At 34.9% G+C, this 144,179-nt stretch overlaps 8 protein-coding genes, 4 non-coding genes and 1 pseudogene across 15 annotated transcripts in view; 9 read left to right on the plus strand and 4 right to left on the minus strand.

The window, feature by feature from the left end:
- The window catches only part of LOC148588087 (uncharacterized), a 4,005-nt gene extending 1,649 nt beyond the window's left edge, over nt 1-2,356 (plus strand). Inside the window, exons 3-6 of the mRNA XM_088514041.1 lie at nt 1-339; nt 430-652; nt 1,153-2,187; nt 2,303-2,356. The exon at nt 1-339 is cut by the window's left edge and continues 537 nt beyond it. Coding sequence (XP_088370167.1) covers nt 1-339; nt 430-652; nt 1,153-2,187; nt 2,303-2,356 — 1,651 coding nt within the window. The remainder of the gene's footprint in view (nt 340-429; nt 653-1,152; nt 2,188-2,302) is intronic.
- Nucleotides 2,357-24,894: 22,538 nt separating this feature from the next.
- PHYE (phytochrome E) lies at nt 24,895-31,949 on the plus strand. The gene is made up of 4 exons (XM_059581099.2): nt 24,895-27,301; nt 28,097-28,904; nt 29,620-29,913; nt 31,359-31,949. The coding sequence occupies exons 1-4, from the start codon at nt 25,243-25,245 to the stop codon at nt 31,594-31,596; spliced, it is 3,399 nt and encodes a 1,132-aa protein (XP_059437082.2). The 5' UTR covers nt 24,895-25,242; the 3' UTR covers nt 31,597-31,949.
- A 1,108-nt stretch (nt 31,950-33,057) lies between these two features.
- Nucleotides 33,058-41,431, minus strand: ML5 (MEI2-like protein 5). Its single transcript, XM_059581094.2, has 13 exons — nt 41,173-41,431; nt 39,476-39,518; nt 39,243-39,386; nt 38,695-39,164; nt 37,025-37,183; nt 36,817-36,933; nt 36,557-36,708; nt 35,868-35,959; nt 34,780-35,731; nt 34,600-34,684; nt 34,413-34,481; nt 34,016-34,195; nt 33,058-33,745 (listed from the first exon to the last, which is right to left on the minus strand). Exons 2-13 carry the CDS (start codon nt 39,504-39,506, stop codon nt 33,617-33,619), a joined length of 2,580 nt encoding a protein of 859 aa, XP_059437077.2. The 5' UTR covers nt 39,507-39,518; nt 41,173-41,431; the 3' UTR covers nt 33,058-33,616.
- Nucleotides 41,432-48,403: 6,972 nt separating this feature from the next.
- On the plus strand, nt 48,404-57,396 carry LOC132171970 (16S rRNA processing protein RimM family). The gene is made up of 10 exons (XM_059583389.2): nt 48,404-48,693; nt 49,713-49,849; nt 49,943-50,077; nt 51,886-51,996; nt 52,417-52,701; nt 53,896-54,095; nt 54,371-54,668; nt 55,430-55,540; nt 56,149-56,340; nt 56,960-57,396. The coding sequence occupies exons 1-10, from the start codon at nt 48,498-48,500 to the stop codon at nt 57,305-57,307; spliced, it is 2,013 nt and encodes a 670-aa protein (XP_059439372.2). The 5' UTR covers nt 48,404-48,497; the 3' UTR covers nt 57,308-57,396.
- A 1,184-nt stretch (nt 57,397-58,580) lies between these two features.
- LOC132171735 (Transducin/WD40 repeat-like superfamily protein) lies at nt 58,581-65,469 on the plus strand. Its single transcript, XM_059583126.2, has 8 exons — nt 58,581-58,787; nt 58,883-58,948; nt 59,039-59,128; nt 59,346-59,481; nt 60,203-60,321; nt 62,231-62,298; nt 63,677-63,725; nt 64,262-65,469. Exons 1-8 carry the CDS (start codon nt 58,764-58,766, stop codon nt 65,288-65,290), a joined length of 1,581 nt encoding a protein of 526 aa, XP_059439109.2. The 5' UTR covers nt 58,581-58,763; the 3' UTR covers nt 65,291-65,469.
- Nucleotides 65,470-66,572: 1,103 nt separating this feature from the next.
- LOC132170556 (large ribosomal subunit protein eL32z) lies at nt 66,573-68,829 on the plus strand. Its single transcript, XM_059581574.2, has 4 exons — nt 66,573-66,677; nt 66,798-66,902; nt 68,230-68,411; nt 68,499-68,829. Exons 2-4 carry the CDS (start codon nt 66,813-66,815, stop codon nt 68,626-68,628), a joined length of 402 nt encoding a protein of 133 aa, XP_059437557.1. The 5' UTR covers nt 66,573-66,677; nt 66,798-66,812; the 3' UTR covers nt 68,629-68,829.
- Nucleotides 67,211-67,292, plus strand: LOC132173201 (small nucleolar RNA U31b). The gene has a single exon (XR_009439292.2). It is a non-coding gene; the product is annotated as a small nucleolar RNA U31b (small nucleolar RNA).
- On the plus strand, nt 67,369-67,451 carry LOC132173202 (small nucleolar RNA U31b). The gene has a single exon (XR_009439293.1). It is a non-coding gene; the product is annotated as a small nucleolar RNA U31b (small nucleolar RNA).
- LOC132173173 (small nucleolar RNA Z195/SNORD33/SNORD32 family) lies at nt 67,659-67,735 on the plus strand. Its single transcript, XR_009439267.1, has one exon. It is a non-coding gene; the product is annotated as a small nucleolar RNA Z195/SNORD33/SNORD32 family (small nucleolar RNA).
- On the plus strand, nt 67,814-67,900 carry LOC132173174 (small nucleolar RNA Z196/R39/R59 family). The gene has a single exon (XR_009439268.1). It is a non-coding gene; the product is annotated as a small nucleolar RNA Z196/R39/R59 family (small nucleolar RNA).
- A 1,158-nt stretch (nt 68,830-69,987) lies between the features above and the next one.
- On the minus strand, nt 69,988-82,235 carry PRP39-2 (Tetratricopeptide repeat (TPR)-like superfamily protein). 3 transcript variants are annotated; one of them, XM_059581560.2, is made up of 11 exons: nt 82,124-82,235; nt 81,954-82,054; nt 80,091-80,320; nt 79,040-79,207; nt 77,205-77,574; nt 76,935-77,078; nt 73,682-73,834; nt 73,454-73,570; nt 72,803-72,883; nt 72,373-72,522; nt 69,988-71,921 (listed from the first exon to the last, which is right to left on the minus strand). In XM_059581560.2, exons 1-11 carry the CDS (start codon nt 82,173-82,175, stop codon nt 70,086-70,088), a joined length of 3,402 nt encoding a protein of 1,133 aa, XP_059437543.1. In that variant the 5' UTR covers nt 82,176-82,235; the 3' UTR covers nt 69,988-70,085. The 3 variants fall into 3 exon arrangements, with proteins under 3 accessions (XP_059437543.1, XP_059437546.1, XP_059437545.1); XM_059581563.2 differs by lacking the exon at nt 80,091-80,320 and having other exon boundaries at nt 82,124-82,233; XM_059581562.2 differs by lacking the exons at nt 73,454-73,570; nt 73,682-73,834 and having other exon boundaries at nt 82,124-82,234.
- A 3,696-nt stretch (nt 82,236-85,931) lies between these two features.
- Nucleotides 85,932-87,981, minus strand: LOC132170549 (uncharacterized). Its single transcript, XM_088512311.1, has 2 exons — nt 87,925-87,981; nt 85,932-87,782 (listed from the first exon to the last, which is right to left on the minus strand). The coding sequence occupies exon 2, from the start codon at nt 87,772-87,774 to the stop codon at nt 86,173-86,175; it is 1,602 nt and encodes a 533-aa protein (XP_088368437.1). The 5' UTR covers nt 87,775-87,782; nt 87,925-87,981; the 3' UTR covers nt 85,932-86,172.
- Nucleotides 87,982-89,852: 1,871 nt separating this feature from the next.
- Nucleotides 89,853-98,056, minus strand: LOC132170551 (pre-mRNA-processing factor 39-2-like; annotated as a pseudogene). Its single transcript, XR_015911627.1, has 7 exons — nt 97,693-98,056; nt 96,704-96,871; nt 94,863-95,226; nt 94,573-94,665; nt 91,375-91,455; nt 90,966-91,097; nt 89,853-90,525 (listed from the first exon to the last, which is right to left on the minus strand). The product of XR_015911627.1 is annotated as a pre-mRNA-processing factor 39-2-like (transcript).
- Between the last annotated feature and the right edge of the window lie 46,123 nt (nt 98,057-144,179).

Consider the following 144,179-nt stretch of genomic DNA (forward strand, 5'->3'; position numbering starts at 1 on the left):
GAAATTGGATATGTCAAAAGCTTATGACAGAATTGAGTGGGATTTCTTGGAGGCAATTATGCGGAGGCTTGGCTTTGCTGAAAAATGGATTGTTTGGTCCATGATGTGTGTCCAAACAGTTTCTTATTCTGTCCTTGTGAATGGTCAGCCTTATGGTCCAATTGTGCCTTCAAGGGGAATTCGTCAAGGTGACCCCCTCTCACCTTATTTCTTTATTCTTTGTGCTGAAGGACTTACATCCTTGCTAAGGACAGCTGAAGAGGGTAAAAGCATTCATGGTGTTGCTGTTTCTAGGGGTGGTTCCACTGTTTCTCATCTACTATTTACTGATGATTGCTTGTTATTTTGTAAAGCTAATCTCTTTGAGTGGTTGAAACTATAAGAAATTTTACTCTTTTATGAGCAAGCTTCTGGTCAAAAACTTAACAGGGATAAGACTTCAATCTTCTTTAGTCGTAATACTAGAGAAGAGACTAAAGCTCACATTTTGGCCGTGGCAGGGGTGAATTCTACACAGCTCTATGAGAAGTACCGAGGCCTACCCTCTTTTATTGGTCGCTCTAAAATCAGTTCTTTCTCTAGTTTACAGGATAAGGTCTGGGCTAAGATCAGTGGGTGGAAGGAAAAGTTCTTATCTCAGGCTGGTAAGGAGGTGTTGTTAAAAGTTGTTGTGCAAGCCATTCCCACTTATACTATGAGTGTCTTTCAACTTCCTAAGGCTTTGTGTTCAAGCATTAATTCTATGATGTCTGGTTTCTGGTGGGGACAAAAAGACAATGTTTCTAAGATGGCTTGGATGAGTTGGGATAGAATGTGAAGATCTAAAAGAAGGGTGGTTTAGGATATAGAAATCTTGAGTGTTTCAATTTAGCTTTGTTGGCTAAACAAGGGTGGCGATTTCTTCATGATCCAACTAGTCTGGCTGCAACCATAATGAAGGAAAAATATTTTCCTAATGAGGATTTTTTGCACTCTAATCTGGGGTATAAGCCTTCTTATGCTTGGAGGAGTATTTCGAATGCTTAAAAATTGCTTAAACTGGGATTGGTTTGGAGGGTGGGTAATGGTCATTCTATTCACATCTGGAAGGACCGTTGGGTTAATTCCCCTTCATCTTTTCTTATTCAATCCCCTGCTAATACCCTTCCCCAGGATGCTACTGTGGCTCTGCTAATTGATGAGCATACTAATTGGTGGAATGTTCCCCTTATTAAAGAGGTTTTCTCTGAAGGAGAAGCTAGTCTTATCTGTGGTATGCCCATCTGCCCCCGTAGTCAAACTGATAAATTAGTTTGGTCAGGTACTTGCAATGGTTTTTTCTCTGTTAAAAGTGCTTATCATCTTGCTAAAGAGAAGTCTATTTCTGATAGGGGTATGTGTTCCTCTTCTGCCAATATGGATAGCTTATGGAACCAGGTTTGGAATATTAAGGGTGCTCGTGTGGTTAAAATGTTTTTATGGAAGGCTTGCAATGATATACTGCCCACTAAGTTGAATCTGTTTAAGAAAGGTATTGTTCCAGATTCTTTGTGCCCTATCTATTTGTTGGAAGTTGAGACCTTGGAGCATATTATTTGGAGCTGCCCTTCTGCTATGGATGTTTGGATGGAGTGCTCAAAAAAATTTCATAAGTGCTCCTTAGTGCCTGCCTCATTTACTCATATTCTGGAATTCCTTTTGTTACGGTTAGAAGATGAGGATATCCAGTTGTTTGCTGTAGTGGCACGTCAGATTTGGTTGAGGCGAAATTCTTTTGTTTTCGGTGGGGATCTGATTTCTCCTTCATGTGTTTTCATCCTAGCAAAAGATCAAATGCAGGCTTTCCTTGCTGCAGAACAAACCCGAATCAGTGGATCAATTCGTCCTCCACATCCCATCAGTTGTATCAGTTGGACTCCTCCTCCTTCAGATGTGATCAAATTTAATTGGGATGCAGCAATTAGTAAGAGGGAGCAAAGGATGGGCATGGGATTTTTAGCAAGAAATTCTGCTGGGCATGTGCTTGCTTCCTATTGTGCTACCAAGCCCTATATTGTTGATCCAAGTACTGCAGAAGCTGTTTCTGCTTGGAAGATGATTGAAGTTGCTGTTTCTCTAGGCTTTCAGAGTGTTATATTTGAAGGTGACTCTTTAGAAATTGTCCAAGCTTTAAAGAATGAAGGATCTTGTTTAGGCAGTTTTGGTCAAGTTGTTAATGAAGCAAAACTCTGTTTGCATTTGCTTCATTCTTGGAGTATTTGTCATGTAAAACGAAGTGCCAATAATCCTGCACATTGTCTAGCTAAGTATGCTTTCTCTTTAGATTCCGATCAGCTATGGATTGATGAGTATCCTAGCTGTATTCATGATCTTGTAATGTTTGAGAACCATTTGGTTTATGTTGTGACAAATGCAAATTCCAAGATCATCAAAGAAGTAGAAAAGTGCAGAATAGAAAAATAACACAACCACACAAGACACCAAGATTTAAGTGGTTCGGCTTAACAAGCCTACATCTACTGGCGGAGACGATCCAGGAGAAATTTACTAACAAAAAGTGGAGTACAAAGAGTAGTACAAACAAAACCACTCAAACCCAAAAGCCCCAATACACACCAAATCTCACTCAAAAGAGAATTAGATACAAAAGAGAAAAATATTCTCTAAAATTCTCTAAGCATTTCAGCACTCCAAAAGTGAGATCAAAATGAAGAAAAATGGTGTATCTCTTTTTCTCTACAGCACACAAGTCTTCCTCTCTCTCTCGGCAGTTTTTTCTTTTCTTCTTTCTCTCTTTTTCTTGCTAAAGTTGCTGCTTCTCTTCTTGACCGAATGGCTTCAAATAAAACAACAAACAAAGCCTTTTCACAAAGCTTCTAGAAGAAGCTCAATCAATGGAGAGCAAAGAGAGACGTGCGGGAGAGAAAAAAAAAACAAGTCAACAAGTATGGGATGCCATACTATTGTGGGGCCTACGGTAAGGTTTATGAAAATTCAAGTCACATAATCTGACAAATCTCCACCTTGACTTGAATTTCATCAAGTCTTCAACACAAATCTCCTTAAGACGTCTCCTCCAACACCCCTAAGGGTAATTACAAACGACAAACACCAATCAAGTCCAAGCAATGCTTAAACTTGAGGATCGGAAGTGGCTTCGTCAACATGTCCGCTGGATTTTTCGCCGTAGCAATTTTCTTCACTATGATATCACCTTGTGTCACGACCTCCCGAAGAAAATGATATCTGACATCAATGCGTTTGGTCCTCTCATGATACATTTGATTTTTGGTCAAATGTATTGCGCTCTGACTATCACAAAATACAACAGTCTCATCCTGCTGCAAACCCAGATCACTGACCAAACCTCTAAGCCAAATTGCTTCTTTCACTGCCTCTGCTGCTGCCATATACTCTGCCTCCGTAGTGGACAAAGCAACCGTCGACTGTAAAGTCGCTTTCCAACTAATGGCACACCCCGAGAGAGTGAAAACAAAACCTGTCAAAGATCTTCTTTTATCCAAATCACCAGCATAATCTGAATCAACATAACCAGTAACACTGGAACTGATACCACTGCCTCTATCATAGACTAAACCAACATCTGTAGTGCCCCGTAAATAACGGAGTATCCATTTCACTGCCTACCAGTGAACCTTGCCCGGATTCGCCATGTAGCAACTAACAACACTAACTACCTGTGAAATATCTGGACGAGTGCACACCATAGCATACATGATGCTTCCAACTGCACTGGAGTAAGGAACACGCGACATGAACTGCTCCTCCTCCTCACTCTGTGGCGCCGATGCTGCTGAAAGTCTGAAATGAGCTGCAAGTGGAGTACTCACTGGTTTAGAATTATGCATACCAAAGCGTTCAAGTACTTTCTCAACGTACTTTTTCTGTGACAAGTACAACTTTCCCGCTTTTCTATCCCTGTGAATCTCCATACCAAGGATTTTCTTCGCAGCACCCAAATCCTTCATTTCAAACTCATCACTCAACATAGATTTCAATCTCTTAATCTCCAACATGCTTTTAGCAACAATAAGCATGTCATCCACATAGAGTAACAAATAAACAAAAGAACCATCAAACAATTGCCTGTAATACACACAGCTGTCATAGCTACTTCTTGTGAAACCATGTCCGATCATAAAGCTGTCAAAGCGCTTGTACCACTGTCTTGGAGATTGTTTTAAACCATACAACGACCTCCTCAACTGACAAACATGATCTTCTTTACCTTCAGCAATGAACCCTTCTGGCTGGTGCATGTAAATGGTTTCCTCAAGCTCACCATGCAGAAATGCAGTTTTCACATCAAGTTGCTCAAGTTCCAAATCATTTAGAGCAACCATGGCAAACAAAACACGAATAGAACTATGTCTCACAACAGGAGAGAAAACTTCATTGAAGTCCATACCTTCTCTTTGACTATAGCCCTTTGCTACCAAACGTGCCTTGAACCTTGCATCTTCAACACCTGGGATTCCTTCCTTTTTCTTGAAGATCCATTTGCAACCAACAGTTTTAGCGCCTTTAGGCAATTTCACCAATTCCCATGTTTGGTTCTTATGAAGAGACTCAATCTCCTCATTCATGGCAACAACCCATTGAGCAGACTCACTACTTGTGACAGCTTCTGAGTAAGTGGAAGGCTCCTGAACTGCAGTGTCCTCTGCCACAGTAACTGCATATGCTACCAAATCTGCATAGCCATATCTCTGAGGTGGCCTAATCTGCCTCCTCTGTCTACCAGCCGCAATACTGGTCTCTTGCTCTTCTTGTGGATCATCATCATCAGAACTAGAATCATGAACATCTGTAACAGGCTGATCTTGAGTGTTATCTCGCACCCTCTATGAAGCCTCCATCTGAAGCTCCACCTCCTTGCTAGAACCCCGCTCCTTTCCTGTAGAAACAATAGACTCCTTTCTCGGATGAAGCATGGCAGATTCATCAAATACAACATCTCTACTGACTATAAACTTAGGTGATTTAGGATCAGAACACCACAATCTATATCCCTTCACCCCATCCGCATAGCCTAGAAATATACATTTCTTTGACCTAGGCTCAAGCTTACCATCATTCACATGACAATAAGCAGGACAACCAAAAGTTTTTAAAAATGAATAATCAGCAGGAGTACCAGACCATACCTCATAAGGAGTTTTACAATCAATGGTTGTTGATGGAGAACGGTTGACCAAATAGCAAGCAGTATTGACCGCCTCAGCCCAAAAATCTCTAGACAACCCAGCATTTGAAAGTAAGCAACGCGCTCTCTCCAAGAGAGTCCTGTTCATCCGCTCAGCTACCCCATTTTGCTGTGGAGTATGACTAACTGTGCGATGTCTAGCGATGCCTTCATCCTTGCAGAATTTATTAAATTCACCACCACAAAATTCCATGCCGTTGTCTGTTCTGAGTCGCTTGATTTTCTTCCCAGTCTGATTCTCAATTAATGTCTTCCATTGCTTGAAAGTGGCAAACACATCACTTTTCTTCTTCAAAAAATACACCCAGACTTTTCTCGAATAATCATCAATAAATGTAACAAAGTATCGAGCACCACCCTTTGATGGAACCTGAGAGGGACCCCATAGATCTGAATGGATATAATCCAATGTACCATTTGTTCTGTGGATGCCTGTACTGAACTTGACTCTGCACTGCTTCCCGAACACACAATGCTCACAAAAGTCAAGAGATCATGTTTTCTGGTCACAAAGCAAACCCCGCTTGCTCAGGATTGTCATACCCCTCTCACTCATATGACCCAACCGCATATGCCATAATCGGGTAGTGTCTGAATCTGGATCATCTGAAGAAGACACAGCAGCTGAACCTGTTACCGTACTACCTTGAAGAAAGTAGAGGCCATCAACCTTGTTACCTTTCATTATAACCAATGAGCCTTTACTAACCCGAATGACTCCACCTCCACCGGAATACTTGTATCCAAGGGAGTCCAAAGTGCCCAATGAAATAAGATTTTTCTTTAAATCTGGTATATGTCGAACATTCGTCAAAGTCCTAACAATCCCATCATGCATCCTAATTCTGATTGTACCAATACCAACAATCTTGCAGGCGACATTATTTCCCATCAAGACTGAACCACCATTGACTGAATCATAGGTAGTAAACCAATCCCTTTTAGGGGACATATGAAATGTACAAGCAGTATCAAGGACCCACTTGTCGTTAGAACGATCATTAGAAATGGTAACTGTAAGGACAAGGTCTGAACCCTTAGAATTTCCTTCGACAACACCAGCCACAGAAGAGGAACTTTGCCTGTCACCTTCCTCTTTATTTTTCAACTTCGGACACTCGGATTTATAATGCCCATACTTTTTACAGTAGTAACACTTTACTTTCTTCTTTGACCTGGACTGTGATCGGCCTCTTGATTTACTTTTACCCGAATCCCTCTCACTGGATCGACCTCTAAAATTAGAAGAATTTTCTGAACGACTCTTAACAAATAAACCCTCTGCCTGATTATCACTACCTTTACTATTCAATCTTGTCCTCAACTCCATAGAATTTAAAGCATATTTAACATCAGCTAAGGAGATAGTATCTCTACCGTACAACATTGAATTAACAAAATTATCAAAGGCATCCGGTAGTGAACATAACAAAATCAAGGCTTGATCCTCATCATCTACTTTAATATCAATATTTTTCAGATCCAAAATAATTCTATTAAAGTCATCAAGATGATCACAAAGAGGCATACCTTCTTTCATCTTGAGGGTATATAACCGTTGCTTCAAATACAATCGGTTTGTGAGGGATTTCTTCATGTACAAGCTCTCCAGCTTCTTCCAAAGTCCAGTGGCCGTTTCTTCATCGGCAACTTCTCTTAAAACTCCATCTGAAAGAGACAACAAAATTGCACTGTGGGCTTTTTCTTTAAGTTCCTTCGTTTCCTCTGTTGATGATGTTGATGACACCTCGCCATCCAAAATCTTCGCCAAGCCTTGTTGTCGTAACAAAGCTCGCATCTTGATGCGCCAAAGGCTAAAACTATTCTGACCATCAAACTTCTCTACTTCAAATTTTGCAGTAGCCATCCCGCAAAATAAATACCCGAGCTCTGATACCAGTTTGTTGTGACAAATGCAAATTCCAAGATCACCAAAGAAGTAGAAAAGTGCAGAATAGAAAAATAACACAACCACACAAGACACCAAGATTTAAGTAGTTCGGCTTAACAAGCCTACATCCACTGGCAGAAACGATCCAGGAGAAATTTACTAACAAAAAGTTGAGTACAAAGAGTAGTACAAACAAAACCACTCAAACCCAAAAGCCCCAATACACCCCAATCTCACTCAAAAGAGAATTAGATACAAAAGAGAAAAATATTCTCTAAAATTCTCTAAGCATTTCAGAACTCCAAAAGTGAGATCAAAATGAAGAAAAATGGTGTATCTCTTTTTCTCTACAGCACCCAAGTCTTCCTCTCTCTCTCTCGGCAGTTTTTTCTTTTCTTCTTTCTCTCTTTTTCTTGCTAAAGTTGCTGCTTCTCTTCTTGACCGAATGGCTTCAAATAAAACAACAAACAAAGCCTTTTCACAAAGCTTCTAGAAGAAGCTCAATCACTGGAGAGCAAAGAGAGACGTGCGGGAGAGAAAAAAAAAAAAAACAAGTCAACAAGTATGGGATGCCATACTATTGTGGGGCCCACGGTAAGGTTTATGAAAATTCAAGTCACATAATCTGACAGTTTAATCTATGATATGCTGGGCTTTTTTATTCAAAAAAAAAGTAATCTTTCCAAAGGCGTAAGCGAGATGATAAAATCTAATATAGACTATAATATAGGTTTTTTTTTTTTTCATTTGGTGCTTGGGAAAGCTTCAAAAATAGAATTCCTTTTGTTTTTTTTTGGCAAATAGGGAAAGGCAAAGGGTAAAGGAATAGTTGAGATGTGTGTGAGACATATTGGTTTTGGTGGAAAATGAGAACAAAGATTCAGTGCAATGCCCCTACCCTATTGCGCTCGGAATACTAACGTAGAAGCATAGAACACTGAAACATCAGCTACAAAATGGGCCAAAAATCTGCCATTTGGATGGAAGCGGAGGAAGTGAGTGGGTTCACATGCAGACCAAGTGGCACGTAAGCCTCACGGACAAAGGAAGGGGGTGTAAGGGGTGGAGGAGATGCCGAGGAGACTAGGTGGAGCGTGTGGGCAACGATGGAAGGCGGAGAATGTCAAATTTAGCTTATAAGCAAAAGAAAACCAAAATTTGGAAAAATGTCGAATTTGCCTCTTAGGATGCATACAGGAAGTGGAAATTAAAATAAAATCCTAATGCCCAATTCTTTTGATTTTCGATAGAAAGAGGTAATAATCTTTGAGTCTCCATTTGGTTTTGTGGTTTCAAAATATACGATTTGAAAAATAGTAATTTGAAAATGCATTTGTTAAAATCTATAAAAAGATATTATTTATATCATTTAAAAATGTGGTTCGGCCATAAAACGCATCATGATGACAAGGCCTAGTTGTTGTTGATAATTTGTGATTTGTGTTTTATTCTTATAGAGTATATTTTTGTTATTTTGAGTCGCAGAGGGGGATATTGCAACCCCATTGTTCAATTGGGGGTTATTGCAAAAATTGAGACATTGAAAAACATTGTGAAAATGACGACAATTAGTGGGAGCAGATGTAATTTTCCATATTCTCAAATAAGAGGTCCAAAATTTCAAATCTTTCACCCAAACTATGTGAAGTAGTAAACTCATTGAGGTTAAGAGACTAACCCATCTATGAGGTTAAGCAAATAAAAATAGAAAAATGATAGAAATCATTGCACTTGTCCATCATCTACATTTATATTATGATTATTTGTTAGATTCTACGCTTTTTTAGTGTCTTAAGATTTTACTAGACTTTCAACGGTCATTTTTTCTCGAAAAAAAATTAATATTTTCTTAAAATATGGGCAGCTCATTTGGGCGTGGTTCAAATGGCTCTATTGAATGAGTTTTTTCAATTTTCAGTCAATTTTTACCTCGTTAGGTTGTGGTCGAACAAACTACAGACTACGCTTCTCGGGTTCTCTCCTTGTCCAAACTTAGTATGAACGAAACAACAATTGAACTCATCGAGTTCTAGCTTATTCCTATATGGCCCAAGGTCAGGGGTTAAAATCTGTGCATATCAATATACACGCATGGAAAATGAGATTTGAACAAATCGATGTGACTAAATTAGTCCCATAACAAAAATTCCTATGTCAATAGAACGGATTAGTTATACACCCAATCAAATAGTTGGTCAACAAAAGAAAAGTATTACATACTATTTTTGTTTTTTTTTTGGCTCGATACTTCAATGAATCAATTAAGAATGTTCTGAAAATTCTATTGTCAGTGCTCATACATAGTACATTGTTCAACTTTTATAATCCTTGTGACCTCACTTTTATAATTCTTCATTTATTTCTAAATAGTTACAATAGTTCAATTTCATTAAACTCAAAACGAAAACTCTATATAAACACATCAAAACGACATCATTTTGTATGTGTGTCTATATATATATATAGGTGTAGGAAGCGCAATAATTAAAGTGCAATTAAATCTAATGAAAATTAATTAATTAAAATAAAATTACAAAAATAATTATGCAAGGGTATGGGGATAGGATAATTAGGCTATATAAGCACCTGCCATTATGAAAGATGAAATGTAGTAATAAAATTTAATATGAAAATTCCAGAGTAAAGGAGTAATAAGCACAAAATTTAATTCTTGCAAAAGTATTATTACAACAACTTAGAACACTTACAAAAGTAATAACAGGAGAGGATACAAAGAAATCAAGGAGCTGAGCAGATTACAAACAGAGAGAATGAGAGGGATTTCAGAACTTGGCTGAAAGCTTCTGCTTCAACAATGAGGGGGTCCATCCTTTTATATGCGAATTGCAACAGGTAAAAGAGAATTACATCAGTAAAAAATTAACTGTAAAAGTAGATTTGCTGCAGCACTGTAGTGTCGGCAAGGTACTGTAGTGTCGGCAGACAAAAGAGCAACAGTGAAAGCAGCAGTAGTAATGACTTCAACAGTAATAGATGTCGGCAGAAGAATTACAGATCATCAAGTCCAGGAAAATCATCAGGGACAAAAGGGTCATGACCAAAATATTCTTGGTTAGGATCAACAGGAGCTTCAAAATATGCTTCAGATTCTTCTTCATCTTCATCACTTTCATCAAGAGATTTTAACAGAGCTTTTGATATTTCTTTCTTTTTCTTAAAAGAATTTTTCTTTGGCTTCGAACAACTAGAAGATGCAGCAGTAGTAGTAGCATCAACATTAGTAATCTCCTTGCATTCAGGAGGAGATAAGAAAACATCTGGAGTTACTAGTTTAGCAACAACAGGAGAAGGTGAAGCTTCGACGGCTGCCTTCTAAAAAAATTCTTTAATAGTTTAAGCAATAATATCAAATTGTGGAAACTTGACCCACCATTTAACATACCAATGACGATCAAGGTAGTCATCATTAATGACATATTGCCATTTCAAGATCCAAGGGATCTTATATTTTTTAACAAAATGCAACAAGGGATAGAACTTTGCACCATAAGCATCAGTTTTGTAATGATTTTTGAACGAGTTGAAGGCTTCAACAATTCTAAGAGGGAGGACATCTGGAATGAGACCAAAATTCATCCACCACCTAGAGAACCAGAAAGGAAGAATTCCTCCAAAAATTTTATCAAAATTAATAAACCAAGAATGGTCAAACTTGGAGGTCTAGAATAGCATGAACTTAAACCAGGCCTCAACATAATCATAGTAGCAGAAGGGGATATTAAAATTGACGAGATCTTTTGGCTTAGAAGGATGATCACCCCAATCTTTTTCAGCAATGACCTTATCAAAATAAACACTATGATAAATTAATTTTGAGGGATCAGTTTTATCAAAAATAGGCTTAAAATGAACAGAATTTGTTTGCAACAAAATGTTGGTGTAATAGGATAGATTTTTCAAAGGATGCTCGGGGATCCAGTGAAACAGAGAAGGGAAGTAGGAGAGAGCAAGGATGTTCAAAAATAGGCTTAAAATGAACAGAATTTGTTTGCAACAAAATGTTGGTGTAATAGGATAGATTTTTCAAAGGATGCTCGGGGATCCAGTGAAACAGAGGAGGGAAGTAGGAGAGAGCAAGCTGATAAGGGAATTTAATAAAAGCACAATTTATTTCAATATGAAATAGGTGTTGGAAATAAGGAACACAAACATAAGCAGATGCTTGATTATATTTAACAAATGGAGCCTTGGGAGAAACAACAAAGGGATCATAAGTAGTGACGAGAGTACTAAAGTAAGTAGCAGATGATTCAGGGCTGAAGGCCAAGAACCTGTTAGTAATAGCAATAGGTGAAGCAACAGGTGTAGACTCTGGTTTTAAGACCAATGCCTTAGAGTCCATCTTCACCTTGTCCTTTTTGCTTGCCAGGTGGCACTGGAATAGAGTTATTAATTCCTTTAATATATTCAATATCAAAATCAAAAACACTCAAAATAGCTTGCCATCTAGTGAAAATTTGCTTTGATGCATATTTAGCAGATTTACAATCAATGCGTAATAAAAACTTTTGATTTAACAAATCAAACTAGAATTTGGTAATGTATAGAACAACAAAAAGAACTTCTTTTTTAATAGTACTATAATTAATTTGCGCATTATTCCAAGATCCATAATGGAATCGAACAATTTGTTCAGGAGATCCTAGGGAAACAACTTGTTTCAAAATACCTCCAAAGCCAATTTCAGATGCATCAGTTTCAACAATTTTGAAGGCATTATCAGAAGGAATACCTAAGTAGGGTAGAGTTTTAACATGAGTCTTAATCTCCTTAACAATTGAAGTGTGAATATCAGACTAGAGAGGATGATTATTTTGTAATCTATCAAACAAGGGTTTGCAATATTTTCTCAAGTCTTTATAGAAGTTAGCAATGTAATTTAATGACTCTAAAAATCTCTGAGGTTGGGTTTTATCAGTGATAACATCAGGAAATTTGTCAACAAATTAAATAGCTATATCAATAGGATGAATTTGTCCTTCAGAAATATCAAAACCAAGGAATTTGATCTTGGTCTGAAAAAGTTTAATCTTTTTAGTAGAGACAACAAGTCCATTGTGTTTAACAGTATCTACAAACGAGTTCAAGTGTTTCTAGTGTTCATCAATAGATTTGGAATAGATCAAAACATCATCAATATAAACAATAGTAAAATGATTGAAGGGGTTTAAGATATCATTCATAATATTTTGGGATTCACTAGGAGCATTCTTTAATCCAAAAGGCATGACATTCCACTCATATTGACCAAAAGGAGTGGTAAAAGCAATTTTATTCCTATTTCTATTCATCAATTTGAACCTGCCAAAATCCTGATTTCATATCAAACTTAGAGAAGACTAGAGCCTCACTAAGACGACTGACTAGGTCCTTCCTATTAGGGATTGGATACCTAATCCATTCTAACACATCATTCCGGGGTTTGTAATTAATTACTAACTTAGGGGTCCCTCTCTCAAGTTCAGCATTTTTCATAACATAGAAAGCAGCACAAGACCAAGGGGACTTGCTCTTGCGAATAATTCCTTTAGCAAGCAAATCAACAATTTCCTTTTAACAAAATTCCAAAGCTTCAGCATTCATTTGGATAGGCCTAGCTTTAGTAGGAATTTTGTTTTTAGAAAAATCTTTAATATAAGGCAAAGAAACAATATGTTTTTCCTATGCCAAAAAACAGTAGGAAGGTCAGAACAAACGCTATCAATTATCAAAGTATTAAAAGTATTAATTTGTGATTGCAGTAGTTTATCAAAAAGTTGTTCAGCAATTTTTTTGTATTTGACTTCTTGTTTCAAGAAGGTCAAATGCTTTGTTTTAGCATAAATCATGTTCAACCTACTAATATCAATATCAAATTTAGAAGCAAAATGAAATTTGACTTCAACGCCCATTTTAATAGTTGAAATACCAGTTTCATCAATAGATAAAGGGTAAAGCATGGCAATAAAAGGAAGGCCTAGAATAACTTTATCAGACATGTTTTTAACAAGAACAGAAGGAATGTGAAAACAAACATTGTTCTGACAAACATGAACATTATTTAATTCATATCTAATATGCAAACGATTGCCATTAGTAGAGTTTAACCTTTCAGTATATTTTTCAAAATATTTACTAGGAATTAGTCCTTCTTGTATGCAATTTAAATCAGAACCAGAATCAATCAAAGTAATAACATCAAGAGTATAATCTTGAGAAACAATAATATTCACCTTGGAGCATCACTTATGTGGTACAACTTTGTTAATAAGACTAATAACTTTATCAGTATTGGAAAATATCATCTTATTGCTGGATTTAGCTTCATCAGATTGCTCAGGTTGTTTAACATTTTCTTCATTATCAGAATTATTATCATGAAAACAGTTTTCAAGATTTAAAAACAAAAGTTATTGTTTTAAATCTTTATTATCAGTTTTAACAGTATGTAAATCATTTTTCAAATCAACAATTTCTTTCTTGATGTTACTAACCTCATGCTGCAAATCTAGGATAGTAATTACTTTGGATTTTTGTTTAGAAAATCTTTCCAAAGTCTCATCAAGAGAGATTTTTGGGTTAATAGGTTTGTTACCATTTTTTATCACTGTTTTCTTGAGTTTTTTTAAGATATTATTCTTTTAACTCAAGATTTTCAATTTTTGAAATAAGTGTTATTAACAAATCTTCTTGCTCTTCTGCTTTAGTAAGAACATTGCAAGTTTTAACATTTTTGCAACAGGAATCATTACAACCAATTTTGAAAACATTATTATCAGAAAATTCACTAACATATTGGAAATTAGAATCATCAGATGTTAAAATATCATTATCAGAAGAATCTCTAGATTGTAAAATCCTAAAAAGATTTTCATTTTCACTGTCATCAATTTTTAATGCATTACTTTCCTTTTTTAATTTTTTAGGTGGCTCGGGACATTTATCAACAAAATGCCCAGATTTTCCACAGTTAAAACATTTCCTTTAGCAAAATTAGTAGCATGTTTCTTTCTTGTTTTCTTAACAAAAGTTTTTTCAACAGGTTTATTAAATTTTCTTTTCTTATAGCTATTGTAATATGGAGCAGGTTTTTTCCTGAAATTTTTTTTTAGATTTCTTCCTAGTTCTCCGAGTTGGAGCAATAAGAGATAAACCAAATTGTTCGTAGAAATTACACATTTCATATTTAGCTTTTTTAGCATTTTTTAATTGTTGTCTTTTTATTTTTTGATCAATACACATTTTAATGCCAAATTTTTTAACAGTAGAAAACAAATCACCATAAGTTAAATTTTCATAATCAATTAAACCAGTGTGAGAATTAATAAGTTCATATTTTACTTTGTGAGCAAATAATAAAGGTAATCCATCAATAAATTTTTCTTTCCAATAAGATTTATGACTATCAGATCTGACCATGACATGGGAAAGCAAAACATCTTGATACCATCTATAATCAAACATAGTAGGACAATGAAGATCATTTAAATAATCAGAAATACGAGTACTAATAATGGAAGGAGTTCCAATAAAATGCTTAACAATAGTGTAAATCAAAGTATTAACACCATCTAGTATACCAGTGCCATGTTGTTCATCAAAAATGGGTAAGCCATCATCATCTTTTTTGATAGCTTTCCTAACTATTTCTCAAGAATCTTCAGTAAGGTGTTTGTCCCACCAGTGCTGAAGGGTTCCAGAGAATTCAGTAGTAAGCAAATCAACAATTTATTAGTGGCTTAAATCATGATTAGTACCATAAGCATTTGCAACCATAAACATATGATTCATCTTATTTAAGACTTCTTGTTCAAATAAACCATCAATATTCCATTCATATAATTTATCAGCAGAAACAGAGAATTGGGATTGAAAAAATCTTTCTTCAAATTGTAAATCATGAGTAGGTTTTGAATACCAATTCTTTGTGAGATTAACAGGTTTGGTTTTATCAAAAATTCTTTGACGTTTTGGTTCCAAATCGATTTTTCCAAACTTTTCTTACGTGTGTTGAATGTCAGGTACATAAGAGTCAGTAAATTTTTTTTCTGACATGTTACTGTTTAGCACATCAGAATTTTCTGACGTGTCAATTTTGACACATCAAAAAATTTATTGACGTATTAAAATATAACACGTCAGGAAATTTTTTTAAAAAAAAATTCTGGAATTTTTTTTTCAATTAAAAATTTTATTATTATTATTTTTTTTTTTTGACTAGAGAACTACTAAATATCCATTGTTGACATATAATTATCCCCCCAAAAAAAAAATTACTTTTCTGTAATATGGAGTAGATTATTAGGGAAAAAAAGTAAAGAACAAACACTCGGACCAACATAAAACATGTTAGAATATACAGAAAATATATAATATTTTTTGTATATTTCATAATTAGGTTAGTATTCAAATATTTTCTATATATGGGCTGATTGTAATTAAATATTGAGATGATTTGATTACTATACTTGTATTTATGCACTATATATTGTAGACAAATTAAGTTAATGAGCACAATATAACCCATAAGGTATTCCATGTGATGGACGTAAATTCTTGTGTTATTTTCTCTATATTGCTTCCACTTATTTTCACTTCATAATTTTTTTCAAGAAAACATAATATATAAAAAATTAAGGATCAGTGAGATAAAAATTTATCTTTTAACATTTACTTTATGATAAATTTAACTATTAAAAATCTTAGGAAAAATTGCACTTTACTCCCCCCCCCCCCCCCCCCCCCCCCAAAAAAAAAAAGTTTGGGGCGATTTTCAATTCAATCTCTAATGTTTCAATTTTTGCAATGCACCCTCCCAAACTTTTAAATTTTTGCAATTTGATCAATTTTATCCTAAAATTCTCATATTACCCCTAATATTTTATTTTTTATTAAAAAAAAAAAAGAAATTGGTGGTGCAAAAATGGTCAGGTGGCCAAAGGGGTGTCTACGGTCAACCCGAATTGTTTTTTTTTAATTTTTTTTTATAAAAAATAAAAAATTATGAGCAATATAAAAATTTTAGAATAAAATTAATTGAATTGTAAAAATTTAAAAGTTTAGGAGATGCATTGCAAAAATTAAAATATTAAAAATCAAATTAAAAATCATCTCCAACTTGAGAGTTTAGTTTACTCTTTCCAAAATCTTAATTATACTCAAGAAAGAGAGAGAGGGGGAGATAAGGTCTATCGTAAAATAAGAAAACTTCAAAAAGAGAAAGAGAAAGAGAAAGAGAAAGAAAAAGAAAAAAGAAAAGAGAATTTATTTAGAATAATATTTTTATCAAAGTATACGTGGTGGGTCTTTTTCAAAATTCAAACAGGTATTGTCTTTGAGTGGATCCGAGGGTTGAGGTCACTCGTGGCTATTGCTTGCATCATCACTCTGTCCACTCACGTACTTGGGAAGTTGGAACTTGGAAGGATACTTTTGTTCTCACACCATTATTCTCTTTCCTTTCTTTTTCTTTTTTTTTTTTTTTTTTTTTTTTTGAAGATTATTCTCTTTCCTTTCTGACTCCAGTATCTAAGCTCCTTTACTGCTCACAAATATCTACTCAATCTGGATCCCCTGCCCATTCCCAACAATCCCACACGTGTTCTAAATTGGAATTTTAACTCATAATCCCTAAATTCGACACAACACGTAATTTTATGGTTATAATTTATGTTAAACGGTTCAGATTATAAACGGCCTTTAGGTTCAAACTATGATACTTTCCCGTTTAAATGAATATGAGAGTATCCTGTCATTTATACCACAAGGATAGAATTGTCAAAAAAATATATGTGAAATGACAATTTTACCTTTGCGATATAAAAGACTGGATACTCTCCGATTCTTTTTGAATTGAAAAGATCATTTTGCTTTAGGTTCACTATAAACTATGAACTAGATAATAAATGGTTTTGAACCAGATATTGCATTTTGAGCTTTTTTTTTTTTTTTTTTATCCACGGATACGCCCTCTCATGAAGTAGAAGTTACTAGTTCAAATCTCATTTCCCTTATGCGGACATGTCAAAAAAAAAAAAAAAAAAAAAAAAAGGTCGGATAGCTAGGTATCAAACATCCCACTTGGTAATTAGTGATTATTGTATTTGAATTTTCTCTCAAATTTCAACAAATCTAAAATTATAATGTCTTAAAAAGTTTAGGGCTGAGTTTTATTTGAAATTGGATTGAAGAAACTTTCTAAACATGTTATGTTATATATTCACAAATACTCTCTGATTCTCTCTTTTTTTCTCAATTTTCTCTTTCTCTCTCTTCTTTTCTCCGGCCAACTTTCCCTTTTCTCCATTTTCTCACTCTCTCTCTTCTTTTCGATCTCCATTTTCAAAAACCCAAACCCAAACCGAAAAAATCTTCAAAAAATCAAAAACCCAAATCAAAAAATCAATCTGAAAAATCAAAAACCCAAACATCAAACCCAGCAAATCTTCAAAAACCCAAAAAAATCTTCTTATGTTCTCTTCTTCTTCTTCTCTTCTCCTTTTTTTTTTCCTGCTTCTCTTCTTCTTCTCTTCTCCCTTTCTTTTTCTTCTTCTCTTCTCCTTTTCTTCTTCTTCTTCTTCTTCTTCTTCTTCTTCTGCTTTCTTCGATCTCCTGCTTCTCAATTTTTCACCTTTTCTTTTTCTTCTTCCTCTAGAGGGAGCTGCCATGCAGAGAAGGGAGATTGAGAGAGGAGAGAGAGAGTGTGGGGAAATAAATGAAGAGGGAAAGAATAAGAAGAGGAAAAAAGTTGAGGGGAAATAAGAATAGGGAAAAAAATTCAAAATCCCACCCATTTTTTTGTGACATGTCAATATTTAGCACGTCAGAAAATTCTGACGTGCTGACGTACTATTATTAGCACGTCAGAAAATTCTGATGTGTTATTTAGCACATCAGAATTTTTTGACGTGCCTTTTTTAGCACATCAAAAAATTCTGACATGCTATTTTCAGCATGTCAGAATTTTTTGACGTGTTAAAATAGCACGTCAGAGATTTCTGACGTGCTATTTTTTGCTATGTCAGAAAAATATTTTCTGATGTGACATTTTTTGCCACGTCAGAAAATGGTGACGTGGCAAAAATCATGTACTGTTTGCCACGTCAGAAAATGGTAGTTTTTTTGTAGTGAATGATCAATCACAAGTCTAATGGTGATTTTAATAGCCACATCATTCTTGGAAGGACTCAAGAGGGACACAAGAGGGACTTGTAACATTACTCAGAGAAGCCACCAAAGATGTGCTGCTGCTACTGTTGTAAATAAGCTGAAATTTCTGCAGCTTTTTTGTTGCAGAATTGTTGTTTTGAATTGTACCAACTCTCAATAAAATCTGTTTGTTTGGCTATAAATTGTTGCATAATAAGGAGATCATTTGTAAGCTGGTTTTCGGATTGATTGTTTTTGGTCTTTAGTTAATTGTCGATACTTATACGATAATAATGTAGTTTCTAGCATTACTCTAACATTGAGAACATTTGCTACAAATTGAGCCAAATATCTGCCATATGGGAATAAATGGAGGCAGTGTGAGGATGTAACACTCCACCCCATTGACACACAATATTGTCCGCTTTTAACTCCCTCGGACCAGACTTCCTAGGAGGTCACCCATCCTGGTACTACTCTCATAGAAGCACCCTTAATTGCAGAGTTCTGATAGAATCATGATCATCACGGTTTTAAAACGCGTTATTGTCGTTAAGAGTGTAAGTATACTTTTAAGTACATTATCATCTCCATACACAAGCGATGTGGGACGCCACAGAGGGCTCGCAAGCGGAGAATGCAGGGTGCATGGAGCAGAGGAGGCACCGAGGAGACTAGAGGTGGGGTATGTAGGTGGCGATGGAAGGTGGAGAATGGCAAATCTGGCTTATAAGCAAAAGAAAAATATAAGAGGGGGAGGATGGGGAGGAGAAACTTGAGTGCAATGTTTTTCTTTCACTTATTTGATTTTTTGGTGACTAACATCACCAAGTTGAATACTGTATTGTAGCCATAAAGACTTCCAAGGTTGAGTAAGGGCTATATTTATGGACCAAAGTAATCTTTCCAAAGGCGTAAGAGAGACGATAAAATCTAATATAGACTATAAAATAATTTTTTTCATTTGACGCTTAATTGGCTGAATGCTTGGAAAATATAATTCTTTTTTTTTAGGCAAATAGGGAAAGGAAAAAGGAAGAGTTGAGATGTATGTGAGACATATTGGTTTTGGTGGAAAAAGGGGACAAAGATTTGGTGCAATACCCCTACCCTATCGCGCTCGGGATACTAATGTAGAAGCATAGAACACGGAAACATCGGGTACAAAATAGGTCAAAAATCTACCATTTGGATGGAAGTAGAGGCGGTGCATTGGTTCACATGCAAACCAGGTGGCACGTAAGCCACAAGCGCAGAGAAAGGGGGTGCAAGGGGTGGAGGAGATGCCGAGGAGACTAGGTGGGGCGTGTGGACCGCGATGCAAGGCGGAGAATGTCAAATCTAGCTTATAAGTAAAAGAAAAACAGAAGGAGGAAAAATGGAGAGGGGAAGGGGAGAAATTCACGAAGCAGAAGAGAGACTCTCATAGGGGAAAGGAGATAAGAGAAACTTCCTATATAAATTATAAATACACAGCACAATAGAGAAACATGACTAATATCCTTGAACCCTAAGGACTAATATATATATATATATATATATATATATATATATATAAACTGAATCCTCTCTTATCAATTCTTGGTAATAAAAAAATTAGGCCAAAACACTTTTTTGTAATGATTCCTCACAATCAAGTTGTGCAGAAAACAAACCCAATGAAGAAATAGAATCAGAACAAATATGCCCGAGTTCGAGGAATCTCTAAGCAAATCAAAACTTTTTTTTTTTTTTCTGGTCAGCTAAAAATCATCAATCCTACCTACAATCACCCATATATTATCCCAATAAATGCACAAATATAAAATTTCAAGAAAATAAACCAGTTAAGCCTCTCAGATTCTCTACATGATTCTGAATTTTGAATGGCTCAATAGGCACAAACTTCTTACAATACATGAATAAGATATGGTACATATTCTCCCTTCATCATTCTCTCATCCTCCCATTTTTCAAAATCACCATTGAATTTGTGAGATTTTGTATGAGATCCACTGAACCCCAAAGATCTAATGGTAATTTTACTAAGTTAGAGAACGAGAGAAGAACTCGGGGAGGAAAGTAGCATTTTCCGACATAAATTGTTAGGTTCTAAGAAAATCTAAACCTTTTTCCAAACACAAGGTTTAAAATTAATCTCCAAAAAAAAAAGAAAAAAAAAAAAAAAACCACTTATAACATAATTTTTATATTTTTTAAAATAAATACAAAAGTTCCTATAAATATAAAAAAGAATTGTATTATAAGAGTATTTTAAGAAATTAAATTTGATTCCATTCACCTGCATATGTACCAAATAGTAGATTACATATTTTTATTCTAGTGTTACAACCAGACTAATGAATAAAAACCGTTATTATATTCCAACTTCTTCAATTTCTAATATATATATATATATATATATATATATATATATATAATTCATAGTGCTTGATGTCTATATGTGTGAGATAGGGGTTGCACATGCCAGCGGATTTGTTGAGACACAGCTCAACACCTTCCTCTTATTTTTCTCCAAATAATTTCAGATTTGACTTTAATTTTTTTAACGGTTTAGATTTCTCATAAAAAAAAATTAAAATTAAATCTGAACCATTAAAAAACTGTCAAAGTGATTCATCTCTTTACGAGAATTAGAAGGAATAAAACTCGGGACACTTTGGCCCCATAATAAATAAATTTAATTTAAAAAAAAAAAAAAAAAAAAAAAAAACTATGATATCCTCCCTTTATTTGTTTTCCCAAAATGCCCCTACTTTTGTCGTTATAAACTTATAAGGCTCACCTTATTTATTGGCGCCAAACCCCATTTTCATTTTCTCACTGCTCAAAACTTGTCGTAACATAATCTCCGATCTTCTCTCTCTCTCTAATCTCTCTCTCTCTCAACAAAGAGTAAAGGCTTTCGCTTTTGGGAATCCAATTACATCTCCATCACCATCTTCTTTCTCTACACATTTAAGTTTCTGGGTAATCAATCTTCTTCTTTTTTGGGTGTTTTTCAGGTTTCTTTGTATTTATACAATTTATCTTCTTTTTACCTGAAATGGGTCGTCGGATAGGTGAAAATGAAACCATTAGCCAAGATCAAAATTGCCCATGAAGAGGGATTTTCGATGTTACTTGCTGAAGGGGTCAAGAAGAATGGAAGATCCGTGGGTTGTACTGGGAAAAAAAGTGGAGTTTCGATGGCAGGAAGTGATGAGAATGAGGATGAGGATTATCTGCACCGGAGAATTCTGGATTCTATTGTAAATTGGCATGGTTGTGAAGAAGAAAAAGTGGGTAATGAGAATGAGAATGGGATTTCCTTGACGCTCAAGAAGGAAGAAATGGATGTTCAGAGTGTTTGTTGTAATTGGAGCGAATTGCACGTTGAGAAAGCTGAAGATCAATCGTGGAGAATTGCGATTGATGATTATTATGTGGAAAGCGGTACTGGGTCGGTGCGTGAAGAAGAAAAATGGAATTATAATGAGAATGATGAGGATTCTCTGCAACGGAGAATTCTGGATTCTATTGTAAATTGGCATGGGTGTGAAGAAGAAGAAGAAGAAAAGGTTGATAATGTGGAGACTGAAAGGTCTGAGAAGGAAAAAGAGAATGGGGTTGATTGTGAGAGCGGTGGTTGTTGTAATGTGAGCGAATTGCACGTTGAAAAAGTTGAAGATCAATCTTGGAGATTTGTAATTGATGAAGAAAAAGTTGATATTGAGAATGAGGATGAGGATGAGGAGAATTCTCTGGTGCAGAGAATTCTGTTTTCTATTGTAAATTGGCATGGCTATTGAAAAATGTCAACCCAAATTACCAAAGAACTCAATGAAATAGAATCTGCATCAAGAATCGAAGAAATGAAAGTGATCTTGAGATGATCACATCTTTTTAAAAATAAGGGGTAACTTCATTTTAAACTCTGAATTACCACCCAATTTGACAAGCCCTACTCAAACTTTAAAACCTCTCAATTTGAATTCATGAACTTTCAATTGCAGTCAATTTACCCTCATCCATCAATTTTGCCGTTAAAATTTCTAAAAAGACAAAATTACCCTTCAATTTTCTTTTTAGTAAAAAAAAAAAAGAATTGAAAAAAGAATCACAAGGTGGTCCAATCGTGGGTCACCTTGTAATTTTTTATTTTTTATTTTTAATTTGAAATTAAGAGTAAATTTGAAATTTTATAAAAAAGTCGGGAGTATAAACGTCATTGTCTCACTTTTAACGTTTAAAATCTAACGGAAAGGTTCAGATTGACTGCAATTGAAAGTTCATGGGTTCAAGTTAAGAAGTTTTGAAGTTCAGAGGAGCTTAAAGTAAAGTTACCTTAAAAATAAATAATAATGTGAGCATTTAAAAGAAGTGTTGATAATCTGGAGTTCTAATTGAGTAATGTCTCTGTTTGCTTGGTTGATTAGGTAATTCCAATATCCAAAATGGATTATTGTTGCAAGCCTGGTGGGAGCAAAGATTATCTTAGCATTCTCTCTACAAAGAACACATGTAAGCCATTCTTTCAAACTAACCTTTCTTCCCATGGCTGCAGCTGGTGATCATATATATATCATCAACTCTTTCATGACTTCCATTAGTTGTATTAGAATCCAAGTAAATTGCAAAACATTCAATTTGTTTATAGTGAATCCCAAAGTAAAATAATTCTTGCATGTGTGAGGATGTACACTAAAGCTATTGCATTAGAATCCAAATAAAGGAAATTTTTACACAAGAATACTACTCCCTGTACTATACACAAAAACAACACCACAAAACTATACAAAGAATCTGCTCAAGGAAGCCAAAAACCTCCCCAGAGACTCCCATCTACAATCAAATGCAGCAGCAAACCAACTGAAACCCATCAACACAAAACAGCAGCAAAACAGAGCCCACCAGAGCACAGCAGCACTGCAAAGCAGCTACTAACTCAGAAAACTACCAGGCTTTTGCTTTGCTTAATGGGCCAGGTCAATTTATTGACCCATTCCTGCTGGTTACTTGGTTCTTTGGTTACCGGACCGTTTTCTGATTATATTGGGGTTGTTGTTTGGGTTCCCGACCCATTTTCTGCTTATTCCTGTGTAATATCCTTTTTCCCTAATCCCTCTCCGATTTAAAAAAATAAAATAAAATAAACTCAAAACTACCAAGAATACCCCAATTTTTACACAGGAGAACATTAGCATCAGAATCTTTGAACTTATCTGAGCCTTACAACCCGGGAACTAACCCCCCAACAAATATTTTGCAACATCAGAGTTAGGTGGATTACCAAACTTGACACTATCTATTTGTCTCCATAAATTGTAAAACACACGAGCCCAAAGCCAGTTTACAAAGAACACTATGAAAGCTTTTCCCTTTCCAGCCCATCAAGCCCTCTCTCACAACCTCATCCCAAGACAAAGGAAAGTAGAATAAGCACACTTGACCAAAACATCCCTCCATACCCTCTTGCTAAAACCACATTCAAAGAACAAGTGATCTCTACTCTCAATTCTGCTGTGGCAGAACAAACAATTCACATCACCATTCACACCCCATTTCAGCATTCTATCACAAGTGGAAAGGCTATCTCGGATTGAGAGGACTATGTTTGTGCCTTAAAAAATTGATAGATGGTACACAGATGGTACCTCGATAATTGCTAAAAACAAAAATGGTACCTCCGTCTAAATTTCATTCAAAAATTCATGCCAGCACCTCTAAAAATTGACATATATTCATATATCTAATTAAAAAATAAATAAATAATGTTTTTAAAACTAAAATGATTAAAAAAATACCTAAAATATGTACTTTTAACAAATATAAAAGTTAACTGTAGGGGATCAAATTGTATTAAATTTGTTTTTCAAGAGCTAAAATAAAAAGACCTAAAATATGTACTTTAAAAAAATATATTTGAAGTGGAGGGGGCCATGGCTTCCACCAACTAACTTCTAGGTCCATCCTGATTACGATAGTTGTTTTTATTTTATTCTGGTAACATCCTGATTATGACAGTTGACAACACCTTTAGAAAACTTTTTTTATTTATTTAAAAAAGTGTATGTATTTTAACTAAATGATGTGATAATTTATAATTGATTAAATGAGTAAATTAAAAATTTTAACTTATTAATTTAATTAATTAGTAATTGACTTGTAAATTATACACGTGTAATTATTTTATTAATTATAAACAATCACGTAAATTTGTAAAAAATATTATGATAAAAGTGCAGTTCCATTTGAAACTAGATGAAATAACAAGTTCATTAAAAGTTTTATATGCTAGGAGTTTTCCTGATGTTCTCTCCAAACAATTATTTATTTTAGAAAATATTTAGTATTTTCCAAAATAAAATATCAGCAGTGTAAAAGTAGAAAAAGACATTACTTTTCTAAAAAAAAATAATTAATTATTTAATTGCTACCTCTAAAAACTAAATCTAAAAAAAAAAAAAAAAGAATGAAAAAAATCTCTGACAAGCCACAGTATGTTGAGCAGATTTTTTTTGTTTGTTTTCTTTGTGAACCATTGCTTTTGTTGTGTTACGGGAAGACGACAAGGTGGGAGTGGTGGACACATTTCGGCTCATGGACAACCTTTGCCTTTGCAAGAGAGAAAAATAAATTTAAGAATAATAGAAACAAAGAAAAAATTCCGAGAAAACAAACGACAGAGAGAGAGAGAGAGAGTGACCCAGAGAAAAATGAGAGGAAGAGAGTGAGTGTGCGTGTGGGCGCGCGCCTAATAATAGTCTAATCAGAAGAAAAAAAAATGAGAATTTAGTTCATAAAAAGGGGTAGGGGGGTTGATTAGGAAGGAGCTGATAGCGCGTTTAGAGGATAACCCCAAGGTGCAAAAAATGAAAGAGACGTGTAGAAGGTACAAGGAGAAGAATCAAGCAACAGAAGAAGAAAGTACAGTGATGATAAAGATCCAGCTACTTGAGCTCCTCGTATGCCCACCTGAGTTTCTGGGAAAAACCCATCAAGCAGAGCCCTCAAAATGGGGGTGGGAGGCGGAGAGAGAGGCACAACAACCTTCTCGTCTTCAGCTGCAAGCAACAACAACATCATGAGGCCCAACACCACCAACACCAACACCAACACCAACGACAGAAGAGACAAAGCAATTGTTCAGTACAATGCTGACGCTGGGCTCATGGCTGAGTTTGAGCAGTCGGCGGTGTCTGGTAAGTCTTTTAACTACTCTAGATCAGTATTGCATGCTCCACAATCTGTGCCTGAAGAACAAATAATTGCATATCTGTCTCGAATCCAAAGGGGTGGTACGATTCAGCCCTTTGGTTGTATGCTGGCGATTGAGGAACCCACTTTTAGAATTATCGGTTATAGTGAGAATTGCGTGCGATTGTTGGGTTTAGACAGCCAATTTGAGTCAAAAGAATTAAAGGGTCTGATTGGGGTCGATGCTAGAACCTTGTTTAGCCCTTCTTCGGGGGCTTCGTTGACAAAAGCTGCCTCATCTAGAGAGATTTCACTGTTAAACCCCATTTGGGTCTACCCTAGGAGTATCCAGAAGCCATTTTATGCTATACTGCATAGAATTGATGTGGGAATTGTCATTGATTTGGAGCCTGCACAGTCGGGTGATCCCGCATTGTCCCTTGCGGGGGCAGTGCAGTCGCAGAAACTGGCTGTGCGGGCAATATCTAGGCTGCAGTCACTCCCGGGGGGAGATATTGGTGTGTTATGTGATACAGTTGTGGAGGATGTTCAGAAGCTCACTGGGTATGACAGGGTTATGGTCTATAAGTTCCATGATGATGATCATGGCGAAGTTGTATCTGAAATCAGAAGGTCAGATTTAGAACCGTACTTGGGTTTACATTATCCTGCTACGGATATCCCTCAAGCTGCTCGCTTCTTATTCAAGCAAAATCGAGTGCGGATGATTTGTGATTGCCATGCAAATCCCGTTAGGGTCATTCAAAGTAACGAACTAAAGCAGCCTCTTTGTTTGGTCAATTCAACACTGCGGTCACCTCATGGCTGCCACATGCAATATATGGGTAATATGGGCTCCCTTGCCTCATTGGCGATGGCAATTATTATCAATGGTAATGACTCGTCGAAGCTTTGGGGGTTGGTCGTGTGCCACCACACTTCCTCCCGCTATGTTCCTTTTCCCCTTCGCTATGCTTGTGAGTTCCTTATGCAGGCATTTGGAATTCAGCTATACATGGAGCTTCAATTGGCATCACAATTGGTGGAGAAGAAAATTCTCAGGACACAAACCTTACTATGTGACATGCTGCTCAGGGATGCCCCATTTGGTATTGTGACACAATCTCCTAGTATCATGGATCTAGTTAAGTGTGATGGGGCTGCATTGTATTATGGCGGGAAATGTTGGTCATTGGGTGTAACTCCAACTGAATCACAGGTGAAAGATATTGTGGAGTGGCTGCTCACTAATCATGGAGATTCCACAGGGCTGAGTACTGATAGTTTGGCCAATGCTGGTTACCTTGGTGCTGCTTTACTAGGTGATGAAGTTTGTGGCATGGCTACTGCAAGAATCACTTCCAAGGATTTCTTGTTCTGGTTCAGGTCTCACACTGCAAAGGAAGTAAAATGGGGAGGAGCTAAGCATCATCCAGAGGATAAAGATGACAACGGAAAAATGCACCCTAGATCGTCATTTATAGCTTTTCTTGAAGTAGCAAAAAGTAGAAGTATGCCTTGGGAGGTTTCAGAAATTAATGCTATTCATTCTCTGCAACTTATTATGAGAGACTCATTTCAGGATATGGAGGACAACAGTTCTAAGGCATTAAATAACATTGAGCAGAATGATACTGAGATGCAGGGGATGGATGAACTCAGTTCAGTGGCATGTGAAATGGTTAGATTGATTGAGTCAGCAACAGTTCCTATTTTTGGGGTTGATTCAGCTGGTCTCATCAATGGATGGAATGGAAAAGTTGCTGAATTGACAGGACTGCAAGCTAGTGACGCCATGGGGAAGCCCCTGGTCAATGAAATTGTTCATGAGGACTCACGTAAAACTGTTGAATATCTTATACGCAGAGCTTTGCGAGGTAAATCTTTTTTTTCATCATTGAACAATGACAGTCATTGAGCTTGATTTTTACTATCTGAATCAAATGTCATAGTAAACTACATTGCATTTGTAACTTTTTATAGTGCATACAGCTTGCTAATGATGTAACTTCTATGACATACTATCACTCATTGTGTAAAATATCCAATTCATTTAACTCAACTCCATAGAGTTTGTTCTAATTACATGTTGTGGTTGCATGAATCAATTTGACCATTCTATATTAGCTCTGGCATTTTGCCTTATATCAAATCCTGAGTTCACACTCATTCTTTACTTTCATTAGTGCTTTAAAGTGCCATGTTAGTTGAACCAAATGACTCTTATTGTGGTGAGAATTTGTCTTTGTTGCCATGCATAAATCATCATTACCTTTAATTTGTGTTCAATTAATTGAATGATCTGGAGCACACAAGAAACTTTTTTCTTTTTTTCTATGTATCGTGGAGCTTTACTTTAAATTTTATGACTGCAAAAATAAAAGTTCTTCAGGTCACCTGACACCTTTATTCTACCAAAATCTCCTTGTGTACTAAGGTTGCACCCCTCTACGCCTTATTTATGATATGACACTACTTATCAAAAAAAAAAAAAAAGGTTATTCTACCAAAATATTCGTGAAGATATGAGGGGTGCCTTGCAGTTTGGAGTCTTGCATGTTTTTCTTTTTATATTGCCTCATAAGTCTCTAGCCTGCAGCTTATTTTTCTTCTTCAATTTTCACAACTTTTCTCTGATAGTATAATTTTTTGTCTCCTTCTATATCATCCAGGTGAGGAGGACAAAAACATAGAGTTAAGATTGAGGAACTTTGGGCTTGATCAGCAAAAGTCAATTGTTTACATTATGGCCAATGCCTGCACAAGCAGGGATTACACAAACAATATTGTTGGGGTGTGCTTTGTGGGTCAAGATATTACATGTGAGAAAGAAGTTATGGATAAGTTTATCCGTTTGCAAGGGGATTATAAGGCTATCATACAAAGTCTGAATCCATTGATTCCACCCATATTTGCTTCTGATGAGAATGCCTGCTGCTCGGAATGGAATGCAGCCATGGAAAAACTAACTGGTTTTAGGAGAGAAGAAGTTATGGGTAAAATGCTTCCTGGGGAAATCTTTGGAGGATTCTGTCAGCTGAAAGGTCAAGATACACTAACTAAGTTCATGATTTTATTATATCGAGGAATTAGTGGTCAAGATACCGAGAAGTTCCCTTATGGGTTTTTTGATAAAAATGGAAAATTTGTAGAGGTATTCTTAACAGCAAACAAGAGGACTGATGCAGGTGGCAATGTAGTTGGCTGTTTCTGCTTCTTACAGATTGTTGTTCCTGACCTGCAGCTGGCCTTAGAAGGATGCAGGGAAGAGGATAGAGAAGAATTTTCAAAATTGAAGGAGTTGGCTTACATACGACAAGAGATGAAAAATCCTCTAAATGGTATTCGCTTTACCCACAGACTCCTCGAAAATACAACTGTTTCAGAACATCAGAAGCAATTTCTTGACACTAGTGATGCATGTGAAAGACAGATCATGACAATCATCGAGGATATGGATTTCAGAAGTATGGAGGAAGGGTAAGTCTTCTCATTTTAGGCCCATGACATGCATAATTTTACATCTTAAGTTCTAACGCAAATAAATTGTTCCTAATAATTGTTAAAGAAGAGATTGTGGCTCCTTATGCATAATTTCATTTATTCTCAGGGCATCTACATGTCTGATAATTAAGGTCAGAGGAATACATACTTGAATTTAAGGAAATTGCGTACAGTTGAGTTTCATATATCAACCCCAAAATTTTTTTTTTAAAAAAAAAAAAAAAAAAACGGTGACAAGAAAATAAGAACCCTGGTTGAGAGGATCAGGGGAGTGAAATCAGTATTGTACTTCTTCAGACCCATTTGTTTTGGACCAGATTTCAAGCTCCCACGCCTTAAGAAATCTGACTACATATACAACATAAGAAAAGCTAACCAAATTTGTTCTTCCTTCATTTCCTATTACATTTATGGTTGAGATTTGTCTTTTCATTAACACTAGTTTCTTTCATGATGTAAATTGCTTCTCTTTTTCCTATTACTTAGTGTTGTTATCGTTAGAAATACATTCCTCCTTTTATTATAAAATAGTTGTTATCTCATCATTTTTTTCCTCAAACCATTATTACAGTAATCACACACCTAGAAACCACTCTCAATAGACACCCCACATTAGTCATTGTTTGCCATGATGATGAACCTCTGCAACAATTACTCCTAATAGTCCAATATCTTATCCTGGTTACGGCAGTAGCTCGCAGCTAAACATGGAAGAATTTCTCTTGGGAAATGTTTTGGATGCCATTGTTAGTCAAGTCATGATCTTGCTGAGAGAAAGGAGCTTACAACTTTTTCATGAGGTTCCAGATGAAATCAGAACACTATCTCTATATGGCGATAAAATTAGGCTTCAACTGGTCTTGGCAGATTTCTTGCTTAATGTGGTGCATCATACACCTTCTCCTGATGGCTGGGTGCAGATCAAAATTTCACCTGGTTTGAAGCTTATACAGGATGGCAATGAATTTATTCGTTTACAATTCAGGTACCCCAACCACAACTAAGTTCATTTATGAATATTTTACTTGATGCTATGTTTATTGCATTATAAACTACTTGTTGAGTTAATATATGACCTTTTAAGGAGTTGCAACTCTCATCCTATTATCCATTTAATCCAATTTCTCCATTTTAAAATACTTAAATGTATTTCTTAAATATATTTCATTGTAAGAACAGAAAGGGAGTGGAGACATCACTCGCATGTTTAGGCCTTACATTCAAGATATATCCAGCCAAAAAAATTTTGTATCTTGTCATTGTCAAAATAGAAGTCTTGCGACTCATGCACCCATTGCAGATGATTTTTTTTTTTTAATGGATAATAACCATCTCGCCTAGTTTATGATTCATATTGTCAGTTGGAAGCCTTTGGTTTGCCCATCCTTGCAGTTCATTGAGGTAGCATGGCCTCGATGTCTTTCAGTTTAATGTGCCCTGTGCAAAACTCCAAGCAATATCCCAGGATTGCAAAAACAGATTCAGATATTCATTTGAATCATATAGGCAAATCATAATGTTTTTGTTACATTTAAAAGTAAGAACACAACAGTAATGCAAGAAATCCAAGAAAGTCAAAAAGGGGTTTCTTGCCTCATAGCAAAGCAGCAAGAGTGTTGTGCAATAACTGAAGGAAACCTGTCATTAAGGGCCAAAATTACCAGACATCATGTAAGAAAAAACACCCTTTTTATAACTCTCCTTATCACCAGTCCACCAAAATTACTCCTTTTCAATTTTGTTATCTTTTATTTACTAGAACTATTTCCATATAGGTAAGACCTTGTAAGTCCATATATACTCCAAAAGTTAGGCTGTTGCATTGAGAAATTAGGTTGTGTCTCCATTACCTTTGCCTTTCCCAATTATGATTGGCTTCAGACTGTAATTTCATTTTTATGATTTAGCTTGTCCCGTCTAATGTTATGAATCCCCGTTAACTGCCTTCACAGAAACACTAAGACTGCTTTTTAAGATATTGAGAAAATGTGCTCGAGTTTTTTCTTTTTCTTTTTTTTTTTCTTTTTTTTTTTGTGGGTTTGGGTGTCGGAGGGAGTCAGGTCAGGGACATACATTGTCAACTTGTTTCTCATGCATCAATCTTCAGATATCTTTTAGTTCCAGTTAAAAACTTCAAAATGGGATTCTATAGTAAACAATATGTCAATATCGCATTTTTTCTTCTCCAAAGCTTCAAAGTGAATAATCCATCCTGCACATGATACTCAATTTAGCTCCAAGCAGGAAAGCAATAGAGAAAACTCCTAACATTACATTTTGTGCTTCCCTGGTATCTTTTACACCACTTTATGCAATGATAACCTTGTATTTGTGCTTTTTCATCTCATTGTTTCCTATGAGTCTTATCATAATCACTATGACAGAAATAAGATTCATGCAGACTAAAATTTCATTTTCATGTGTATGTAGAATGAGTCACCCAGGCCAAGGCCTTCCTTCTGCTCTTATCCAAGACATGTTTGAGGGAGGAAACCAGTGGACAACACAGGAAGGCTTAGGTCTCAACCTCTCTCGGAAACTTCTCAACAGGATGAATGGTCAGGTTCATTATGTTAGAGAGCATAATAAATGTTATTTCCTCATTGATCTTGAACTTAAACAAGCAAAGAAAGCTAAAGAGGGTAACAGGCAGTTAAAAGCAGGATGACCCAACTTTCCTGAACCACTCTTAAAAGGAGTCAGGAAGATTATCTGCACTGGCACCTCAATTATGGCTATCTGTGTTGAGAAAATTCTCGTAAACCCTTCATGGTTTGTCAAAAATAACTCCTTCCCATGTACCAACTGTTTCTTCGTTATATGCTGGCAATGTGTAAAATTTTAGTGTTAATATGTGTAAATATATTCTCCTGTCTAAATAGATGTGTAGGAGGCAATGTGTCAGGTTAAATATTGGAGGAGTGTAGTATGAATGTCTGTTTAAGTTTACCTTTACAGTCTTTCTTTTGAAGAATCTAAGCTGTAATCTTCGCAAACTGTGGCAAGCTTTTTTAGCATCAATGCTTCTTTTTCTTGTCGTCTTCAGGCTATTCATTTTGAGCTGTTGCAATCGTTGTCAAAAGGATGGAGAATGGTACCTTTTAGATCATGATATCAACTGTCTCTGGGAAAGAGAGCAAAGAACAATATCAATAATCAAAAATTACACGATGATAAAATAAAGGAATTTGTTCCTGTGATTGTAAATTGGGAGACTAATTACTCGACAAGTATAGTTTGTTTGTTTTTTTTTTTTTTTTTTTTTTTTTTCCAATTAAAAGGGTAGGTTAGGGAGACCAATTATGACAATCCTACCTAGGCGTGTAGGAGGCCATACGGGAGGGGTATAAACGAAGAAAAGAAGTATAGATTAGTTTGAATGAAGTATTGTTACAATTTGTAAGATTATAGATGCGAGTACACTGACAGAGAAAGATGGATCCAACTCTCGGGTGCAATCCCTCCCCTCCCCCCAAAAGCCGCACCCACTGTAATTTGACTAAGCCTCTAAGCTAATGGTTGTTTAACTATCTCGTAAGCAAAATAATTAATAAAATTTAGGAGAAATTATATTCTCCCTTAAATTATTATATCCAATTTACTGTGTTTCCCATTAGAACATTATTCTAAATTCTTCTAAAAGAGTAGGCGACCTTTTTAGACACTGACAGACTACTGTACCCGTTTCTGGCTTTTTTTTTTTTTTTTATCTGAATAGGTATTATTGTCATTTTAGGTCACAATTGTCAGATTTAGCAAAAATTCCTAGAGTTAAAAGGCTTTTTAAATTAGTAAAGCCATTGCAACTTTTTAAAATTTAGAAAGGATATATACTGCAAGTCGAGTAATAGTTTGAGCGACAAGAGAAGAAGCATAGTCACCCTTAAAATTAACAAATTACATAAAAATTACACTCTCGATGTAATTGTTTTGGGAACCAACATAGGCATGGAAAGCAGTAGCTATGCCGAAGAACACTGTGCTTCATACAGCATAAACAAAAATCATGATTCATATAGGATGAGATGTAGGGTTTCTTCTTCAACACATTTCCTTAAACAGTTGAGTCAGTAATGTGGCTCTACCCAGGCAATACTTCTGTTTATTTGAACGTTGTAGAAAAAAAAAAAAAAAAAAAAGCAAGCATGCATTATAGCAGCAACAGTCTGTACAATGTCATGTTAAACATACATTGCGAATTTCCATTTCAGGAATACCCAATACATAAGACTGAAACTCCAAAAAAAAAAAAAATTCTGTTCTTCTCCCCACTATACAATTTTGTGGCCCATGTTAAATCGCCAACCCTCAAAAAACTGTTACTTTTACCCATATAAACACCATATATGCAGCAGATTAATAAGTTATCCAACCCCAAATGACAAGCAAAAACGAGGCAAAATCAGGCACATTTACCATAATTCAGTTCACTGGTACTTCACCTTTGCTCCTTCCTCATATATCAAGCTATTGCACATCACCAAAGTGCTTCTACAGCTTCTTCCAATGCTTTCTAGCAAAATTAGGGAAGTACTACAGTACAAAATTTCCATGCCTCTTTTAGTTCTCTCTTTTTCGTCTACGGGATTCACTCCTTCCTAAAAATTGATACACTTGATTATATACGCAAAAGTTAGAATTCGCAGCCACGATCAGTTTGGGCTGAGCACGATCTGCATCGGATACTCTTAAAAATTCTCTGGCCTCTCACCAGAGCCATCCTTTGTTGGGCTTCCTGAATACTCAACCGAGTGCAGATCGTTTGGCTTGAGGACCTGGATGTTCAGACTGTTGGAGGGAAGATGTTCCAGAATGATCTACATAGAAACAAATATATGAAGAAATGATCAGCAAAAGCCATGATCTACCTTGACCAATTAGAGCACACTGCCAGTGCTGATTGAAATTGATTTACAGATAATTATCAATTAGTCATATCACTTTAGTAGACTTGAGAGAAAAATATATCAAGGAAATTCCAGCAAACTACAAATTTTAGAAACTTCAAGAGTTCCATGAGTCAAAACTGATATCACTATAATTAAGCACAATCCAATTGCCTTTTATGCAGTTATTAGTTTTATTACCTGATCACCAGCCTCTGAACCCTCTGAGTGAAAGAGGATCGGGCGGCAGCGCTTATCTTCATTCATCAAGCTTGAATTCTGGAAATGTGTGACAAGGGCTGCCTTTCCCTGGATTCGAGCATATGCCAAGGAAGCAACCTTCTCACTATTAAACTTCTCCCACTTCTTCCCATTAAATGCCTGCACAAAATTAGAAACATTAAAGAGATCTACAATTTGTTTTTCAGTACTTCACTCACTGGGAAGCCCTTTTTAGTTACTAGCAAGCAAGGACTACATCAGTTGCTACACCAAAACAAAGATTTAGAGGTAAAAGAAATAGGAGGGGACCATGATAAAGAGAGAACCCAAGGAACTGATCCCAAAAGACCTTAAAAAAAGAGCATAAAAATAAAACCTCATAGAATGGAATAATGTGAGAAGGAGACAACATATTGATAAATGCATAGCCCACATTGCATTTATTCTGCACCAACAAAAAGTAATGCCAATCAGTTCCAATTGAAGAAGAATTGATGACTATACTGCAGAATATAAACTAGAAAGTATTGTTAAAACTTCTTAAGAACACCAAATATAATTACCTTGAAATCAATCGGCAGATAGAGGAAATCGTAAGTACCCCTGTGGTTTTCATCAATAGCAGCTAGCAACATTTTCGAGGTGTATCTGTAGGACAATAACAATACAAAAGTCATTATAACTAGGCATCCAACAATGTAAATATCAATTACGGATAACAGATCATAGAGGTAAAGTCTTACTTATTTGGGATATTTTTTATCATTAAAGTTGTTCGAGTATCTTCCCCACTTTTAATCTTATCCAAGTCAAGCTGAAACTGTTTCTTGCTATCAACTTGGTTCTCGACCCTTCTGTTCCGCCCACGCTCAGTCAAACCCTCCATACTGGTCGGTGACAGTCCTGGGTATGGACCATTACCTAAAAACACAGGGCTAAGCCTGGGCGAGGACCGCATCCTGAAATTTGATGAACCATTTTCAGATATACTCCCTGGTATACTAATGCCAGGGTTAATTGCAGCACGAGCGCCCATATTTGCCATAAAATTTCCATCATTAGCGCCCAAACCCATGCCTCCATAAGCAACAGGACTCATAAATGAAGTTTCCGGTGACTCCGCAAAGAAACCAAAGTGCCTCTCAAGAGGAACACCGGATGGAGCAGATCCAACATGATGATGATTATGTGGATGGGATGAGCCAAGCAAAGAGCCAGGCCGGCCAGAGTAGGGAAAGGCATGACCCTTGCCATTAGATGTATATGGATGTCCCACAGATGGTCTTGGCCAAGCTGAAGAATTGGTGTGCTCTGAGTATGGATTTGGACTTCCCCAGAGAAACTGCTGCCCAGATAATGTTTCCATGCCAGATCCATTTGAAGTTGAAGGGCCAAAAGAGGACATTGCTTGATTGTACTGGCCCAACTTGGGTTCTGGAAATGAATGCGACTGTTGCAAGGCAGCTTCATACGCTGAACTTGTACTGGTAAACATGTGGTCCACATGGCTACCCCTTCCTAGGTCCTTGCCAATAGGAGCAATCTTAACAGTGTTTGATAGTTGAGGATGCAGAATTGAAGCCAATCCAGGCAAATGGTTGCCAGTTGTTGGGCTCATGGTACTATAACCAGGGGATTTACTAATAGTTTGCATAGAATTATGTTCAATAGAGCCATTAAACTGTGCCCAGTTACCTGTCATGAACATTGCTTTGACCTCAGTTGTCAGGGAAATAACAATTAAAAAAGAAACAGGATCGAAAAATCACTAACTCAAACTGTATATGCGCAAGACTACTCTGATCTCAAAAGAGCATCACAAAGGACCTACCAGGGGGAGAGTTGGCAATTGGTGAACCCACTTGATGCCGAAAACTCCGAGACTCATCTTGTTCAAGCTCTTGATTCAGTTGTAACATCAAGCTAAAAGTACAACAAATGGTAACATCAATCATCTGCATATTTCACTAATAATAAAGCAAGAAAAATAAAGGGAAAAGATTCTTCAAAAATAAAACATTAGCAATCAGGATGATGTGAGTTTAATAATCCAAAGTACCAGATATAAAAAAATGCCAAGTATCAAGGAAACACCAAGAGTTAACACAAAAAGAGACTACCGCACTCCCATGACAACAATAGTTCTCATTTCCATCAGTTTCCACTTCCTAACTGCTTACATGTCCCTTTTTAGAGGGATGTTCAATGCATCCAAAAAATAAATTCTCACTATGAGCAAAGACAAGAAACAAAAACCCGAATATTGTAAGTTATTCTGTCCAAGCAGAGCCGCTGCAACTTAAATATAGGGTTTGATGGGCGACCTAAACTACCAGAGTTTGATTCCCCAAAAAGAGCCATTATTTTTTGCACGCAATTAGTGCTAGACAATTGTTACAGAAAACGAAGCAAGGAACTGCTTTCTAGAAAGTAAAGAAAAAATACTATTATATGAGAATCACTACTTTCGAAAGGTTATAACATTCAAAATGTGAAAATCAAGCATATTAGAAAACGCACTTTCGACGAGCTCCACCAGGACGGCTAGGTTCAAGCTTTATGCGTTTACCAGCTATGTCACTCCTATTTAATGACTTAAGTGCTGCTTCTGCGGCTCTAACATCGTAAAATTCAATAAACTTATGATGCCTCTTGTGTGGTGTTTCCCTTATCTGCTTTGTACATTAAGTACCAAATTGCACAGTGGTTAACCATAAATGCAAAAGAAATGCCTGAATGAAAATGAGGAAAGCAACAATCTGAAAATGTAAACCTATCACCTCTTTGACCTCGCCATAAGCCCCAAATATTTGACGGAGATCTTCATTTGAAACTGATGGATCCAAATTAAAAACTACCAAAGTTCCTTGATTAATATCCTTGTCTGATGGATTATCCTGGTGTGATGCAACAAAAAAGAAAACAACAAATGATATGATAATCAAAAACATATCAACAAATAAGTAGGAATTGGAAATGTTTCAAAACCTTTGGAATTGAGAAGTGAATGTCAAGTTTCCTCCGTCGCAGTGGCTTGTTTTGTAATGCACGCATGGCAGTTCGAGCAGCACGGATATCATAATAAGATATCATCACAAAACCCCTATGTTTACATGCAGTATACAGTGTTCTGATATCGCCATATTGCTACAAAACAATAAGAAGAATGAAATAAAAATAACTTTATTTACCACCATAATTTATACAGCAAAGGCACAGAAGTATTAGCACTCAGCTAAAGAAGAATAAAATTACCCTGAATTGAAACTCAGACCTAACTAACCAGTTCTTCACCCAACATTAGAATTCAAAAATCGAGTGTCAAGGCCCAACAATTTAGGAAACCGCTTATAAATTTAAATGCTAGCAAGTAATGAAGGAAAACATACTTTGATCCACCAATGTTACATTTCTTTCGGCAGAAATAACAACCGAAGTTGAAAAATCATAGTTTGAGTCAGATCAATCAAAGTTTAATAATTGAGCTTTTTTTCCCCTATGTTTCACATGAAATGCATCTGCTAACAACAGCAAATATGCCATGTCGAACAAGGTAAATACAGCCAATACTTTGCAAAAGCATGCATGCATGGTTATATAATGGGTAGATAAGCACCCATAAACCCCATATAAAGGGAAGTTAACAATGAAGTTGACGGGGATGTGTGATAGAGCAGGAAAACTAACAAATAATGACTTATGCGCCCCATTTTATGCTACTAAAACTGTTCACATAACCATGTCAATGCAAGATGCAAGGGTATGTGCAATTCTTTTTTTTTTTTTATGACAAGGAACCTCAACAAGGTAGGGCCCTTCAACCCACCCTTACAAAGTAAACCGTTGACCCATGTACCACACTCGGAAGTTTCCCTACATGAATCAAGGCAAATCGCTGGTTTTTACATCAGGGGGTGTGGCCCAAGGGGGAGTTTGCACCTAGTAGGTCTCGAACTTAGGATCTAAGGGGTGATACTCCCTAAGACCACAAGCCTCAACCACTAGGCCAACCCCTTGGGGTTAAGGAAGTGCAATTCTAATAGTTAATCAATTTCTGCACCCAACACCCTACCCAAGTCCTTGTAACATGGCCCCCAAGGATAAGTCCTAAAAGCATTTAAAACTTATTCACAAAAATATATTCTATATGCCAGAGACCGACATTTATTTCATATTATACAACAAAATAAGGCACTACATTCCTTAGTATTTCAAAATCAGGATGTGCATCTTGCACTGGGACAAAATTGCTGCAAAACCATGTAAAACAGAAATATAGGCAGAGTGAATGAACAATTACATCACTAGGAATGAAGAGAACATGAAAAAGGCTAAAACATTAAATCTATTAAATGATTAGCAGCTCATTGAAAATAGTTTTCAAACCTTAAGAACTATAGACACCACAAGAAATCCAACAAAAAGGCTTCAAGCAATGAAATCATGGAAAATTGACCCACTAATGAAATCAACAAAGTTTCAGGCAAGATCAAGTTCTTTTTTGGATGAGCATGTGAAACATCAAATTTTATTCGTTAAGCATAACCAACTATGAATTTGCAGTTCTAAATCAGAGGAAGAAACTATCTCAAATCATGATAAAACAAAAACAGATACTACGAATTATACAAAGAGGAGATCTCCCTAACTTAAATTACCTCAAAGAGTGCCCTTAGTTCTGAATCCTCGACATTACTATTAATATTCCGAACAAATAATGTTCTGGAAGGATGTTCACCATATGGGTGTTCTCCAGCAACAGTTCCCACGCCATTTGGAATAGCATAGTGAGGTATCCCGTTCCCAATAACCCCATCAGATAAATTGATCTTTGACATTCCCATGCTCAAGCTCTCCTGTGGATCAGTTTCCAACTCCATACCTCCTCCACTACCAAAGAAATCATACTCTCCCAAATCCTCCAATGAACCAGGCAACCCACTTAGGTCAAAATCATCCATTATGCCAGCTAAAAGCTCATCCTCATCATCAGGGAGCAAGCTTCCAATTGCATGAGTTTCAAGGTCTTCAAGTGAATCATTACCCTCCACATCTTGGTCGATTTTCTTTAAGCCAGATGGGGCATAATCCACAGGCTGACAACCATGTTCTGTTTCATTCAAGTTCACTGCATGTTGGAAAAATAAAGTAAGAATTCACATAATGAAACCGCATATAAAATCTGTAAGCAATCACCAACACCTACATTTTTCATGAGGAAGAACAGGCAATGAACTTGAGAAAAGGGTAGCATCACTTGAGGCATAGTAAGCATCAGATCCAGATAAAGTCCCCCATGCACCACTTCCTGCCTCCTTGGGAATATTTATTGGCGGAATCTTTGTAGGACCTATCACAAATAGTTCACAAGACTTGTCAATCAGAAATTGTACTTGATCTACCATCCGCATAACAGTACGGGCAATTTTAGAAAGTTACCTGAAGGGAAATGGTTTGAAAACTGATTCATTGCATCACCTTTCTGCTTAAAACACAATGAGCAAAGTTAAACTTCTGCAATAACTAAATAAATAAATGATACTCAGAACTTAAAAACTAATAATTAAACTATTACTGACACTAGCTAGGAAGACAAGATCACAGATCCTCTGGGAAATGCAAAGCGAAGTTAGTACAAGCAGCCACCACACATGATGAACTCTTGGTGTACTCAACCACCATGATTAATAGCAGCACACTAGAGGAACCAGAAAACTTGGCAAGTATGAAAACTATGGAAATTTTAAGGTACGACTGAGTAGAAAGAATAAATTAATAAATCCCTATAACTTCAGGGATCATACAAAAATCCAAAATACAAAACAAAAATTAAAAATAATAAAACTACCACAACGGCCACATATTCACTCATAAATTAATATACTCCAGCATGCAAAACTCCAGGGGTTTTTTTTTCAACTGAATACTTAAATTATTTTAAGCTGTTATTCGTGCTACTATCCCAATAAAAAGGGTCAGTGCACAGTCACAACCCTAATAACAAAAATCCCAGAACTACAAGTGCAAGAAAACCAATCAAGCAATACAGCAATTCCAAGAAAAACACAATAGTTCTCTATCTTATTAAATCCCAAACACGAAAAAGGAATGCCACTTTGATATAAAATATAATTACATTCAAGCATAACTTTCAAACTTCTCTACAAAGCCCAACAATGTGAATTACTTAAGTTTGTGTGAGGATGAAGCGCCTCAAACTAGTTTCAGGATTCCAGCTCGGAAACACTCAAAATTCTTGTTTCTGTTATGGAATTAACTTCACTAATCAGGGTGTGTAACAAAAACGTAAAACTCCAACTCTTATTTAAAGCAACCAAGAAGTAGAATTGGCACCAAGAACCCACCAAATTCAATTCCTCACAACATTTCCATACAACCGAATGGCACATAAGCACGCTATTCCAAATATCGACAATGCATCAAATTGAAGCTTTACATCTATAGAAGTTTCCAGTTCAGGATTTGAGAGTGTAATTTTATAGTCATTTTCAAGTGGCTATGTATGAAATCTAAAAAGACTCTAAAAGTAACGGAAGATTACAGATATGAGTAGCCCAGATATAATCTGCCAACACTAACACATGGATAGCAAATACTTCAACCACCCCCCCCCCCCCCCCCCCCCCAAAAAAAAAAAATACAAACACAATAAAAAAACTACCATAAAAATTAAAACAAATATACTTATCAAAAAAATAAATAAAACATAAAACAAATATGTCTTGAGTGTGTGTATGTATGTGTAACAACCACACGCACACACCAACGAGAGATGTCGTAAGGTAACCACCAAAGTTCACAGTTTCACAAACTGTTATAGAATAGTAAGTGATCAAAACTACCAAACAGACCCAACAACAATAAAAAAAAACCCCAACTTTCCATTCGACCCAAAAGGTAAAGCAAAATCCAAAACAAATAAAAAAAAAAAAAAGCAAAATCTACCGTCCCAACAGTACTTCCGAAACCCAAAAAAAAAAAACAAAAACTTCGAATTTAAAAAAAGAAACCCACTTTCCAAACCAATTCGATCAAACCCACGAAACAAATTCACAGCAACAAGATTTAGCATTAACCCAAAAGAGAGAGAGGGAGAGAGATACAAGAGTAATTACCACAAAGAGGTACCGACCCAGCCAACCCTAGACCCTGGCAGAGGAAATAGATTGTCACAAAGAAAGAAAGAAAGAAAGAAAGAAAAATAACTCTTCAGGATCAGAGAGAGGAATGCAAGTCTTTGTTAGTACTTGCGCTTGTTTCTCTCTCTAGCCCAATGGGATTTTTTGTGAGAGAAAGAGAGCCTGACGATGATTGGACGAGAGGAGTGAAAAGAAGCAGAGAATGATTGAGAGAGAGAGAGAGAGAGACAGAGAGAGAGAGTTGGGTTTCTGGGAAGGGTGGGTGATTCAACTCTATTTAAATTGATTTTGGTGTCCAAAAAATAAAAAGATTTGATTATTAAATAAATAATAATAATAAGAAGAAAATTGGATTTGGATAAATGCTTATCTGGACAGTGACCCTGATTCTGACCTTAATTGCAGCAGTATTGACTTAATGGCATCTGGTGAATATGCCACTGTTCAGGGATGATGGTAATTTTGACCAAAAAAGAGGGACATTAATGGGTTTTGGTACGAGATAAAGGAGGATAATATTTGGCCACGTCAGCTAAAACTTGGGTTTTGAATATTTAAAAAGATGCAATTACCCTTTATGATTGCACCTTGGATTACTTGGAAAAAAGAAAAATTGATTTTTTAAGGGTGAAAGATTACAATTATAACATGCTAATTATAGCCACTTTGAAGAACATTGCAGGACAAGACAGGCACATAGGACAAATTCTCCATTTGCAACCAATTCCCCACATAGAACCATTATAGAACACCTGAGGTCTTGTGCTTTCTTCATTTCTTATTTACTCAACAACCTAAAATATATATATATAACCAATTCCCCACATAGAACCATTATAGAACACCTAAAATATATATATATATATATATATATATATATATATATATATATAAGCTTGATAACATGTTGAGAATGTGCCTACTTTGTATTGGGGTCAAATTGATAGAGCTTATGAAGGCCGACTTAAAGGAATAGAGCGGAGAATAGATGATAGGATTCGACCTGAAAGGAAAACCAATATGGTTCGACTAGCCACATTAGCATAATGTCGGGTTAAATAAAGACGGTAATTCTTGCTTAAAAGAATGTCGCAATTGTAGTATTGAGATAATTACGTCGCGATTTCAATCCAACTTAAATTCAATTAACTCAAAATCCAGTTGAAGCCAAGACTCATTAGTGAACACTTTTATATAAGGAAATGTCATATCATCATACATAAATACTCATTTGCTTAATTTGGATGAAAAAAAAAAAATGTAGCTCTTGTTTTGAGCATTATAGAATTAATTTTGTTGACTTAAACGCATCATAGAGTTATCCTACTAGCAACCTCCATCAAGTCTCCGACCATTTTCACTTGTTTTGTAGCTATTCTTTAATTAAATTTGACTATGCGATCAACATTGCGTAAACTTTCCATATATCGTTCTCGAATCTTTATCTTTCTCTTCTCTCGCATTCGATTCTTCAAACCCTTTTTTCTTCAAATTATAGCTAACCACATATACACATATATAAAGTAGAATAAATAGGCAATGATGTGATGAATGCTAGAATTCATGTTGGCTTATCAGCAACAAAATGGTACAAGGTATAAAACTTTTATTTAAATTTTTAATTTTTAATTTTTAAATTTTTTCCTATTTTTTGTTGGGGGAGAGGAGGAAATGGGTGGTGGTTGTTGGCCCGGCATAAAGTAACATGAGTTAAAATAATTACTTAAAAAATAAATGGAAGCTTTTAATTTATACTAGGAATATTCCATGTGTCATCAATTGGTTTATTCAATGGACCTTCCTCTTTCTCTGCTTTCACACTTGATCTTTAAGTATTTCACGGAACCCTAGTCAACTTGTGCTCTTCAAATTCCCTTAAATAAAATAAAAAACAATTACTAGTTTTTGTACTAGAGTCATTAAATTGCTTTATTAATTGTTAGGATGACCAATAAATAATAGATTTGGATTCTCTTGATTTTTTTTTTTTTGACATGTCAACAGGGAGAGAGGGGAGAAGAGATTCGAACTAGTGGCATCCGCTTCATTAGACGTGGTTCACAGCCGATTAAATTACCTCTTGAAAACCCCTCAGATTTTTTAAAATATGAGATTCTTACCTTTTAAAATTTGAGTCATCTATTTCATCTAACGTTCTACACAAATGCAAAAGTTTGTGTTATCGAAATAAGTGAATTTGACATATTGAAAACAAAAATTAATTACCTCAATAACACACAAACATCTGCATTTATTTAGACAGTCAGATGAAACTGAGAGCTCAAATTTTAAAATATGAGAATCTTATATTTTAAAAAATCTTAGGGAATCTCAATCCACAAATAATAGTCTTGTTATAGGCATTAACTTTTATTATAAATTGGCGTGACCATCTATAATTAATTAAATGATTAAAAAAATACGACTTATTAATTTAATTAATTAGTAATACACTTGTTAATTATTTTCTAATTGTGGAGTTTAACCTTAATTTGTGAAGTTATTGTACTAAAAGTTGTATTTTAAGTATTAATTAATTTTGTTGTCATAAAATTCAATTTATTACCAAGGAATGGTAATTTTACAAGTGGTCTCTTAGTGATGTGACTTAATTCCTAAATAAATAAATAAATAATGGAATGTTTATGAGGTTTTGATAAACCAAAAAAAAAAAATGGAAACCCCACGTTTATTATTCTTAAGAAATCATTCCTTAAAAGGAATGAAATGGAAAAGTAAACTTAAATTTTTCTCGTGGTGTCTCTGGCTTCTTTGGCTCAAGCTTAAAGCATAGAGGTTTTCTCATTGTATACTTGGAAGCTCGATTACCCTTTTGCCTTTGGGATATATTATTGGGGATATAGCTGGAATTTGGACGTAAGTCTAATACCCGTCTATATTTACGTCAATTTATAAAAAAATTGTAATATCTTTATATAACCCGTGAGAGCAATGTTATAAATCACATTATTATCACACCCTACCATTTTATTGGACTGATGTAACAATGTCTATCAATTATTGATTATTATTATTTTTTGTAATGGGTGATTTAAGATCCGATAAACAATGCCAAGTCAACCTAATGAGATATACGTGGTAACAATTAAGAGGTCGGGGCTCAGGAAATTGGTTTGTTTTATAGCCTCAGCCTCCTCTAATCTGTATTAGAACCAAATAAACGTTATCAAAATCGCCAAAGAAAATGCATTTCATGCTCCGTAACCCCATCTATGCATTTTTTGAAACTATTTAGTCCAATGACTAGAGAACTACTAAATATCCATTGTTGACATATAATTATCCCCCAAAAAATAAAAAAAAAATAAATAAAAACTTTTCTGTAATATGGAGTAGATTATTAGGGAAAAAAGTAAAGAACAAACACTCGGACCAACATAAAACATGTTAGAATATACAGAAAATATATAATATTTTTCGTATATTTCATAATTAGGTTAATATTCAAATATTTTTTATTTATGGGCTGATTGTAATTAAATATTGAGATGATTTGATTAATATACTTGTATTTATGCACTATATATTGTAGACAAATTAAGTTAATGAGCACAATATAACCCATAAGGTATTCCGAGTGATTGACGTAAATTCTTGTGTTATTTTCTCTATATTGCTTCCACTTATTTTCACTTCATAATTTTTTCAAGAAAACATAATATATAACAAATTAAGGATCGGTGAGATAAAAATTTATCTTTTAACATTTACTTTATGATAAATTTAACTATTAAAAATCTTAGGGAAAATTGCACTTTACCCCCCCCCCCCAACCCCACCCCAAAAAAAAGTTTGGGGTGATTTTCAATTCGACCTCTAATGTTTCAATTTTTGCAATGCACCCTCCTAAACTTTTAAATTTTTGCAATTTGATCAATTTTATCCTAAAATTCCCATATTACCCTAATATTTTATTTTGTATATATAAAAAAAATGGTGGTGCAAAAATGGCCAGGTGGCCAAAGGGGTGTCTACGGCCAACCCGAATTGTTTAAAAAAATTTTTTATTTAAAAAATAAAAAATTAGGAGCAATATAAAAATTTTGAAATAAAATTAGTTGAATTGTAAAAATTTAAAAGTTTAGAGGCTATATTACAAAAATTATAATATTAAAAATCGAACTAAAAATCATCTCAAACTTGAGAGTTAAGTTTACTCTTTCCAAAATCTTAATTATACTCAAGAAAGAGAGAGAGGGAGATAAAGGTGCATGTGTCGTAAAATAAGAAAACTTCAAAAGAGAAAGAGAAAGAGAAAGAAAAAGAAAAAAAAAAAAGAATTTATTTAGAATAATATTTTTATCAAAGTATACGTGGTGGGTCTTTTTCAAAATTCAAACAGGTATTGTCTTTGAGTGGATCCGAGGGTTGAGGTCACTCGTGGCTATTGCTTTCATCATCACTCGGTCCACTCACGTACTTGGGAAGTTGGAAGGATACTTTTGTTCTCACACCATTATTCTCTTTCCTTTCTGACTCCAGTATCTAAGCTACCTCCTTTACTGCTCACAAATATCTACTCAATCTGGATCCCCTGCCCATTCCCAACAATCCCACACGTGTCCTACGTTGGAATTTTATCTCGCAATTCCTAAATCCGATACAACACGTAATTTTATGGTTATAATTTATGATAAACGAGTTTCTTTAGGTTCCAACTATGATACTTTTCCGTTTAAATGAATATGAGAGTATTCCGTCATTTATATCACAATGATAGAATTGTCAAAAAAAATATATGTGAAATGACAATTCTACCCTTGCTATACAAAAGATTGGATACTCTCCGGTTCTTTTTGAATTGAAAATATAATTTTGCTTTAGGTTCACCATAAACTATAAACTATATGATAAATGGTTTTGAACCAGATATTGCATTTTGAGTTTTTTTTTTTTATTTTTTTTTTTTATCTGAGGATACGCTCCATGAAGTGAAAGTTATTGGTTCAAATTTTCTTTCCCTTGTGCGGACATGTGTAGGATAGCTAGGTATCAAACATCTCACTTGGTAATTAGTGATTATTGTATTTGAATTTTCTCTCAAATTTCAACAAATCTAAAATTATAATGTCTTAAAAAGTTTAGGACTGAGTTTTATTTAAAATTGAATTGAAGAAACTTTCTAAACATGTTATGTTATGTATTCCTTAACATGTGAAAAACACGTTTTTTTTCCTTTTTAAATAAGATTTATTCTAACTTTATTTATGCTATTGTTTTTCATGTGTTTAAATTAAGTAATGTTAGGTACCATCTTTTTATCATCCTAAAGCTGAAGTGGCTTTCAAAATCACCATTTGATCAAAATTCAAGTATAATTCATCTAAAATTTAATGTGATTTTAAAAGTCACATTTAACTTTAAGAGAATTTTATGAGGATAAAAATACGGTACCTAGCATTATTCGTTTAAATGACATGTGACAAGGAAATGTCAATTCACATGAGATGATGGTATTGGCTTGTGACGTCAAGAAATAATGTTTAAAGTATCATAAGAAAAAGATTGAATGATGAGATCAATTGATGGTATTATTTTAATGTAGTCATCTCAAATATCATTTCCATTGGAATAGTTTTGTTTTAATAGCAATTTATAATATTTTGTCATACAAGTTAAGTCACCAATCATGTTACACATGAATTAGCAATTAGTGACATGGACCTAAACATCAACTTTATTTTTTGTTTTTAAAGACATCTCAACATCAATTTGATACAACAACAACATTAAATAAACAACTTTTCCTTTTCTTTTCTTTTTTTCTTTTTATATGATAATAATTTGTGTTGGAAACAATTTTTTTTTTTTAAAAAAAAATTAATTTTAATTTTTATCAGTGTTGTGTTCCATAACCTAATCTTATAATCAAGTGGAACATTGAGGTGGTTTGAATTACATTTAAGGTAGATGTGATTACTTGGTGTGAAGTCAATCTCAACATGGCCTCACTCTTGAGTTAAAGGGACAAGGGCTCTAACCATTAAGGATAGGTAGCAACTTTTTTACCATCAACTTTGAAAATAAAATACCAATGTGAATGGCAATGAAAGTAGAGACAGAATAAAAGTAATCAAATACAAATTATATCTTCTAATTATACAGTAACTACGCATGTTTAATCCCAGATGTAAGAGTCTTGCAAAAAAGTTGAAAGGTTAGAATGGCACGTTGGTACGTGTTTAGAACATGGTTGGAATTGCATTGAAAAATATAGTTTTTAAAGTCAAAAAAAGATTTTTTATTTTTTATTTTATTTTTTTATTTTTATCAAACATACCAGTTTTTTCTTTGACATAGCTTTTTAGATACTAAAAGTAATTTTTAAACTCCCTGACGCAATCTCAAACAAACTCTTAACTTATATTGCTCACATTTTATAGGTTTTATCTTTAATTGGTATGTATACGAATGCTACACTTACTTTTACTTATTTACACAATTTTTCAACACATATAACTGGCTTTTGAAACCACCATTGAATATGATATGGATATTTATTGAATTTTGATTCAACGTTGGTTTTAAAAGCTACTTAATGATTGTAAAATGTTTGTTTAAAAAAGTTGAAGTAAGTGTAGCATTCCTTGACAGACTACAAAGTAAGGCAAGTGTTGTCGGCTAGGGAATTGCCTATCACCCTTTTGTTTTCTTACAATGGCTAGTCCTATTCCTTTTGTGAGCGAGCCCTTTTAAGACCCGCTTAGTTACCTTCCTTATTGGTGGTTACCTTATTTTTGTGGTTAGATGAATGATGACTCGACCTCTTGCATTTCTTGTGATTATGGGAATTGGATCATCGTCATTTTAAATGAAGTATAAATACTATTTATTTTATGATCATGATTTAAAGTTGGTGTATATAACGATGTAATGTAAAATCAATGTTGAGATGCCTTTTTAAAAGTTTAAATAATGTAAAATAAGTACACCGTTAGATGAAATTAATGGGGCGGATCTTAATTCTTGTCCTTAGTTCGGTAGGCCCGATCTGTGGCCAGGGTGAATTCCTCCCGGACCCATGGGCCTTTTGGGCCGGAGCTGTTGGGCCTTCGCCATAATTTCAATATTTCAATTGATTTGTTTTAAAAAAAGGAATTTCCAATTCCAAGAAATAATATATTATCTTGGCCAGAGGAGTGGATATAAATAAATAAAAGAAAAGGATTTTCAAAGTCTAGTAATTTCAATCCGAAAGAGAAAATCTGAAGTAAAAGCACGTTGGACGAAACGGCCACTACCCAAGACTGCAATTCTGCAATCATTTTGGCGGAGCAAAAATGATGCAGAGAGCTTCACCTCTCTGTTCTTCAAACTTGCTTCCTTCATTACCCACCACTCTTCCGACCCGTCAGCTACTCGGAGCTCCGTTTCGAAACCGAACCACCCGGACGGCCATAGCATCCCACTCTGTTCAATGGCACTGGAACCGTCTGCAAAGTTTCAGGCTTGCCCTCCCTACACTGCACAGCACTGGTAAATTCTATTTCTTTTTTTGAATTTCTCTTTCTTTTTGGTTTGCTTGGTCTTTCGGGTAGTGGGTTTGTTTCATTTTTCAGTTTTGTTGATTGGAAACTCAGGAAGTGAGTGAAAGTAGTGAGCTTGATTAGGAATTTGTATCTATTTGACACATGTTCCATTTTTTTTTTTAGTTTTGTTTATGTGTTTAATTGGAATAATTAGTCTTGTGTGTGATGGCATGTGTGGTTGTTTGTGAATTGGCTATGGCTTGAATTTTTTGAACAGGTAGTGCTGTGTTAGAATTCTTCATGGTTTTTTGAACAGTTTTTTGGACTGTTATCTATATCGTGGATTTCTATGATTAGTAGTTTGTTTATTCAACATTAAATACAATTTTTTTTTTTTTTTTAATAAAAATCAACGAGATTAATGAGAACTCGCTTTGGTTGGATGCTTTATTAGATGTTCAAGGCTGTGCTTTCTGATTGATTTGGATTCTTTGGTCTACTTTGTGTTAGTTTTGTGGCATTTTTTGGTCCTGACTCCGAGGCTCAAAAGATCTTTCTTGCAAGTAAAAGTGATTTTTTTTTTGGCTTCTGGCTCACTGCATGGCTGTGTAAACTATAGAGAAGAAGAGTACGGTTTGGTGAGTGTTGAGTTTGAAGTGAGGTTTACTTCACTTGAGCATCTGAATTCTCGAGATAATGTTAAAAATGAGGAATTGGGCGTAGAACATATTCATGTTACGTACACATGCATGTTTATGGAAATATCAGTGCATTAATGGGTTAGGAGAAGCCTCATTTTCTCTTTTCTTTCTAAATGAAATTATGCTGCAATTATATTATCGTTAACAATTCCACTTTAGCTTGAGGAAGGTTTCAATTCTGGAATCCGCTTTGATTGGATGTGGATTTCAGTTCATTTCATGAAAACTTATCAGATCAATACTTTCTAATCCCCTAACGTGTTTGATATCCTTTTGTATCTAGTCATATAAAGGGTATGTTTCATTGTTTGTTTTGCTGCTTCAGCTACTCAAGAGGCTTTTGAAACCTCTAAGACGGGATCGGAGTTTGTTGAAATTGGGTACATATATAATGTTCATGGACTTCAAGGGGAGATTCGTGTGAAACCCAGCACTGATTTTCCTGAATTGCGGTTTTCTATGGTAAAACAAACAATATTTTTCAGAAGACTTATATGGCCGCTTATTCTTGAGTATTCTGCATTATGTTATGAATAATCATTATTTTAATCTTAGCCTGGGAGAAGATGGTTAAAGCAACGAGTTTTGGGTCAAGAAATAGTTCACGAAGTTGAATTGGTAGAGGGAAGAGGACACCCTGGTCAAAAGAGCTGGATACTTAGATTCAGAGGAATTGACACAGAAGACCAGGTGAGGTTTACTATAACACTTTTTTTGTTTGTGTTGCTTGTCTCTTTTACCCATCTTAGTTTTTTTTACTTCTGATTCCATTAAATATGTATAGAAGGTATATTTGGTGACCTTGTTTGTGGAGGTCTCTTGAGGAAATTTTATTTATCTGTTTAGGAAGGAGGAAGGCATACAAGTTTGAGCCTTCTTTTGGAAAAAAACCAATATGTATATGTTAGATTTTTGAAACCCACCAACATGCGTTTGAGTTGGGTTTGTGGAAGAATATTAGGAGGGGTTGGGGGAAGTTCTATAGTCACACTAGATTTGAAGTGGGAGATGACTCTAAGGTTAGATTTTGGCATGATCTTTGGTGTGGGGATATGGCCCTTAAGGATGCCTTTTCAGTTTTATTTGGTATTGCGCATGCAAAGGATGATCTTGTTGAGGCTCACATGAAATTTTCTGGAGGTGCATTTAATAGAACTTGAGCTTAGCTAGAGTGGCTTAGAATTGGGAGGTGGATGCCTTTGCCTCATTCTACAGGATGTTGTATTTAGTAAGAATAAGACCAGAAGGGGAAGACCGGTTGTGTTGGGCCACTTCCCAAAAAGGGTTGTTTGGTGTTAAATCCTTTTACAATGTTTTTGGTTGTCATGATGGTTTCCATTTCCTTTGGAAGAGTGTTTGAAGGACTAAGGTTTTGTTGAGGGTGGTCTTTTTTGTGTGCTCAGCAACCCTAGGGAAGATCCTTACCACGGATAATCTTTGGAAGTAGCGTGCCATTGTGGTTGATTGGTGTGTTATGTGCTATAGGAATGGGGAGTCTGTGGATCATTTTCTACTTCATTGTGAGGTTGCTTGTGACATTTTGAATGTTTTCTCAATCGATTTGGGTTGTCTTGAGTTATGCCTAGACGAATAGTTGATTTGTTTGCTTGTTGGTAGACTGTTGGCAGCACTTGGAGTGTTGTTGTATGGAAGATGGTGTCTTCATGTCTTTTGTGGTGTCTATGGAGGGCAAGGAATGATAGGTGTTTTTAAGACCGCGAAAGGACTTTGAAGGAGTTAAAATCTCTATTTTTGAACACTTTATATTTTTGGACTGGTGTTTATGTTTCTCCTTTAGTGATTAGTTAACATGATTTTTTTGTTCTTTTTGCCCCTCCTGCCACCTAGGTAGCTTATTTTGTATACTTCCTGTGTACTTGGGACTGCTTTACGCTTTTAATGATATCGCGATTAATTATTAAAAAACAAAATGATGAAAAAAAAATTATGATGTATTAATAACCACTGAACTTTTAAGTTGTCAAAACAAGAAAACATAACAGCTACATCAAATGGAAGTTGATTATTAGCATATGTTGACAGAAAGACTGATCTTTTTACAAATCAGGAACTTATCTTTTGTTTTTTGAGTTGAGCCATACTATAGAAAAGGTTAGCAATAATAACTAAAGGTCCCCTTGCTTTCTGACTGAAAATTAACACTTTTGAGCCATTCATCGAAAGATTTTTGTAGAAGGTTAGTGCAACTTCAACTTGGATGGTGTAAGCATGCATTGTGCTATATAAGCTTCTAGAGAAAAAAGAAAGCTCCTTTGAGATTTTGAAGTTACCTTGCTTCATTGTAACTCAAACTTACCTTGACTTAATGAAGCCTATCCCACATGCTCAGGGTTGGCCATTTTATTCTATCCAAGATTCTTGCCCTTGTCATGAACTTAACATTTTTGGCAGTGTTATGGAGACACTCATAGTATTCATGTAGCCCATTTTATCATATTAACATGCATACCTGTTGTGATTATTTGAAATGTGTTCAGGCTAAGCAGCTTGTGGGGTCAACTTTGCTTGTGAGGGAAGAAGATAGGCCAGAGTTGGATGAAGGCGAATTTTATACTCGTGATCTTCTTGGCATGAGAGTTGTTCTTAAGGTTTGTGCTTATTATGATTTTATGCAGAGCAATTCCATGTATTCTTTTTAACAAGTGTTTTATTTGTAGTCTGAAGGTCTGTTTCAGAAGAGTTGGTACAAATAAAAATTTCTTCACTACATAACTTGGACTTTGACGTTGTTTTTGGTTTATGGTGCAAATGAGAAGATGTCATTTTCTTAAAAGATGATATACGTTGTTTATATATATATATATATATGTGTGTACATGTAAATGCATATTTTCTATACACGGACACACACAATAGGTGTACCTGTTATTATGTTTAGTCTTCTACTGCTGTGGTTCTTTTCATATTTGTTTGTTATTTTTCTCTTCTTCTTTTTTGTGAATTTTGCCTTTTATTTTTGTTGTCTTTTGGAACTCGAGCTTTGATTTTTTGAAGGCATCTTCTTTCAGGAAACTGGTGAATTTGTGGGAACTGTTGTTAACATTTACAACAGTGGGGCAAGTGATCTTTTACATGTCAAGCTTGATTCATCTGTAAATATGCTGGATAAAACTGGAAAGCCAAGGACAACAGAAACAGTAGTATCTGATCACCTTGTGTATATTCCATTTGTTGAAGCAATTGTTCCAGGTGTTGATAAGAATAGAAGAGAAATGCAGATTACACCTCCACAGGGACTCCTTGAGTTAAATTTACGCTTTGATGAGAGATCCAAGAAAGAAAGGCGGCAGCTTGTGAGGCATACTAATTTTAACTTCTACTACTGATTAATTAAAGTTCTTAAGTAATGTCAACTTTCTCCGAAGATTAAATACATGCATGCATTATGTCCATGTTATGTGTTTTTTACTGGATTTTTTTTTGTGTGGGGGGTGGGTCAAATTGAAACTTTGGCTTTTCTAACTGTATTTTGGATGCTCCTATGCATATAGACCTTTTCATTTCCACTATGAATAATCTACAGATTCTTTGGGTCATGTTATTTCCTTAATTGCTATCTCCTCTTTATCTAGGTGCTAGTTACCTGAATGATATTTTTCTGCAAGGTCAGTGAACTTGCTTTATAACAGGTGTTTGAGGGAAGGCAATTGTTGTGTACTTGTCTTCCGTGGCTTGAAAGTTCCTCTCATAGCTTGATTGCGGAAGGGAACTCCTACGATGCTGTGGGTGGTTCTAGGTGAAATATGTGTTTCTATGGATGTTGGAACTGAAACTGGTTTTTGTTTTAGATATGTGTTTGGACATTACTTCCTCTCCTTTTCTTATTGGCTTGTGTCGAAGAAGATTTTACTAGTTTACGTTCATATTATTGAAGCTCCTGATCGGCAATCAATGCTGATTCTCTTTTAGAATAAAGCAGTTGGAAGTGTTCTAAATTGGGACCTAGTTCCATTCCAATGCAGCTTGAATCTTTGGTTTTGATTAGTTGGGTTTCCCTACTTTACATGTCTTTCCTTGCAAGAAGTAGATCTAGTGCTTAAATTAATAATTTATGGTACAGGCATGGAAAATCTTAATATAAATGTTTCATCTCATGTGAATTGCATATTTAATCCTTGTGTAAGTATATTACACACCTAAAAATATACAATATATAATTAATCCCTTTAATCATATTTTAATTTTTTTGGGTCTTTAATATGGGATTGTGGGTAGAATATGAAGAAAATGTGGGTGGAATGGGATTCACATCGTACATTTTGAGACTTGAGTAGAGTTAACACTTTTTTGAAACTGAAATGTTATTGGCATTCTAGTGAACTATAAAGATGCCTTATAAAAAATTTTCAGTGGCGGTCACTATAGTATATTGTCCAATGTAGATTATTATTATTCTTCTTTTTTCTTCTTTTTTTTTATCAGATTTATTTGCACATATTGGTTTCTCTACAGTCATTCATTTTTTTTTTTTTTGGGACACATTTCAGGAATGGAAAGAACGGAAAAAGTTCCAGAAGCGCCTCATAGCAGCAAAAAAGAAACTATGTGAAATGGGGCAACAACATGTATTTCATGGGTTTAGATTTGGGGAGAAAGCCCAAACGAGCTTGCTTGCTGATCAGATTGTTAGTGTGAATTCCAAGTTGCTTCAACAAGCATTGCAGAATATTGATGTACCCTCCAAGAGGTGAAGTTAATGTGCACCAAGTACATTTTGTTTCTAGATCATTAGATTATGTAGGGAGCTGGAAAGGGTGTAAATTTTTTCTTTATATCTGATACTATTTAGGATTTTATCTCTCTTTTTGAACACATGGTGATTCAGTTGTTTATGTGTTCAATATATATGTTAAAATTTTATTTTTGCTAGTTCATTACAATTTGTAGTAAAAAAGCTGTTTCTGTTTGTTTACTCTACCAGAAGTGTTGAACCTGTTACTTTCACCTGACTTCTTGAATCAGATGGAGTGTAATTGAGTTGTTTGAAGCCGCAGAAGCCAAGCCAAGAAGTACTCTGAAAATATCAGAAGAATGTCTCACTTCAAGTGCAAGAAAGGAAAAGCGGGGTGCGAATTCGACTTTTCGAGAAAAGGGAGTTCATCTCATGTCTAAAGGGAAATTGGCCATTGTTTTATTTGTGGAAGAAAGCGAGAAGCAAGGAGGGGGCTATGACTCTGATCTTGTCGACTCTGAAAACTATGAGACATCACCATCTTCCCTCCTTCAGAAATTGCCTTTTGATGATCAGAGATTTGTAAAGGTGGTACTCATTTTTAGTTTTTCATTTGTATGATTTTCTATTAAATTTTACATAGACGAAAAATCTATTACTCGTATGTTCTGTGATGGATAATCTATCTGTTATATGTTCTATCTCATTGTAGTGTTTACTATTGATTGATGATGACGTCATGTCCTGCCTATTGTGTTACTGATTGCATGTGAAGGGGATGTTTTATTATTATGTGTATCAAGATTGTTTGCTTTGGTACTCGGTTGCAAATCTTGATCTTGTATGTTTCCTTATTGAAACTACAGCTTTTAAGAGGTTCATTTTCCACAATATCTGCTAAAGAATTGGGACATTGCTTTTAAGATGGATCTAGGAAGCAGTTGTTGGGGACCCAACTGATCTAGCTCTTAAACTTAAAGTAATGTATGCCAAAACTTTTGAGGCACCAAAGCTATTTCAAATGGGCTAATAGGTAAATAAAACCAATTTCTTGTACAAATATTAGAATTTCAGCAATTTGCACCCCTCCCCCCAGAACCCCTGGCAACTTGGTTACTCTTTCTCTTGCCCTTAGAATGATCTCAATATCAATCTCTTCAGAAGACTCGTACTTCAGTTTTTGATTGCTTTTAGCCTGAACATGCTCCAATTTCTTAGGCAGTAAGCTACTTAAGTATCATTAGATCTCCACCAAGATAAGCATTTTAATTTGGACTCTTTAAATTTTTGTGTAGTCTCGTTTAGAGAGTAATTTTTCAACATAATCTGATGAACTATGTCCATTGCAGATAGAAGACCATGCATCTGTACCCTTGATTTTGGTTTCCTCAGCTCGTGGAATCCAATCATTGAGAAAGCTGTTCTCCGATAATGATTACTTTGGCTTTGAATCTCAAAAGGTCAGCATTTACAGCATCCTCTTTATAGTTTAGATGTGCTGTTCAATGAGTGAAGTCATTTCAGGGTATCATTTTTTTCTTTGGCTTAGGAAAATAGAATGTTTTAAAGTCATGGTACTGTAAGAGTAGTTTCCATTGTTGTCTTTATCATGTCTTTTTTTAAAGGTACCATGGAGAGTGAATGCTTAACAAAGCTTAAATTAGATAAATATTCAAGATTATAACCTTTTAACCATTCCTATGTTTCAGCTTCTCGAAACTACAGTCAAATTCAAACTGTTTTTAACGAAACAGCTTTTACAACCTTTTATGGAATGGCCTTGCACAACCATGGTGTGCAGGGTTTAATCTAATCGTATGCCATATAGTGTCCTGTGGATCCTCTGACCCCCCTTTGATATGTGCAATTTGTGCTAGAATTTTAAAGAGGGTAAATGTTTGTATTTTGTGGAGAAAAAAAGAAGGGATATAGCTTCCTACTTGCATATAGGAATGTGTTTTGTTGTCATCTAAGAAGTTCCAATTTATATCATTTCAATTAAAATTTTTGATTACTTGTCTTCTATATACTGCTTACTTGGCTTTCATGTGTTCTAATCCTCTCATAGGTCTGGTTTCTGGAAGAAGAGAAGCTGCCAGTTGTTAGCAGTTCGCTGGAAGAACAGAACAGGCATAAGATTTTGATGAAATCTCCATGGGAAATACTCCAATCACCTGTTGGTTCTGGTGGAGTTATTAGCTTGCTTTCATTGCACAACATTCCAGATAATCTTAGCGAAATTGGTGTGGAGTACATTGAGGTTAGATATTCATTCATATTGTTCAGATTGTGTTGTGACAGTTTAAAATTTACATGTTGAAGGTGCTAGCTGAGGCTGTTGTTAAGGTCTCTTGGGGATTGTACTTGAGACTTTGGACCAATTTTGTACAGTTTGCTTTTTGTGGAGCAGCCTTTTTTTATTATAATTTTTTTTTTCAAAAAAAAAAATCCATGTCCTTTTTCCCCTAGTCTCTGAAAACACAGAAATAATTTGGACTTGTAAAAAGAGGTGCATATGGCTCTAACTTTGCTTTTGGCTTTCAGAAAGTCTTGGGGTTTATATTGCTAGAGTCACATTTGCTTTTCATTGATTCTTTTAAGCCAATCATAAACATTCACATGAGGTGAATGCATGTTAACCATGAGAAAACATTGATTCTTCTGATTTTCCATTCTAATATTTGAGTGTTGTCTTTCTGTTTCATATGTACATGAAGAGAACAAAATCTGTTTCTTGAAAAGAATATACACCATTTATATGGTTCTCTCCCTATAATGACACAAAGTGAGAGAGCTTTAGATGTCAGGCTGCATTGTAATCTTCCTTTACCATCTCTTCATACATCTAATATTCTTGTTGATGCTTTATGTTCTTGCAGGTATGCAGCACCAGCCAAAGATACACTGGCATGAACTCACTTCTTCTTGGCTTTGTTAATTCGCGCGAAGCAGATCTGGGGATCCAAATATCAAAAGATGCAGAAGATCTTGAGGGAAGTTTCGACATGATATTCTCGATGAACTTTATGAAGAAGTTAACAAGACGGACCGATAAGCTCCAGTTCATAGCAATCCCAAAGCCAAATTCACATGTTGAGAAGGTTGACAAAGAGTGGGTTGATGTTATCCCCGCATCCCCCAACTCATATGAGCTTTGTTCTTCTATTTACAGTTCCCTAAATGCCTGTTCTTTTGATAAGGTTTGTGTAATGGAGATCACAGAGTAATATATTGATCAATTAATTTTACAAAATTGTCACTCCCATTAACAAGAGAACAAATACAAACTTCTATGTATCATTGCCATTTTTCTTATTGTTTGTGTTTTTGATATATCATAGGCCTTACCTTACTGAATACTGAGGTTCATGATAAAATACTAGATGAATTTTCATGGTTTTTGAAGGAGACATTTAAAAAATGCTTTTCAATAGGTCATTGCAGATGGAAGAATATTATGTAAATATTTATTCAAAATCTTATTTATCAAATTACATTATGGAAAATAATTTTTTGGGAAAAGTACTCATATTCTCTTGAACTACCATGCAATTTTCAATGTCTCTTAAACATTCAATTGAAGCAATATCCCCCCTCTCCCCCCCTTTTTTTTTTTTAAAAAAAAAAACCAAGAAATTACAATGTACTCATTTTGTCTTGCAAAAATATAAAAAAAACACCCCTATAAATTCTCAAAAGACAAAAAATATCCTATAAAGTTTTATTATTATTATTATTTTTTTAATGTTTGATCAAATATTTGTATTTTTTTTTTCGAAATTTTTTTTTTCAAAATTTTTTTTATCATTTTTTGTACAAAGGGAGTACATTTCAATTTATGGGTAGTTTGTGGAGGTATTGCAAATTGCCTACTAATTAGAAGAAAATATGTGTACTTTTTTCTAATTTCGAATTTTTTTTTGAGGAGTCTAAAAATGCATTCAACATTCAAAAAGCCCATTTGAAAAAAAAAAAGTAGTTGTTTGGTAAAAAAAATAAAAGCGCTTCTAAGGATAAAAAAAAACCTAAAAAAGCCAAAACACACTTTTGGAAAAAGTTTAAGGCCTGTTTGGGATTGCGATTGAGGGGCTTAAAATGCTTTTAACACTCAAAAGTCCATTTGAAGAGAAAAAAACTCGTTTGATAAAAAAATTAAAAGCACTTTTAAAGGTCCAACGCACTTTTGGCCGAAAAACACTTTTTGACTTAAAAGCTCTATTACTTAAACGCAATCCCAAATAGGCTATTAAAAATGAAGCTTTTGCCAAAAAATGTTTTTTAACTTAAAAACTTTATTTCTCATACTAATCCCAAACAAGCTCTGAAACTTTAGAATTCCAATATTATTCATGTCCAATAGTCCGTATTCGGTCTAGCCCAGAGATGGGCCAAGCAGAGGCCCATATGGGCCATGTGGCCCATATCATAAACTCCACAGACCACAGTAAGTGGATCACTTCAGGAAATTAGAAAATAAGCTTGAACTAAAGCAGGCTAACCTCATAGCCATCCACCGGCTCATTCTAACCCGCTCCCCAAACAGTCCCCAGGCCTCTCACGCCTAAACCCCTATTCCCCGTACGGAGCTTCAGCAATCCTAAACCCCAGTCTCGAAGGCTGGCGCCATTACTTGCTCTTTATCAAAACTGAGCTTTGCGCTGAGAATTTTCGTAGCTTAGCGAAATGGATGTGCCTCCGATTGACAAGGTACATGTTGTATTTTTAGGGTTTTAGGGTTTTAGTTCAGTATTGTTAGGGTGGGTTTTGACGGTTTTGTGATGGGGATTATTCAATGTTTGCAGGAGATTTCTGAGGAGTTAGATTTGAGAATAAACAAGTACCTTAGAGGCGGTGCTGTGAATTTGAAGGTGGGTTTTTCAGGGGTTGATATTTTATTGGACATTTGTTCTTTTTATTTTATTTGTTGCATTTGAGAAATTGAATATCCATATTTGCAGGGTTTAGAAGATAAAAAGCTCAGAGGTCAACTTGCCCATAGAGAAAACTTGTTTGGAAAATCTGCCAAAGCTGCTGCTAAGTATGAGAAGGTGAATTATTATTGTTGTTGTTTTTTTTTTGCACTTGCGATAGTTGCTTTGAATTTTATTTTAGTAAGGCGTGTTTAGTTATAAGTTCAAACAAATTTGTTTCATGGGTAACTTTTGTTTTATGTCTAAATTGATGTCTACTCGGGTATCTGGGTTTTACATTGTATCTTCGTGAGGTTTGAATGACAAATGTTATGTTTGCAATCAATTTATTCAGTGGCTTATGCCAAGTGAGGGAGGGTATTTGGAGGCTGATGGTCCAGTAGAGAAGACATGGAGAATCAAGCAGGAAGATATTGGGCGTGCAGTAGATATCTCGAGTGCAAGGAATCAACATGATGTTATTTTACCAGGTTAACATCTACTTTCTGATTGTTTTTCCTTGATTATTAAGTCAGTATGGTATGGAGAACATGTTATGTTATGCTGAATTGCATTTAGGACAACATTGGTGTGTGCACAAAAAACCTCTTAACTCAGCGTATTTGTTTATGTTTCCCTCTCATCATTAGTGAATGATTATCTGCTAAAGATTTATGTAAGCATTAAGGGCATTGCAAGTTCAAATTTAATCTGGTGAGATTATCATCTGGGTCTTGAGGGTTTGCTTAGTTCTTGCACATACCTTTCACATTGTTGCTGCATGGTACCATTTGACCATTTATGTTATTACATCCTCGTTGTCATTTTACTTTGGTTCATGTTAATTATTGTGCATCCTTGTTCAATATTGCTGTATTATATTTATTATATGTTTCACAAAGAAAAAAGAAACTGCGCACTAACAATCCTAACCCAAATCGTAATTGATTTTAAGCCTCAAACTATGCTTCCAGTTTGTGAAATTTTTTACCGAGAGAACCTAATGTATGACCATTTCCTATAAGTACCATATATTTGTAGTTTCTCCCCCTATATGTGTGTGTATCCACGCACATATGTATATATCTATTTTTCTGGGGCTGTCTTTTCTTAAATATATAATCTTGAAACTCTCTTACTAAGAGGTAGCATGTTTCTGGTCCATGTACTTTTCTTCAATTACTTACATATGTTTTTAACATATGACTGCAGAATTTGGTCCGTACACAATGGATTTTACCTCGAGTGGTCAACATATGGCTGTTGCTGGACGCAAGGGCCACCTGGCCGTTGTTGACGTGAAGAATTTGGCAGTACGGAAAGAGTTTCAGGTATGCCTTGCTACTTAAAAGTTGAGGTGGCCTTTTAGGAGATCCAGATAGATGAAACCCTTTAGTTAGTGTCATAGAAACATGGATGTATTGTATCTTCTTAATGTGTCTTGTGATATCAAATCAATCTATCAAAATTATGATATTTGGATGGATTTTAATTGGTTCCCACAAAAGTTGGAATTTAATTAATTTTTTAGGTTTTATCTTGTGTAATTTATTTGATTGAGAGTGAGAATCAGAATAAATGAATAAATCAATATGCAAGTGCTTCCTGCTTGCTTTGACCTTTTGAGGATTCTACTTCCTGCTTCTGAATTTTTGGTTAAGCGAGTTTAATAGTGCAAACCTTGAAATGAAAGCAGTCCTGAGTAAGCTGGTGTGAAGTCTGGAACTCAAACTTGCTATTTTGACTTTGACATGACTGTCCATAGGCTCATTGTCAAATGTCGTCGGTTTATCCAATGCTCTAAAAATTCTGTTAGGTCTTAAGGAATAAATAGATCTTAAGCAATGAGTTGTAATTGTGTCTATTATTCATTAATGAGTCGGACCTGCAATTTTGAGTTGTTCAGTCTAGAATTTGCTTTGAGTAGTTGGAAATTGTTCTTAACTTAAGGCGAATGATAGCACTTCTGAGGACTGTGAGAGGACTTTAAAGGAGATAAAGCCTCTATTTTCAACACTTTGTATCTTTGGACAACTGCTTTTGTTTCTCCTTCGGTGATTAATTATCATGATTTTCTTGTTCTTTTTGCTCCTCCTAGTTTTGTGGTTTTGCTTGTATACTTAATATCTACTTGAGGGTGCCTTATGCTTTTAATGATATTTTGAGTACTTATATATATATATATTTTTTTTGCTTAGAAAACTCTTTTTGTTGAGTTTGTTTATAGACAAATTAAACCATAGGTAAAATAAGAACTCCCAATTCAATCTTATCATTTGATTGACCATACTCAAAACTTTGTGCAAATATGTTCAAATGCTATGTGAAGTGAATTATACCCATTGTATCTCATTTCTCCTTAAGTGAGATGTTAATATTTAAAACAATCCTTATTTCCTTTGCATATTCATGTTGTAGGGTTAGAACTCATAAGTGCTTTTGTGATACCATATAGTCTACAACACCTTGGAAGAGTTGAACTTTTCCAATTGCTTTCACTGAAAAATAACAGTGTTGCGTATGAAGCTTGTTCCTTCCCTGCACTATAAAATAGCATGGTGGGAGTTGATCTGTAGCCTTCCACAAAAGGGTGAGTGATGAAACCTATGGACCCAAAGGTCATTACGAGAAACATCTTCTTCTCATTTTTTGGTTAAAAGAGATAAAGCAATCAGAGGAGCTTTAATTATTTGGGCTTTTGATGAGGTGCCTGCTTATTTTAGACAGGCAATCGCTTTGGCTTGTGTGAACTTGTGTTTCACTGTTTGACTTGGTTCGAGATTGTAACTAAATTTGAATATTTTACTCCATTGGTAACGTGAACTTTGTAAGAAAACTGTGAACATTCAATTTCAGTGCAAGTTTATGATAGATGGTTTCTAGGTAGAGCTACCATATTGCAAAATTTCTTCTTGCATTGTGCTTCCTAAGTAATGCAATATATGATTCATGGAGTGATCAAATGAAGGGTATGAGACAATATGATAGATTTTGATTTCTAGCCTGGGATGTTTCTGTTTCTTTGTTCTGTAAGTGGGATGTGGGTTGTGCCAAGTGAGGCACATTGAAGGTTAACCAGCGATTGCATCCTAACCAAAGTTCTTTTATTCTATTGCCCTTCTAGCTGGGGTGCTTCTTTTTTATTTTTATTTTATTTTATTTATTTTATTTATTTTTGTATTTGAACTTTACTGTTTGACTGCAGGATTAGAGTGATTTGCTTATTGTTGATTATTTCAGGTTAGAGAAACAGTGCGTGATGTGGTATTCTTGCACCATCAGTTGTTCTTTGCTGCTGCTCAGAAAAAGTATGGGCTTTGTATCAATATAATTGCTTGCTCTATAAAAACATCTTTAGCTGAACATTCACATGGTAAATCCATATAATATGATTTCGGTACGAAGTTTATATGGTTCCATTTCTAAGACATCTTAACTACTTAGGAAATGGGGTTCGAGCATAGTGTTCAGTTTTTCAAATTTTCGAAGGTTGAATTGAAGTTTGATGCAAGTTGATATCACATCTGCTTTACTTTAATATTTGGACTAACTGATAACCATTCCAGAGGTTGTTGAACGTGTTTAATCCAGTTTTGAACTGGACTTGTGGGTATCATTCTGCTGATTCTTTTTGTGGCTACACAAAGATGAAGCAATGTTATGCATGGCATTACATGATCTGCCGTTGCCTTTGCAAAATTTTAACCCATATTCATGATCTAACACCATAATTTAGTATGTTCTTCAGCAGTTTGGGTTCCTACTTTGCTTCACCTTTATTGTTCTATGAGAATTGTTTTTTACGACTGAACTTGTCGATGTATTGGCCTATGATCATCATATTTCTCCTTTGTGATATGATTTGTTGATGACAATTTTTGTAACTTGATTCTAAGAGCATAGTTGCTTGCTTTTATTTATTTACGTATGTATTTGGTTTTCAGTATACTTGTTTGTCCACCAAAGATTCAGGGCTTTTTTTATGGTCATATTATTTAAGAAATGGCTATAAAGGACTGGGCCGACTGGCACACTGCATTGAGATGGTCTGTTTCAGTTATATGCTTTTCACCAAGCCTTTTTACTCATTATTGACTTGCCATCTTGCTCCAAAGAGCACCTTGTTTTGCCATTGGATCATTGGTCCTTAGATCTTTGGTTGAAGCCCGGATCAATGTCTATTTTGGTTTTCCGTTTGTCCTTCTAGTGCTGCAATATAAACCACAGCACCATAGTTTACGTGTGCTCAGGTTTTTGTAACTTGTGACCAACCAACTCTTCTTCCTTGTAACTTTTTGCCTCTTGGGGCCAACTTAAGCCTTCATAGATTTGTGTAATCCAGTCTTTTCCTTACCATCTTAATATTCTTATTTTAGACATATTCATTCAGGGCAAATGTATGTTAACTTTTCAACATGTTTTACCATGGCTTGTGGTTGTAAGTAGCTATTTCCCAATATGATGTGATAAAAAGGTGTTGCCATCAGTAGTTGCCTGCTACTATTGGTTAAAAGATTAAATTTAAATGCTATGATCGTACATCTGTTTTTCTGTAGTTTAACCATTTATGTGAATTGTTATTTCAATTTTTTATGTTTTTTTAATCAGTTTGATTGACAATATTCTCACATAGCTTTAATGAAGCTATATCTGAATAATATACCTAACCACTCTCATTTATTACAGATATACATACATTTATCGTCCAGAGGGTGTAGAAGTTCATTGCCTAAAGGTGAGCATACCCAGGGATAATCGTTGTTTGCCTTTTAGAGCTATAGTAGTGTTCCTTGACTCTGCACGTGTACGTATTGGTCATTAACACATGTATCAACAACTGCTTAAGTTAATATATGGAGAGTATGTAGATTCAAAGTTTTTCTGCCTGGATGTGTTTGATTGGACAAGACCTGCATTCGAGCTAGGGCACAAAGTTGTTGGAACAACCGTTCGGCTCTCTTGGCAGGGTGTGAGGGTGAAACTTGCTGGCCTGCCCGTTCCAAGTTGTGAGTTGGGCCATCTGATTCAGGCGAAGGCCTGGGTCAGGCGGATCCTACGGAGGAGGGACTGCATAATGCTGGCTTCGTAGATTCATTTTGCACGAGACATCATTTCTTTTTTATAACTTATCAAAAAAAAAAAAAATTTGTTGTATCCATGATATGGACACTTAGATCTAAGGAGTTGGTGATGCTTAATTTGTTACTGCCTTTTGAATATTAAATTTGTAATTGAGATGGACTATAACTAATTTGTGGTTCAATGTTTCAGGAACATGGTGCAGTGTTAAGGCTTCAGTATCTGAAAAATCACTTCCTCTTGGCATCCATAAACAATTATGGGCAGCTCCATTATGAAGATGTATCAATGGGTGCTATGGTAAATAATATCCGTACCGGCTTAGGCCGTACTGATGTAATGCGTGTGAATCCCTACAATGGAGTTGTTGCTTTGGGTCATTCAGGTGGAACAGTTACCATGTGGAAGCCCACCAGCTCTGCTCCCCTTGTCAAGATGCTGTGCCATCATGGGCCTGTTTCGGCACTGGCATTCCATCCTAGCGGCCATCTCATGGCCACGGCTGGGAAAGATAAGAAAATTAAGCTTTGGGACTTGAGGAAATTTGAGGTTCTCCAGACTTTTCCAGGCCATGCGAAGACCTTGGATTTCAGTCAGAAAGGTTTGCTTGCATGTGGAACTGGTTCCTTTGTACAGATTCTATCTGATTTGTCTGAAAGTCGCAATTATAGCAAATATATGGCTCATTCGATGGTGAAAGGTTACCAAATCAATAACGTGTTGTTTCGACCGTATGAAGACGTTCTAGGCATAGGGCATTCCATGGGCTGGTCTAGTATTCTTATTCCAGGTTCTGGGGAACCGAACTTTGATTCTTGGGTGGCTAACCCATTTGAAACAAACAAACAGCGGGGAGAGAAGGAAGTGCACCTTCTTCTTGACAAGCTTCCGCCAGAGACAATTATGTTGGACCCTTCAAAGATTGGTACAGTGAAGCCGGCAAGGAAGAGAGAGAAGCCGACGAAGAAGGAAAGAGAGGCCGAGATGGAAGCTACCTTAGAAGATGTCAAGAGCAACATTACCCTGAAGAAGAAAACAAAGGGAAGGAATAAACCGAGTAAGAGGGCGAAAAAGAAAGAGGTGATTGTTTCTAAAGCTAAAAGATCTTTGTTGGAGCAGATGCATGAAGAACCATTGTCCAGAAAGAAGCAGAAAATTAGTGAGGAAGTTGCCCTTCCGAAATCTTTGCAGCGGTTTGCTCATAAGAAAGCACCAACTTGATTTTGCTAGTCTAGTCACTCCTTTTTAGCCTTTTTTTATAAGCTGTTTTGCGTTTTCATAAATTGAATTCTTTGTATTTTGGATCCTTTTTAAGTGGGAACAATTGGGCCGTGTGATAATGTTTGGAGTGCTACAAATTATACCGCAATTCATTGACAACTTCACTTGGCAGTTTTTGAGTACCATGTAGCACAACATGGATGGAAAATTTAAGCAAGAAATTTGACAAGTAAATTTATTTGCTTAATGATCGATCACATAAGTTACTGCAAGTTTATAACGAAGTTGTAGTAAAAGATACCACTCTACAAATTACGGTAGGCTTTGATTCAAAAGACTAGCGTCCTCTCATTTTAAATGGGAAAATGTTATATATTATACTTTTATCTCATTTTATTAATTCGCAACATAAGAATCTTGAGATACAAATGAAATACAAGTGTGGTGTAAAGCATTACTCTTTTAAATATTCCAACATTGATAATGAGTTAAAGCGCAAGATAAAAATTTTAAAAAATTGAATTTATAAACTACAATAAGCTACTGATAAGAATGGGGATAACTATGGGATACTCCCATAATAGTATGATACACCCTTTGATTCTCTAATTTAGACAAATTATGCTAATTTTTTGATGAGTGACGTTGACGTAGAATTTGGGAAGTTGGGGTTTGTGAATTTGACATATTAATTTTCTTTGTTTTGGGTTGATGAGTATGTATTTTTTAAATACTTTTTTGGCATTTAAACTTATGATTTTCAACTATTCAAATAAAGAAATGCTATGTGTACTAAATTTTTTTACCAAGAAATAAGTACCAAAATAATGTGAAGGTTATTTATTGGTATTCTTACCATTTCTCTTAATTAATTGTTTTGATAATTTTCAATAAATAAGATTCACATCATTTTGATACTCATTTCTTAATAAAATTTCGTTTTTTTTTTTTAAATTAGAAAAGGTTTGAGAGAGAGACCAATTATGACTATTTTAGTTGGACGTGACCATAGTAACACCAACCCGCGAGGTCTTCTTGTCTAAACCATAACCAACATTTCCGCTTATTCATTGATATCCTTAGTATTTTATATTTTTATTTTTTAATTTTTTCCAATAAATAAGTTGCACGTAATTTTTTATACCTATCTATTGATAAAAGTTTTGGTGCTCTAGCTTTTCTCATTCAAGTTAGGGTTTTTATGGGCAAGGGCGTCTTTGTATGAATCCCCAAACAGATCTAGATCGTGAAGAATCAGCGGCTATCCTCATTCCCAAACAGACCTCTTACTGCCAAAAACCCTAATTTGTTAACCCCTCGCCTATATAAGCTTGACCAAACCTCACTATTCGTATACTCGGCGGCTCTAGAGCCAACCCTAATTCCTGTGAGCCTCCTTCTCTCATCTCTCTATGATTAGATATTGTGTTTAGGTTTTCTGATCGTTTTCGATTTTGTTCTGTTCTGAGTTAACAACAACTTGCTTTTTGTGTGAAAATGTTTGCAGAAGGTAAGCTAAAAAATGGCGGTGCCGTTGCTGACGAAGAAGATTGTGAAGAAGCGGGTTAAGAAGTTCAAACGCCCACAGAGTGACCGCAAGATCTCCGTCAAGGTATATACACCAACACCCAGATCAGATTTTCTTGTCTATGTCTTTGTACATGTTCCACTCAGAATGTTCCACACACGGAAACCGATCTCCAGGGTCTCCACGGTTGTTGTCAGTCCTCCGCGCCCATGGAGGCACCCAGCCACACTCACGGTCGTGGATGTCCTCCACGGCCCTTGAGGGGATGTGGATGGGAAATGACTAATCTACGGCCATGGGGTGTCTTCCATGGACGTTTATGGATGTGTATTTCGTTTCTTTTGCTCTTGTTTCGTGTGTTTCTCAGTTTGTCCTGCAACTGGTTTTGTGGTGAAAATGATGATAGTATTTTTGTCGCCCCAGTCTTACTTGCATCTCATGGTGCAAGATGGTGATTGACACATTATCTGATTCCAGATTTTCATTAACATTTTCATTCAATTTTTGTTTTTTTCTTTGATATTTTATGACTTTTACTTCGTAAAATGGGGGATTTGATGATACGATTTGACACCCAGTCTCACTTGCTTCTTTTGTTGCAATATGGTGAAACGAAGATCGACTATCTGATCCCCTTTAGTAAATTTTTTCGTACTTGAGATGCTGTATCTATTTTCTCTGTCCATTTTTTTCAACAAAAATGATATTTATTTTATTCTCGACCTCTTTTTAATTTTCAAAAATTTGAACTTGAAATATTCCAAATCTCCAGTCCTGTGTACTTTTTTCTGCTTATTTTTAGTTTTTCTTTTTAGATTAAATATCTCAATGGCATATGCAACGTGGCGTGATGATATCTAACCATCATTACTGCAGTTTTGTGATGAATTCAAACATGCACTACCATCTGATCTCTGTTGCAAATATGTATTTGTTAGCTTTTTATTATGTTAATTTTCTTCTATAGATTTCAATTTATTCTGAGGATCTTTTTCTGCAACCAATGATGCAACATGTCTATCATTTTCTGAGTTTTCTGTGATGATCATCTAAAATATCACCATCTTTCGGCTGAGGTTGCAATTGCAATTTCTTAATTTGTGGATTTGTTGTGTTTTTGTTTCTTGTTTTCTGTTCTAGTATTTGGTTTCTTCTTGTAAGAAGATAGTCATTTTTGCCCGTGGTATCTAATGTCCAGACATATTCTTGTAGCTGGTCATTTCGTTTCAAGGGCATATATAAAACCTCTTACAGGACTTGCGACACAGAGAGCTGGATATTTCAATGGCTCACTGTTACTAAATCCCTGTTTACATTTTTCCTTAAATATTGGTTGGAAATATTCTGCATTAATAATTTTTGTTAGAAACTTCTTTGTATTGATAATTTTGATTCTTTCCAACTATGGCAGACAAATTGGCGCAGGCCAAAGGGTATCGACTCTCGTGTAAGAAGAAAGTTCAAGGGATGCACGTTGATGCCCAACATTGGTTATGGTTCAGACAAGAAGACCCGACATTATCTTCCTAATGGTTTCAAGAAATTTGTTGTGCACAACGCCAAAGAGCTTGAGTTGCTGATGATGCACAACAGGTGAAGTCAAAGCAGCCCGTAATATTACCTTGTTCATTGTACATTTTGCAGTATATGCTAATTATTTGTGTTTTCTTTCTTTTCCAGGACTTACTGTGCTGAGATTGCACACAATGTGTCCACAAGGAAGAGAAAAGAGATTGTGGAGAGAGCCGCCCAGCTGGATGTTGTTGTGACCAACAAGCTTGCAAGGTTGCGCAGCCAGGAAGATGAATGAGATTGAAATTCATCCGTTTCTAGATTATTATGTTTTGTAGTGAGCTGTTGGGGATTTCTATTTTTTCCCCGAGAATTGTATCCAGTTTATAGACCTCATCTGGGGGGTGATACTTTTAGTTTTAATCATGTTGAGCTCTCTTTTACAGTCATCATTTGTGCCTATACCATTGACAAGAATTTAGGTGATCCGTTCTATTTTGATTCTGTTTGTTTTGAGGATTGGTTCCAAGCAAATTGAGTGTTGATAAATTGAATCAACTTGGTAGTCCTTCGAGTCAGTAGTTGCTTAAAATCATGAATTACCATAGACAAGTGTAGAAACACAACATAAAAGGAAATTGTGAAGTAATTAGGTAAATTCAAAAAAAATAGATATGATAAGAAAGGCAAGTGGGAAGAAGAACAAGAGCTCTTTCTCAAAGGGACTTTCGTATACAATTACGTGCCCCTTAACCCTCTCCTGTGAAAGAAATTATGAGAGCCAAATAGACTTTCAAACACAAGCACAAAAGCTATATCTAATTAATATTCTTCAACTATCGAATCCTTCTAATCAAACAATGGGGTTGCACTGAATGACCCAAGAGCTTTCGCGGCACCTGCTCTCAAGATGCATTGTGGTAGAAAGCTGCAATAGCTGCACCAATGAATGGTCCAACCCAGAAGAGCCACTGGAAAAGAAAGTGAGAGAAGTGAAAGACACATTATAATTCAATGCCACAACGATGCAAGAGCTACGATGATAAATGCTACTTATCAACAGTCGAGAGGAAAGTTATACAGTAACTTGGTCAACCTAGGCTTTCTCCTTGTAATAACAGCAGCTCTGAAGCTCCGAGCGGGGTTGATGCCAGTGCTAGTGATTGGGATGGTAACCAAGTGAACCACTGCAAATCCAATTGGGAGTGGTGCGAAAACCTTAAGTTCAGAACCATATTGTCTATATTGTATAATGTCGCTAACTAAACAAGACGAAGAACGCAATCCGAAAAGCCTTGTGAAAACAGTTTCCTCAGAAGTTCCATCCTTATAATACCAAAGACTGACCCAATTATGCTCCAAACAGCCCTATAACTGTGATCTTAGTTGGGTTATATATATGACATTGAGTACATGAGAGGAGCCTAAAGTATTTTCCCCGGGTACTCAAATCTTGTTCATAAGATATGCTAAGAGTTGCTTCTGTACTGTCCCCATTGTAAATATGTAATGGGTAAAAATCTTTGTAGGAGATGGATCCAATAACTTACCTAAACGCATAAATTTTGCAAGGAAGAAGTCTAGTTAATTAGCTTTAGCTGCATGATTTAATTTTTCCCAAGGACTTGAGAGAGTTGTCTACTTTCCTCCATGAAGAAGTAAAAAAGTCGTTGATCTAATAATATATATTTTATTTTGGCCAAGTAATTGTTCACATAATACAGCTTCTAATAACATCTTGTTGATGTTAACATTCTATGTTTGGACCTCTGATGGAGTATTATGTTGCTGGTGTTCTTTCTGTTCTAGTTCTTGTTGCTGTTCCTCCTGTAGAGGTGGCTGCTGTTGCTGCTGCAGTGGCAGCTGCTGTTGCTCCTGCAGTGGCAGCTGCTGTTGCTGCTGCAATGGCTGCTGCTGTTGATGTTGTAGTGGCTGCTGTTGTTGCTGCTGTAGGTAAAATAGATGCTGTTGCTGCTGCTGCAGAAATTGTTGTTGGAACTGAAACTGTTGCTGGTGATTGTATTGTAGTTGTTGTTGCTGAAGCTGTTGCTCATGCTGAAAGGATGGTTGTTGATGGTAATGTTGTTGCAGTTGCTGCTGATACTGCTGCTGCTGGGGCTGTTGCTGCTGCTGCTGTTGCAGTTGCAGCTGCTGTTGTTGTAGAAGAAACTGCTGTTGCTGGTAGTAATAATACTGCCACATCTGATTATATTCGCTATTTTGCATATGCCCATACTGCCCATTACTTTGCATTGGATATTGAGATGTCTGAGAAGAAGCATGAGGAGCTGGCAGTTGAGACTGAGATGCAGTGGCAAAACTCTGTTGCTGCTTGTTTTGTGTAGGCCAGGCATGCTGCGTTGGTATATTAGTTTGAGCAGCTGCTGCTTGGTACTGATTTTGTGCTTCGCTGCTTTGCTGAACTTGTGTATTTAGAGAAGGCAAAGGCTGACTAGAATAACCTTGGGGTATTTGGGGATCCATTTCAGCCTGTGAGTACTGTTGAGGAGACTCCTGCCGCTGTTGACGCGGTTTTCGCTGTGAATGCTGGCCACGAAAACCAAATTTAGAATTTCTATGAAATCTATCAGAATTATTCTTTTGACGCCAGCTTCCACCAATATTTGCAGCAAACTGTGGCTGTCTGAGTGCCTGTGTTGGAATAAGATTTTGATGGCTCATTGAAGATGAGGAATTAACCACTTCAATTTCAGTTCTGGCAGAAGCTTGAGTATCTAATAGGCCGTACAAGGAAGCATCTGGACTAGCATTACAACTGCTCTCTCTCATGCTTCCATTTGACACACAGGTTTCTTCAGGAGCTTCCCGCTTGTGAGATGTAGAGGGAACAGAATCTGGAGATGTATCATTCTGAGTGTTCAAGGAGAGATTCTCCAATGAAGGTGGCTTCATGTCATGTTCACACTGTTTCTGAACATCATACTCTTTTAAGTATTCTTGAGAAGCTTGCACAAATTCAGTTCCGTTAGCGACATTACTAACTAGGTCTACGGATGAAACATTTTGTTTGTAAGTATCTTCTCTAGGCTGCTTGGAAACTTCTTGAGATGCATGTTTAATTCGTATTAAATCCAAAGATGACACACTTGGTTCAGGAGAATCTCTTCGCTGCTGAGGAACTTTCAGAGATAGCTGTTCTCCTTGTACTAATGGCACATTTGGTTCGGGACTATTGCCTCTGGGCCATTCAGAAACTTTTGGAGATTCCTGTTCTAATCTTTCCTGTAAGCTGTTATCAGCTTCACTTGATTGAAGTTGGTCAATGGTAACCGACTCAAACTGATTATCATTATTGTCTAAAGATGGTAGTCTCTCTTCTGATATGTTAGTTGGAGCCTGGGTATCAGGACTTTCAGTTGGTGACATTTTATCGTCTTCTAAAGGCAGCTGGATCAAGAGGCCAGAACTAGAATCAAAAGTTTCTTCTCTTACTTCCTTAGCCAGTTTCAAGGCTTTTGCATCGGTAGTTGGGTGCTTAGAAGAAGCTGTCCTTAGAGAGTGTGGAAACAATCTTATGTGCCGGTTCCATGCCCTTGTTAAATCATGGATGGTTCCACAAAGGTCAACAAACTGCAGCCACCATATTTGTAACAGGTGAATTTTGATAAAAAAATTTATAATTTTTAAATTAGGAATACATGTAACAAGGAAATTGTACAGCATTGCATAAATATCTGAGAAATAACTGCATGAAGCGATTTCAAGATAGCTATTAGGTAATGATCTAATCCTACCAACTGATGTAAAGCTAGCATGCCCTTGTTTTTTTTTTTTTTTTTTTTTTTTTTTTGTATTTAGGGATTGGGAGGGTAAGTGATGAAGAAATGGGTTTGCTCAAATGAAACACATTAAACTACAGCACATGGAAGAGAAAGATACATACTCACAAACCATGAAGATATCACACTTCCTCCCCAAAAAAGAAAAAGAAAATAGAAAATTTTGCCACTTCATACTATATTGCCCATGAACAGAATAAAGGACACTGCAGCATATACTGAGTTAAAAGAGAGATTTTGACCTCTAAATATAAGCTTGAAATATCCTCCGCATCTTTCGCATCCAGTCCTTGAGATACACCTGGCCCTTGAGATATTGCATTAGCTATAACAGACTCTACCACATTTATGTGCCTTGGCCCTTCATGCATCATTGTGAAATTTATCAGCTCCTGGAAAGTAACAATCAAGCATCAGAAGCAATACCAACTTTTTATATAGTTTTGGCACTGTAACATGATTGTCACCCTTACTGCCTTACACAAGCTTTTGTAGGGTTATAAATACTCCTGTCAATCTTTTGTTCTTCAAGATTTAAAAAATATGTAATAAAAAAAAAAAAAAATGAAAACTAGGCATATAGATACTTTGATACTGACATATAGTCATTGTTTCCTACAGGTGCATTGATTTTGGGAAGCAATGATATGATTAGATGGAAAAGACGAGAACCTTTAGAAGTAATTTGCAGTTAGGCACATGTTTGATGCCGTCCACTAAGATATCTCTGGCAGCATCTGCACTACCAGTACTCTGTAAACCCAAAAAAAAGAGTGAAAATCATTGATCATATGGTCCATATCTGATATCAGCGCTGCAGCGCATCTCTATCAGCATTTATTTATGTAGAATTAATAAATAAAAAGTAACAGCACATATTTGCAAATTAAAGGAAGCAACATGGAAAGAAGTTTAAAACACCAAACTGGGAGTTATGTATTTACTCCTCTTCAAGTACACTTTTCTTTTTATTATCAAATCAACAGAATAGAACTTATTGTTCGGTGAATCAGTATCTCACACATAAACAAGCACACCACGGTCACAAATATAATGTTCAAAGAGTATGACTACGATCTTTCTGTGAGGCAAAAAGAAAGACTGGTTCTGGGGAAACAGATAAATTATTGCAAGCAAACAATTCACCCCGAGAAATCAACATATATATATATATATATATATATTTTTTTTTTTTTGTAGTAATAAAAAAGTTTTTGATAACTATAAATATAAACTTTTAAAATTAAACTAAAACTAGAAACAATACACATGTTAATTGATAAGATTCAATGTTGAAAAGTTGGTCTTGCATAAATCACCTACCGTATATGTAAGCCGAGAAAAATGAACATATAAAATGGGAAGAGAATGCAACATTTTCTTCATAGCAGCCATTTCTAGTGCTTCTTTATATACATTAGAAGCCGCTTCAAAATTTCCCTGGCAGTGTTGGAATACAAAAGCACATAAATTTATTAGTCTACATCAAGACAACATATTTAGTAAAATTTTCCTTTTGAATGATAAAACTTAAAAGAGTGGATTACACACCAGCCGCTTTTCCATGTTCGCCTTCATTTTAGCATTTTCCACAAAGTTGGAATCTGAGTCTGCCTCACACTTCAGAAAAGAGGCGCGGGCCCCAAACACATCTCCTATTTGCTCCTTAAACCTGGAATTGAAAAGATGGATCACTGGGACTCCCTGCAATGAACATATGAGGAGGGCCATAAACATCTCTAGTCATGTATAAAGCAATCGAGTCAAAGCATCCTATGAAAACCAGCAATCAAGCAAGTTTCAGTGTTTCATTATCTTGTTTTGTAGTTAGTATGAGTAGTAGGTAATCGAAAATTTATTAAAAAGTGCAAAGGCGCATCTCAGGCACAAAGGAAGTATACAAGATATACACCTAACCAGAAAAAGAAAAAAATATCAAGAAAATCACGAGTGGCTACAAACAAGTATTCCGATTTGAAGTCAATCTGCAAAAATGATATTCAAGTTTTCCTCAAGCATATTCACCACAAAATACATCTAGTATAACATGTTCTTATTAGCATAAAAAAAAATATTCACATTGTTCAATATATGATTTCAGTGTAAAATGTTATTTCACTCAAAAAGCTAAGATAATAAAACTACACTAAGTAGTTTGGGTGGTCCTAAATTAGATTGTTTGGCAGGTAGCATATTCCCACCAGGACTGGACTAGGAAAATATGTCTAGTAATTTGATTTCTATATGTAAGTTAAACCCAAAATATCTCCAGTAATTTTTATAACTTCTATTTTTTCGCATCTTGCATAAAATTATTCACTCATATTTTGATTGTGTCCCAGGACATTAATTAGCGGTTCTTATAAACCATGATCTCAGGATACAAAAATATCAAAACATTAATTTTTTTATAAGACTTGAAGCAGCCAAAGAGTTCCTTCTAAGCATATGACTTTTAGCAAAAGAAGACATGTATACATATTTCCAAGTACAATGGAGCTTTTCACTAAACAGGAACACCACATTTTACCTAAATCATTAAAGAGCTTCTATGACTTCTTGCGCAAAAGAAGATTTAACTTGTGCTTGTTCATGACTTGAATTGCCCATTAATTTTACAGGTGAAAAAGACGGTCACAATTTCGAATTTAAACCTTTTAACTTGTCATACTTGTTCATGCCTTGAATTGCCCATTAACTTTTACAAGTTAAAAAGACGGTCACAATTTCCAATTTCAACCTTTTAGTTTAGAAGCCAATTCCATCACACATCAATATTGTTTTTTTAATGAATAATAATTTATTAAGAGAAAAAGGCATAGCCCTTATACACAAAAAGAATACATGAGAGACAACCACCATAAAGGTGTCTAAAATCTAGCAAGTTAACAAGATCTACAAGATTTGAAGAGGAGAAATTAGGAACAAAGACTTCTTTTTTTTGATAAGTAATCGAGAAGTTTATTAAAAGCATAAGGCGTCCGTACGTACACAAGAAGTATACAAAGAAAAAACCCCATCAAACCCCACCCACCCAAAAAGAAAAACACCCCCAAAACCTAACAGAAACAACCAAGAAAGCCCCCCCACAAACACCCTAATGCGACACAAAAACCACCTGAACCCCCACATAAGGACACCCCCCAAAAACTGCGCACACCGCTAAAATACAATAGCCTTGCCTTAAGTAATCAAAATTAGAACCAAGACTACTGCCCAATGTGAGAGAGATCTTAAAAAAGAGGGTTTTAAACAAAGCACATTGGACTTGCAGTTCTCAAAGAGGTGCTGATTTCTTTATCTCCAAATGCTCCATTACAAATCACTATTAACCCTTCCATTTTAAGATATCCCAAGAATTGTCTAGTTGAAAAGTAAATAGGGCCAATCTGGACAATATTTAGGACATCCTAAAATAGAATAATTAGAGATAATATCTTAACATAATCTTTGCTTTCTTTGACGTGTAGAGTCAATTGGAAATCTTGGAAGTTTTCTCGAGTTTTTAGGAAGGGTACTTGACAACGAATGGCTTTTTATGTAAAAAATAGGGCATTAAATGAAGTCCCCTTAATCCAATTGATTTTGGGCTAATACAACCTGTCAAGTAAGAGGTGGTGAGTCAGGTAGTTGATTTAAATCCAACAATGTACATCTTAATTACCAAATAGAAAAAGAAATTGATGTCCTGCTATGAGTTGGATTTCTTAAGGTGGACAAACAATTCAGGATAGATGGAGTAACTAATAATTAAATTGACTTTAAAAAGGTTAGCTCACCAAAACTAGTGTGGAATGTATTCTGTTTGGGATGCTACTCAAACACTGAAACTCTTAAATCTCCCTTATGGAAATGCCTCCCACTCTCAATCCCCGAGCATATTCCCGTTCATTCCATAAGGGTTTCAGTTTTTCATTATGCAAAGATGGGGCATTACTCCAAAAGATTTCCTGGAATATTAGATGTTAGTACTTATGGATTTGTTGTTATTAACATATTAAGTTTACTCCTAGTAATCCTTTTATCAGAATTTTACATCACAAAATATAAAGTATAAACTATTACGTGTTTCATGTATATGCCTTACTCTCCCTCTCATTGTCTTTCTCTCTTTGTTTTTTTGGGGCATATGAGCTCTAGTTCAGAGGTGTTCCCCCCCCCTCCCCCCAAGAATGAGGTGGAGGGTGAGGCTGTAAGTTCAGGACCTACTGGGAGCATGTGTAACTTACAAATAATAAATAATTCATTTTCATTTCTTTATCATGCACAATAAAGTTCACATTTTAAACTACTATGAAGTATGCTTTTTGACAGCATAAGAATAGTAGAAGCTACGATATGTCGCATTACCTAATTACAGAAAAGGTGAAATGAATAACATATGTCAGTTTTCTACTCATTCCATCCCTAAATGATAGCACATTTTCTTTTGTGGCTGTCCCAAAATATTTGTCCATTTCCCCAAAAACAAGAATAGCTTTCTACACTTCCAAGGCACCAACAACCTTTGTCAACTGTGTTTATGACAAGAAATATGATTGCTTTTTAAGTTTTCAATCTAAAATTACAGGGTGATATTGGAAAGTTGAAATATTCAGGTAGGATGGTTTCCTCAAGACCTGCACATTTTCAAGTAGGACAGTAACTTAAGGACATGGAATAGTAATTTGTTAGACCAGCAGCAAAGTAAGAAATGTTTGTGCAGTAGCTTTATAATTTAAACAAAAACTAATGGACAAAATTACAATGAAATTAATAAATTTGGTGCAATGGAAAAATATAAGTATGTTTATAAGGAACATACTTTCAAAAAAATTAGTGTTGATCGGTCCATAGCATGATTGGCTATTTCTCTTCCTCCCTTAGATTCCATGAATTTCACGTAACGCATCCAGAATTCAGGATAACCGGCACAGGGAATCAAGCACCTCTCATAAAGTTTAACAGCCTATCAACATAAGAGAAAATGTTTTAGACATCCTAAGAAAAAGAGGAGGGGGGGGGGGGGGGCACAGAAAGGAAACATGCATAGTCCAGTAGTCCAGATAAGCACAAGGATAATTTAAAATGATACCCAGTCAAAATCTCCTTGCATCTCAACAAAGTCCAGATAGCAATGCCAATTATCCATTTGGCTGGCATCTAGAGGCTTGACATGGAAATAAGACCTCCGAATATTAGCTTCAAAGCAGGAAATTTTTTCAGCCAACTGGCATGCTTCCTTGTATAACCATTCTCCCACTAACAGATATTTCTGCAGTGCTTTAGATCTTGCAATGCCAGCAGATGAATCCAATAGGTCTTTTACGATTGAAGAAATCTCGTCATTCTTAAAACATATTGACACTTTGTTATCAAGCACAGGCTCTGCTTCTAATTTTTCAACAGCAGAAATGCTCTGGCATTCCATCTCCTTTTCCAAAAAGGCAACCAACTTCTTAAAACTGAAGATAAATGGAACTAATATCTGGTAAGTACACAATTTAAATGGACAAACAAACATAAGAAAAATGCTTGTAAAACGTTGGGCTGGAATCACAATAAAAGAGTAACCAATGAGAGATAAATTCAACTGCAAAGAATACATTATGGAAGATCTTGACAACCATGAAACACAAAGTCCTTACACAAATACATAGTACCACAAAATACAAGTGGTCACCAAAGAACCAATCAATCTATAAAATTCTGTATAACTCCCTGGTGAATTGCTAACAAGAATCGTCCAAACAAGCCCAATATATCACTTCAGTTACAATTGGTACAATTGGCATGGTTTAAGTATCTCAGATACAACTTGACAACAATCAATAAAGTCAATATTATATAAGTTAAAAATTGGAAAGGGTCACACATCGGGTAATTCTATTCATCACCCTCTTTGGTGAATGGAGATTGGTTGGGAAACTACACCACATAGGCATGGGGGGAGGGGGACGTGATGTATCACATTACTCACCAGACGTTACTTAACCCACACTTTGGAATGGTCAAACGAGAGGGGGGTGGGGAGCGGGGGAGAAAAAAAAAATAGAATAGACAAATAGGTGTGCAATCTCTTTTTTGGGTAACTTTTTTTTTTAACTTTTTTTTTTTTTTTCAGATAAGTGAAGGCTAGGAAATTCATTGACCTACTCATTGAATAATAAAGATATAGACATAAACCCATTACATATCCAGTACATTACTCATTTTCTTGACTAACATAATAAGCTAAAGCCATCTTCACTTTCTATGCTAATAGTTTCTTTGTTCTCTATTTATCCAACCCAATTACATGATGGTTCAAAATGAGAAATAGTTATCAATCCAAAGGTTTCTCATAATTAATCATTGCAATTAATTATTTGGACGTTTTTCGTTTCTTTAGATAAGCAGATATTGCTATTGAAAGATACACGTAATAAGGGATCCACTATGTATCCTTTAGTTTGCACAACATGCTAGCAGTATCAATCAGTCCATCATGACATACTGGGAATGTTTTTACCAGCCCATTTCACAGCTGGGACATCTATCACGATTAATCGTAATATGATTTATTTGCAACAACCTGCTTTGGGTCTTCAATTTATTTGAATAGGATGATGCCTTAAGGTCAACTGGAAGAAGAGGTGGACTACTGCTTCTTTTGAGCTCTTTGGTTGATCATGGCAGAGTTATTAAAATAAGACTGACTACATAATGTTAGTGCATGGAAATTCCTTGGCATACTTGCAGCAAATGAAAGGGATCATTTTATTTGGTTTGTTCAGTCGTTCATAAAAAACGTGATAAGAGTATGAAAAATAACAATCATACTTGTAATCAGGAACATTCTTTTAAAAAGTTTTGTTAACAACCTTTTCTCTTTTCATAGCTCATACACTTTGAGGTACCTTAAGTAATTAGGAAAAGCAAGAAATATACCAATCATAATAGTGATGCAACTTCCTGCTTGGGAATCGCAGAGCTTGCATGTAAATGTGTGCTAGTGAACTCCATTGCTGCTGAGAAAACTCAAATTGAATGTATTTGTCCCACAAAGTATGGCACGAGTAATCTTTCCCAACAAAGGACATGCCCCTTTGAAACAATCTAGTAGAAAAAAAAGAGGAAACCATCATTGTCTTTGAATGGCTATATACGTCTCATTAATCAAGAAGATCCAATGTATTGACAAGTACAGCATGATGAGGAGAATAACATTTCAATTGCAAACTTATCAAAAAAACATTTCAATTGCAAAACATGCAATTACTTAAAAGTAAAAATAATAGTACACAATAAACAAAGAAGCACACGTATATATTGTGCTTTGATTAATAGATATTGTTTAAACCATTGAACAACAGGAGAAATATTACATAGACATTAGGTTATATATAATGCTGTCTTATTACTACTTTTTAGTGTTAGCATCAAGTGAAACTCGCAATGGTCATTACCCTAAACTCACCAAGAGAAAACCCTAACATGATTTAAGTTATTGGTGATAAAGTAGACCATTTCTATCCTGCCAGGCCTACAATAAGTACAGAAATAACATGGCGTATCAACTCAAAACATTAAATAAGGGTTGTCCAGATTATACATTGAAAGGGGTGGCATTTGCAACATGCTGCCTAATCTCTTGAAAATGTGTTTATTTGATACAACTTTGTAGTGGAAAGCTTAAAAATCTGGAGAGGCTTCATTCCTAAAGCCCACAAATGATAACAAACATGATTGTGAACTTTGTTTGAATATTTAAAAAAAAAAAAAAAAAAAAGAACCTCCCTTTAATAATGGTTAGGAAGAACCATATTAATTAGAATCCTTTCCAATTTCTTGGTTGAAGAGTGAAGTAGCATGGTTAAGCTTCCTAGATTATATTCATATAACTGAGAACTCCAAGAACATCAATAATGCATGTCGCACAGTATATACAGCTAGCAGTTCTTATGGAAGCTAACTCAAGTCTCCTGATTATTGAGATTACCTACGAATATCAGATGGATCCTCAAAAACTGATATACTGAAGCTACAGAAATCAACCCACACACCAACAGAGTACGGTGCTGATTGGACAGCTCGTTCAAAGATTTCAACAACCTTGTCAACAGTGCATAAGCGTGTCTTATGCTCAGCGTACTTCCTCCAGTATCCATGGCATAAGGGAAACTCAGACAAGAAGGAGTCATAAACTAAGCATATTTTTTGAATGTCATCCTGCAGTAGTTGCAACAAATATCTCATTTGCAGTCAGCTAAGAACTAATCTAGGAGCAGCAAAAATCAATAATTAATAGTAACTGAAGCAATAGCAGTAAAGTTGAAAGTGTAATCAAAATGTACCCACTAGAGCCAAGTCATCCTAATAGAGTTGTATAAGAACTCTACCCGTAGAGCCAAGTCATCCTAATAGAGTTGTATCTTTACAAGAGTAGTGTCCAAGTGCACACGATGTGCAAAAGAATTCTACCCCTCAAGGAGAGTAAAGAGAGAGAAGACACAGAATTGATCTTGTGCAAGTATAGGAGTGTCATTTCTGTCAAAAGCTTGCCTATTCCTCTCCATCCACATAGTTCTAATCAAACACATAGATAATGTTCTAAGAATCTTGTCTCTATTCTCCAAATATCTCAACCCATTAGTTTTGTTAGAGACCTTGGCATCACCTGATGCACAGCAAACAATATGAAAGTCAACTGCCACATCTCACTTGCTACTGAATATTTGAAATGGGAAATGGTCCACCAGTTCGTCAGATCTTATGCACATGCAATTCATAATGAAGGAATCTATATTCATCAAAATTTTCAACTGTAAGGATGGCATGACGTACAACACTTTCTTCTTCTATTTTTTTTCTTTTTGACAAGCAAGTTGAGTTTATTAAAAAAGAAGAGCGTCTTCAAACACGCCTGATGTATATGCAAGAGCCCCTCCTAAAACTAAGATTTAATGAATAAAGAATTTCCAAAAGGAAAAATATGGACGACAGCTAAGAAATTGTCCACTTGTATAAGTGGTAAGCTCCATTCTCTTGAAAATCCAATTGTTCTTTCATGCCAGTGTATCAACATTAAGCTAAGCGGGTCCACATTCCGAATCAACCCCACATTTACGAAGGCCATACACCCCTTTCAAGCAAAACAATCTTAGGAGGGGTACAAGTAAATGACATTTCCTTCCTGGGAACTCTAACCGCCCTCCCTCTCCAGAAGCATATAGTATTACAACCTGAACTTCATGCTTCTAGTGTGAAACCAATCCGGAGATACTTCAAATAATAAATGGACAGAAAAGTTGTTTTTCACTTCTTCCATGTGTTTTGCAACATGGGCTTGGGATTCTGTATAGGTTACACAGGTTGCAAATGATCATACAAGCGGCAATGAGTACCATTCAGAGGAGATCATTATGATTTCCTCTACAAGGGTTAGAAACTCAACAAAGAATTTGAGCAACACCTTTGAACACAAATCAAAACAAATATGCAAAAGTATCTAAACTCTGAGATGCCCGTTAGCTTAGCTATAAAAACTAGAAAAGAAGTTATTCCATAGACCTATATCTATCTCTGTTCACTTTCTTGCATTCCGAAAGCAGAAGCTCACTCCCTTGAGCGCCATTCTCAAAGTAAACCTTCATTTATCACTCTTATATGAAGTGGGATTAACTTATCACTACTCATCAATAACTTAATGTCATTTCTCAATCACAAATTCATACATACACATATATTTATATAGCTAAAGCTGGAAATTTTCAAACATAGGACAATTAACAAGAAAAAAAAAAAAAAAAACCCCAGAATAGAAGAATCAAACAAGATTCTGAAGCGTGGGCATGGGACTTACAGGATACAATTTCTCAATCTCTGAAATAAGCGTTGTCCACTCTTCAAATTCTAGTGATCCTTTAGCAATACCTTCATCAATTTTGAGCACATCAAAACCAACTGCACAAAAAAGCAACGTTTCAGCCCAATTGGACGAGCTTTCGAAATAAGAAATTTCTTTTTTTTTACCTGGAGACTCTGATTCCATGGGCTGAGCCTGTGCAATTGGGACCAGAGACATCAACAAAGCCTCTTTTGCTTTAGGGTTTTCTGAATTGCGATTAATTGAGGAGGGTTTTGAGTTTTACTTGTTAATTTTGAAAAAGTTTTTTTTTTTTTTTAATCATTTAAAAAAGAAAAAAAAAAAAAGCTTGATAAAGTGAACAAATTATTTTATATAAATAAATAAGAAATAAAATAGGCGTTTATTAATCAAATTAATTGACATGATGATGAATTTAGTAGCAGAGGCAAATGAAAAATCTACACCTATATTCGCCTTTTAAGTGGCATTCAACAAGCTCGTTCAACTTTCCTTCTTCTTCTTATTGTGTTGTTTTCATTTTTCTTTGATTCAAACCACCCAAATTAAAGCCAAGTATTGGTTGGTAGTTACTCTTTTATCAGCATGGGGGATGGGGCACTTGTTTAATTGAAGCCCCCTTTTTGTTTTTTGAAGGTATGAAATGAAATAAGGCTTCCTCATGGTTCATTAATTAGAAATAATGGACTATATATGGTATTGGTGTTTAGTGCAAGTATTTTACAAAGATTCTCAACTATTCTAGAGTTCTGGCATGCATTTCTATCTTAATTGTGTTAAATCTATTAAATTAAGGTCTGTCTTTAAAATATATGATACCCATTTAATAGATCGAATTTTTCTTTTCTATTTTATTTCAAATGTTTTCGGCAGGAGATAGCCTAGGGGGGACCTGGATCCTATCCAATCCAAATGGACCGAAGGGGAGCCGGTCCTCTTTACAACAGGGGCAAAATTATCCAAAACATTTTTTTGGACAATTTTGCCCTCATAATAACAAATACTGGATCCTATCTAGTCCATCTGGATGAGAGAGGATCCAAAAAAAAGCGCGGGAGTGAGAGGGAAAGTAAAGAACTATGAGGTGGAAGATGTGGTGCTTAAGGCCAAAATATTAAAGGCTTGTTTAATTTGCGAAATAAACATCTAAAATTGAATGACTGTCATTCTATTAGAATATCTATTCTTCTTCCTACTATAATACCCATTCCGCTAATTAAACGGGTCCTAAAAGTATAATAATCATTTTTAACGATTCTCACCCAAAAGAATAAATGTGGTGTGTTGTAGCTTTAAAATGGTGTAGCGGTAGCCCACAAAAGCACACCTGCCGGCTGCCAGTAGCCCATGATCGAGTCAATCAGTTTTTTAATTAATTAATTTTGGTTTTTTTTTTTAAAAAAAAATTTTTTATCCTATTTTATTGATGTAAAATAAAGGATTAGTAAAATAAGATAAAAATAAAATAAAAGTGTAATATATAATATTACTAAGAAGAAATCAAAAAGGTTATTAAAATTATCATGTTAGCAAAATAAAAAGTGTGATAGGTGGCATTATTCTTTCTTTCTTTGTAAGCATTTGGAAAACGCAATTAATCAATCAATGATATCTTGGAATAAGAAAATTTTCATATGGGCTCATTTCTAACGGGAAAAAAAAGGATGGGCTCATTTTATGACCCAGCCCAATTTTTCCTTACATGTTCGACCCTCCATGAGTGTCAAATCTCAAATTCCAACCCCAAAATAGAATCCAATTTCTTCTAGAATTATGCACATCAATTACATGATTTTTTGTTGTTGGAATAATTCTATTTTTAAACAAGGATAAAACGTCAAAGGCGTTGGATAGGGTCTTTGAGGAGACGAAAGAGCCTCCTCATAGGCGAGAACAAGAGGGAGAAAGAGGAAGAGGGGAGTAAGGGGGGAGGGAGTTGATTGTTTATGTTTTTCTTAAGAAAGAGAGTGTTTTGGAGTAGTCGGTTGCTTCTACGATCTTATCAAAAATAACAAAGCTTACGAATAGTTAGTAAGGAGAAAAGAGAGAGGCAATCTTCACTATTTATTAGTCAGAATTTGATATTGCCTGAACTAAATCGCGTATTAGGTTTGAATCGATGTGTGACATATTTAATTAAATAAGTTAGATCCTTTGATCCTAATTGCTTAAGGATGGCTTAACATGCAAAATATTTAATTGAAATAATATGTGAATCGATGAAGTCAGGGTTCAAACTTAAGACTTCTGACTCTGATACTATGCATCTTAAATCATCACTTATCTCAAAAGTATAAGCTAATTAATAACATTTAATCAATATTTTAACACACAATTATAGCAATAATAATACACAAAAACATCTTCTTTATTTATCTCACAACCTTCTTGTTCCAATCATAGATTATTTCTTACAACTTAAAGAAATTTCTTCATTATTGTTCCTCTCATCTGTTGAATGAAAGATTATTCTATAATTCCCTAGTGGGTTCTCAACAGAGACTAGAGGGGGGATCATGGATTCCCAAACTACCCATGGTTGTGTTCAGGAGCAGGTGGAGGATTGGAAGCCTCTCTTAGCATCCCATATTTCACATCATGTCGTTTAACACTCAGATTAGGCTTCGGCTCGAAGGAAACTTCTTTTTCTTTTCCATGCCCATCTGTTGTTGCAACAAGCTTTCTGGCGTCTGCAGGAAAAGTAGCAACGACAAGTAGCACAAGGGCCACCAAAAGCAATTTTTGACGCCCTATTTCCATCTTGATTTTTCTCTTTGATTTTCTCATTCCCATGGGCCCCTTTAAATGAAAACTAGCTATCCCTATTTAAGGAATGATTTGAATTTCAATGGTTGTCATGTTCTTTTGACTATCGATTGTAAATAATATATAGTTGAAGAGATAAATTAGGACATGCATAGTATAAAAATAGAATATTATGAACTAAAATGAAGGAATTTGTTACAAATGTGCCATCTAAATGCAATCAACTCATTATTATCTCATAATTATCATAATGATAACATGTTAGTATAAACCAATCATGGTATTAGTTCTTATTAAAAAAAAAAAAAAATCAAACAATTTCTTCTAGAATTATGCACATCAATTACATGTTTTTTTTTTTTTTTTTTGTTAAAATAATTCTATTTTTACGAACCTAATTATATATGGTGGAGTCATGAGAACCACTAGATTTCAGATATTACCATTTTTGTTTTACTAAACAAATTAAGAACAACTTTACAATTCTCTCTAGTTTTAAAACTAGAACACTTGCAGAAAATCATCTACCACACAACTACTGCAGAAAAAATGCAGAACCCACAAACCAATCCCAACCCAAAACCACAAACCTGCAGTGCCAAAAAACTACAAGTTACAAATCTGCAAAATCATAGCAGAGAAACCAGCCACAGATAAACTCACATTACAACAGAGGGAAAGGTAAATTTTGCATGGCCAACCACTTTCAGAATGGGGATTTAGAATTTGTGAAACCCAAAAAGGCACACACTATTGAGAAGCATTTCTGGGCATAAAGATGTAAAAATTGAAATTGGAACTATCTTGGTGCCAAAATTAATTATGATGTCAAAAGAGGACTAAGCCAATATGTGGCTTGCAATTGCAAACAAACAAGCAAATTCAGAGAGAAAAGTACTGGAATTTGAACAAACCACTGGGGAAGAAGCCCTAAGATGAATGGCATCCCAAAAAACCACAATCAATTACAAACCAGATTATCAATACTGTTTATCATTCTTCAAAGCTAAACAACAGATACTGAAAGAGGACTGAGCCAATATGTGGCTTGCAATTGCAAACAAACAACTGGGGTGCTTGAAGTGTAGAATGACATCTTAGTCAGTGAAATTATTAGCTAACTCAGAGAGAAAGGCCTGGAATTTGAACAAATCACTGGGGAAGAAGCCCTAAAATGAATGGCATCCCAAAAAACCACAATCAATTAGAACAAACCAGATTATCAATACTATTTATTATTCATCAAAGCTAAACGACAGATACTGAAAGTTGGTCCTTGTTTGGACTGCATTTATCTCTATGTAAATTCAAAAACTAAAGAACAAACTAGCAAAACAAAGCAGAAACCTGAAGCCCCAGAGATGCACACAAGGGCAAGGCCATGGTAGCAGCTTAAGAGCAACAACAGCAGTTAATCCTCTCCTTTACTTCATTCTCCTGCTGATTCCATCTCTCTTGATTCCACACCTTCTTCCGACTTATGTTCATGTACTGCAGCATCTCTGATCATCCCAGGAGCACTTGCATCATTTTCATTCTTAAGTGTAAATTCTATCTCATCGAGCTCTTTGGTAATTTGGTTCAACATTGAAGCATCCTCGGAGACCTTTTCATTGATGTGTATGTCCCTCCCCTCCTCTTCTTCCTTCTCACTATCAACCTTTTCTTCTTCACAGCCATGGCAATTTACAATAGAATCTGGAACTCTCCTCTGCAGAGAAACCCCATCCTCCTCCTCCTCATCCTCATTATTGCCTTTTTCCTCAGAATAATCATCAGTAGCAATTCTCCCCTCCATTTCTTCATTCTCATTATCAACTTTCTCTTCTCTCACGGTCACATTTTCAAGAACAAGATCATTGGATTCTTGCTGAGCAATTCCGCAGCACTTCTGATAATCAGCTCGCATTTCAGCATCCATCTCTTTCGGTATCTCCTCCACTTGTTCCTTCTTGAAGCTTTCAGTCTCCGCCAAAGAAACCGCATTCCCATTATCAAGAGAAAGCAGAATTTCCATGTGCAGAGAATACTTATCATCCTCCTCCTCCTCCTCCTCCTTGTTCTCATTATCAACTAATTCTTCTTCACGGAGAAACCAATTTGCCATATAATCCAGAAGTCTCCGCTGAACCTCAGCCTCCCTTGCAATTCTCCGAGATTGAACTTCACTCTCCAAAGAAGAAACCTCACGCGCCCACCCAGTACCCTGCTTCACAATATGATCATCAATCAAATTTGCTTCATTCAACTTACAATCTTCACTCTCCAAAGAAGAAACCTCACGCGCCCACCCAGTACCCTGCTTCACAATATGATCATCAATCAAATTTGCTCCATTCAACTTACAATCTTCATTCTTGAACCCCCCTTGATCAATCCCCGCCATCAAAACTCCACTCTCGGCGGCTTCTCCTTTCTTACCATTACAACCCACGAATCTTTCTTCCAAGATCTCCTCATTATTAACTTTTGTTTCTTTACTGCCACGCCAATTTTGAATATAAAGCAGAAATTCCCGGTGCAGAGAATACTTATCATCTTCCTCTTTCTCCTCCTCCTCCTTATTCTTATTATCAACTATTTCTTCTTTAGGGAGAAACCAATTTACCAGAGAATCCAGAATTCGCCGCTGAACCTCATCCTCCATTGCAATTCTCCGCGATTGAACTTCATTCTTGAACCTTTCAGTCTTCACCAAAGAAACCTCAACCTCATTCTCATTATAATCTTTTGCTTCTTCACGCGCCCACCCAGTACCCTGCTCCACAGTATGATCATCGATGGAATTTGATTCATTCTCGGTGGCTTCTCCTCTTTTACCATTACAACCCACGAATCTTTCATCCAAGATCGTTACGCTCTCCTTATTTTCTTCGTTCTTGCCCCCTTCAGTCAAGAATTGATCAAAAAGATGGCCCATCAAATCAGAAACAACAATAGGCGCAGTATGATCTTGGATAATAGTTCCATCTTCTTCTGTCTGATGACCGATGCCCGGTGACAGCGCGTGAATGGGATCCTCACCTGCCATGGACAGTCCTGTAAAGAAACAAATGAAGTTTATGAATACAAAGAGACCTGAAACGCCCAAAGCAAGATGACCCAGAAACGAAATAACACAAAAGAAAGAAGATGGAAATATAATTGGAGTTCCAAACTTCCAAAGAAACTAAAGCCTTACTGTTTGTTATTGCTGGTGTTCTTGAGAGGGAGAGAATATGCGAGAGTATGTTTATGAGTTGAGAGCAATGGAAAAATATAATGGGGTTGGCGGGTGAGCCTTATAACGACTAAAGTTGGGGGCATTTTGGGGAAAATATAGTTACTGTTCACGTTGGAATCCAATAGCAAAAAAGGGGCGGCCAAATCCACCCTCCATTTTTTTTTTTTTTGTTTTGAAGGCAAGAAATGAAATAAGGCTTCCTCATGGTCATTAATTAGAAATAATGGACTATATATGGTATTGGTGTTTAGTGTAAGAATTTTACATAGATTTTTAACCATTCTAGAGTTAGTGGCATGCATTTCTGTCTTAATTATGTCATATTGGGTCGATACAAGTATGGTATAATAAAGAAAATTTTCGACCAATATTTAATTAGTAACAGTGAACCATTGAAATATCAAGCTTACAAGACAAAACCAAATGCTAGCTAGAACAGAAAACAAGAAACACAATAATACAACAAATCCAAAAATTAAGAACTTGCAATTGCAACCTCACCCAAAAGATGGTGATATTTTAGATGATAATCACAGAAAATGATAACACATGTGGCATCATTGGTTGCAGAAAAAGATCCTCAAAAGAATAAATTGAAATCTATAGAAGAAAATTAACATAATAAAAAGCTAACAAATACATATTTGCAACAGAGATCAGATGGTAGTGCATGTTTGAATTCATCACAAAACTGCAGTAATGATGGTTAGATAGTCATTGAGAAATTTTCTCTAAAAAGAAAGACTAAAAATAAGGGGAAAAAGGTAAGGACATAAACGTCCATGGAAGACACCCCATGGCCGTGGATTAGCCATTTCCCATCCACTTCCCCTCCAAATCTCATTCCTTGGTTTATATTGCATATTATAATCTAAGGGCATAGTTGTATTTTAATAAATTTAATAGGGGTATACCCGTAATGCTTTAATCGTTTAATTTAATGAAAAATTTTAAATGAATGGGCTTGGTAGAGAATAGTAGGGTACGTTTACAAATGAGTGGTAGTTTGATGAGAGTAAGTATAGTTTCTCCTTCTAATTTTATTCAATTTTAAGAGTTTGTATATTTTTATAATTTTCAGATTTTAGGGGTTGACAGAAATTTGAATGCATTAGATTTTGTTTTGGGTTTAATTTATTTGTTGTTTTCATTAGTTATTTGGTTTTGGGCCTTTAGTAGTTAAAATGCAAAGAGTCCAAGTCCATTACTTTAGGGTTGGGCATTAGAAGCCTATGAACATGGATTTTAATGGTTTTTTTTTTTTTTTTTTTTTTTCCCCTTATGATGGTTAAATTAAAAAAAAAAAAAAAAATTACTATGAAATTTCAAGCAACCCATCTCGGAGGTGTGATGATGAGAAAAAACTATGTGCGAAGCTCTATATTTGTTTTTTTTTTCAACAATTTTGTTTCAAATTCCAACCGATATTGAATCTGAATTTCATACAATGTTTCATAGCCACGTCAGCCTTTCAGTAATCAGTAATATAAAGGTGGTTGGTTTTTAAGATGAAAAACATTACTTAAACCTATAATGGAAGCAAAGCCACTTGGCAAATGAATATGAAATGATTTGTCGTTTATAACTTCAATTTTCTTTTTTTTAACCTCACCCTATATATATATATATTATTTTTTCCTAATCTGGAAATGTCTATTCTCCCCTATTTGAATATTGAAAAGACATGATAGTCAGCCTTCTTTCTCTGTGAAAATAAGAAATTCCGTACAGCTTTACTTGCTTGCAGCGAAAATATCAAAGGAAGCTTAGGGCCTATAAGCCAAAAAAGGAAAATCAAGAATAAATGCTAAAATAATATGAATGAAATGCAAACGAGGGGTTGTAGCAGCCTGTAGCTTGTAGGGTAGGTATAGGATAGGGCAGCTTTATATTTTTTTAATAAATATAGTTCCGTTTAATAAATATATATATATATTTAATAAATTTAGTTCCGTTAGCGACATTACTAAGTCTACGGATGAAACATTTTGTTTGTAAGTATCTTCTCTAGGCTGCTTGGAAACTTCTTGAGAAGCATGTTTAATTCATATTAAATCCAAAGATGACACACTTGGTTCAGGAGAATCTCTTTTGAGCTGCTGAGGAACTTTCAGAGATAGCTGTTCTCCTTGTACTAAAGGCACGTTTGGTTTGGGACTATTGCCTCTGGGCCATTCAGAAACTTTTGGAGATTCCTGTTCTAATCTTTCCTGTAAGCTGTTATCAGCTTCACTTGATTGAAGTTGGTCAATGGTAACTGACTCAAACTGATTATCATTATTGTCTAAAGATGGTAGTCTCTCTTCTGATATGTTACTTGGAGCCTGGGTATCAGGACTTTCAGTTGGTGACATTTTATCGTCTTCTAAAGGCAGCTGGATCGAGAGGCCAGAACTAGAATCAAAAGTTTCTTCTCTTTACTTCCTTAGCCAGTTTCAAGGCTTTTGCATCGGTAGTTGGGTGCTTAGAAGAAGCTGTCCTTAGAGAGTGTGGAAACAATCTTATGTGCCGGTTCCATGTACTTGTTAAATCATGGATGGTTCCACAAAGTTCAACAAACTGCTGCCACCATATATTTGTAACAAGTGAATTTTGATATAAAAAAAAAATTTATAATTTTTAAATTAGGAATACATGTAACAAGGAAATTGTACAGCATTGCATAAATGTCTGAGAAATAACTGCATGAAGTGATTTCAAGATAGCTATTAGGTAATGATCTAATGCTACCAACTGATGTAAAGCTAGCAAGCTTTTTTCTTTGTAGTTAGGGATTGGGAGGGTAAGTGATGAAGAAATGGGTTTGTTCAAATGAAACACATTAAACTACAGCACATGGAGGAGAAAGATACATACTCACAAACCATGAAGATATCACACTTCCTCCCCAAAAAAGAAAAAGAAAAAGAAAATAGAAAGTTTGCCACTTCATAGTATATTGCCCATGAACAGAATAAAGGACACTGCAGCATATACTGAGTTAAAAGAGAGATTTTGACCTCTAAATATAAGCTTGAAATATCCTCCGCATCTTGCGCATCCAGTCCTTGAGATATTGCATTAGCTATAACAGACTCTACCACATTTATGTGCCTTGGCCATTCATGCATCATTGTGAAGTTTATCAGCTCCTGCAAAGTAACAATCAAGCATCAGAAGCAATACCAACTTTTTATATAGTTTTGGCACTGCAACATGATTGTCACCCTTACTGCCTTACACAAGCTTTTGTAGGGTGATAAACACTCCTGTCAATCTTTTGTACTTCAAGATTTAAAAAATATGTAATAAAAAAAAATTGAAAACTAGGCAGATAGATACTTTGATGCTGACATAAAGTCATTGTTTCCTACAGGTGTATTGATTTTGGGAAGCAATGATATGATTAGATGGAAAAGACAAGAGAACCTTTAGAAGTAATTTGCAGTTAGGCACATGTTTGATGCCGTCCACTAAGACATCTCTGGCAGCATCTGCACTACCAGTACTCTGTAAACCAAAAAGAAAAAAAAAAAGAAAAAAAAAAAGAGTAAAATCAATGATCATTTGGTCCATATCTGATATCAGCGCTGCAGCACATCTCTATCAGCATTTATTTATGTAGAATTAATAAATAAAAAATAACAGCACATATTTGCAAATTAAAGGAAGCAACATGGAAAGAAAGTATACAAGATATACACCTAACCAGAAAAAAGAAAAAAATATCAAGAAAATCATGAGTGGCTACAAGCAAGTATTCTGATTTGAAGTCAATCTGCAAAAATGATATTCAAGTTCTCCTCAAGCATATTCACCACAAAATACATCTAGTATAACATGTTCTTATAATATTCACATTGTTCAATATATGATTTCAGTGCAAAATGTTATTTCACTCAAAAAGCTAAGATAATAAAACTACACTTAAGTAGTTTGGGTGGTCCTAAATTAGATTGTTTGGCAGGCAGCATATTCCCACCAGGACTGGACTAGGAAAATATGTCTAGTAATTTGATTTCTATATGTAAGGTAAACATAAAATATCTCTAGTAATTTTTATAACTTCTATTTTTCGCATCTTGCATACAATTATTCACTCATATTTTGATTGTGTCCCAAGACATTAATTAGTGGTTGAATACCTTATAAACCATGATCTCAGGATACAAAAATATCAAAATATTAATTTTTATAAGACTTGGAACAGCCAAAGAGTTCCTTCTAAGCATATGACTTTTAGCAAAAGAAGACACGTATACATATTTCCAAGTACAATGGAGCTTTTCACTAAACAGGAACACCACATTTTACCTAAATCATTAAAGATCTTCTATGACTTCTTGCGCAAAAGAAGATTTAACTTGTGCTTGTTCATGTCCTGAATTGCCCATTAACTTTTACAGGTGAACAAGACAGTCACAATTTCGAATTTAAACCTTTTAACTTGTCATACTTGTTCATGCCTTGAATTGCCCATTAACTTTTACAAGTAAAAAAGACAGTCACAGTTTCCAATTTAAACCTTTAGTTTAGAAGCCAATTCCATCACACATCAATATTGTTTTTTTAATGAATAATAATTTATTAAGAGAAAAAGGCATAGCCCTTATACACAAAAAGAATACAAGAGAGACAACCACCCTAAAGGCATCTAAAATCTAGCAAGTCAACAAGATCTACAAGATTTGAAGAGGAGAAATTAGGAACAAAGACTTCTTTTTCTTGATAAGTAATCGAAAAGTTTATTAAAAGCATAAGCTGTCCATCTGTACACAAAAAGTATACAAAGGAAAAACCCAATCAAACCCCACCCACCCAAAAAGAAAAACACCCCCAAAACCTAACAGAAACAACCAAGAAAGACCCCACAAACACCCTAATGTCACACAAAAACCACCTGAACTCCCACATAAAGACACCCCCAAAAACTGCGCACACCGCTAAAATACAATAGCCTTGCCTTTTTTTTATTTATTATTTATTTTAAGTAATCAAAATTAGAACAAAGACTACTGCCCAATGTAAGAGAGATCTTAAAAAAGAGGGTTTTAAACAAAGCACATTGGACTCGCATTCCTCAAAGAGGTGCCGATTTCTTTCTCTCCAAATGCTCCATCACAAATCAATATTAACCCTTCCATTTTATGATATCCCAAGAATTGTCTAGTTGAAAAGTCAATAGGGCCAATCTGGACAATATTTAGGACATCCTAAAATAGAATAATTAGAGATAATATCTAAACATATTCTTTGCTTTCTTTGACGTTTAGGGTCAATTGGAAATTTTGGAAGTTTTCTCGAGCTTTTAGGAAGGGTACTTGACAACAAATGGCTTTTTATCTAAAAAATAGTGCATTAAATGATGTCCCCTTAAGCCAATTGATTTTGGGCTGATACGACCCATCAAGTATGAGGTGGTGAGTCAGGTAGTTGATTTAAATCCAACAATGTACGTCTTAATTACCAAATGGAAGAACAAATTGATGTCCCGCTATGAGTTGGATTTCTTAAGGTGGACAAACAATTCAGGATAGATGGAGTAACTAATAATTGAATTGACAGTAAAAAGGTTAGCTCACCAAAACTAGTGTGGAATGTATTCTGTTTGCGATGCTACTCAAACACTGAAACTCTTAAATCTCCCTTATGGAAATGCCTCCCACTCTCAACCCCCAAGCATATTCCCGTTCATGCCATAAGGATTTAAAGTTTTTCATTCTGCAAAGATGGGGCATTACTCCAAAAGATTTCCTAGAACATTAGATGTTAGTAGTTATGGAATTGTTGTTATTAACATATTAAGTTTACTCCTAGTAATCCTTTTATCAGAATTTTACGTCAGGAAAAATAAAGTATAAACTATTACCTGTTTCATGTATATGCCTCGCTCTCCCTCTCATTGTCTTTCTCTCTTTGCTTTTTTGGGGCATATGAGCTCTAGGTCAGAGTTGTTCCACACCCCCCCCCCCCAGAATGGAGTGGAGTGTGAGGTTGTAAGTTCAGGACCTGCTGGGAGCATGTGTAACTTACAAATAATAAATAATTCATTTTCTTTTCTTTATCATGCACACCTACAGAGAGAAATTTAATAAAGTTTCACATTTTAAACTACTTTGAAGTATGCTTTTTGACAGCATAAGAAGAGTAGAAGCTAAGATATGTTGCATTACCTAATTACAGAAAAGGTGAAATGAATAACATATGTCAGTTTTCTACTCATTCCATTCCTAAATGATAGCACATTTTCTTTTGTGGCTGTCCCAAAATATTTGTCCATTTCCCAAAAAACAAGAATAGTTTTCTACGCTTCGAAGGCACCGACAACCTTTGTCAACTGTATTTATGACAAGAAATATGATTGCTTTTTAAGTTTTCAATCTAAAATTACAGGGTGATATTGGAAAGATGAAATATTGAGGTAGGATGGTTTCCTCAAGACCTGCACATTTTCAAGTAGGACAGTAACTTAAGGACATGGAATAGTAATTTGTCAGACCAGCAGTAAAGTAAGAAATGTTGGTGCAGTAGCTTTATAATTTAAACAAAAACTAATGGACAAAATTACAATGAAATTAATAAATTTGGTGCAATGGAAAAATATAAATATGTTTATAAGGAACATACTTTCAAAAAAACTAGTGTTGATCGGTCCATAGCATGATTAGCTATTTCTCTTCCCCCTTGGATTCCATGAATTTCACGTAACCCATCCAGAATTCAGGATAACTGGCACAGGGAATCAAGCACCTCTCATAAAGTTTAACGGCCTATCAACATAAGAGAAAATGTTTTAGATATCCTAAGAAAACGAGGAAGGGGGGGGGGGGGGGGGGGGGGGGTGGGGGGGGCACGCAGAAAGGAAACATGCATAGTCCAGTAGTCCAGATAAGCACAAGGATAATTTAAAATGATACCCAGTCAAAATCTCCTTGCATCTCAACAAAGTCCAGATAGCAATGCCAATTCTCCATTTGGCTGACATCTAGAGGCTTGACATGGAAATAAGACCTCCGAATATTAGCTTCAAAACAGCAAAATCTTTCAGCCAACTGGCATGCTTCCTTGTATAACCATTCTCCCACTGACAGAGAACAGATATTTCTGCAGTGCTTTAGATCTTGCAATGCCATCAGATGGATCCAACAGGTCTTTTACGATTGAAGAAATCTCGTCATTCTTAAAACATATCGACACTTTGTTATCGAGCACAGGCTCTGCTTCTCAACAGCAGAAACGCTCTGGCATTCCATCTCCTTAAAGGCAACCAACTTCTTAAAACTGAAGATAAATGGAACTAATATCTGGTAACTACACAATTTAAATGGACAAACAAACATAAGAAAAAATGATGGTAAAACATTGGGCTGGAATCACAATAAAAGAGTAACCAATGAGAGATAAATTCAACTGCAAAGAATACATTATGGAAGATCTTGACAACCATGAAACACAAAGTCCTTACACAAATACATAGTACCACAAAAATACAAGTGGTCACCAAAGAAGCAATCAATCTATAAAATTCTGTACAACTCCCTGGTGAATTGCTAACAAGAATCGTCCAAGCAAGCCCAATATATCACTTCAGTTACAATTGGTACAATTGGGCATAGTTTAAGTATCTCAGATACAACTTGACAACAATCAATAAAGTCAATATTATATAAGTTAAATATTGGAAAGGGTCACACATTGAGTAATTCTATTCCTCACCCTCTTTCCCCCTCCCCCCCCCCCACCCAAAAAAAAACAATCCCCTAATACCTATGTGGTGTAGTCCCCCATAGCATTTGGTGAATGGAGATTGGTTGGGAAACTACGCCGCATAGGCAGGGGGGGGGGGGGGGGGGGGAGAGGAGAGAAAAAAAAATTAGAATAGACAAATAGGTGTGCGATCTCTTTTTTGGGTAACCTTCTTTTTCTTTTTTTTTCCCAGATAAGTGAAGGCTAGCAAATTCATTGACCTACTCATTGAATAATAAAGATATAGACATAAACCCTTTACATATCCAGTGCATTACTCATTTTCTTGGCTAATATAATAAGCGAAAGCCATCTTCACTTTCTATGCTAATAGTTCCTTTGTTCTCTATTTATCCAACCTAATTACATGATGGTTCAAAATGAGAAATAGTTATCAATCCAAAATTTTCTCATAATTAATCACTGCAATTAATTATTTGGAAGTTTTTCGTTTCTTTAGATAAGCAGATATTGCTATTGAAAGATACACGTAATAAGGGATCCACTATGTATCCTTTAGTTTGCACAACATGCTAGCAGTATCAATCAGTCCATCATGACATACTGGGAATGTTTTAACCAGCCCATTTCACAGCTGGGACATCTAACACGATTAATCGTAATATGATTTATTTGCAACAACCTGTTTTGGGTCTTCAATTTATCTGAATAGGATGATGCCTTAAGGTCAACTGGAAGAAGAGGTGGACTACTGCTTCTTTTGAGCTCTTTGGTTGATCATGGCAGAGTTATTAAAATAAGACTGACTACATAATGTTAGTGCATGGAAATTCCTTAGCATACTTGCAGCAAATGAAAGGGATCATTTTATTTGGTTTGTTCAGTCGTTCATAAACACGTGATAAGAGTATGAAAAATAAGAATCATACTTGTAATCAGGAACATTCTTTTAAAAAGTTTTGTTAACAACCTTCTCTCTTTTCATAGCTCATACACTTTGAGGTACCGTAAGTAATTAGGAAAAAGAAATTACGAAAAGCAAGAAATATACCAATCATAATAGTGATGCAACTTCCTGCTTGGGAATCGCAGAGCTTGCATGTAAATGTGTGCTAGTGAACTCCATTGCTGCTGAGAAAACTCAAATTGAATGTATTTGTCCCACAAAGTATGGTATGAGTAATCTTTCCCAACAAAGGACATGCCCCTTTGAAACAATCTAGTAGAAAAAAAGAGGAAACCATCATTGTCTTCGAATGGCTATATACGTCTCATTAATCAAGAAGATCCAATGTATTGACAAGTACAGCATGATGAGGAGAATAACATTTCAATTGCAAAACATGCAATTACTTAAAAGTAAAAATAATAACACACGATAAACAAAGAAGCACACTTATATATTGTGCTTTGATTAATAGATATTGTTTAAACCATTGTACAACAGGAGAAAAGATTACATAGACATTAGGTTATATATAATGCTGTCTTATTACTACTTTTTAGTGATAGCATCAAGTGAAACTGGCAACGGTCATTACCCTAAACTCACCAAAAGAAAACCCTAACATGATTTAAGTTTCTATCCTGCCAGGCCTACAATAAGTACAAATATAGCATCAAAACATTAAATAAGGGTTGTCAATACATTGAAAGGGGTGGCATTTGCAACATGCTGCCTAATCTCTTGAAAATGTTTTTATTTGACCGAACTTTGTAGAGGAAAGCTTGAAAATCTGGAGAGGCTTCATTCTTAAAGCCCACAAATGATACCGAACATGATTGTGAACTTTGGTTGAATAATAATAATAATAAAAAATAATAAAAAAATAAAAACCCTTTAATAATGATTAGGAAGAAACATATTAATTAGAATCCTTTCCAATTTCTTGGTTGAAGAGTGAAGTAGCATGGTTAAGCTTCCTAGATTATATTCATATAACTGAGAACTCCAAGAACATCAATAATGCATGTCGCACAGTATATACAGGTAGCAGTTCTTATGGAAGCTAACTCAAGTCTCCTGATTATTGAGATTACCTATGAATATCAGATGGATCCTCAAAAACTGCTATACTGAAGCTACAGAAATCAACCCACACACCAACAGAGTACGGTGATGATTGTACAGCTCGTTCAAAGATTTCAACAACCTTGTCAATAGTGCATAAGCGTGTCTTATGCTCAGTGTACTTCCTCCAGTATCCATGGCATAAGGGAAACTCAGACAAGGAGTCATAAACTAAGCATATTTTTTGAATGTCATCCTGCAGTAGTTGCAAAAAATATCTCATTTGCAGTCAGCTAAGAACTAATCTAGGAGCAGCAAAAATCAATAATTAATAGTAACTGAAGCAATAGCAGTAAAGTTGAAAGAGTAATCAAAATGTACCCACTAGAGCCAAGTGATCCTAATAGAGTTGTATCTTTAGAAGAGTAGGTGCACACGATGTGCAAAAGAACTCTACCCCTCAAGGTGCGTAAACAGAGAAGACACAGAATTGATCTCGTGCAAGTATAGGAGTGTCATTTCTGTCAAAAGCTTGCCTATTCCTCTCCATCCACATAGTTCCAATCAAACACAGAGATAATGTTATAAGAATCTTGTCTCTATTCTCCAAATATCTCAACCCATTAGTTTTGTTAGAGACCTTGGCATCAGCTGATGCACAGCAAACAATATAAAAGTCAACTGCCACATCTCACTTGTTACCGAATATTTGAAACGGGAAATGGTCCATCAGTTTGTCAGATCTTATGCACATGCAATTCATAATGAAGGAATCTATATTCATCAAAATTTTCAACCGTAAGGATGGCATGACGTACAACACTTTCTTCTTCTATTTTTTTTTGTTTTATTTTTGACAAGAAAGTTGAGTTTATTAAAAAAGAAGAGCATCTTCAAATACACCTGATGTATATGCAAGAGGCCCTCCTAAAAGAACTACCCTCTAAGATTTAATGAATAAAGAATTTCCAAAAGGAAAAAATATGGAAGACAACTTAGAAAACTTAAAAAATAGGCGTTTATTAATCAAATTAATCAAATTAATTGACATGATCGTGATGAATTTAGTTGCAGAGGCAAATGAAAAATCTACACCTATATGGCTATATTTGCCTTTTAGGTGGCATTCAACAGAGCTGTAACCCTCCCACAAGCTCGTTCAACTTTCTTTCTTCTTGTACTTGTTGGAGTTTAAGGTTGTTTTGTGTATTCACCCTTTCAAATTTTTTTTGTTTTTTGTTTTTTTGTTTTTTTTTAAATTTTTTTATAAGTAGATCTGAAACTTTGAAAGTGTGGGATTAACTTCTTCCTATTTGGCTCACAATTGCTGATAAAAACTTGTCTCAAATCTTGTGATTTGAACATCTCCCTCCTTGATTTTCTAGTTTTGTTGTTTCTTTTTGTTTTCATTTTCTTTTGATTCAAACCACCCAAATTAAAACCAAGTATTGGTTGGTAGTTACTCTTTTATCAGCATGAGGGATGGGGCACTAGTATAATTGAAGCCCATCTTTTTTTTTTTTTTTTGAAGGCATGAAATGAAATAAGGCTTCCTCATGGTTCATTAATTAGAAATAATGGACTATTGTATTGGTGTTTAGTGTAAGTATTTTACAAAGATTCTCAACCATTCTAGAATTACTGGCATGCATTTCTGTCTTAATTGTGATAAATCTATTAAATTAACGCCTGTCTTTAAAATATATGATACCCATTTAATAGACCGATTTTTTTTATTTTTTTATTTTATTTTATTTCAAATGTTTCCCATGGGAGAGAAAAATCAAATCTTGTGAGAGACACACGGGCGGGAGATAGCCTAGGGGGGGACTGGGATCCGAAGCGAGCCGGTCCTCTTCACACAAGGGCAAAATTGTCCAAAATATTTTTTTAGACAATTTTGCCCCTATAATAACAAAGACTGGATCCAGTCCAGTCCAAATAGGAGATGATCCAAATGGGGGGGGGGGGGGGGGGGGGGTAGGGGGGCGCATTGTCCACGAAAGTAAAGAAATGTGAGGTGGAATATGTGGTGCTTTAGGCCAAACTATTAAAGGCTTGTTTGATTTGCAAAATAGACATCTGAAATTGAATGACTGTCATACCTATTCTTTTTTTCTACTAGAATACTTATTTCGCAAATTAAACGGGTTCTAAAAGTATAATAATCATTTTTAATGATTCTCACCCAAAGAATAAATGTGGTGTCTTGTAGCGTTAAATGGTGTAGCGGTAGCCCACAAAAGCACTCCTGCCGGCTGCCAGTAGCCCAGGTCAATCAATTTTTAAATTAATGAATTCTTGTTTTTTTTATAAAAAAACTATATATTATAATTTTTATCCTATTTTATTGATGTAAAATAAAGGATTAGTAAAATAAGATAAAAATAAAAATAAAAGTGTAATATATAATAATATTACTAAAAAGAAGTCAAAAGGGTTATTAATATTATCATGTTAGCAAAAAAAAAAAAAAAAAAAAAGAAAGGTGTGATAGGTGGCATTATTCTTTCTTTGTAAGCATTTGGAAAGTGCAATTAATCAATCAATGATATCTTGGAATAAGAAAATTTTCATATGGGCTCAACGGGGAAAAAAAGGATGGGCTCATTTTATGACCCAGGCCAATTTTTCCTTAAATGTTCGACCCTCAATGAGTGTCAAATCTCAAATTCCAACCCCAAAATAGAATCCAATTTCTTCTAGAATTATGCACATCAATTACATGTTTTTTTTTTTTGGTTAAAATAATTCTAGTTTTACAAACCTAATTATATATGGTGGAGTCATGAGAACCACTAGATTTCAGATATTACCATTTTTGTTTTACTAAACAAAGAACAACTTTACAATTTTAGATACACAACTTTACATTTTTGTTTTACTAAACAAAGAACAACTTGACCGTACAAAGATTACAACAAATAACAAACGAATTTGTAAAAAACATAAATGCGGTCTTGTGATGGTAGCCGCAAAGTAGGGACTTCACCAGAGACAACAAAAGACGAGAGACACATGGTGGCATCGTGGATAATTTTACTCTTAGAGAATCTAAGAACCACAACAACAACTAAAAGACCTCTCTTAACCACAATAACGAAAACAATAGTGAAGCCAACATTGAAACATACTTAATTTGAGCACTAAAAAAAATAACAAAACAACAAGAAAACTAAAAATATACACAAAAACAGCAGCATCGGTGGACGACGGGGTAGAGGAAGGCAACAAGGACGCGATTGGCAAGCGGAGTGGGTGAGCCACGCGCCCACAGCGGATGCCGGGATGCAACATATGGCTTTAGGAGACCGGTGGGAGGTGGCGGAGTGGATGAAATCCTTCCTCATGCGCCGGTGCGTGTGACACATGTGCCTATGAGTAAGATCTACTCGCAGACGCATGGTGACCGAATGAAAGTAGAGAGGCTGAGGAGCTTGGTGGTGAGGCGCATGCACGGATGAGGTTTCCTGAAATAGACATATTTGATTTTTGAAAAATTAAAACCAAAAATTTCAATGGAAGGACGGGCGAAGACGAAGTTGGTGGAGGAGGTGGTGGTTAGGCGATCAAAGCTAGAGGATGTGACGATGGAGTTGTTAAACAAGGATAAAACATCAAAGGCGTTGGATAGGGTCTTTGAGGAGATGAAAGACCCTCCTCAGAGGCAAGAACTAGAGGGAGAAAGAGGAAGAGGGGAGTAAGGGGGGAGGGAGTTGATTGTTTATGTTTTTCTTAAGAAAGAGAGCGTTTTGGAGTAGTCGGTTGCTTCTATGATCTTATCAAAAATAACAAAGCTTATGAATAGTTAGTAAAGAGAAAAGAGAGAGGCAATCTTCACTGTTTATTAGTCAGAATTTGACGTTGCCTGAACTAGATCGCGTATTAGGTTTGAATAGAGGCGTGACACATTTAATTAAATAAGTTAGATCCCTTTACCCTAATTGCTTAAGAGTGGCTTAACATGCAAAATATTTAATTAAAATAAGATCTAAACTGATGAAGTCAGGGTTCAAACTTAAGACTTCTGACTTTGATACTATGCATGTTAAATCATCACTTATCTCAAAAATATAATATAATTAATAACATTTAATCAATATTTTAACACACAATTATAACAATAATAATACACAAAAACATCTTTCTTCATTTATCTCACAACGTTCTTGTTTCAATCATGGATTATTTCTTACAACATGAAGAAATTTCTTCATTATTGTTCCTCTCATATGTTGAATGGAAGATTATTCTATAATTCCCTAGTGGGTTCTCAAGAGAGACTAGAGGGGAGATCATGGATTCCTAAACTACCCATTGTTGTGTTCAGGAGCAGGTGGAGGATTGGAAGCCTCTCTTAGCATCCCATATTTCACATCATGTCGTTTAACGCTTAGATCAGGCTTCGGCTCGAAGGAAACTTCTTTTTCTTTCCCATGCCCATCTGTTGTTGCAACAAGCTTTTTGGCGTCTGCAGGAAAAGTAGCAACGACAAGTAGCACAAGGGCCACCAAAAGCAATTTTTGACGCCCTATTTCCATCTCGATTTTTCTCTTTGATTTTCTCATTCCCATGGGCCCTTTAAATGAAAACTAGCTATCCCTATTTAAGGAATGATTTGAATTTCAATGGTTGTCATGTTCTTTTGACTATCGATTGTAAATAATATATAGTTGAAGAGATAAATCAGGACATGCATAATATAAAAATAGAATATTGTGAACTAAAATGAAGGAATTTGTTACAAATGTGCCATCTAAATGCAATCAACTCATTATTATCTCATAATTATCATAATGATAACATGTTAGTATAAACCAATCATTGGATTAGTTCTTATTAAAAAAAAAAAATCAAACAATTTCTTCTAGAATTATGCACATCAATTACATGTTTTTTTTTTTTTGTTAAAATAATTCTATTTTTGCAAACCTAATTCTATATGGTGGAGTCATGAGAACCACTAGATTTCAGATATTACCATTTTTGTTTTACTAAACAAATTAAGAACAACATTACAATTCTCTAGTTTTAAAACTAGAACACTTGCAGAAAATCATCTGCAACACAACTAGTGCAGAAAAAATGCAGAACCCACAAACCAATCCCAACCCAAAACCACAAACCTGCAGTGTCAAAAAACTACAAGTTACAAATCTGCAAAATCATAGCAGAGAAACAAGCCACAGATAAACTCACATTACAACAGAGGGAAAGGTAAATTTTGCATGGTCAACCACTTTCAGAATGGGGATTTAGAATTTGTGAAACCCAAAAAGGCACACACTATTGAGAAGCATTTCTGGGCATAAAGATGTAAAAATTGAAATTGGAACTATCTTGGTGCAAAAATTAATTATGATGTCAAAAGAGGACTGAGCCAATATGTGGCTTGCAATTGCAAACAAACAAATTAATTGGGGTGCTTGAAGAGTAGAATGACATCTTAGTCAGTGAAATTATTAGCTAACTCAGAGAGAAAAGGCCTGGAATTTGAACAAATCACTGGGGAAGAAGCCCTAAGATGAATGGCATCCCAAAAAACCACAATCAATTAGAACAAACCAGATTATCAATACTATTTATTATTCTTCAAAGCTATGAGATGATCATAAGGAAGCCATGAGATTATAAAATGGTTAAATATATTCATTTTAACCTATGATACAAATTAAGAACTATATATATATATATATATATTCATTTGATGTACTTATGTAATAATAATATATAATATAACAATATTGATTTTTTACTGGACACTTTGTGATCAATGAATATTGTTATCAAATTCATTTACTAAGTGAACATGTGGATACATAGCATTAATTGTTATCAAATTATTTGAGATAAATTAATTTATCGAGTCTAGCCTTCTTCGGGGTAGCCCCCCGGGTATTAGCAGCCGGAGGATCTGAGACGACAAGCTTTGGGTCTCGGATGATCACAGAAGCAAGTCTCTTTTTGCCTCCGCCAACACCTCCATCTACTGCAACGAGGCCTCTCCCCTCCAAGGCCGTACTCATTAGCAGCGAATAACTCAGCAGACTCTCATGTTTTTGAGTCCACCGTAAAACATCGTTCACATGCTGCTGTTCGTTGTCGGTGAGGGTTGGCTCTTTAGAAGCGTTCCCAGCAGGAACACTGGTTTCCCGAGGCACTCTTGGACCTTGGGCAACTTCAGTAGGATGAAATTCCCATTGGCCCGTTGCAAAAAAGTATTTTCCCTTCCACGCGTGGTTGCTGGAGTACTTTCCGTCTACATGGACGAATTTTCCCCGTCGTGACTGAAAGTTGTATAAGCCATCGCACTTCGGGTTCTTCTGGAGCCGATATACCCATAAAAATTCTCGGGCAGTGAGGTGATGTCCCGGTCCGAGCGCCAAAGGGCACAGTAGCACGCAGGCATAAATAAGCCTCCAGGTGTTGGGCACGATCTGGTGCGGGGCCAGGTTCAAATAGCTCAGCAGCTCTCGTATTATTGGTGGAAAGGGTAGTCGAAAACCGGCACGAAACATAGTCTCGTACAAACAAACTTCATGAGCGTCAGAACGCACTATAGCACCTACCCGTTCGTCATCGAATCGCAACTTCACAGATTTGGGAATAAAACATTCCTCCCGGATTCTTGCTTCATCGGCTTTAGTCAATAATGGCCGCCAGCAGGCTGGATAGGTGTTGCCTCCGAGACCGTCAGAGCCTGATCCCTCATCTCCAGACATGATATGCGAAAAAGAAGAAAGAAGGCTTTCAAGAAACAGAGAAGAAACAAAAAGTTAGAGCTCGACTAGAAGATAGGAAGAATAAAGAAGACCATCACGTTTTAATAGCATTGCCTCGGTAACCTGCGCATTAAATGCGCTACAAGGAGCAGGTCTCGGCAAGCGACACGTGGACGTTCTTCATGACCAAGTTCAATGCACCGACAGAGTCTCGGAATACCAATCGACATCTACAGTTGACGAGTGACACTGTCTCGGAATACCAACCGACGCCGCCTGAAAATTGAAAATTCAAATTTTCCCTCCGAAATTTGAAATTCAAACTTTTCAAAATTTGAAATTCAAAGTTTCCGCCTTGGTTGTCCGAGACGAGGCTCGGAGGATTATTGGTCGTCTCGAAGTTCCTCCCAAAGTGCAGGTCTCTGGGGATAGACCCATTCCATCTAGACATGAAATTTCCATGGTTTTGCAAAACATCGAAATTGGGGGGTAACTGTTGGGTCATGGATCAGCCCATTCAATATTCAATAACCTTCAGGCCCAGTTTGAGAAAGCCCAAGACCTAAATACGAGACTCATGAATCCGAGACCTATGTCCGAGGCCCAGTAAGTTGAGTCCCTCGCATTCGAGGCTATTAATGTCGAGACTCTCAAAGCCGAGACCATGAAGTCCAAGATTTACATGTCCTGAGTTAATCTAAACTTGTTATCTAAACTTCGTAGTTGTTGACAATATCTCCTTTCTTTCTCATCCTGACTTAGGCATCGGAGTGTTCCCGCCGGCTCACCCCCGGTCACTTCGATCCTTCTCTTTTCTTTGTTGTGCAGTCAAACAGTTCATTCGTGTGTTGGTCAATTCAAGCTCGACAGGCATGCCACGTCATCATTTGGAAAAACTGTGTATCAACAGGTATAATTTACACATGCAACCCTGTCATATATGTTGATGTACAAGACCTGGTTTCTGAGGTAATGAGGGCGAAAACTTCAGCTGATCGATTTTGCCACCCCCCACCCACCTACAGGCCTACTCCTAACATGCCCATCGTACATGCACAAAGAGATGAAAGGGCTTCTTTTTCTATTTCTTATTAATGACTTTCTGGAAAACCAATTAAAAATTAGATATTATTTAGTGTTTTAATGCATGGAAGCTCTAGTGTTTTCTTTTTTCTTTTTCTTTTTTATTTTAAGTTTTTTAATTGTTTTAATATTTTAAGTTTTTTGATTATTAGTTTTTTATTTTTTTAATTTCTAAATAGTTTATTATTATTATTTTTTTAAAAAGCATACTTTTTTCACTTCCCAAAACTGCACCGTTTTTATCCAAACGGTACAGTTTTGGATAACTTCAGCCATAGAAGCCAAATCATGCTTTTTAATACTTGGTTTTCTTCTCTAACATTTTTTTTAACAAAAAAAAGAAAAGAAAAGAAAGAAATAATGTAGATTTTTTTAATAATTTTAATAGAATAATTACTTATTTGGCATAGAGTGTAGCATCAGCATGCATTGTATTATTAAATAATTTTTAAACTTGCTTTTATGTCAAAATCAAATTGGTTTCCCGCCCGTTCTCAATGCTAATAAGCATTGATTTTAGATCAAAATAGTCAAGTGTAATTGTTTAGGGTTGGGTATTAGATGCCTATGAACATAGATTTTAATGATTTTTATGAAATTTCAAGCAACCTATCTTGGGGGTGCGATGATATGAAAAAACTATGTGCAAAGGTTTACGATTGTGTTTGTGTTTGTGTATGAGTCTTTTTTTTTTTTTTTCCAACAATTTCGTTTCAAAATCCAACTGAGATTGAGTCTGAATTTAATACATTGTTTCATAGCCATATCAGCCTTTTAGTAATTATCAGTAAAATAATGGTGGTTGGTTTTAAACATGAGAAATATTACTTAAACCTATAATGGAAGCGGAGCCACATGGCACATGAATATGAAATGATTTGTTGTTTATAACTTCAATTTTCTTTTTTAACATAACTTCCACACAAAAAAAAAAAAAAACCCCCCGAAATTTCACCAAATTTTCCAAACCTTTGCTGGATTACATTTAAAAGGAATGGTCATCTTTTTATGTATATTTTTTAATTTTTTCAAATCTATGAAATGTTTATTATCCCCCATTTGAATATTGAAAAGACATTGCAGTCAAATAAGAAACCTTTGACAGCTTTTTATTTTTTAATATATTTAAATATGTCTGTAATACGGTAATATACACACGACAATTTCAGTGACACACACATGACAATTTGTTTTGTACTACCTTTTTAACATACGGATTCTCAAAAGTTGTCCACTGGTTTGACACGGCCATAAGATTACTTTTCGGTGGTTTCCATCCAATTTTGCCCTTCTCATAAATGGGCAAATCACAAAATTCCTTAAAAAAAAAGGAGGATATTTTTGCACTTTTCACTATGATATGCCAAATAACTCCTCTTTCTCTCACTTCCATTTCCCACCAATCATACCATTACCGTACCAATCCACATTTCTGGCCCCACTCCCACACGGCCACACCCACTAACGGACCAATACATGCCTTTAATTAATCCTGTGTTTAATTAATCCCCCATGCATGCAAAACTTTCGTAAAACAAAGTAATTAAACAAATAGCATTAATTAATCTTAATAAAATTTTCCTTGCCCACATTAATTCAATGATCGATAGGGAGATGTGAGGGGCTGGTGGATGTTACTGTCTCCTTTGATGTGAATTTATTTATTTATTTATTTTTTTAAAATAAGATTGAAATCAATTTGATTTTGAGGTATAAGAATGTGTTGTTTATAAAAAGTTTGATAAAGTGAACAAATTATTTTAAATAAATAAATAAATAAATAAGAAATAAAATAGTCATTTATTAATCAAATTAATTGACATGATATTGATGAATTTAGTAGTAGAGGCAAATGAAAAATCTACGCCTATATTTGTCTTTTTTAAGTGGCATTCAACAAAGCTCTAATCTCCAACAAGCTCGTTCAACTTTCCTTTTTCTTGTACTCGTTCGCGTTCAAGTCCGTTTCGAGTACTAACCCTTTAAAGTGATTTGAAATCTTTTTTGTTTTTGTTTTTTGTTTTTTGTTTTTTGTGTTTTTTTTTTTATAAGTAGATATGAAACTTTGAAAGTGAGGGATTAATTTCTTCCTAATTGGCTCACAATTGTTGGTAAAAGCTTGTTTAAGATGTTATGATTTGAACATCTCCCTTGTTGACGATTTTCTAGTTTTGTTGTTTGTTTTTGTTTTCATTTTCCTTTGATTTAAACCACCCAAATTAAAACCAAGTATTGGTTGGTAGTTACTCTTTTATCAGCATGAGGGATGGGGCACTTGTTTAATTGAAGCCCATCTTTATTTATTTATTATTATTTTTTTTTTTTGAAGGCATGAAATGAAATAAGGCTTCGTCATGGTTCATTGATTAGAACTAATGGACTATATATGGTATTAGTGTTTAGTGTAAGTATTTTACAAAGATTCTCAACAATTCTAGAGTTACTGGCAAGCATTTTTGTCTTAATTATGTCATAATTGGTTTTTAAACCATGAGGAAGACATTATATATGACAAAAAGAACAATAAGGAGGAATGTATAATTTAAGTAAACTATGATAATTTAAGACAAAAAGGAAAACAACATATATATCTCTATACAGCTTGCTGTTAACAAAAATATAACTTGGTACGTTGATTCACTGATGCCTCCCTCAGATATAATGCAAAATTTGGTTGAGGTGTTAAGATCACTTGTGCATATATATAAATGAAGGATTATTTATTTATTTATTTTCTTTTTCTAATTTAAATAAAGGAATTTGAATGGAAAGAAATGAGAGGAAAATATATAATTAATGCTATATATTTAAACTCTCATCCGTACCCTTGAATAAACTTTTACTAAAAAACTAAAAAAATTCAAAGGGCTGATGGCTATGGCCGTTGGATCATTACAACTTTTGACAGAAATGATGATGACCGTACACGATGCCTGAGAAACAAAGAGAAATGAAGGGAAATTTTGGTTTTACTTGGAGACCAAGAAAAAAAATTTGTGGTCCCAACTATGCAAATCGAACATTCTTGTCTACGTATGATGCAAGGAGTCATAGTTTTTAATTTTATCCTTTAAAGTAATTATTAATTATCTCTTTTTGGTTTTTCCACTTTCTGAATGTTTTGATTAGCTACTCATGATTTTATTCAATCTAATTAAATCAATAAACATAGGATTAGGACGGCCATTGATCTACTTTAATTTAATTAAATTGCATCCATCGTATGATGAGTTTGAGTCATCTTAATTTCTAATGTAATTAATATGCCTAACAATAGTTCCTGTTAAACATGTGTCTAACAAACTTTTAAATAATTTTTAAACTTATGTTTATGTCAAAATCAAATTGATGAAAGGAAAAGATTATTTTCCTTCAAATAATTGCATCCAATATATATATATATATATATATATATATATATATATATAACAAATTGTACAAGTATATGCGCATATACTTGTACAATTTCAAAGGGGAAAGCCACCATTTGAATTGTACAAGCAATGGCAGCATCAAGTCAACAAATCATGATCAAATTGTTATCAGTCGCTCCACCATGTGTTAGAAGATAAAACACTAATGCCTCGTTTGGTTCGCAGAATGTCTAGTCCATTGGAAAATGATTAGTTACTACTGAGAATAGAAGGTGTGGAATAGATTAGCTATTCATATTCCTTTGTTTGGTTGTAACGTTGGAATAGACTAGCTAATCTTTTATTCCTTCGTTTGGTATAATGCAGTATGTTGGTGAATAGAAACATATTGTGATCAAATTTCCTAAAATACCTTTATAATACAAATACAATTTATATTATTAAGGACTTTCATTCTTTTTTTTTTTTTTTTTTAAACATAAACAACTTTACTATAATTTCTTTCTCTTTTTTGTTTTTAATTATGTCAGGTACGTGGAATTTTTTTTTTTTTTTTTTTTTTGCAATTATGCTACAAAATTATTTATACAAAAAAAAGTATAGTTGGAGAAAACAGAATCAAAATCAATCTTGAAATCAAAAAATATAGTTGGAGAATGTATAGAGAATCAAAAGAAATTAAAAAACAGATTATATATTTGTATTTTATAAAAACCTTGCAGATTATGTTTCTCCGTCAAAGAACAAAAAAAAAAAAAAAAAAAAAAAGAGAGAAAAAAGAGATATGGAGAAACAGAATAATAAAAAAAAGGGTACATAAAAAAAAAAAAAAAAAGAAACGGAGAGAAGAAAATCAGAGAGAAACAGTACAAAGAATCAAAAGAAATCAAAAAAAAAAAAAAAAAACTGAGAAACGGTACAGAGAAGGGAGACAGCATAGAGCAAAAAAAAAAAAAAAAAAATCGTTTGCACTTGCAGAAAAACTATACCAGAAGAATCAGAGAAAAAATAGAAAGAGAGATGGAAAAAGAGAGAAAACGAAATATTGAGACGGAGAAAAAAGAAACGGAGATATATATATATATATATATATATATATATATATATATAGAGAGAGAGAGAGAGAGAGAGAGAAATATAAAAGAATAAGAGAGAACGAAATTTAACTTCACAAGGAGGATTTTTTGTGGCAATTTACACAATTAATTTAATCCCACAGGAAATGATTAGCTAAACCACTCATTTTGAGTGGCTTAGCTAACCCTGTGTGTATGAGATTAGTAGTCACATGAGAATAGACTATTCCCAAAAATAGAGTATTATCAAACAAAAGACTAGCTATACCTAGTGTTAGCTAGTCCAATTCAAGGGTCTATTTCGCAAACCAAACAGGACCTAAGTGTTATATTACATAGAAATAGCCATTGGTAATTAGTACCAAACAAGAAATGACAATAAAATCAAACTATACAAAGGTTGTAATAAATGGTAACAATCTGATCGATTATCTCCAAATTAAATGAGATTACACAGGTAACTTTCTCAATGTTGCTTCAGATATTCGATTATCTCCAAAAGATCAAAAAGATTAAAATAAACAAAAATAAGAGAGGAAAAGCTGGAGAACCTTTTCTGAGAATTGTTGGGAACAATTGTCTTTGTAGAAGATGGTGAAAAAGTTTTCTTCTCTGCACTCTGCAAGTTGACCACTTTAGTGCAACTGGGCTGTGATGCTTCCTGAGTCATAACAAACAAGCTCTAGGGGTTGAACGGATGAAGAAATGATAGAGCTTTGGCAGCTGCTGACTGTGTTGGGTCTTCCCCTGATATAACACATCCCTTTGCTTCTTTTTTTATTTTATTTTATTTTTTTTAATTTTTTTAATTTTAATTGTTTTAATATTTTTAGTTTTTTAGTTATTAGTCTTTTATATTTTTTAATTTCTAAATAGTTTATTATCATTATTTTTTTTTTTAAAAAAAAAAATTATATTTTTTCACTTCCCAAAACTGCACCGTTTTTATCCAAACGGCACAGTTTTGGATAACTTTAGCCATAGAAGCTAGATCCAGATTTTTAATATTTGGTTTTCTTCTCTAACATTTAAAATAATAATAATAATAATGTAGATTTTTTTAGTAATTTTAATAGAATTAATAGATATTTGGCATAGAGTGCAGCATCAGCATGCATTGTATTATTATGTGTATTATGAAATTAGAAGGTTTCATTAATAAAAAGCGGAGAAAAATAAAGATAAGAAAGAGACAGCTTCTTTCTCTCTCCACATCTATCTCTTATCCTTGCAAAGCCAACTATATATTATTTAAAGTCTATAAACTAGTCTATTTGGTCAAACTCTTAAATAATTTTTAAAAAATCAAGTTGATTTCCAGCCCCGTTCTCAATGCTAATAAGCATTGATTTCAGATCAAAATAGTCAAGTGTAGCTCAATCGGCTGCAACCACACTTCATAAAGTGGAGGTCACTAGTTCGAATCTTCTCCTCCCTCCTGTGTAGTCAAGTGTAATTAGTAGAATGTGTTTATGTATGCCTAGTGTACAAATTAACTTCTGGAAAGGATGCAAGATAGAGGCAACAACTATAAGGGACAAGGAGTCTCATTCCTTGGTTTATATTATAATCTAAGGGCATAGTTGTATTTTAAATAATTTAATAGGGGTATACCCGTGATGCTTTAATCGTCTAATTTAATGAAAACTTTTAAAAGAAAGGGCTTTGTAGAGAATGGTAGGATACGTTTCAACTTTTTGGAGTCATTGTGGAGGACATTGTAAATGAGTGGTAGTTTTTGGGGTAAGTCTAATTTCTCTTCTAGTTTTATTCAATTTTAAGAGTTTGTATATGTTTATAATTTTCAGATTTTAGGGGTCAATAGAAATTTGAGTGCATTAGATTTTGTTTTGGGTTTTATTTGTGATTTTCATTAGTTATTCATAGGCATTAGATGCCTATGAATATGGATTTTAAGGGCTTTTTTTTTCCACAATTTTGTTTCAAATTCCAACCGAGACTAATCTCAATTTCATACATTGTTCATAGCCACATTAGCCTTTCAGTAATCATTTTAACATGAGAAACATTATGTAAACCTATAATGGAAGTAGAGCCACGTGTCACGTGAATATGAAATGATTTGTGGTTTATAACTTCAATTTTTTTTAACTTAACTTCCCCAAAATAAAAAAAATAAAAAAAATCGTAAAAACTGAAATTTCACCAAATTTCCCAAAGACTTGCTTGATTAGGAATGGTCCTCTTTATATATATATATATATATATATATATATATATATATATTGTTGATATTATTTCATGAAACTAAAATTTCGAATTTATTATTATTTCATGATTATTTTGAATTTCAAATAAATAACTGATCTCCTATTATCATGTTTTAATAGTCATTTATTTTAAATAAATAACCTTTTATCTTATTATCTTGTTTTGATCGGTTACCCCCACTTCATCACTATCTCCTATTATTATGTTATATGAGATCATGTGTTTTCAAGTTTCAACCGATGAGATAATGTGTTTTCAAGTTTCAACTGTTTTTTCAACGTTAGATTTTGAAATATATGTAACCGTTATTTGAATTAAAAAAAAAAAAAAAAAAAAAAAAAAAAAACTGCTTCTGAGATAATATGGAATTATATAGATATATATATTAATTCTTAGCAGTTTTATTTTTTGATAGATAATTTTATTTTCTCTCTCTTCCTCTCACGATTATTTTACAGCTATTATAAAAAATTTCTGTTCTGGATAGTGTTCAGAGTTTTGCAATCTGCACACTACATCAGGCAGTATTGTATCCTGAGGATAAGATTGCTTTGATTCCCTTTTGCAAGGCTTCTAATAGAAGTGGGAGGCAATGTTTATCTAAAAGATAGAGTCACAATCGCCTTACTGTCCAGATTTCATTTACTTCTCATTCTGTTTGTATTCTACGTTTATTTTTCCCTGCAATTCCCACATCTAGATTTCCAACAATTTTTAGATAAACATTCTGCATTCTTCAATGGCACTTCCAACAATGAATTCTGCTATTACTTCTCTGAACGTGATGCCACAAGATCTTTCCAAATTGGACCGTTTTGATGGAAACAACTATAAACGCTGGAAGGAGAAAGTTGAATTTCTATTGACAACATTGAAGGTTCGTTATGTGCTCGACACACCCTGTCCGAATGTCCCTGCGGAAGGAGCAACTGATGAACAAATTGATGTGAAGTTCAAATGGGAGGAAGACAACTACACATGTAGGGGGAGTATCCTCAACACCCTCACTGATCCATTATTCGATATGTATGCACCAAAGAAGTTTGCAAGAGAGATCTGGGAGGCATTGGAGAACAAATACAAAACTGAGGATTCTGGCAACAAAAGCTATCTGGTAAGTAATTATTTTGATTTTAAAAATCGTGGATAATAAGCCTATTTTGAATCAGGTTCATGAGATTCAACTTATTGTCCAACAATTATATTCTGAGGGCATTCCAATTGATGAAAAACTTCAAGTGGGTGCTATTATTGCCAAATTGCCACCGACTTGGAAGGATTACCGTAAATCACTTAAGAGAAAAGGTGATGATTTGACTCTGGAAGGTCTTCAGAGACAACTTCGTATTGAAGAAGAGTCAAGGCTTCGAGACAAACTCGAAGAAAAGGCTGAAATGAGCAAATCTGCCCATGTTGTTGAAATAGACAACAAAAAAGGGAAAAAGCCCAAATATGAATTTGGTGGTCCTAGTAAAATAAGTTCAAAGAAAAAGGGCAATTTCAAGAAAAATGTGATTTGTCATTACTGCAAGAAACCTGGGCACTTCATCAAGAACTACAGAGTTCTGAAAAAGAAGGAACAGTCCAACATTGTTGAAGAAAATCTTACTGCAGTAATTTCAAAAGTGAATATGGTAATCAATGATTTAAGTTGGTGGGTTGATACTGGTGCAACTCGTCACATCTGTGGAGATAGAAATCTCTTCAAAAAATATGAGAAAGTTGGTGATGAGATTGAACTCTATCTGGGAAATTCAACTACTACCAAAGTAGTTGGAAAAGGCACTGTTGTATTGAAATTTACTTCTGGCAAAATAGTTACTCTTATTGATGTATTTCATGCACCAGAGATTCGAAAGAATCTGGTTTCTGGTGGTCTTTTGTCCAAACATGGCTATAAACTTGTATTTGAGTCTGACAAATTTGTCTTGACTAAAAATGGCATGTTTGTGGGCAAATGATTTGCTGTAAATGGAATGTTTAAACTCAATTTAATAAAGGAGAATGTTTCTGTTTATATTGTTGACTCTTATTCATTATGGCATGCTAGATTAGGACATGTAAATTATAATTCTGTGAATCGTATGGTTAAATTAGGATTGCTGCCTTCTAATTTGCATGATGATAGAGATAAATGTGAAATATGTGTTAAAACAAAGTTAACTAGAAAATCGTTTTCAAGTGTTAAATAGAGTGCCTTCTAAAAGAAATAATTTTCCCCCCTATGAGTTATGGTTTAAACGTAAACCCAACATAAATTATTTTAAATTGTGGGGGTGCCTAGCTTATGTTAGGTTGTCTGATTTTAAAAGATCTAAATTAGGACCAAGAACTTCCAAATGTGTTTTTCTCGGTTATGTTTTTCATAGTAAATCTTATCGTTTTCTTGAATTGGATTCTAATGTGATTATTGAATCAAGAGATGCAGAATTTTTTGAATCCAATACAATTAAAAATTCTAATTTTTCTGAAGCAAGTACTTCTAATAATGAAAATATTTTTGAAAATATTGTTTCAGAAAATGAAAAGAATTTTGAAATTAGAAAATCCAAAAGAATTAGAAAAGAAAAGAGTTTTGGTCCTGATTTTTTGACATATTTTATAGAAGGCAACTCTCAAGTGATTGTGAATGAAGTTGGTGTGTGTTACTATATTGAAAATGAACCTTCTAACATTGAAGAAGCTATGAAATCTAGGGATGCCACATTTTGGAAGGAAGCTATTGATGATGAAATGGAGTCCATTTTGTTTAATAACACATGGATTCTTGTAAATTTACCTTCCGGTTCTAAACCCATAGGATGTAAATGGATCTTTAAGAAAAAGATGAAATCTGATGGATCCATTGACAAATTTAAGGCTAGATTAGTAGCCAAAGGGTTTAGACAATCAAAGGGCATTGATTATTTTGATACATATGCTCCTGTGGCTAGGATTTCTTCAATAAGAACTTTGATATCTTTGGCTTCCATATATAACCTTGAAATCCATCAAATGGATGTGAAAACAGCATTCTTAAATGGTTACTTGGATGAAGAGGTATATATGGAACAACCAGAAGGGTTCATTATTCCAGGACAAGAAAACAAAGTTTGTAAATTAGTCAAGTCATTATATGGTTTAAAACAAGCTCCAAAACAATGGCATGAAAGATTTGATAACGTAGTTATTTCTAATGGTTTTCGTTTGAATGAAGCTGATAAATGCATTTATTTTAAAATGTTCGATAGTAATATTGTCATTATATGTTTGTATGTAGATGACATGCTAATTTTTAGTAATAGTATTTCTTGTATTAAAGATACAAAAATTTTTTTTATCATCACATTTTGATATGAAAGATATGGGTATAGCAAACACTATACTTGGTATTAAATTACACAAAATAGGAAATTCATATGCCATATCACAAACTCATTATATTGATAAAGTTTTGAATAAATTTAGTCATTTGCATGACAAAATTTCTCGTGTTCCTTATAACTCAAGTTTAAAGCTTGGAATAAATAAAAATCGATGTGTATCACAACTAGAATATTCTCGTGTTATTGGAAGTCTGATGTATGCAATGCATTGCGCACGTCCAGACATTGCATTTGCCGTGGGCAAATTGAGTAGATACACAAGTTGTCCAAGCATTGAACATTGGAAAGCAATTTCCATAGTGTTGGGTTATTTAAAAGGAACTAAATCATATGCTCTACACTATGGATGATATCCTTCCGTAATTGAAGGGTATAGTGATGCTAATTGGAATTGTGTTGATGATGGATCTAAATCCACGAGTGGATGGGTTTTTACCCTTGGTGGTGCAGCTATCTCTTGGGGATCCAAGAAACAAACTTGTATAACTCACTGATCAACTATGGAGTCTGAGTTAGTTGCTTTAGGAGCTGCTGGAAGAGAGGTTGAATGGTTGAGAAATTTTTTAATTGACTTGCCTTTATGGCCAAGTCCCATGCCTCCAATTTCCTTGCATTGTGATAGCCAAGCTACATTATCAAGAGTATATAGTAAGTCCTACAATGGGAAGTCAAGACATATCAGTCTTAGACATAATACTGTGAGACAATTATTGGAAGAAGACATTATCACATTAGACTATGTAAAATCGTGCACGAACTTAGCAGATCCTTTTACAAAAGGCCTAAGTAAGGATCTGATTCGTAAAACCTCATTTGAGATGGGTCTAAAACCAATTGAATGATCACTACAAGATGGCAACCCAACCTAGACTTTGGAAAACAAACTCTAGGTTCAATGGGAAAAACAAATCTTGATGGTGATGATGTTAGCACTAAATTAGACCATCTAGAGGAATAATTGATGTTTAGTGCGAGTCCTGTAATGAAAAGGAAAGGTTGAGTATAACTCTTAATGAGTTCGCATAAAAGGTGTTTTTTAATCTACAGGAGCACCTAGAAGAACTCTACCTATGTGAGTGTAAAGTCAGGCCGCTTTTGTCGGGGCTTGGTAAGCCACCTGGAGCACTCATGAAGTTGGGATAACGCGTATGGCCATTAATGCGCGGCTGAAAAGAACTATAGAAATTTTAATATGTTGATATGTGTTAATTCTCCGGTTTTATCATTAAGTATGATAGTTCAAAGACATTGAGTCTACTATCACACTGATAAAGCTTTGAGAATTATACACTAAGTGAAAGTTCAAATCCTAAAGGTACTTTCATTTATGTATCAACATTTTTGGAGTAACAGTAATTTTATTTTTATTATTATTTTTTTTCTTTCTTTTTCTTTAATTTTATTTTCTTGAAATAAGTGGGGGATTGTTGATATTATTTCATGAAAGTAAAATTTCGAATTTATTATTATTTCATGATTATTTTGAATTTTAAATAAATAACTGATCTCCTATTATCATGTTTTAATAGTCATTTATTTTAAATAAATAACCTTTTACCTTATTATCTGGTTTTGATCGGTTACCCCCACTTCATCACTATCTCCTATTATTATGTTATATGAGATCATGTGTTTTCAAGTTTCAACCGATGAGATAATATGTTTTCAAGTTTCAACTATTTTTTCAACGTTAGATTTTAAAATATATGTAACCGTTATTTGAATTAAAAAAAAAAAAAAAAAAAACTGCTTCTGAGATAATATGGAATTATATAGATATATATATTAATTCCTAGCAGTTTTATTTTTTGATAGATAATTTTATTTTCTCTCTCTTCCTCTCACGATTATTTTACAGCTGTTACAAAAAATTTCTGTTCTGGATAGTGTTCAGAGCTTTGCAATCTGCACACTATATCAGGCAGTATTGTATCCTGATGATAAGATTGCTTTGATTTCCTTTTGCAAGGCTTCTAATAGAAGTGGGAGGCAATGTTTATCTAAAAGATAGAGTCACAATCGCCTTACTGTCCAGATTTCATTTACTTCTCATTCTGTTTGTATTCTACGTTTATTTTTTCCTGCAATTCCCACATCTAGATTTCCAACATATATATATATATATATATAAATTTTTCCTAATATGTGAATGTCTATTATCCATTATTAACTTTAAAAAAAAAAAAAAAAATGCGTACAAGGGGTTGTAGCAGCCTGTTGCTTGTAGCTTGTAGGGTACGGTAGGTATAGGATAGGGCAGCTTTATATTTTTTTAATAAATATATTTGTAATTGATAGACGTGCGACAATTTGTTTTGACAACTTTTTTAACGTACGGATTCTCAAAAGTTGTCTACTTTGTTGATATTCCTTGACAATGACACATTGACACCGCTAAAAGATTACTTTTTGATGGTTTTCATCCAATTTTGCTCTTTTCATAAATAGGCAAATCACAATCCTTTAAATAAATGAGGATATTTTTACACTTTTCACTATCATATGCTAAATAACTCATCTTTCTCTCACTCCCACTCACTTCCCACCAATCATACTAATCCACATTTCTGGTCCCACCCCCACACAGCCACACCCACAAATGGACCAATACATGCCTTTAATTAATCCATGCATGCAAAACTTTCGTAAAACAAAGTGATTAAACGAATAGCATTAATTAATCTTAATAAAATTTCCCTTGCCCACGCTAATTCAATGATCTATAGGGAGATGTGAGGGGCTGGTGGATCTCACTGTCTCCTTTGAAGTGAATTTTTTATTTTTTAAGTAAGATGGAAATCAATTTGATTTTGAGGTATAAGAATGTGTTGTTTATAAAAAGTTTGATAAAGTGAACAGATTATTTTAAATAAATAAATAAGAAATAAAATAGTCATTTATTAATCAAATTAATTGACATGATATTGATGAATTTAGTAGTAGAGGCAAATGAAAAATCTATGCCTATATTTGCCATTTTTAAGTGGCATTCAACAAAACTCTAATCTCCAACAAGCTCGTTTAACTTTCCTTCTTCTTGTACTCGTTCGAGTTCAAGGTCGTTTCGTATACTAACCCTTTAAAGTGATTTGAAATCTTTTTTGTTTTGTTTTTGTTTTTTTTGATAGATAGATTTGAAACTTTGAAAGTGAGGGATTAATTTCTTCCTATTTGGCTCATAATTGCTGGTAAAAGCTTGTCTCAGATCTTGTGATTTGAACATCCCCTTGTTGATTTTCTAGTTTTGTTTTCATTTTCCTTTGATTCAAACCACCCAAATTAAAACCAAGTATTGGTTGGTAGTTACTCTTTTGTCACCATGAGGGATGGGACACTTGTATCATTGAAGCCCGTCTTTTTTTTTTTTTTTTGAAGGCATGAGATGAAATAAGGCTTCCTCATGGTTCATTAATTAGAAATAATGGATTATATATGGTATTGGTGTTTAGTGCAAGTATTTTACAAAGATTCTCAATTACCATTCTAGAATTACTGGCAGGCATTTCTGTCTTAATTATGTCATATTGGGTTTTTAAACCATGAGGAAGACATTATATAAGACAAAAAGGAAAATAACATATATATATATATATATATATATATATATATATATATATATTCAGCTTGCTGTTAACTACAGTATATATGACTTGGTATTGATGCCCTCTTGAACACTTCTAAGCAACAAAAATTTACAAAATCATCCAAATTTAGAAAGAGAAATAAACAATTCGACAAAATAACACTTGTTGTAATTAATGTACGTACATGTTCTCAGGAAAAATATCACTCTTAACCTATTGATAACATAAAAATCATGCATGAACCCTTCGATCTCAAGATGTGAGTGACTCTTTCCGCCAAAATTTTGATGCTCCAATGCAAAATTGAGGTGATATTAAAAGACGTTTGTAGAGAATGATATATAATGCTGAGACTGACCATCACGCAAGGAGCCTTAGGTTGCTAATACTTTCCCCAAAAGAAAACCAATGCCTAGTTTTTTTTTTTTTTTCCTAGCTAATATGCTTCCAATAAGATTACATACAGATCTCCCCCAGATATCACTAGCTTGTGCATATATATAAACGAAGCATTTTTTATTTTCTAATTTAAATGAAGGAATTTGAATGGAAAGAAATGAGAGGAAGAAAATATATATATATATATATATATATATATATAAACTCTCATCCGTACCTTTGAATCAACTTTTACTAAGAAAAAAAAAAAAAAAAAAAATTCTAAGGGCTAATGAATGTGGCCATTGGATCATCACAACTTTTGACAGAAATGATGATGACCGTACACGTTGCCTGAGAAATGAAGGGAAATGAAGGGAAATTTTGGTTTAACTTGGAGACCAAAAATAAAATTAGTGGTCCCATCTATGCAAGAGAGTCATAGTGTTTATCCTCTAAAGTAATTATTAATTATCTCTTTTAGGTTTTTCCGGCCACTTTCTCAATGTTCTCATCATATCAGTTGAAAAACTCAAAACAATATTAATTTGGCTACTCATGATTTTATTCAATCTAATTAATTAAATCAATAAACATAGGATTAGGACGGCCATCCATCTACTTCAATTTAATTAAATTGGATGAGTTTGAGTCAATCTTAATCTAACAACGTGACCAATGGCAGTGAGTGAATATCCTATGGCTATCAAAAAGATTAAAATAAATAAAAATAAGAGAGGAAAAGCTGGAGAACCTTTTCTAACAACTGTACGTTGGGAACAACCGTTGTCTTTGCAAAAGATGGTGAAAACGTTTTCTTCTCTGCACTCTGCAACAACTGGGCTGTGATGCTTCCTAGCGGTTGAACTTAATTGAAGGGATGAAGGAATGATGGAGCTTTTGTTTTGTTTTGTTTTTTTTTTTTAGTTTTTTTAATATTTTTTAGTTTTTTAATATGATCATAAGGAAGCCATGAGATTATAAAATGGTTATATATATTCATTTTAACCTATGATACAAATTAAGAACAATATATATATATATATATATATATATATATATATATATATATATAAATTCATTTGATGTATTTATGTAATAATATATAATATAATAATATTGATTCTTTACTGGACACTTTGTGATCAATGAATATTGTTATCAAATTCATTTACTAAGTGAACATGTGGATACATAGCATTAATTGTCATCAAATTATTTGAGATAAATTAATTTATCTTAAAGAAATTAAATATATTTGATTTTCCATATAACACTGAAAAATATTTCCTTTTTTTTTTTTTTTTTTTTTTTGTGACACCACAAAATCACTTTTCCCACAACATACCAGATCGGGCTTACTATTGGAATTGAAACACATCTTCATAAATACAAATTTACATTATTGTTATTATAATATCAAAACCATTTGTCGAAATTTCCACATGTACGTGGGAAAAGACTAAAACTGATCACTTATAGCCTTTTCTTTCTTAGCTTGTGTAAGAGTATGTTCGGTTAAGATTGAAAGCCTTAACCCATTTCTTATTTGTATCATAGCTAGGCACAATGATACAAATTAGAAATGTTAATTTTTTATTAATTTAAATCTAATTGTCCGAGTATATATATATATATATATATATATATATATATGTTAATTTGGATGTGACTTGGAGGCTTATTCTTAGACAAATTAAATGGTATAATTTACACATGCAACCCTGTGATGTTGATGTACGTCCAAGACCTGGTTTTTGAGGTAATGAGGGCGAAAACTTCAGCTGTACGATGTGCATGTACATGCCCATCGTACATGCACAAAGAGATGAAAGGGTTTCTTTTTTCTATTTCTTATTAATGACTTTAATTCTGGAAAACCAATTAAAAATTAGATATTATTTAGTGTTTTAATGCATGGAAGCTCTAGTGTTTTCTTTTTTTTTTTCTTTTTTTTTTCTTTTTTTCTTTTTTTTTTTAAGTTTTTTAATTGTTTTAATAGTTTTAGTTTTTTAATTATTAGTTTTTTTTTTTAAATTTTTTTATAATTTCTAAATAGTTTATTATTATTATTATTTTAAAAAGCATAGTACTTTTTCACTTCCCAAAACTGGATCCTTTTTATCCAAACGGTATAGTTTTGGATAACTTCGGCCATAGAAAGCCAGATCATGCTTTTTAATACTTGGTTTTTTCTCTAACATTTATTTAAAAAATTAAAAAAAGAAATAATGTTTATGGATTTTAATGTTTTTTTTTTATCAAAAAAAAACTACGAAATTTCAAGCAACCCATCTCGGAGGTGTGATTATGAGAAAAAAATTATGTGCGAAGGCCTACATTGTTGTTGTTTTTTTTTTTTTCTTTCAATTTTGTTTCAAAATCTAACCGAGATTGAATCTGAATTTAATACATTGTTTCATAGCCACATTAGCCTTTTAGTAATCATCAGTAAAATAAAGGTGGTTGGTTTTTAACATGAGAAATATTAATTAAACCTATAATGGAAGTAAAGCCACGTGGCATATGAATATGAAATGAGTTGTCGTATGAATATGAAATGAGTTGTCGTTTATAACTTCAATTTAAAAAAAAAAAAGGACCGAAATTGTGCCAAATTTCCCAAACCTTAATTTGCTGGATTACATTTACAGGGAATGGTCCTCTTTTTATGTATATAGATATATATATATTTTTTTATTTTTCCAAATCTATGAAATGTCTATTATCCCCCATTTGAATATTGAAAAGACATTGTAGTCAAATAAGAAACCTTTGGTCCCCAAGAGGTAGTTCAATCGGCTGAAATCACGCTTAATGAAGCGAAACTTAATGAAGCGAAGGTCACTAGTTCGAATTCCCCTCTTTCCTCTTGTGCGGACATGTCAAAAAAAAAAAAAAAGAAACCTTTGACAGCTTTTATTTTTTTAATATATTTTTAATATGTTTGTAATACAGTAATATACACACGACAATTTCAGTGATGAAAATTTGTTTTGTACAACCTTTTTAATGTATGGGGATTTTGTCCTTTTCATAAATGGGCAAATCACAAAATTCCTTAAAAAAACCCTAAGCCTTGTGAAATCCTAAGCCCCCCTCTAGAGCGCCGCCGCCTCAGGGGAGGAGGGATGCCCGTTGCTTGCATCCCTCCTCCCTTCCTTGCTTCCCGATTTTTGTTTTAAGTTTATTTCTGTCTTTGGTGTTTTCTGTTATGTTGTGCTTGTGTTCTCTCTCGGTGGGTATTGCTTTTGGGGGTTTTTACTCAAACTCTCCCTCTCCCTGTTTGTTTGTGTGTGCCGTCGATCTCCTCTGCACTCGCTTCGCTGCTCACCGCTCGTTGTCGGGTCTTTTCATGCGCCCCTCCCACGCCAAGCTTTTTGTGCCACCCTCCGCAGCGGTTTCCGGCCAGCTCGCGATCGGCCTCCTCCGGCTGCCGTGACCCGCTTTGAGTGTTTTTCGCATTTATTTTCCTTTTTTGTTGTTTTTCTATTTTGTATTTCCTTTGAATTCCCCTTGTAGTTGGTTTTATTTGTTGTAATTTCTTTTCCTGCATTAGTTTTATTGTTCCCTTTATTTCCCTGTATGGTTTTATTTATGCTTGTAATAAGGCTTTCTCCTTCTGCTTTGTTGCGCCCGGTTACTGCCCAATATTATTGGTCCAAACCTTTGGGTTGTGGATGTGAAATTTATCCTGGCTTTTGAGTCAAGGAGGATGAGTATCGGCTTATGGGTTTTGCTCTCAAGGCTGAGGAATAAGTATCGGCTTAGAGGTTTTGCTCTCAAGGCCGAGGAATAAGCGCTACCTATGCATTAAATGGTATCTGTTTGATGCAGATCTGAGTTTTCAACCTGATATTTAGTCATAGGTTAGCGGATGCTGTGTTTTGGTTGATTTGGTCTGTTGTTGATGATTGTATCTTTAGCTTTGGCTATGATTTACTTCAAAGCTTTTTGCTTTGTTTGTAAGAGCTTTAGGCTCGTAACTTTTATTAATGAATGAGTATGATATGTTTCAAAAAAAAAAAAAAAACAAAAACAAAAACAAAATTCCTTAAAAAAAGGAGGATATTGTTGCACTTTTCACTATGATATGCCAAATAACTCCTCTTTCTCTCACTTCCATTTCCCACCAATCATACCATTACCAATCCACATTTCTGGCCCCATCCCCACACGGCCACACCCACAAACGGACTAATACATGCCTTTAATTAATCTTGTGTTTAATTAATTCCCATGCATGCAAAACTTTCGTAAAACAAAGTAATTAAACGAATAGCATTAATTAATCTCAATAAAATTTCCCTTGCCCACGTTAATTCAATGAACGATAGGGAGATATATGTGAGGGGCTGGAGGATCTCACTGTCTCATTTGAAGTGAATTATTTATTTATTTTTTTTAAGTGAGATTTAAATCAATTTGATTTTGAGGTATAAGAATGTGTTGTTTATAAAAAGATTGATAAAGTGAACAAATTATTTTAAATAAAGAAATAAGAAATAAAATATGTGTTTATTAATCAAATTAATTGACATGATATTGATGAATTTAGTAGTAGTGGCAAATGAAAAATCTACACCTATATTTGCCTTTGTTTTTTTAAGTGGCATTCAACAAAGCTCTAATCTTCAACAAGCTCGTTCAACTTTCCTTCTTCTTCTTGTACTTGTTTAAGTTCAAGGTCATTTCGTGTACTCACCATTTAAAGTGATTTGAAATTTTTTTGTTTTTATTTTTGTTTTTTGTTTTTGTTTTTTTTGTTTTTTGATAAGTATATCTGGAACTTTGAAAGTGAAGGATTAACTTCTTCCTAATTGGCTCACAATTGCTGGTAAAAGCTTTGTCTCTGATATTGTGATTTGAACATCCCCTTGTTGATTTTCTAGTTTTGTTTTCATTTTCCTTCGATTCAAACCACACAAATTAAAACCAAGTATTGGTTGGTAGTTACACTTTATCAGCATGAGGGATGGGGCACTTGTATAATTGAAGCCCATCTCTTTTTATTTTATTTTTTGAAGGCATGAAATGAAATAAGGCTTCCTCGTGGTTCATTAATTAGAAATAATGGACTATATATGGTATTGATGTTTAGTGTAAGTATGTTGATTCACTGATGCACTCTTGAACATTTCTAACCAACAAAAATTTACAAAAGCATCCAAATTTAAAAAGGGAAATAAACAATTTGACAAAATAACACTTGTTGTAATTAATGTACGTACATGTTCTCAGGAAAAATATCACTCTTAACCTACTCTTAACCTAATGTCCTGATAACATAAAAGTCATGCATGAACCCTTCGATCTCAAGGTGTGAGTGACTCTTTCCGCCAAAATTTTGTTGCTCCAATGCAAAATTGAGGAGATATTAAGAAACGTTTGTAGAGAATGATATATAATACTGAGACTGACCATCACGCAAGGAGCCTCAGGTTGCAAATACTTTCCCCAAAAGAAAACCAATGCCTAGTTCTTTTTTTTTTTTTGCATAGCTAATATGCTTCCAATAAGATTACAGATCTCCCCTAGATATCACTAGCTTGTGCATATATATAAATGAAGGATTTTTTATTTTCTAATTTAAATGAAGGAATTTGAATGGAAAGAAATGTGAGGAAAATATATATATAGTTAATGCTATATATTTAAACTCTCATCCGTACACTTGAATCAACTTTTACTAATTTTTTTTTTTTTTTTTTTAAAAAAAAAAAACTAAGGGCTACTGGATGTGGCCATTATATCATCACAACTTTTGACAGAAATGATGATGACTGTACACGTGGCCCGAGAAACGATGGGAAATGAAGGGAAATTTTGGTTTACTTGAAGACCAAGATAAAAAATTAGTGGTCCCATCTATGCATGAGAGTCATAGTTTTTATCCTCTAAAGTAATTATTAATTATCTCTTTTAGGTTTTTCCGGCCACTTTCTGAATATCCTCTAGCTATCAAAAAGATTAAAAAAAAAAAAAAAAGAAGAGGAAAAGCTGAAGAACCTTTTCTAACAACTGTACGTCGGGAACAGCAGTCGTCTTTGCAGAAGATGGTGAAAACGTTTTATTCTTTGCACTCTGCAACAACTAGGCAGTCTAGGCTGTGATGCTTCCTAGGGGTTGAACTTAATTGAAGGGATGAAGAAATGATCATGGAACTTTTGTTTTTGTTTTTGTTTAATTGTTTTAATATTTTTAGTTTTTTAATATGATAAGGAAGCCATGAGATTATAAAATGGTTATATATATTCATTTTAACCTATGATACAAATTAAGAACAATATATATATATATAATTCATTTGATGTACTTATGTAATAATAATATATAATATAATAATATTGATTTTTTACTGGACACTAGTTTGTGATCAATGAATATTGTTATCAAATTATTTGAGATAAATTAATTTATCTCAAAGAAATTAAATATATTTGATTTTCCATATAACATTGAAAAATATTTACTATCCATAAAATTTTCCTTTTTTTAAAATTTTTTTTAAAATTTTAAATTTTTTTATTTTTGACACCACAAAATCACTTTTCCCACAACATACCAGATGGAGCTTAGTATTGGAATTGAAACACATCTTCATAAATACAAATTTACATTATTGTTATTATAATATCAAAACCATTTGTCGAAATTTCCACATGTACGTGGTAAAAGACTAAAACTGATCACTTATAGCCTTTTCTGTCTTAGCTAGTGTAAGAGTACGTTCGGTTAAGAATATTGAAAGCCTTAACCCATTTCTTATTTGTATCATAGCTAGGCACAATGATACAAATTAGAAATGTTAATTTTTTATTAATTTAAATCTAATTGCCCGTTCATATATATATATATATATATATATGTTAATTTGGATGTGAGTTGGAGGCTTATTCTTAGACAAATTAAATGGTATAATTTACACATGCAACCCTGTGATGTTGATGTCCAAGACCTGGTTTTTGAGGTAATGAGGGCGAAAACTTCAGCTGATCGATTTTGCCACCCACCACCCACCTACAGACCTACTCCTAACATGCCCATCGTACATGCACAAAGAGATGAAAGGGTTTCTTTTTTCTATTTCTTATTAATGACTTTAATTCTGGAAAACCAATTAAAAATTAGATATTATTTAGTGTTTTAATGCATGGGAGCTCTAGTGTTTTCTTTTTTCTTTTTAGGGTAAAGTCTACATAACCTCCTCAAATTACCATCCAATTGATAATGTCATCCCCAAACTTTCAATTGTGACAATGTTCACCCTAAACTACCAAAACATTGTCAATGTCCTCCTCAAGACTAACAAAAAGATCAAAATGCCCTTATATATTTCTTAATAAAACAAAAATACCCTTATAAATTAAAAAAAATTTTAAAAAAATCAAAATATTTTAATTTCAAAAGTACAATTTTTTTAAAAAAGTTAATTAATTAATTTTTAAACGAAATTTTTAAATTTTTTTTCATAAGAATATATATATAAAAAAAAAAAACGAATACATTTTTTTTAAAACGAAAATTTTTATTTTAAAAAATTTATAAAACAAAATAAAAAACGAAAATTTTATAACAAAAAAAATCGAAAATTTTTAATTTTTTTCTTATAAAAAGTATTTTTTTTTATTTTTAATTTTCTACCCTTTGGATTTTTTTTAAATTAGTTTTATGTTTTTTGGAAAAGTTTTATTATTTTTTGTTTTTATTTTGTTAAGGGTAGTTTCGTCATTGGGGGAAACATTGACAATTTTTGGTAGTTTGAGGGGGACATTGTCACAATTGAAAGTTTTTTTTGGGGGGGCATTGTCAATTGTGTGGTAGTTTGAAGGGGTTATGTAGACTTTTCCCTTCTTTTTATTATTTTTTAAGTTTTTTAATTGTTTTAATATTTTTAGTTTTTTAATTATTAGTTTTTTTATTTTTTATTTTTTATTTCTAAATAGTTTATTATTTTTATTTTTTTAAAAAGCATACTTTTTCACTTCCAAAAAACTGCACCGTTTTTATCCAAACGGTACAGTTTTGGATAACTTCAGCCATAGAAGCCAGATAATGCTTTTTAATACTTAGTTTTCTTCTCTAGCATTTTTTTTTTTTTCAAAAAAAAAAGGAAAGAAATAATGTAGATTTTTTTAATAATTTTAATAGAATAAATTAAATTAAATTAACGTTTGTCTTTAAAATATATGATACCCATTTAATAGACCGATTTTGCCCCCATAATAACAAAGACTAGATAAATTGTCAACATAATAACAAAGACTAGTTCCTGTCCAGTCCATTTGGACCGGAGATGATCCAAATGAGAAGTGTGAGGTGGAAGATGTGGTGCCTAAGGCCAAAATATTACATGCTTGTTTGATTTGCGGAATAGACCTTTAAAATTGAATGACTGTTATTCTATTAGAATATCTATTATTTTTCCTACTAAAATGCCTATTTCGCAAATTAAACGGTCCTAAAAGTATAATAATCATTTTTAACGATTCTCACCCCCAAAGAATAAATGTGGTGTCTTGTAGCTTTAAATGGCGTAGCGGTAGCCCACAAAAGCACACATGCCGGCTGCCAGTAGCCCATGATCGAGTCAATCAGTTTTTTAATTAATGAATTCTTGTTTTTTTTTTTTTTTAAAAAAAACTATATATTATAATTTTTATCCTATTTTATTGATGTAAAATAAAGGATTAGTAAAATAAGCTAAAAATAAAATAAAATTGTAATATATAATATTACTAAAAAGAAATCAAAAGGGTTATTAATATTATCATGTTAGCAAAATAAAAAGTGTGATAGGTGGCATTATTCTTTCTTTCTTTGTAAGCATTTGGAAAACGCAATTAATCAATCAATCATATCTTGAAATAAGAAAGTTTTCATATGGGCTCATTTCTAATGGGAAAAAAAAGGATGGGCTCATTTCCAATTTTTCCTTAAATGTTCGACCCTCCATGAGTGTCAAATCTCAAATTTCAACCCCAAAATAGAATCCAATTTCTTCTACAATTATGCACATCAATTACATGTTTTTTTTTTTTGGTTAAAATAATTCTACGATCTTATCAAAAATAACAAAGCTTATGAATAATTAGTAAGGAAAAAAGAGAGAGGCAATCTTCAATGTTTGTTAGTCAGAATTTGACGTTGCCTGAACTAGATCGCGTATTAGGTTTGAATCGAGGCGTGACACATTTAATTAAATAAGTTAGATCCCTTGACCCTAATTGCTTAAAGGTGGCTTAACATGCAAAATATTTAATTGAAATAATATGTGAATTGATGAAGTCAGGGTTCAAACTTAGGACTTTTGACTTTGATACGATGCATGTTAATCATCACTTATCTCAAAAGTATAAGCTAATTAATGACATTTAATCAATATTTTAACACACAATTATAGCAATAATAATACAGAAAAACATCTTCTTCATTTATCTCACAACGTTCTTGTTCCAATCATGGATTATTTCTTACAACTTGAAGAAATTTCCTCATTATTGTTCCTCTCATATCTTGAATGGAATATTATTCTATAATTCCCTAGTGGGTTCTCAAGAGAGAGGAGGAGGAGGAATCATGGATTCCCAAACTACCCATTGTTGCGTATAGGAGCAGGTGGAGGATTGGAAGCCTCTCTTAGCATCCCATATTTCACATCATGTCGTTTAACGCTCAAATTAGGCTTCGGCTCGAAGGAAACTTCTTTTTCTTTCCCATGCCCATCTGTTGTTGCAACAAGCTTTCTGGCGTCTGTGGGAAAAGTAGCAACGACAAGAAGCACAAGGGCAACCAAAAGCAATTTTTGACGCCCTATTTCCATCTTGATTTTTCTCTTTGATTTTCTCATTCCCATGGGCCCTTTAAATGAAAACTAGCTATCCCTATTTAAGGAATGATTTGAATTTCAGTGGTTGTCATGTTCTTTTGACTATCGATTGTAAATAATATATAGTTGAAGAGATAAATTAAGACATGCATAATATAAAAATAGAATATTATGAACTAAAATGAAGGAATTGAATTTGTTACAATTGTGCCATCTAAATGCAATCAATTCATTATTATCTCATAATTATCATAATGATAACATGTTAGTATAAACCAATCATTGGATTAGTTCTTACTAAAAAAAAATAAAAATAAAACAATTTCTTCTAGAATTATGCACATCAATTACATGGTTTTTTTTTTTGTTAAAATAATTCTATTCTTACAAACCTAATTATATATGGTGGAGTCATGAGAACCACTAGATTTCAGATATTACCATTTTTGTTTTACTAGAACACTTGCAGAAAATCATCTGCAACACAACTACTGCAGAAAAAATGCAGAACCCACAAACCAATCCCAACCCAAAACCACAAACCTGCAGTGCCAAAAAACTACATGTTACAAATCTGCAAAATCATAGCAGAGAAACAAGCCACAGATAAACTCACATTACAACAGTGGGAAAGGTAAATTTTGCATGGCCAAACACTTTCAGAATGGGGATTTAGAATTTGTGAAACCAAAAAACCACAATCAATTAGAACAAACCGGATTATCAATACTATTTATTATTCATCAAAGCTAAACAACAGATACTGAAAGTTGGTACTTGTTTGGACTGCATTTATCTCTATGTAAATTCAAAAACTAAAGAACAAACTAGCAAAACAAAGCAGAAACCTGAAGCCCCAGAGATGCACACAAGGGCAAGGCCATGGTAGCAGCTTAAGAGCAACAACAGCAGTTAATCCTCTCCTTTTCTTCATTCTCCTGCTGATTCCATCTCTCTTGATTCCACACCTTCTTCCGACTTATGTTCATGTACTGCAGCATCTCTGATCATCCCAGGAGCACTTGCATCATTTTCATTCTTAAGTGTAAATTCTATCTCATCGAGCTCTTTGGTAATTTGGTTCAACATTGAAGCATCCTCGGAGACCTTTTCATTGATGTGTATGTCCCTCCCCTCCTCTTCTTCCTTCTCACTATCAACCTTTTCTTCTTCACAGCCACGGCAATTTACAATAGAATCTGGAATTCTCCTCTGCAGAAAAACCCCATCCTCCTCCTCATCCTCATTGTTGCCTTTTTCCTCAGAATAATCATCAGTAGCAATTCTCCCCTCCATTTCTTCATTCTCATTATCAACTTTCTCTTCTCTCACGGTCACATTTTCAAGAACAAGATCATTGGATTCTTGCTGAGCAATTCCGCAGCACTTCTGATAATCAGCTCGCATTTCAGCATCCATCTCTTTCGGTATCTCCTCCACTTGTTCCTTCTTGAAGCTTTCAGTCTCCACCCAAGAAACCACATTCCCATTATCAAGAGAAAGCAGAATTTCCATGTGCAGAGAATACTTATCATCCTCCTCCTCCTCCTCCTCCTCCTTGTTCTCATTATCAACTAATTCTTCTTCACGGAGAAACCAATTTACCATATAATCCAGAAGTCTCCGCTGAACCTCAGCCTCCCTTGCAATTCTCCGAGACTGAACTTCACTCTCCAAAGAAGAAACCTCACGCGCCCACCCAGTACCCTGCTTCACAATATGATCATCAATCAAATTTGCTTCATTCAACTTACAATCTTCATTCTTGAACCCCCCCTGATCAATCCCCGGCATCAAAACTCCACTGTCGGCGGCTTCTCCTTTCTTACCATTACAACCCACGAATCTTTCTTCCAAGATCTCCTCATTATCAACTTTTGTTTCTTTACTGCCACGCCAATTTTGAATATAAAGCAGAAATTCCCGGTGCAGAGAATACTTATCATCCGCCTTTTTCTCCTCCTCCTCCTTATTCTTATTATCAACTATTTCTTCTTTACGGAGAAACCAATTTACCAGAGAATCCAGAATTCTCCGGTGAACCTCATCCTCCATTGCAATTCTCCGCGATTGAACTTCATTCTTGAACCTTTCAGTCTTCACCAAAGAAACCTCAACCTCATTCTCATTATAATCTTTTGCTTCTTCACGCGCCCACCCAGTACCCTGCTCCACAGTATGATCATCGATGGAATTTGATTCATTCTTCGTGGCTTCTCCTCTTTTACCATTACAACCCACGAATCTTTCATCCAAGATCGTTACGCTCTCCTTATTTTCTTCGTTCTTGCGCCCTTCAGTCAAGAATTGATCAAAAAGATGGCCCATCAAATCAGAAACAACAATAGGCGCAGTATGATCTTGGATAATAGTTCCTTCTTCTTCTGTCTGATGACCGATGCCCGCTGACAGCGCGTGAATGGGATCCTCACCTGCCATGGATAGTCCTGTAAAGAAACAAATGAAGTTTATGAATACAAAGAGACCTGAAACGCCCAAAGCAAGATTATCCAGAAACTAAATAACACAAAAGAAAGAAGATGGAAATATAATTGGAGTTCCAAACTTCCAAAGAAACTAAAGCCTTACTGTTTGTAATTGCTGGTGTTCTTGAGAGGGAGAGAATATGCGACAATATGTTTATGAGTTGAGAGCAATGGAAAAATAAAATGGGGTTGGCGGGTGAGCCTTATAACGACTAAAGTTGGGGGCATTTTGGGGAAAATATAGTTACTGTTCATGTTGGAATCCAATAACCAAAAAGGGGTGGCCAAATCCCCCCTCCAATTTTTTTTTTTTTTTTTTTTAAGGCATGAAATGAAATAAGGCTTCCTCATGGTTCATTAATTATAAATAATAGACTATATATGGTATTGGTATTTAGTGTAAGAATTTTACGAAGATTTTCAACCATTCTAGAGTTAGTGGCATGCATTTCTGGCTTAATTATGTCATATTGGGTCGATACAAGTATAGTATAATAAAAAAAATTTTCAACTAATATTTAATTGGTAACAGTGAGCCATTGAAATATGAAGCTTTCGAGACAAAACCAATATTTAATTAGTAATAGGAATGGTCCTCTTTATATATATTAGTTTTTCCTAATCTGGAAATGTCTATTATCCCCTATTTGAATATTGAAAAGACATGGCAGTCAGCCTTCTTTCTCTGTGAAAATAAGAAATTCTGTACAGCTTTACTTGCTTGCAGCGAAAATATCAAAGGAAGGGCCTAAGCCAAAAAAGGAAAATCAAGAATAAATGCTAAAATAATATGAATGAAATGCAAACGAGGGGTTGTAGCAGCCTGTAGCTTGTGGCTTGTGGCTTGTGGCTTGTGGTATCAGCTTTATATTTTTTTAATAAATATATTTGTAATTGATACACATACGACATTTTGTTTTGACAACCTTTTTAACGTACGGATTTTCAAAAGTTGTCCGCTTTGTTGATATTCCTTTGACATTGCCAGAAGATTACTTTTTGGTGGTTTCCATCCAATTCTGCCCTTTTCATAAATGGGCAATAAGAGGTAGCTCAATCGACTGGGATCACACATAATGAAGCGGATATCACTAGTTCGAATCCCCTTTCCCCTTTTGTGTAGACATGTCAAAAAAAAAAAAAAATTACTTAAACCTATAATGGAAGCAGAGCCACATGGCACATGAATATGAAATGATTTGTCGTTTATAACTTCAATTTTTTTTTTTTTTTTTTTTTTTTTTTTTTTTTTTTTAACATAACTTTCACACACACACAAAAAAAAAAAAAAAAAAAAACAAAAACAAAAACAAAACAAAACCGAAATTTCACCAAATTTCCCAAACCTTTGCTGGATTACATTTACAGGGAATGGTCCTCTTTATATATATATATTTTCCAAATCTATGAAATGTCTATCATCCCCCATTTGAATATTGAAAAGATTTTGAATATTGAAAAGACATTGCAATCAACTAAGAAACCTTTGACCGCTTTTTATTTTTTAATATACCTCCACGTGGGCTTTTGTAAAAATTTCGCACCACTCCATATTGCCAAAAGCTCTATCTAACTGTTCATGGGTAAACCCATCTTCATGTCCATTATGCCAAATGAATCTAGGACCTGAGAAACCCAAATCCTGCAATTGACATTGCTCTACAACCTTCTAAAAATCCTGCATCTGTCTCAGAGCTTTGCGCCTCCCACCCCACTTCTCATTCTCCTCCAAGATTTCGTTGAAATCTCCCTCACATAACAAAGGTAAGGGATTAAAAGACTGGAGATAATTCAGCAAACTCCAGGATTCACATCTTTTATTAGCATCAGGGTTGGCATAAAACCCTGTGAATTTCCAAGATTGGGTCTCTGGTACTGAATTGATCACCGCATTGATATGCCAACGGCGATAGTTTTGAATCTCGATACTTACATCATTATTCCACAGCAGGGATAGGCCTCCACTCTTGCCAACATTATCAACGCCAAAACTATTAGTGAAGCCAACCTTTAGTCTTATAAATTCCAATCTCCTTGCTTGTAACTTGGTCTCCATGAGAAAGACCATTACGGGCCTCTTTTCCTTTACCAATTGGCAAAGGTCTCGAATTATCCAGGGATTCCTAAGCCCCAGCAGTTCCAACTCAGGACAATCATTACGACTGGTGGGGCTGGTTTCCAGCCATTCCTCTTCAAAGAGAGTGGTTAGTTGCTCCATTTCTTTTTCCTCTTTTGTTGCCTGACTCCAAAATAACTCCTTCTACCCGCCCTTCCACAGGTCGTTTGCATTGTATTATAATTTCATTCTGGGCCTCCGTACCACTCCTTGCTTTCTCTCGGGCCAGCTTTTTCCACTTGTGCAGTGCTGTGCTACCCGTTTTTTTGTTGGCCCCATCCCCATGCAGAATGGGCGAGCCACTCTCCTTTCCATTATTGCCCACATGTCCCACTTCACCCACCTTGGACGTACAGGTGGCCACTTAATTAAAGCCCCCAGCTATTTCTTTCACAGGATCATTAAATACCACATTGATCGACAGCTCCTAGATTCCCCACTTTCAGCACCTCATTACTATTCCTTCCATACTCGTACTCTTTCCCATAATTGCAAGAAAATTCTCCTTGTTGAAATTCCTTAGTCATAAAGACCCTTGTATCGTGCTCCTTATTTGAGTTCGTAACAGCTACTCCTTTAGCAGCTCCCCTAATTTCAATACCATGAAACCCGCTCTCCTTTCCTTTAGTTACCCTAGTCATAACTGCATCCTCTCCCCCACATGGAAACTTCCTCGATTTTTGCAGACTGTTACGATCATCATTAAATGAGAAATCACAACTATCTCTCTTGGTATCTTTCCTTTTTAAAGACTCCTTCTTTTCTAGCCAAGCTGTCTCCTCTGTTCGGCTGTATTCGCTGCCGTTATCTTTTCTGGTGCCGACCGAACTGGGCTCCTCCCTCTCCCACCAATTTTTATTCACTAACCATGGCTTTGGAGGATGAACACGAAGCCATGGGCCATATTCATCTTCTGACCCCGCCATTCATCCTCCAATTCCTTTGGTGCATCCTCTCACGCCATGGTAAATCACGCCGCATGTAAAACAAAACTTCGGCACCTTCTCATATTGGAACGGGATCTAGATTGAACATTGCTTCATACGAAGCATGGTTCCCCAAGGCAGTGGTTTGAGAACATTGACCTGAACTTTAACCCTCAGGAACGCTCCCCAACCAATTCCATCCTCGTTAGTGTCCACATCTTCCACCACCCCTATTGTCGCTCCCAATTTTTGCCCCATCTCCTTCCCCATACAAGCCAGGGGAAGACGAAACATTCGGACTCAAAAAGCTGCATGTTTGAACCTCATTTCATCTAGATATAGAAGACCATTAAAATCTTCCACAGAGAAAATTTGGCCTTCAAAAATCAAAAGACGACCTTCAAGAACTCACACTTTATCCCATTGGTGTTAGAATTCCAATAGAAATAGATTATCTCCCATGACTTTGAACGTCATACGGCCTGTCGGCCTCCATCCTCGGAGCAGTTTTGCTCTGATAACATCCTTCCCGATGATCCTATCCGCCATCAATTTGCCCACTAAGTATGACTTTCCCTTCTCCACTATCTCCTCCCCGTCTTCTTCCAGAAAATCTTCCCCAATAAACTCCGCTTCTAAGAGAGAGAACTTCCCCCAAAGTTTCGTTAAGTCTTCCGCCATTTCAATAATCAAAAATCTCACCACCCCACCAATGAAGATGTGTAGTCTATCTCCTTCTCCTCTGGTTTCAAAGAAAACCTAGAGAGAAAAAACTACAAGCACGACAATTTCAGAGATACACACACGACAATTTATTTTGACAACCTTTTTAACGTACGGATTCTCAAAAGTTGTTTGCTTTGTTGATATTCCTTTGACATTGTTAGAAGATTACTTTTTGGTGATTTCCATCCAATTTTGCCATTTTCATAAATGGGAAAATCACAAAATCCTTTAAATAAATGAGGATATTTTTTCACTTTTGACTATCATATGCCAAATAACTCCTCTATCTCTCACTCCCACCCACTTCCCACCAATCATATCGATCCACATGTCTGGCCCCAACCCCATACCCACATCCACACCCACAATCGGACCAATACATGCCTTTAATCCATGCATGCAAAACTTTCATAAAGAAAAGTAATTAAACATATAGCATTAATTAAACTCAATAAAATTACCCTTGCCCACGATAATGAACGAGGAATAGGATCCTCTCCAGTCTATTTTGGACTGGAGAATATTCAGATCATGTATAGAATTTTTAAGAGTTTCTTTTTATAAATCTTATAAACTCCATCTTTCAAAATTCCAAAGAATTTACAAGTCAAATCACTTACAAATGGCAGATTGAGATACACAAATTTCAATTAGTGCAAAGTGAACTAACACATAGTCATGAGGCTTCAAAATAATTCCAATATGAATGAATCACCATCTCAGAATTCATTGGACTTCATATCAAATGAAACAAGCAAGGCATACATTTTTTTTCTCTTTTTTGTTGTTGATGTTGTTGTTGTTGTTGTTGTTGTTGTAGGCTTTGCAATGCTTAGCTCCCTTAAGCTTTCTAGTTGACCCATGTATCGAGTGTTAAGTCAATGTCTCCCAAACCAAATGGCTTTAGGGCATTAGGTGTGAAAACACCCCTAAGGACTTACTAACTCGAGTCAAAAAGGCTACGAAGCTAAGCTAACCATTTTATTAATCAACCCAAAAATTTCACTTTTTGACGCGAACACTCACTGCTTAATGAGGCAAAATGTCCGGTTACTCAACGAAAAATTCAAACTTGATTTTTATTTATTTTTTATTTTTATACATGTATAGCATACCAAAGTTATTCATCCAATATGTCACCCAACAGAATTCAAGACATTGAAAACAAACATAATTGGTCTCAAAATTCATACCTCACAAACATGTGCTAGTATGCTCAAGATAGATTTAAATTGAAACAAGAAGCATCTCATGTTGCCAAAATAAGTAACAAGACTTAAAATCCCTAAGTCATATAATCATGTGTTCATAACTTTAAGCCTATCAATGAAATTTAAACCAGAATCAAAGCTCTACCATATGCTTAAGAATGACATAACAACAAAAATGGACCATGTTTTATTTTTTCATACCCCCAAACTTGAATCATACATTGTCTCCAATGTATGTATAGAACTAAAGAATAAGATTAAGAGTATAGGAATACCTGAATGAACAGATGTGGGCATATCATACCCCCAAACTTTAATGCAAAAACATATGTCCTAAAAATAAAGTGATACTCCCACCAAATACCAATCAAGTGCACACATTATTGTAAAAATATAATCAAATAATGAAGCAACAATGGATAAAATAAACCTGGATGGAGATCATGTACCCTGGTGGAGTGAGGAGTCAAGCGCACAGGGCCTGCGCTTGATCCTATGAGGTATTTCTCAAAGTAAGTCCGAGTCCCGAAGGATCTTACCTCGATCCTTCAGAAGTCTAATCAAGCTCTTCCATCCCTTCTTCTTTATGATCATGTAGCACTCCACAAGGAAGAGGATTCCTCTTAACATCCCAAAACTGCTTCTCTCAGCTAATAGGTCTTGTTGCTCCCCATGACGATGTTCAGGGTGTTTATCTCAAATTGGTTTCATGATCAACCTCTTGTCTCTATGGGAGTTCTCAAAAACTGGGGTAGCCAAGGAATTTGTCAAAAAAATTTCCACCCCAATGAAATCCACTTCAGCAACCTCTGAATGAAATATGTCCCCTGTGGGGTTGTCATCAGGTGGTGGAATACTTGAAGTGAGAGGCATAGGCTCTGGTGGGTTGCTCCATGATGGAACTTCAGATAGAGGATCAAGAGGTGGGTCTTCAACAATTTCTCCAATGTCATCCAAGAAGAAACATGTATTCTGATCAGGCACATTCTGGAAGGCATTGAAGATGTTCAGTCTGATCTTCATATTCCCAAAAGAGATCTTCATTACTTCGGTCCGGCAATTGATGCATGCATTGGCTGTGGCGAGGAAAGGACGCCCAAGGATGACAGGAATCTGCTTCTCTGGATTTAAGACTGGTTTTGTGTCAAGAACTATAAAGTCAACTGGATAGTAGAACTTGTCCACCTTGATAATGACATCTTCCACAATCCCACAGGGTTTCTTGATCGAGCGGTCAGCCAATTGCAAGACAGTACTTGTCGGTTTCAATTCCCCTAAGCCCAGTTTTTGATATACCGAGTATGGAAGCAGATTAACACCAGCTCCTAAGTCGAGGAGAGCTCTCTCAATCTCTGTGTTTCCGATGACGCACGAAATTGTAGGCGTTCCAAGATCTTTGAACTTTGGAGGAGTGTTATGCTGAATCAGAGAGCTTACTTGCTCGGTGAGAATGACCTTTCTGGGAATGTACTTCTGATTCTTCCTCTTTTGAGTGCACAAGTCCTTGAGAAATTTTGCATAGGCTGGAATTTGCTTGATGGCCTCAAGGAGTGTGATGTTGATTTGAACCTGCTTGAAGGTTTCCATCATGTCTTGTATCTTCTCTCCTTGTTTCCCGAAGTGGGAGGGTGCCTTAAGCCACTCTGGGAATGGGACCTTAGGCTCATATGGTGCCTCAAGAGTGAGGGCAGATGATGAAGATGCCTCGATGCTTACTTGTTTACCCTTGTCCTGATGCAGATTCTGTGGGGCCTCTATTTGCTCATCCTTCTTTTCTTCCACATGATTGTCAACCAGTCTTCCACTTCGCAATGTGGTGACGGCTTGAACTTGCTCCAGATGAGGCGTGCTTTCTTCTACCATGTATAGTCCCCTAGGGTTGGTCACTGGCTGACTTAGAAGCTTTCCTTCATCCCTCCTGTTAAGGGCATTGGCAAGTTGTCCTACTTGAGCTTCTAGTTTGGCAATGGATTGGGAATGTGAGTTTACTATTTCCTCTTGAGATTTGACCATCTGCTTTATCTCGCCCGCCAGCTCACTCATCATTTTTAGCATCCAATCCTCAAAATTAGAATCTGAGGGGAGAGGTGCGGCCTGGTATTGCTGCTGTGGAGGCCAGTAAGTGGAATGAGGTTGGTAGGGATGCCTGTTAGATTGAGCTTGATTGTGTAGCCCTGGGGTTGAGTTGCCCGAATTTGGATTCTTCCATGAGAAATTTGGATGATTTCTCCACCCGGGGTTGTAGGGATTGGAGTACGGATCATTACCCGGTTTGGAGAAAGCTGCATTAACTTGCTCATTAGCAATATCAGTATAATTTTTTTAGTAACAGGGCAATTATTTACATAATGCATAGGACTGGAACAAAATGAACATGGTTCAGGTCATGTGTGTGTGTGAGCAGCATTAGGAGCAAAACTAGTAGTCATCCATTGGTCTAGCTTCTTGGTGATAGCCTCAACCACTTGGTTAACCATGTTTGGGGAATGGCCTACTTCATATAAACTTTCTGTCTTGAGTGCTTTAGGTGCTGGTGCCCTTCGTCTGGTGGAAACCTGCTGAAGAGAATTGTTACTCAAAGTTTCAAACATAGACCATGCTTCATCTTCGCTTTTTAACATGAATGTTCCTCCACATGATGCATCCACCATTTTTCTATTGGACTCGGTTAGACCATCAAAAAAACACTGCACTAGTTGCCATTTTGGGACATCGTGGTGTGGACATGATCTAAGCAAGCTCTGTAGCCTATCCCAAGTCTCATGGAAATCTTCGCCCTCATATTGGAAGAAGGTAGTGATGGCTCTCCTAATGTCATTGGTCATTCCTAAGGGGTAATACTTCTTAAGAAATTCTTGTTGCAATTGAGCTCAAGAAGTGATAGAGTTGGGTGTTAAGGACTGGAACCAATGTTTGGCTTTTTCCTTGAGGGAGAAAGGAAAAAGACACATCCTTAGGGCATCCTCAGTGAATCCGTTCATTTTAGTGGTATCACAAATTGCTTTGAAATCATTGAGGAAGTCATAAGAATTTTCAATGCTAAGCCCTAGGAATGAAGGTAGACTTCGTATAGTGTTGGGCTTAATTTCATAATGGGTTGCCGTAATTTCCGGCAGCTGGAGACATGTGGGAATAGTGTAAGTGGTAGGAAGATAATGATCTTGCAAAGCTACATGGTTACTGTCTCCCATGGTCTCAGTGGAACGCTCTTCTAGCAAATTAGGGTTCCTTTAGGATCTAATTTGTCTAAAAGTAGGTTCAATTTCAAGGTCGCAAGAAATTAATGGAAAAGACAAAGAACGGCGACCGAGCATAAACAAAATAGAAAGAAAAGAAAAACTTAAACTAAAACAGAAAAGTAAAGCTCACAAATGGCCCTTAGATGCACTTAGGGTTCTGGATGCAGGTTGCCGCAAGTGCACTCAATCGCACGGCAAGGTGCGCTCGAGTGTACTGCCCCAGATGGGTGCAAGCACAGGAGAAGAGGGCTCAAGTGTTGCTGGCTTGGTGCCTACTAGAATGTCTGTGCGCTTGATCGCACATGACCTGCGCTCGATCGCAGTCACAGAGAAGGCAGCTACGGACCTGTTTGCAAATTCTAAAAAAAAGAAAAACCAAACACAAAACAGAACTAAAATTAGCAACTTAAAACCGAAAAATAAATTATTAAGCTAAAATCAATCCTTAAAATTTGACAATAAAACCGTTAAGCAGTCCCCGGCAACGGCGCCAAAAATTGATGTGGTATTTTTGTGTCCAAAAATATCAATAATAAAAATGACCACTTGCAATAGTACGAATCCTGTAGGATAGGGCTATATTGAGGGTGTCGAACCTCAAGGACTGCAGAGGTTTAATTATCAAAATTTGAAAGATTAAAACTAACTTAATTAAAAGGGAATGATTTGTTTGTGTGAATTTAAAGTGTATAAAATAAACGGAAATAAATGAAGTAAATATATGAGAGAGAGAGAGTGTAGGGTATTGACTTCACCTCTATCCGAACAACAATGGTTAATCATAATTAATCCCAGAAATTCATTCTATGCATGTTATAAATAAACAAGAAACTACCTTATTAAAGAATAAGCATAATCTATCTTCGGTTGGTACGGATCGTCCACCTAACCATTAAGATGCGGTACGACCTGTCTTCCTTAGGTATAAATTATCAAATTCTTTAACAGGATATATATAATCAATGAATAAGTGTAACGATCTTCGGTTGGCACGGATTGTCTACCTAAATTACACTAAACTAGGGTGTAGTAAAATCCGTCTTCCCTAGGCATTGCCTATCAAATCCTATTGATTATATGTCAATTAAACCCATTGTATAACCATCATCCTCATAATCACAGAAAACAAGAATGATTTGATTTCAATAAAAGTAAAATATTTTCTAAGACAAGAGAAGAATTTCAAAAATATTGATTTTGGAATTTAAGAACAATTGCATTTAATATAAAGAACAGAAATCAATTGTAGCAATCCTCATAGTTATACAATCAACATGCATAAATTGAAAATCTAGAAATTAAATACAATCAAACCATAGTGCTTGGATAGGGTTACATCAACACCCCACGAAGGGGTTTAGCTGCTCCTGATCTTCTAAGCTCCAAAGACAATTTATTGAATTTTTACTCTAGAAAGCGATATGTCTGTTTATAGTGTTTATGGCTGTTGTGCAAATTTATTTAACTCGCAAGTGCACGAATCAATTGTAGTTTAATGGATTGCAAGTGCGAGGTCGATCCCACAGAGAATTGTATTTTTGAAAGAGCAATTTATATCTAAACTAATTAAATCCTAATCTAGTTCCAAAAGGGTTTTGATTTTTGAGTTTTGAAAATTAAAGGATAAACATAAACTAAATAAAATAAGTAAATCTAAGGATAAAGGTACTAAGGTTTGGGAATTCACACTCACCAAATCATAACAACATACTTTATGTTCATCAATATTAATCCGAAGTTCTCACAAATTAAATCATAGATATGTTTTACTATACTTCAAAGAATTAATCAAAAGATCCCATGTATCCATTCATTGACCAAATCACAAAAGGAATCCAAATTAAATTGAAACACCAGATGTATCCGTAGAACAAATCACAAAGGATATCCAATTTTTATGAGTTAAAAGCCAAGCAATCAATCATATGAAATTATCTCAAATCATCACATGTATCCTTGAATCACAAGAGATATCTAAGAATCACTCCACACAATTGATTAGAAGTAAAACAATTGAAATATAAAACCCAATAAAATCAAAATAATAAAAACTTACATAAAAGTATTGATGTTCTTCATCGGTGAGGCTTTATCCCCAACCTTAGTTGGGAATTTAGCTCCACATAAAAAATAAAATCTAAACCTAAACCTAAAGAAAAACTAAACAAAAGAATTTTGCTCTCTGGGATTGTCTGACTTTTCTTGAATGCAAAGAAGTCTATTTATAAGCTTAGGGAAGTCCTAGAAGCCCAAGTAAACTTAGATAATTCGGAGGTCTGTCTCCCAGTCAAAATAGAAGTCTGAAATCGGAATAGGATTCGTCCAGATTTGTGTCCTTTAATTGCGGGGAGATTTTGACATAGTAACTGTACGAATTACGAAAATCCTATTTCACAACAAATTATAGTATTTTGATCTAGCTTTCCAATGCCTTTTGAATCAATTCAATCCAATATTTGAGCGGAGAGTTATGATTAAAATACTAAGACGTGTGCAGAATCTGAATTTGAATCCGATCCGAAATCTTATCCAATCTGAACTTTAATCTGATTTAACCTTTCCTTAGATTTGGTTAGACTTAACCACACAATCTAGGTCTTCTCAAAGTATGGTTTCTTCCAAACTTCGCATTTTTCCCTTTAAAGCTGCAGTTTTTCTTCAATGACCTACAAAACACTAAAAATACAAAACTAACACAAAATATTAAATAACGACACAGCTAAAGGATTAACTAATGTAAATAAAGGGGTCCAAACATGCAATATTTGGCACTTATCAAATACCCCCAAACTTACATTTTGCTAGTCCCTTAGCAAAACAAAACAAAAAATAAAATGAAAGCAAGAAACATAAATCCTCTTTCGTGGGAGAGACGATTGCATTTAGCATATGCAACAAGCCTTTTAAACCCCTAGGCATCCCTAGTGGATGAGTGAAGTCTCGTGAGGGCTTAACAGGAATGATACCCACAAACATTGTGCACTATGTTGTTAACAAGAAAGAAGTTTCACATAAACCATAGTTCTTATTCATGAGCAAACTTAAAAAGACAAACACCATCATAATAGTCAAAAGGAAATCCAAAATCAAATTACTCATAAATGGACAATTGAGACCTCATATGTTCTAAAAAGTGTAAAGTGTAATTAGCATACAATCATGAAGCTTTCTGCTTAAACTCAAGACAAGTTCCATAAAATTTGAAAGAATCCCTAACAAATGAAACAACCGAGGCAAGATATGCATTTTTTTTTTTAATAGGCTTTGCAATGTCTAACTCCCTTAAGCTTTCTAATTGACTCATGTAACAAGTGTTAGGCCAATGACTCCCAAGCCAGGTGGCTTTAGGGCACTAGATGTAGAACATCTCTAAGGGCTTATTAACTTAAGTCAAAAAGGCTAAGAAGTAAGATTAGCCATATCATAAATCAACACTGAACTTCACACCTTTTGACGCGAACACTCAATGCTTAACGAGGCAAGAGGTCCGGTTACTCAGTGAAAAACTCAACATGATCTATATTTTCTTTTTCCTTCTCTTTTTTATTTATTTTTTTTCTTTTTTTTTTTTTTATATATATATCTTGCAAGCCAATGGTTATTCATCAATAGGTCATCCAACAAATCTCAAAGAGAACAAGCTTAAGCTCAAACATCATACCTCACAGAAAACATGCTAATGTGCTCATAAAAATTTATTTCAAAACAAGTGAAATCTCTTTTACCCAAAAATAAGTCAAAGGACTCAGACTCTTAATGACATAATGATGATGTTCAACCCTTTAAGCAAGCTAATGAAATGCAAATCACAGTTATAATTTAACTCAAACTTGACAACAACATAGCACAATTTTATTTTTTTTTCAAATTTTTTAACACAAAATGATAAATAAAAATAAACAAATAAGAACAAAAATAAATAGACAAAGTGTTTTTCCATACCCCCAAACTTGAATTACACATTGCCCTCAATGTGTAGTATAGAAATACATTACCAGAAATAAGGAAATCTGAGTGTGAACAAGGCCAGGGCATCCCCCAAACTTAAACACCAAAACACCTGTCAACAAAAACTAACAGCAATATTTTTTTTTTTTTCACAAAAACAAAACATCAAAAGATTAATTGCTGTTAGAAACAAAAACAAATAAAAAGAAATGCAATATAAT

This window comes from Corylus avellana, chromosome 1, assembly GCF_965113065.1.
Source record: "Corylus avellana chromosome 1, dhCorAvel1.hap1.2, whole genome shotgun sequence".
In the NCBI taxonomy this organism is placed as follows: Eukaryota; Viridiplantae; Streptophyta; class Magnoliopsida; order Fagales; family Betulaceae; genus Corylus; species Corylus avellana.

Excerpts from the sequence above, each read along its gene's own strand:
- PHYE (XM_059581099.2), top strand. The coding sequence starts at position 25,243 with ATGGGGGTGGGAGGCGGAGAGAGAGGCACAACAACCTTCTCGTCTTCA. Across the intron at positions 27,302-28,096 it reads TATACGCAGAGCTTTGCGAG|GTGAGGAGGACAAAAACATA; the intron begins GTAAATCTTTTT and ends TATATCATCCAG. Across the intron at positions 29,914-31,358 it reads TTTATTCGTTTACAATTCAG|AATGAGTCACCCAGGCCAAG; the intron begins GTACCCCAACCA and ends ATGTGTATGTAG.
- ML5 (XM_059581094.2), bottom strand. The coding sequence starts at position 39,506 with ATGAATCAGTTTTCAAACCATTTCCCTTCAG. Across the intron at positions 36,709-36,816 it reads CTTATGGCGAGGTCAAAGAG|ATAAGGGAAACACCACACAA; the intron begins GTGATAGGTTTA and ends TGTACAAAGCAG. Across the intron at positions 34,196-34,412 it reads ACATTATTCCATTCTATGAG|GCATTTAATGGGAAGAAGTG; the intron begins GTTTTATTTTTA and ends AATTTTGTGCAG.
- LOC132171970 (XM_059583389.2), top strand. The coding sequence starts at position 48,498 with ATGATGCAGAGAGCTTCACCTCTCTGTTCTTCAAACTTGCTTCCTTCA. Across the intron at positions 54,669-55,429 it reads ATGATCAGAGATTTGTAAAG|ATAGAAGACCATGCATCTGT; the intron begins GTGGTACTCATT and ends TGTCCATTGCAG. Across the intron at positions 55,541-56,148 it reads TTGGCTTTGAATCTCAAAAG|GTCTGGTTTCTGGAAGAAGA; the intron begins GTCAGCATTTAC and ends ATCCTCTCATAG.
- LOC132171735 (XM_059583126.2), top strand. The coding sequence starts at position 58,764 with ATGGATGTGCCTCCGATTGACAAG. Across the intron at positions 58,949-59,038 it reads GCGGTGCTGTGAATTTGAAG|GGTTTAGAAGATAAAAAGCT; the intron begins GTGGGTTTTTCA and ends CCATATTTGCAG. Across the intron at positions 63,726-64,261 it reads TAGAAGTTCATTGCCTAAAG|GAACATGGTGCAGTGTTAAG; the intron begins GTGAGCATACCC and ends TCAATGTTTCAG.
- LOC132170556 (XM_059581574.2), top strand. The coding sequence starts at position 66,813 with ATGGCGGTGCCGTTGCTGACGAAGAAGATTGTGAAGAAGCGGGTTAAG. Across the intron at positions 66,903-68,229 it reads ACCGCAAGATCTCCGTCAAG|ACAAATTGGCGCAGGCCAAA; the intron begins GTATATACACCA and ends CAACTATGGCAG. Across the intron at positions 68,412-68,498 it reads TTGCTGATGATGCACAACAG|GACTTACTGTGCTGAGATTG; the intron begins GTGAAGTCAAAG and ends TTTCTTTTCCAG.
- PRP39-2 (XM_059581560.2), bottom strand. The coding sequence starts at position 82,175 with ATGTCTCTGGTCCCAATTGCACAGGCTCAGCCCATGGAATCAGAGTCT. Across the intron at positions 79,208-80,090 it reads GATCCATCTGATATTCGTAG|ATTGTTTCAAAGGGGCATGT; the intron begins GTAATCTCAATA and ends TTTTTCTACTAG. Across the intron at positions 77,575-79,039 it reads TTGCATCACTATTATGATTG|TTTTAAGAAGTTGGTTGCCT; the intron begins GTATATTTCTTG and ends ATTTATCTTCAG.
- LOC132170549 (XM_088512311.1), bottom strand. The coding sequence starts at position 87,774 with ATGGCAGGTGAGGATCCCATTCACGCGCTGTCACCGGGCATCGGTCAT.